We start from the raw sequence: 143,756 nt of genomic DNA, 5'->3' as shown, positions 1-143,756 counted from the left end.
ACAGGATACCCTCCCCCTGGAAAGTCCTTCTCTTTATCCCCCTCTCTACCCTTCAAAGCCTTGCTCACAATCTCATATCTTTTTGGTGAAGAGAACCACCCTTCCCCCAAAACCACTACCTGGCCCCATTAGAAATAAATATCCTCCTGCTTCCCTGTGTTTCTACAACACGGGACCCCTTTACAGCCCCACAAATAACTAAAGTTACCACACATCTCAAGCTTATACCAAACTCTTTCACCTACATGGTCCCATTCAAGCCCTATAGTAACCCTGAGAAGTAGATTAACTCCTACTCCATTCCATTTTACAGATGAGGAAACAGGTTCAAAGAAGTAAAGTAACGTGCTAGATGTAAACTGAGCACTGAATAAACATCAGCTATGACTATTGTGGTTAGTTATTATTGCTGCTCAAAGCCACACAGCTCAGAAGGGCAGAGCTAGAAGACCACCCAATCTGGCCCTGATCTCAGAACCCAAGGCCTGTCCCCGACATCCCACTGCCTCTATTTGAAAGCAGAGGTGACAATACCCAGTCAGCCTCTTTTTCTGTCCAATAATGTCTTCAGTCCTAGTCAGAGACCCTCAGGAGACTTTGAGCCCCCCAAGGACTGTCTGATTCACCTCTGGCCGGTCCCTCCCCTGCCCTGGGCACAGCACAGGGCCTGGCACACTAAGGCAGTGAATGCTTCCTGAATGAATGAATGCCTGAACATGTACCACAAGGCCAGTGTCCTCATTCTGCCACCCAGCAGTCTGAAGTGAGCCTTTCTCACGGCCACCCACCCCAGGGTCAGCTCCTCTTGACACTGCTGCCCCAAGAGCCGAATTTTCCATCCCTCAACCCGTCCCTTTCCATGAACTGGTCCAGTAGAAAACACCCACGACTTCGCTGAGACTCTTGTTCTCTCACTGCCTCTCACACCCTCTGCCACCCTGGAGATCACTTCTCCTCTCTTGCTTCCACCCCTTACCCTGAAATGGGAGTGGTTATCTTACTTAACCTCACAGAGCAGTTACAGGCATCCAGAAAGCATTCTAAGAAACAGGCAATTATCTGAAAGGAGGGAGGGATTAACATACCTGCAAGTGTAGAGAAACAGCCCCCTCTGATTTTTATTTTTAATGTGTTTATTTATTTATTGGCTGTGTTGGTTCTTCCTGCTGCGCGTGGGCTTTTCTCTAGTTGCAGAGAGCGGGGGCTACTCTTTGTTGCGGTGCGTGGGCTTCTCACCACGGCGGCTTCTCTTGTTGCAGAGCATGGACTCTAGGTGCACAGGCTTCAATAGTTGCGGCACGTGGGCTCAGTAGTTTTGGCACGCGGGCTTAGTTGCTCCGCAGCATGTGGGATCTTCCCAGACCAGGGCTCGAACCCGTGTGCCCTGCCTTGGCAGGCGGATTCTTAACCACTGCGCCACCAAGGAAGCGCCCCCCCCCACCTCTGATTTTTTAGATTGAAGTTTTCCAGAGCAGGGTGATGTACTGCCTTGTCCTGGCCTCACCCCGCCCAAGATGGAGGCGAGCTGGACTCTCACATCCCCACATCGCCCTGCACAGAGGGGCAGACCCACCCTACAGACAATTCACTCTGTAGCCTTCTCCTGGTGCTTCCTCCTCTTTCAGCCTCATGCTTCTCATCTGTAAAATGGAGATAATCGTTTTTGCTCCAGCTGTCTCACGGGACTAGTGGGGAGATGAAATGAGGAGATGGATAAAGAAGCTTCATTCCTTGGTATCCTGACAAGCCCACCCACTTTTCTCCCAGTCTTGAATCTCTTGCAAGGGACCAGAATCATTCTATCTCTCACACCTCCAAAGGCAAGATTACTGTCAGCAGCTGTGTGATCCTAGCAAGTCACCCAGCCTCTTGGAGCCTCAGTGGAGGGTTGGGATTCATGATCACCACAGCTCTTCCAACCATGTAATGCCATGTAAACTACACCCATTGAGAGAAACCTGCAGGGGTCAATTGGTCCATCCCCCTGTGCCCATCACCCAGCCCAGACAGATGCTCAACTCTCCAGATCCCAAAGGAAGCAGGACCTGGCTTCTTGGGCCACTCAGCCCAAGGGTTCTCTAATCTGATCTCATTGGGCCTCAGTTTTCGAATCTGCAATATGGTGACAATCCCCTGCTCAAACTCCCCCATGGCCCCCAGTATCCCCCACCCATCCTTGCCCATCCCTCTTACCATCCTCCCGTCTGTGAGGACTCAGATGCACTCTGGCTTTGAGCCTCCTGTCCCCTGGGCCTAGCTCTCTGCCCTGGCCTCCACTTCCTGCTTCTGACCCATTTACAGAGCAGGGCTGAAGCTATCCCTTATGAATATTCATGTGGGATAATAAGGGCTTGGGATTGGGGGAGCTTCCGGGGAGAGGCATTCACGAGACACCATCCACCCACTCTTCCCATACACAGCCCCCCCACCAAGGCTGCCCTCCCTCCCAAAGGGTGCATGGGAGTTTGAGGCAAAGGCCTGAAGTAACAACAATAATAATATCCACAGCAACCATTTTTAAGTGCTTACAACACACCAGGCACCCTGCTAAGAACATCTCCTGTAAGATGCTTTTAAGATGGGAACTATTTTCCCATTTAACAGATAAGGAAATCCATGCTCCACGTAAGTCATACGTGAAACATGTAAAGTGATTACAAGCAGAGCAAGGGTGAAACCCAGGTTTTGTCGGACTCCAGAGCTGGTACTCTTTTTTTTTTTCTGGCCGCGCCATGCGGCTTGCAGGATCTTAGTTTCCCGACCAGGGATTGAACCAGGGCCCCGGAAGTAGAAGTGTGGAGTCCTAACCACTGGACCACCAGGGAATTCTCAGAGCTGGTGCTCTTTCTTTTTTTTTTAAATTATTTTTTATTTTTTTAAAATTTATTTTATTTATTTATTTTTGGTTGCGTTGGGTCTTTGTTGCGGTAAGTGGGCTTCTCATTGCGGTGGCTTCTCCTGTTGCAGAGCATGGGCTCTAGGCATGTGGGCTTAAGCAGTTGTGTCATGCGGGCTCAGTAGTTGTGGCTCGCAGGCTCAGTAGTTGTGGCTCGCTGGCTGTAGAGCACAGGCTCAGTAATTGTGGCGCACGGACTCAGTTGCTCCGCGGCATGTGGGACCCTCCTGGACCAGGGATCGAACCCGTGTCCCCTGCATTGGCAGGTGGATTCTCAACCACTGCGCCACCGGGGAAGCCCAGAGCTGGTACTCTTAACCTCTGCCATGCAGATGCACAGGGCCAAGCTCAGGAGCACATGGTCAGGGGGCCACATCTGGACCTCACACTCCAGCAGATGTGCTCACAGTGGTCTTAGGCGACCAAGGCTTTAGGAAAGGACTCAGATCCTGGAATTGACTCCATCTGGAGAATATGGAGACAGGCAGACAGGTGTGTGCATGAACGCAGACACACACACGATGTACATGTGAGCACGGTTGAATGCAGAATGTGTTGTGTGTGCATGGTGGTGAGCATGTGTGACGCGTATGCCCCTGAGGCTGCCCAGGGGATACAATACTCTGCCGCTTTTGTTCCTTTTTCAACAGACCACAGGGCCTGCTGGGTGCCATGTGCCGGGGATGTGGTGTGAACAGGCCAACACTGTCCCTGCCCTCCCGGAGCGGCAGTCTGGTGGGCTTTGTACCCACATGTGGTAACACTTCGGAAGGAACTTTTGTGGGAGGTTTTCTCTGTGGGATGTGGCTGGGAGGTGAGGGAGAAGACTGTGGGAAAAGTGGAAAAGGTGAGACATGTGGGGCGGGGAGCTGCAGGGGAGCCCCTGACACTTGCCAGAAGCGAGGGCTGGAGGAGTAAACCAGGGCCTGGCGTGGACTACCCGAGGGTCACATGTCTGAGGATTCTAGGTCTCTGGATGCTCTCTTTACAGATATCAAAAGTCTGCCACAGGGCTTCCCTGGTGGCGCAGGGGTTGAGAATCTGCCTGCCAACGCAGGGGACACGGGTTCGAGCCCTGGTCTGGGAAGATCCCACATGCCGCGGAGCAACTAGGCCCGTGAGCCACAACTACTGAGCCTGCGCGTCTGGAGCCTGTGCTCCACAACAAGAGAGGAAGCGATGGTGAGAGGCCCGCGCACCGCGATGGAGAGTGGCCCCCGCTTGCCGCAACTAGAGAAAGCCCTTGCACAGAAACGAAGACCCAACGCAGCCAAAAATTAATTAATTAATTAATTAATTAATTTAAAAAAAAAAAGACGCATTTAAAAAAAAAAATAGTGTTTGGCACCCAGGGGACATATATTTAAAAAAAAAGGTCTGCCACAAACGCACATGTGGGCACTGTGTGTGCATGTGTGTGTGTCTTTATGTGTGTGTGTGCACAGATGATTATGTGTGATGTTTGCATATGTGAATTCATGTCAATATGTGTAAGGAGAGGACATGCATGAATTGGAGAACATGGGTGAATCATGTGAGGTGTGTGCCTATGAGGGTTTTACATGTAAGGGTGTGTGTGTGAGTGTGAGTTTGAGTGCAGCAAGGCCTGTTACTGTCAGGGAGAAGGAGGAGGGAAAAGAGTGTCATTTGACCGAGTCCTCACATTCATGAGCCTCAAAAATGCATCAGAAAACAGATGGACGGGTGGAGGGATAGAGAGATGAAAGGATGGATTTGGATGGATGAATGGAAAAAGGGATGGATATGAGATAAAGCAAATATCGCAAGATGTTCCTTGTAGATTCCAGATGATAAGGATATGGGTGTTCAGTGTACAGTTGTTTCAACCTTTCTGGATGCTTGACATTTTTCATAATAAAATGTTAGAAAACAATGTACACTCAAAGGAGGCTGGATGTCTAGTCCCAGGGAACCACACGCAGGATGGAAAGAACAGGACGCTCATCATACAATTTTAAACTATATCCCATCACCGGCCCACACAGCACTGTGAACTCATATCATTTATAATTCCTGCAGTGATCTTATGAATCTCTCAATTGCATTGGATTTGTGAGTGTGTGTGTGTGTGTATGTTAAAGATGTTAATTTATTAAATAAAAGTATGTAAAACACACCACAGTTGTGGCCAGACTGTGTCGGCATGTCTTCATTTTTAACTTACTGGGAGCCTCAAAAATAAGAACTGATTTGGGCCTCTCGTGGCCTGTGAGAGTCCCTGCTGTGTAAGGCGTGCGTGTGGGTTTGCACATACACGCACTGTAGGTATGCAAGCACACGTGGCTGGGTGAGGCTGACACCCATGGGAGTGCCCACCCAGGAGCTCAGCCTCCTCCTAGGTCCCCATGAGGCCAGCACCGTTCTCAGGGCGAGGGAATGTCTTGGGGCTGAGGAAGGGAAACCACCAGCCCCATGGCAGTCTTGGGGACCAAGAACTCTCTCATCCAAGGCTTGGACACTCTCATGCCAAGCAGCGTCCCCTGGCCAGCAGTGGAGTGTGGGCGGCGGAACCTGGGGTGTTTCCCCAGGACAGCGGGGCAAGGCAGGGTGTCCTGCGGCCCCGTGGCCCCTCCCTTCCTCTCCATACACTCCCTTCCTCTCCTCCTGTCTAACCACTCTTCCTCCCCTGCCCGGTGCCTGTTGGTCCAAACTGTCAGCAACCCCCATTGTACAGAAGGGGAAACTGAGGCCTGCAGAGAGCAGAGCTACCCAGGCCACACAGCAAGGTAGCAGCAGGGTCAGAACTGAGCTCCAGCCTGCATGCTATTCTCTGCACCACTGCCGGCCACCTCTGCATCTCCCTCCTTCTGTAAGGAAGGGTGGGGGTCCAGGCCCAGCAGACCCAACAGGTGAGGCCCCAGAGTACCCTCCTGCCTGTGTGGGTCACATACAAGATCCAGCAGGCCACGTGGGCACCAAAAACAGAGCATGGCTGGGAGGCTGGACTCGGGTTCTAATCCCAGCTCTGCCATAGACCCTGTTGAAGTGAACCTGGACAGTTCCCTGTCCCTCCCAGGGCCTCAGTTTCTCCACCTGTAAAATAAATGAGGTGAACTACAGCAGTGGCTTTCACATGTTTGGAAGCAGAAACCCGAGCAGCTACAAGAGTTGCTGCCCTTGTCGGTGCAGGGAAGGCAAATAGATCTCCATCCACTCAGCCCCCTCATCTGCCCTCCGCCAAGGAACTCGCCAAAGAAATTTCCATCCAGTCACAGAACCAGGGGGTAAGAGATCAGGCTTCATCACAGAACAAGGCTGGGCTGCTTACCAGCTGTGTTACGCTCCCCAAGCCTCAGCTTGCTCCTCTGTAAAATGGGGTTAACAGTACCAACCTCCTAGGGCTGTGTGAGATTAAATGAAATAATTCATGTCCAGTGCTTGGAACATGATGAACATATTAAAACTTCAGGCAACAGTGGCTGTTATTACTAGTCACCCCCAGATGAGAACCACTGCATAAGCCTGCTGGCTTCACCATGCGTTGTATCTGTTGTTCTGGCCCCAAAGCCAGTGATTTTGGCAGCTGCTACCCCAGATTCCTCAGCTGGCCTATCTCTGCAGCTGCTCCAGAGTAGCTGGGCATGCAGAGGCTGCTTTGAGGACAGGCCTGGCCCCGGGGAGGGGAAGAATAGGGCTCTCTGTAATCAGGCCGGCCGGGGAGCAGGGGCCCGGGAGCAGGGTCAGCTTCATCTGGATGACAAAGCCTCTGGTAGGCCATCATTAGCTCCCCTCCCTGCCCTGCACCAGGCCCTGACCTGGCTCCTGAAGCTCCAGAGAGAAGGCGGCAGGTATTTAGCCAAACCCTTTCATTCCCCGGGGCCCTCCCCTGGCTGCCTGGTGACACAAGCAGGAGGGAAAGTCAGCTTGAAGCCAGGGTCCCCAACCCACCAGGCAGCAATCAGCCCCAGGGTGGACAGCCACTTGGAATTGAGAATCCTGCAATGTTGGAGCTGAAGGAAACTCAAAACTACGTAACGTATATACATACAGTGGAATATTATTCAGTCTTAAAAGGGAAGGAGGGACTTCCCTGGTGGTGCAGTGGTTAAGAGTCTGCCTTTCAATGCAGGGGACAGGGGTTTGAGCCCTGATCCAGGAAGATCCCACGTGCTGCGGAGCAACTAAGCCCGTGCGCCACAACTACTGAGTCCGTGCTCTAGGGCCCACGAGCCACAACTACTGAGCCCGCATGCCACAACTACAGAAGCCCGCGTGCCTAGAGCTCCGCAACAAGAGAAGCCACAGCAATAAGCCTGTGCACCCCAACGAAGTGTAGCCCCTGCTCGCCGCAACTAAAAAGAAAGCCCGCGTGCAGCAACAAAGACCCAACGCAGCCAAAAATTAATTAATTAATTAATTAATTAATTAATTAAATTTTTTAAAAACAAGAAACACATCTAGTGTCTCCTCTTATTTAACAGATGGGGAATCTGAGGCTGAGACAGGGGAAAGGACTTACACCCATGCACACAATGGGTGAGTGTTGAGAGGTGCTCCCTGACTTTCTGTTCCTTCCCCAGCAAGCCCCGCTCTCACCCTGGGCTGCACAGCTGCTGTGTCCAACTCCTAACCCAGGCTCCAGCTTCCAGCTGGCTCTTTGGCACACCTACCAGTGCAATTTCTTCAATCTTTTAAAAAAATAACGTTACCCCTTTACTCTGGGTTTTGTTTCTCCCAGTTATAAAATATACCTGTTCCATGAGAGCAGGGACCTCATTTGTCTGGTTCACCCCAGGATCCAATCCCCCAGATTTTTGCATCAGGCAGGGCATTGGGGAAATACAAGAATGCTTTAAAAAAGTAAAAAGAAATCACCCGTGACTTCCCACCCTCAACGTGCTTTAATATATATATATTTTTTATTTTTTTAATATAAATTTATTTATTTATTTATTTTTGGCTGCATTGGGTCTTCGTTGCTGAGCGCAGGTTTTCTCTAGTTGCGGCGAGTGGGGGCTACTCTTTGTTGCGATGCGCGGGCTTCTCATTGCGGTGGCTTCTCTTATTGTGGAGCGCAGGCTCTAGGTGCGCGGGCTTCAGTAGTTGTGGCACACGGGCTCAGTAGTTGTGGTGCACGGGCTTAGTTGCTCCGCGGCACGTGGGATCTTCCCAGACCAGGGATCCAACCCGTGTCCCCTGTATTGGCAGGCGGATTCTTAACCACTGCGCCACCAGGGAAGCCCCACTTTAATATATCTTATTTTTTTTTAATTTATTTTATTGAATTATAGTTGATTTACAATGTTGTGTTAATTTCTGCTATACAGCAGTGATTCAGTTATACATATGTATACATTCTTTTTCATATTCTTTTCCATTATAGTTTATCAAAGGATATTGAATATAGTTCCCTGTGCTATACAGTAGAACCTTGTTGTGTATCTATTCTATATATAATAGTTTGCATCTGCTAATCCCAAACTCCCAATCCATCCCGCCCCCACCCACCTCCCCCTTGGCAACCACAAGTCTGTTCTCTATGTCTGTGAGTCTGTTTCTGTTTCATAGATATGTTCATTTGCGTCATATTTTAGATTCCACATATAAGTGATAACATATGGTATTTGTCTTTCTCTTTCTGACCTCCTTTGCTTGGTATGATAATCTCTAGTTGAATCCATGTTGCTGCAAATGGCATTATTTCATACTTTTTATGGCTGAGTAGTATTCCATTGTATAGATGTACCACATCTTCTTTATTCATTCATCTGTTGATGGACATTTAGGTTGTTTCCATGTCTTGGCTACTGTGAATAGTGCTACTATGAACATAAGGGTACCATTTCACCATGAACATTTTCCTGGCCATTAAAATGTTTTCCTGAGGAGGGACCACGTGGGGGCTGGCGGAGCTGAATCTCTGGTGGACGTCCAGTTTGGGGCCAGGTTGGAGTTGGAACCATGGAGATTTGGAAGGAAACCCCGCCCCCAACTTGTGCCCCTGGCAGCAGGGAGTGGAACCATCCCCCTAATGCACCCGCCTATACGGAGCATCAGTTGGAGGCGGTGTGGTATCGGGGCATTCCTGCTAACGGTTTCCAGCTTGAGTGGCCTCTGCTGGGCTGGCTCCCTCTGGCTTTTTAGGGACCATTGTGCTGTCCGCAAGGAAGATTTCTGCTCTGCTGGAGTCTAGACGGAGGCTGGAGTGGCTGACCTCACTTGGGTAGGGGACAGAGGTATCCTAATGGCTTCCAATTCAGGCGCTGTTGAATTGTGGGAGCTGGATGAGAATGAGACACTCATTGACGGCAAGTTCTGCAAGTATGAGCACGATGACATTGTGTCTGCAGTGTCCCAAGCTTTGGCACACAAGCGGTTGGTGGTAGCAAAGACTTCTGCATCAAGGTTTGGGACCTTGCTCAGTAGATGATTCTGAATTCATACCGAGCTCACTCTGGGCAGGTCACCTGTGTTGCTGCCTCTCTGCACAAGGACTCCGTGTTTCTTTCATGCAGTGAGGACAGTAGAATTTCACTGTGGGATATCCACTGCCCCAAGCCAGCATCACAGATGGGCTGCAGTGCCTCTGACTACCTTCCTACCTCCCAGCCTTGGCATCCTCAGCGGAGTAAAGTCTTTGTCTTTGGTGATGAGAATGGACTGCCTCCCTTGTGGGCACAAAGAGTGCAAGCTGTGCCCTCAGCTCAGCTGTGCACTCCCAGTGTGTCACTGGGCTGGTGTTCTCCCCACACAATGCTCCCTTCCTGGCCTCTGTCAGTGAAGACAGCTCACTTGCTGTGCTGGACTCAGGCATTGCTGAGGGGTGTAGAAGCCGAGCCCACAAAGATTGTGAGAGATACTACTCTGTCCCTGCTAAATCATTCCCTTCTTACCCCAGTGGGCTGGGACCGTCAGGTCACCTACCATATCGTGCCCACAGAACCTCTCCCAGAGCCTGGACCTAAGAGTGTTGCCGAGTAGGTTGGATTTCAGACAAAAAGCAAATCCCCCGTGAGTATCCACTCCCTTTGCCCCTGCCCTCTCAGTTTGTGAGACAACACAGGAGCCTTATACAGTATGTTGATACGTCAGATCTGTGCAGTTAATAGGCACTGTCTCTCAGCCTGGGGCAGGCTGGATTCTGGGGTCCTGTAGTCAGGGAAGAAAAACTTCCTTGAACATGGATATGCATGTGTGTCTGAGTGTGTGTATAGATACATAGCTGTTGCTGGCAGGGGGAATAAAAAAGCCATCCCACATCTTTCCCAAGACCCAATCCCCACCCCCCCAAAGTTAATAAAAGATTTCTTTTTTAAAGAGAAAGTTTTTTTTCCTTTTTTTTTTGAATTTATTTTTTTTTAATACAGCAGGTTCTTATTAGTTCTCTATTTTATGCATATTAGTGTATATACGTCAATCCCAATCTCCCAGTTCATCCCACCACCACCACTACCACCACCACTCCACCCCACCACCCCGGTTTCCCCCCTTGGTGTCCATACATTTGTTCTCTACCTCTGTGTCTCTATTTCTGCCTTGCAAACTGGTTCATCTGCACGGAAGACTTTTTTTAAAGCAAGACGTTATTTGAGAGACTTTGTTTTGTTTTGTTTTGTTTTTTGGGGTTTTTTGGCCACGCCCTGCAGCATGTGAGATCTTAGTTCCCCGTCCAGGGATCAAACCCACGACCCCTGCATTGGAAGCGAGGAGTCTCAACCACTGGGCCACCAGGGAAGTCCCAACAAAAGGTTTTTATGCTTCCCATGTAGCTGTGCGTGAGGAATTGGCCTTGTCTGGATGAGGTATGGGATGTGGGCATCCCTGGATTCTTGGAAGCAGGTCATAGACTGCTCATAGAGATAGGAGCAACTTAATTTTTTTATAGAGCTTAATTCACCTTTATCATGTGCTTCCATTCACATCCAGCCCAGTTCACCTTGAGGAAGAGCCAGCACACTCACCACAGTTTTGCTCATCTCCTTGCTATTAAACTGAGCCAGAAGTCCAGTTTCTGGTTGAATAAGAAGTTTGGCTGGCACCTGTGTAATGCCCACCCCACACCCCCATGGAGTTATGTGTATGAGAGATGAGTGTATTTCTGCCACAGATGCCATAGAAAAAAGTTTCAGGATGGAGAGCTTAATGGCATTTCAGTTAAAAACTGACACAGGCTTGCATAGGAATGTCTGCCATTGTCCCACCTGAAAACAGCCTGGGGCCTGAGCTTTTTTGCCTCTGGGCCCCTGTCTCTGGATATAAGAAGACTGAATGCTGTTTTGGGGGACTCTGAAGATTTTAAATGCAGCATCAGATAGAGAATCAGAAGTACCGGTCAGTGAAATAAGAAGTTGATTCATTGTTTTAAAGTAAGGAAAAAAAGGTGTTTTCTTAACACCATTGAGAATGGCTCTGTCAGTGGGTGTCCCCCCCCTCAGAAGTCACCTTCTTAGCAAGGCTCCTGGGACCACTCAGCCTAAAGGGATCCACTCGATCACTTTATTTTCTTCATGACATATATCACTATCTGAAATTATATTATTCCCTCATCTGTCCACTAGTGTCTTGTTTGTCTGCTTATTAAACTAGCCACGAGGCAGTTTAAGCCCTAGGACAGGAGGAACTAATGCACCACTGGCACCTAGCATACAGCTCTCCTCACCAAACATTCATGGACTGTGTGCTAGGCAGAGTCCTAGGCCCTCAGAGTACAGCAGTGAATAAAACAGACAAAAACCCTTGGCCCTGTGGAGCTTACATTCTAGTGGGGAATGAATGAATGAATGAATTTAACTACCTCCTGTTGTTGGACATTTAGGTCAGTGCTCCTTAAGCTTTCCCCCTGCTTTACCTCTCATATAACCAGGAAATTTCTTTAAATTCTCACATTTGATCATTCAAATAAATGTAAAGTTTGCATTCTATGCAGAGTGACCAACTTGTCCTGTTTTGCCTGGGACTTTTCTGATTTTAACACTGAAAGTCTCATGTCCCCAGAAAACCTTCAGTCTTGGGCAAACTGGGACAGCTTGTCACCCTAGTTCTTTGCTCTACTGTATTCATGATTTCTTTTCAAAAAAAAAAAAAACTGCTTTATTGAAATATATTCTACATACCATAAAATCCACTTGTTTTAAAGTGTACATTTCAGTGGGTTTTAGAACAATCACAAGGTTGTGTGCTCACCACCACTATCTAATTCCAGAACATTTTCAGCACCCCAAAAAGAAATATTGTACCCGTTAAGCAGTCACTCCCCATTCCCCTCTCCCCACAGCCCCTGACAACTACTAATCTACTTTCTGTCTCTATAAATTTATCTGTTCTGGACATTTCAAATAATGTAATTATGTTGCCTTTTGTAAGTCTTCTTTCACTTAACATAATGTTTTTAAGGTTCATCCATATCATAACATGTATTAGTACTTCATTCTTTTTTATTGCCAAATAACATTACATTATACGAATAAAGCATTTTTAAAAATTCTATTTGTTCATCAGCTGACAGACATTTATATTGCTTCCACTTTGGGGCTATTACAAATAATGCTGCTATGAACATTGATAAACAAGTTTTTGTGTGGACGTATGTTTTTATTTCTCTTGAGTACATACCTAGGAGTTGAATTGCTGGGTCATATGGTAACTCTGTTTAGCATTTTGAAAACTGCCAAACTGTCTTCCAAAGTTGCTGCACCCTTTTACATTCCTATCAGCAATGGGTGAGGGTTCCAATTGCTTCACATCCTTGTCAGCACTTGTCATTGTCTATATTTTTTATTGTGGCCATGTGGTGTGATTGTCACGTTTGTTTGAACACAAAAATTAGGTTTGAAATTACTTATCATCAAATAAAGTCAACCCCCTCGGAATGTCTCCCATGTCAACCATGTGCCCCGGAGAACCCCAACAGACCTCTCAGGAGCTGTGAGGACAAGGACACCAGCCTGATCTGTGTGGGTTAAAGTCATTTCCAAAGTTTTGATATTGTAAACAACACTTTTTGATAATAAAAAAAATTTACTTTTGGGACTTCCCTGGTGGTCCAGTTGTTAAGACTCTGCACTCCCACTGCAGGGGGCACGGGTTTGATCCCTGGTCAGGGAGCTAAGATCCCGCATGCTACACAGCGTGGCAATAAAAAAAAAAAAAGTTAAAAACATTACTTTTGATTTGTTTGATTACTAGTGAAGTGGAAATTTTTTCACATTTATTTTTTGTATCATTTATATGTATTATTATTTATATTTTTCATATATTTTTATTTGTATTTCTTATTTGGTCCCAGAATAATCTTTTCAGAAGAAGAATCTGATCACACCCTTGTTTAAAACTTTAGGTGGCTCTGCACTGCCCATGGAATAAAGACCCGCTCCCTTACATCGGACCCTGCCTGCTCCTCTGGCCCCTTTTCACGTCCGGACAACGTGCAGTTTCCAAAATGAGTCCTTCCATCTCTCTCCTTCTGCTTTTGGCCATTTGTGGACATCCCCTCCCCCTGGATGACTCCCAGGCTCGCCACCACATGTCTGATGGAATCGTTCGTTCACGGGACCAGCTTTCTGGGGACACGAACTCTGCAGAAGGGCTCCCTAGTTAGGAAGCACCCTTCGATTGGTTTAATGCTCTGCTGTCACCGTTTTGAAATTCTCAATGATTTTTTAACAAGGGGTCTCACATTTTTATTCTGCACTGGGACCCGTCCATTACGTATGTAGCCTGTCCTGCTTCTTTACCGTCTGCCTCTCACACAGGTTAATACACTCCTTGACCTCAGAATCTGTCCTACCGCCTCTGTGCCCCCAGTGCCTGGTGGAAGCTGAATAAATGAATGCCCAAAATGTATGAATAAAATGAATGAATGAGGGCTTCCCTGGTGGTGCAGTGGTTGAGAATCTGCCTGCTAATGCAGGGGACACGGGTTCAGATCCCTGGTCCGGGAAGATCCCACATGCCGCAGAGCAACTAAGCCCACAAGCCACAACTACTGAGCCTGCGTGCTGCAACTACTGAAACCCGTGCGCCTAGAGCCCATGCTCCGCAACAAGGGAAACCACCGCAGTGAGAAGCCTGTGCACCACAATGAAGAGTAGCCCCTGCTCGCCGCAACTAGAGAAAGCCCGTGGGCAGCAACAAAGACCCAATGCAGCCAAAAATAAATAAATAAAGTAAAATAAATTTATTAAAAAAATAAAAAATAAAATGAATGAATGATGGTAAGGAAGGGAGGGAGGGAGGGAGGAAAAGAAAGAAAGGAAGGAAGGAAGGAAAGAAGGAGAGAGGGAGGAAAGGAACACAGGAAGGAAGGAAGGAAGGAAGGAAGGAAGGAAGGAAGGAAGAAATTCACCTGTCATATCTTGAGGAATAAGATAGGAGGAATTTTCAGTGTAAACAAAAGTTGAAAGAACATTCCCAGTAGAGGGGACATGGGTGAAAACTCCCCATGGGCAAGAAGGACCAGGAGGCCCTGGGAAATGTGGTTGCACTGGCCTCAGCTGAACCCCCAGGATGCGGGAGAAGGTGCGTGTGGGGGGCAGAGGCAATGGCTGGTCTCCAAAAGGAGCTCTTTCCCTGACTGGGGGCAGGGAGAAAGCCCTGGAATCCAGAAGAGGGAGTGCTAATTAGTGCCTCCAGAGGGGCCTCTCCTGTCATTGGGTGGTGGGAGAGGTCAGACCAGGAAGTCAAGGGGAGCCAATGAGGACAGCTTGGCTCAAGTCCAGGCCATCAAGGCTGAGTGATCTTAATGACTCCAATCAAAATGCCTTTGCCACCACTGGGACAGACCTCAGGTCTCTGACCCAGGGGTCAGCACCTCCTGCCTGGTGCCCCATCAGAAATAAGGCTTCTCTGGGGCCCAGGCCCTCCACCCTAGCCCACCCTTGGCCCCCTTCCCCTTGGCACCTGGATAGTCCTCAGGGTCCCAGGACCAATGAGAGGTTAGAATAGGCCCCAGCCATGGGTGCCGCAGCTGCCTCCAGGGACAGGAGATAATGACCTCTTGGGGTTTATGGGCATAGGGTTTGGCCCTGCCCAGCACAAGGGAAGCAGTCCAGATGTCTGCAACCTCCCTGCCCCACGGAGTTTAATGTTGCCAATCTGGCTCCGTCTACTCCGCCCCTCACCTCCTGCTACTTTCTCTCCTTTACTCCTGACCTCCCAGCCACAGTGGCTTTCCTTCCAGACCTTGATAAGTCAAGTTCATTCTCACCTCAGAGCCTTTGCACTTGTTCTTCTCTCTGCCTGGAATGTTCATTCCCCAGATCCAGGCATGTCTGCCTCTTACCATCAGGCGGCCCTCAGCTCAAACCCCACCTCTTCACTCAGGAACGCTAGAAGTGTCCTCCCCAGCTGGGTGCACGGCCAGCCCTTCTCTACCCCATGACCTTCTTTAATTTTCAGACTGCCTGGCTCAGAATCCTACCTCTATTATCTACTAGCTGGTGCAAGTTACTGAACCTCTCTGTGCCTCTATTTCCTCACCTATAAAATGGGGATAATAGTAACACATGTCATTATGTTGTTGGAAGGAGTAAATGAGATGACACAGGCACATAGTAAGGCTCCATAAAGGGTAGCCATTGTGACCATCACTGTCTGCCCGCCCCAGCTCCCCTTGAGAGAAGAAACTGTCTGCTTGCTCATAGCTGCAACCCCAGGGCCTAGAACAGTGCTTGGTACATAAAAGCCACTCCAGAAATATGTATTGATATAATTGATCTGTTTGTTTTTCTCCTAATATTTTGCCCTTTTCCTACTCTCCTGCTTCCCATGCAAGAGAAACTGTTAAGCAGACTAAAGGCCTCCCCAGGCTGGAACAGGAGGAAGGATGGAGACAGTGGTGAGAGCAGAGACATCACGGGCCCTGAGAGGGCCCTGCACGTTGCAGCCAGACCCCAAAGGGAGACCTACCAGAATGACCCCCAAACCACAGTGTGACCCCCCAGCTCAGCAGAACTAGTCTTATGCCCTCCAGTATGACCCAGAAGAAGTGGAGAGAGATGTTGGCCCCGGAAGGGCCATTTAAAGCAAAAAGGACCAAAAAAAAAAACCAAACCCTGAGATCTGAAGGATTAACATAGTTGACCAGTTGGCAGAGCTGATGGAGGGAAGGTGCAATTCTAATCACTGACCCAGAACCAGGGCACAGACGGTATCTTGCATGAGTCTTAAGACCAAAAAAGAAATGCTTTCTTGATGGAACCTCACGAGACAAGACGCTCCTAATGAGACAGGGAGGATGCCCATTTTGCTCACCTGGCACAGAAGAGAAATGAATAAATGAATGAATCAACATTAAAAAAAAAAAAAAAAGCAAAAAGGGCAATGGTGTCACCAAGGCGACCCATGCAGATACATGGCTGGGAAACACATGGGCCTACCCAAGCCTTAGCTTTACATACATTCCTCTCCCACCCCAACTGAGACACAACCCTGGGCTAAAGAAAAGAAAGTGCTACTTCTCACACCCTTGAGTCATGGCCTGGCAATCATACCTGGCCCTCGACTAGGAAGTTGCATTATTGCTCCCTGACCTCTCTGAGCCTCAGTCTGTCATCTGTAAGGTGAAGGCAGTTTCACATCTCTCCCAGATGCTACGCAGGTTTCAGTCTTGATAAAAAGCTCCCAAGGACTTGATGTGCTATCTCATTTAACCCTCTCAAAACCCCTGAGAGATAAGAGCTACTATCATCTCTGCTTTACAGATAAGGAAACTGAGGCCCAAAGAGATGTGTAACCAACCTGGTCTGAGGTTGAGGGGCTGGTCTGACTGGAATCCACCTCCCTAGCCTAACCCGAGGCCCACCCTCTTCTCCACGCAGACAAAGCAGGTAAGCAGAGAGTGACAATGTTTCCTAAACCACAAAGACCTGTGCTGATGCCAGGAGGCAGCAGTGGGGTGGGGGGCCTCAGACAGAGCAGGGATGAAGCAAGGTGTGACTCAGCACTGGCTAGTGTGTACCAGGGAGAGGTGCAACGTCATGCATGCGGGGTGTGGCTCTGCAGCCTGGCCTGAGTGGACAGCAAAAGGGCAGAGAAGCCCCGCCCCCAGGCCAGGGTCAGCCACCCAGGGAATGCACCTGACTGGTCTCAAGAAGCCCGGGTCAAGTGCCAGCTCTCCCTCTGGCTCTCAGGGTGACTCTGCAAGTCCCTCTCCTCCCAGGGTCTCGGTTTTCCCATCTGGCCCAAGTACACATGAACCAAGGCTGGAGGCTCAGTGAGCTGACCGCTCTCTAGCTGGACTCTCTAGTGCCCCCTAGTGGGCAAACTGGTGCATGCCTCCATCCACTCCCAGATGAGGACCCACGGAATCGCCCCTCCTCAGCCTTGATCCCGGACCCTGAGTACGTGGAGGCGGCACCCACAAGTCTCATTGCCAGGCCTCAAAGGAAGGGAAAGGTCCCGAGGAGATCTGGGTGGGGCAGGAGAATTGCCGGGCCCTGGTTCTGCCCCTCAATTGCTGTGTGAGCTTGGGCTCACCTTCCACTCTCTAGGCCTGCTCCCCTGTCTCTAAGAAGGGAGTTATAGGATGAAGCCTGATCCGGGAGGCATAGGCTTGGTTTCCACCCTATTAATGAGCTATGTGAGCTCAGGCAAGTCCCTGCCCTTCCCTGGGCCTCAGTTTCCCCGTCTGCACAACAAGTTGATGGGACCAAATGGCCTCAGGACCCCTCTGGCTCTGACATTTAGGGGTCCAAGTGGGAAATACGTGTTTAGGGAGATTAAGAGGAGGTGCAAGGGGCCTCAAGGAGAGCTTCCTTAAAGGAAGGACTAGCTCAAAATCATCTCCCAGGGCTTATAGGAGGCCCCATGGCATTGAATATATATTCAGGTGTTTTAATTTGACATATTTAGTGAGAAAATCCTCAGTGCCAGATCCTGTACTGGCCACTGGCCACACAATAGCATACAAGACAGACACAACCCTTGCCCTCGAGGAAAAATTCACAGCCTAGTCAAGGGCACTGATTAGTAAACAAACATTCACACTCTTGTCTGAACAAGTACACTTGGATTATGGACAAGTCATAGCCATAGCAATGTTGGAAAATGAAATATCAGAAGGGAGGTGACGTGAGTAGGGTTTTGAAAGGTGAGGATGAGTAAAACAGGTACTGAATTCTTCTAAAATTAAACAATTTTTCCTGTCACATTGGCTGCGCAAAGATAGCAATCTTAGTGAAAGTTCCGCTTTTCCCTGGGAAAGAGGGACAAACAAGTTGTGATGGAGACTGAAAAATCTAACAAACAAAAAGGCTTCTCCTCTGGGTGCCTGGGTTGAAAACAGGCATCTACAGACTGTGATAAGTGGGGTGAGTCTCAGACACAGAGTGGGGTGCAGAGAGGGGCTGAGGTCAAGGGTCAAGGATGTCTGTTGGGCACTTGATAATAAAAAAAGAAATCTCATGTTTTGATATGAAGGAATCAAAATGGCCCTGCCAAACTGGCTGCGTCGATGTGTCCTTGAATTTGACAGAGTCATTGCTGCAAGTTTCCTCCTCTGCTCCAAGGCACAAACCAGCTCAAACTTTCCCAGGGCAAACAGCTTCACCAGACTCTCCAGTCATGGGGCCTCTTCTGTTGACAACGTCCCATAGGGTGCGTTTGGATGGAGACAAATCCAGCAGTGCTCCAGAGCTGGCTCACACCAGCTTTCAGGAGCCAGTTGCTAAAGTTTGGGGGATTTTGCGATTTCAGGTTGTTGAACAGTCATTATTAAAAATTAAATTGTATAAATTTACAATTAAGAGACATTAAATCATGGATAAACAACAAGGTCCTACTGTATAGCATAGGGAACTATATTCAATATCCTGGTATAAATCATAATGGAAAAGAATGTGAAAACTAATGTATATATACGTATAACTGAATCACTTTGCTGTACAGCAGAAATTAACACAACTTTGTAAATCAACTATACTTCAATTAAAAAAGGAAATATTAAAATAAAGATAATACTCAAAACTCACGACTTCCTACTGATTTTACTACATTTTACTATTCTCTATTCTCTTGAGGTTATCTGCATCTATTGTAACTGAATAGGAGAACTTTGGCATAATGAATGGTGTGCTTCCACACACCTCTTCCCAACTCTGCTTTGTGATATCACATTGGTAACTTGAAGTCGGCCAAGGTGGGAATTGGCAAAAGTCACAAATCGGGCCTTGATTTGCTGTTTTGTTGACTTTCTAGGTTAAGGAAAGTGATGGATGAAATATTAACAGTGCAAACTAAAGTGCTGAAGCTGAAAGAGGTTTCAGTTTAATGAATATATTTATAGGAGAGGGAGTAGTGTAACAGTAGATCACATATCAGATTTAATGACAATAAATTTATGGGGAAAAGAGTTAGTACAGCAGACTGGAATGCAACTTCATTTCAAATTTGGATTGAATTGCAAGCATAGGTTGACTAGACATACAACAGTTCAGCAAAAATTAACAAAAGCCTTCTGGAGAATCAATTGACTATATGGAATCTACAATCAAGAGTTCCTACATTGTGCAGTTATTTGTAAATTGTGTTCTACGCATCCACTTTATCAGTAAAATTTATAATAAATATATATGTACATATGTATATAATGTATACATTTGGATTTCTGAGGCACCAGTTATCAAATATTTGCTGACACACCATTGGACAGCCCAAGTTTGATAAAGTCCTTTGCAAAGCACATTTCTGAAACCAGGCAAAGGGCTCGTGTGCCAGCAGTGCAGAAAGATAAACTCTGACAGCACGAGTTGGCAGCAAAGTAAGGGTTTATTGCAGGATGTCAAGCAAGAGAGTGGGAGATAAGCCTCAGATCCACCCCAACTTGGTCTTTGAGTTAGGGGCTTTTTTTAAAGGGGAAGAACAAAGAGGCTGGGATTAATCATCGCCTAGTGACGGTGCTGTGGCATCTCTTAATCAATTATAGTTTCAGAAATCAGGATGTCTCTGGTTTACGATTATCTGGCCAGGTAGTCCACGGCGGGGGTGGGCGTGGGGTGGGGGTCTGTTAGCTCATCTGGCTAACAACCAGATGTTTCTGGAGAAACCAGGTGTTTCTGGAGAAACAACCTGAATTTGTACATTGATGATGATATCTTACAATAGCAATTTTAGTACATTAATGATGTTATTGACAACAGCAATTTTAGTCATCTGACTCTGGTTGATGAGTATTCAGTTAGCACAGGATTGAGGTCAGAGGGGACAAGAAAGGGAATAAAGTTTCGGATAGAGAGATTAATCATAAACTTGGTAAGGGAACTCGGTTTCATTTCTTCTTGGGGAAGCCCTCTCCACTGTGGGAAGCATTTTCCAAACAAAGAGACAGATGACCTCGTGCTTCCACTGGGGACACTCCCAGGACACAGATAGCTCTGTGGCTTTGGGATCTGTCATTTTCAACAATGACAATAAAACCAACACATTCAGGGGCTTTGTGGTACTTTTCTTTGCCGTTTTCCAGTTTAAACTTAAATAAGGTTATTGGACCGCAAGGAACAGCAATTTCTCAGGCTAACTGACATGACAGCAGGAGTTACCCTAGGGATGCATGCCGGGGAGGAAGAGCAATTGTGGCCATCAGCGGGAGGGCCAGCTCCCCTCTCCCCCCACATATCCCTTCGTCACTACTTCATTCTTCTCTTCCCCTGTACACAGCTTCCTTCTTCTTTTCTTTTGTGCAAACAGCAGTGAAGGTGAAGGCAGCTGGTTTACAATCAACAAGTTTACCTGCTCTTAGGTCAGAGACCAGCCAGAGTGGGTTGACAGGCAGAGCCACCATCCCCAGACAAAAGATCTGATTGGCCGGCTTGGAGCAGGTAGGCATTCCTGGACCAATCAGTCACGGCCAGGGGTGTGCAGGAGCGGGGCCAAGGATTCAGACGGGGCCTCAAGGATCACATTGAGTGGGGAGGGGCAACTCTGAGAGAAGGAGGGTGGGCGTGGGCTGGGCAGACTCTCCCGAAGGTCTAAGATTTTTTTTTTAACACTTTTTAAAATTAATGAATTTATTTATTTATTTTTGGCTGCATTGGGTCTTCATTGCGGTACGTGGGCTTCTCATTGCGGAGTCTTCTCTTGTTGCGGAGCACAGGCTCTAGAGCGCAGGCTCAGTAGTTGTGGCTCGCAGGCTTAGTTGCTCCGCAGCATGTGGGATCTTCCCGGACCAGGGATCGAACCCATGTCCCCTGCAGTGGCAGGCAGATTCTTAACCACTGCGCCACCAGGGAAGTCTGGTCTATGATATTAAAGGAGACCAGTTGGATGAACAGGACTTGCTGGCCGGGCAGGTTTCCCTTCATTCCAGTTCATGAGAAAGCCTCCTAGAGAATTGGCCACCATGTGGACTGTCCATGATCCAACCATGTACACAGTTGTCAGTGAAGATGCCTTCATTACATATATGACATTTTTGTTTGTGAAAAGATAAAAAACGAATATGTCTCTAGCTCATACATCTTCTAAATATTGAGACTGTAATAAAGACAGTCATCTGTGTTTCTGCCGTCTGGTGACCATCCTGCGGCTCCCGGGGTTGTCCATCGATCCTAGTCGAGGTGATGCTGCATCATAATCATCTTTTTTCTTCATTTCACAAGAGGCCCTGAGAGATCTGGGTCCACAGTGCCTGATACATTCCTGGTCCAGCACCATGGCAACAACCAACAGAGAAGGCTCTCTAGAGCAGACAGCCTGGGTTCAAATCCCAGTTCCCTTACTAGCTGTGTGACAGGTGACTCAACATTTCTGTGCCTCAGGTTCCTTATCTGTAAAGTGGCAATAACTTACAATACCTCTCATAAAGTTGTGAGGATTAAATGAGTTAATATTTATAAAGTGTTAGAAGTGCCTAGCACATGGTAAATGTTCAACAAGTGTTAGGTATATTATTATTGGCATTTCACTGTCAGCTGCGTCCCTGCAGGCTGGCACACATAATGGGTGGAGGAGTTGGCATCGCCCTCTCCTCTATCATTCACCCCCACGCCAGCAGGCAGGGTGGTGTGTGTAAGGGGGCAGTTGTGTTGAGTAAGAGGGAGAGATCGTGCAGCCCAGATGAGGGGCAGCTGGACCTGCCCAGCTGGGAGGGGCTCTGGCTCAGTGTGAGGCTCCAGCAACCCAGGGGCTGGTGTAGTTGTGTGTTTCTGGAGGGAAAGGAGCGTGTGCCTCAGTGGTGGTGGGTCTAGGGGTGCGGTCAGCTTCATGGGTGTCAGACTTATGCAGTCGAACAGAGCCCTGCACTCACAAGGGCCTCACTCTTGGTTTAATGCTTGCTGTCATCACATTGAAATTCTTGATAATTTTTAAACAAGGGGCCCACTTTGCACTGGGCCCCACCAATTATGTCACCAGTCAAGGGGGGATATGTGAGTAGGCGTCTGGGTGTGTATGTGAGGTCACATGCGGTTGTGTTACTGACCCAGGTTCCTGGACTGTTTCATCAATAGAAATTGATAAGAGGCCAGAGATAAGAGAAATTCAGGCAAGGCTTTATTGGGACTCATGCTGCAGCAAGAGGGAGCAAAGGGACTTCCCTGGTGGCGCAGTGGTTAAGGATCCACCTGCCAACGCAGGGGACACGGGTTCGAGCCCTGGTCTGGGAAGATCCCACATGCCGCGGAGCAACTAAGCCCGTGAGCCACAACTACTGAGCCTGCGCTCTAGAGCCTGCAAGCCACAATTATTGAAGCCCACGTGCCTAGAGCCCGTGCTCCACACAAGAGAAGCCACCTCAGTGAGAAGCCCACGCACCACAACAAACACCCAAGGCAGCCAAAAATAAATAAATTAATTAATTTTTAAAAAAAAAAAGAGGGAGAGAAAACAAGTAACATGTTCCCTTGCTCGCTCCCTGGGGGCGGGGGGTGTGGGGTTGCGGGGGGAAGGAGCTGGCCCTTTAAGTGGGGTGAGGGTAGGGGGTGGTTCATGGGTCATGCCAGAGGGGTGCTTGGGTGGTCTCCCCACCCCCTTGGTGGTGCTGTGTGCAGGGATCATGCACAGAGCCCTGCTTTTGCTCCTGACACCTCAGAAGTAGCAGTTGAGTTTTTGGTCTTTTTGTATCTTGTTGTTCATAATTTGCCCCAACTGCCAGCATGTACACAGTTATTTGTTTCTTTGTATTTTGTTGCTCCAGGAGACATTTGCACAAGTGCAAGCGCTGCAGCAAAGGGTCCCAGGTCCCAGGTCCCAGCATGTGCATGTCTGGGATGTCTCTTCCTCTGGACTTGGGGACTAGAATGCTGGTCTTTGCAGGAATTCCAGAAATTACAAGGCAGTACTCCACCCCACCCCAGACACAGGGAATAGCCTCTGTCTTCAGTTCCTCCCTGCACCCCCCCAGCCCAGCCTCACCTCCCCCCCAGTCAGGACCCCTCTGTCTCTGCAAAATCCCGATGCCCCACTGCACCCCTCGCCCTGCAGGAGGATAGGAAGGGCAATGGAAACCTCCCAGATCACCAGTCCCAGGGAGAGAGGAGAGGAAGCCATGCTAGCTGGGCTTAACACTGGGCACCACAATCTCCACACGTGTCCCCTCTGTCCTCCCTGCCCCCCAGGGATCAGGGAGGGGGTCAGTCTCCCCCCCTTTCCCAGATTGCTCCTGCACCTCACAATCAGGGCTTCTTGTGAGGAGAAGAGGAAACGGGCAGTCAGGAGTCCTGGTTCTGGGCCTGGCTCTGCCCCCAACCCATTCTGGGACCTTGGGCAACTGGCTGCCCTTCTGTTGGATGTTATGACCCCTAAGTTCCTTTCAGCACTTGCATCCTACCTGACTCTCAGGTTCCCACGGCTGATGACAGCCACTCCCAGCTCTGCAAAATGGGACCCTGGCCCTGGGCCTGCTCCAGACCCCTGTCCCAGTCTGACTCCAGAAAGTCACTGAATCCTGGATCTGGGAGCACCTGGTCCCCTTAGACAGATGGGGAAAGTGTGGCCCTGAGAGGGGACAACACACACCAACTTAGTGACAGAGCCCAGGCTCAAAGTCAGTCTTCCTGCCAGCCCACCTCACCCCCTCCATGCCTCTGATGCCACGCCCACCATCACTGCCTCTGAATTCCAAGCAGGATTCCATCTCTCTTGGGAAACTCAGCATGACAGCACAATCTCCAACCCCACCCCCATCTTTCCTCCAGTCACAAGTGACAAAGGGTTTGAAGATATCACTGCATTCATCCCTCATTGTACAGACAGGGAAACCGAGACCCAGAGAGGGGCAGTGGCTGCTCCGGACCACTTAACCTGCTGGCACCAGGAGCCTCCTGACACCATCCTGTGGTTCCCCTTCATTTCCCCTCTCCTCATCCTCCTACTCAGGACTCCACACCCTGTTAAGCATCCAGAGGCCCTGGAATCTGAGGGCTCTCTCTGGGGTCCCTCCCTCCAGCCCAGGGACCCCAGAGGGGACCACTGTGGGCAGGGCCGGTTCGCAGGGATAGAAGGGCAACCTGGGGAGGGGCTCTGCCTGCTCTTCGCCAAAGCTGCTTAGATACCCATCTGCCCACCACCATCCCCGTCCCCACCCCCAGGCTGCAGAAAGAACAGGCAGGACTGCCAGGCCCAGAGATCCAAGTGTCCATCCTGGCACTCTTTACACTGGCCTTGCTGGCCCCCTGGAGCACACAAGTAAATTCAAGACCCCTTCCTGGCTTCAGCAGTGCAGCTCCCTTTTGCTTGTTTCATCTCCTGGACTTCCACCTAAGAATTCGTGTGAAGACAGGATTCTCTGGTGTACAATGGCTCTCAAACCGCAGTGCCCCCTCGTGCTATTCAGATGGGGAGACTGGTCCAGAGGATATGTGGTTTGTCCCAGGTCACAGAGCAAGGCAACAAGGACTCCTTGCCTGAGACCCAGTCTCCTGTCTCCCAGGGCATCTCTTTCCTCCCAGGGCTGCCTTTCAGATCTTCCCCTAAGCAGAGTCTGGTTGGGGGGAAGGGGGCCTCATGAAGGCTTGGGGTGGGGCATGAGTGAACCAACGAACTCTGATAGCTGACCTGTTTTTGGTGGGGGCCTACGCGGTGTCCTGGAAGGGGATAGAAGGATGAATAAGGCACAGTGCCTGCCCTAAGAAAGCTCCACATCTGGGCCTGAATATGGGGAGAACGGGTCCCTCCAAAGCTAACTCTAAACACCTCTCCACTCACGCTAAGCTTCTCGTCCCTGCCCACGAGCCCTCAATCTTACCACTCTGCCTTTTTCCTGCAGTTGCTATATCTTCTCCCCACTCCTCCCTCCCACCCCAATCCTTCTAGGCTCTTCTCCTCTCCCTCCCACATCAGCACTTATCTCACCCTGTTTCACAGCCAGTAGCCTGGGAAAGGGAGCACAAGCCAAACGAGGGAGAAGATCGGTGGCACAGCAGGACGGAACTGCAATGCTTTGCCTTCCCAGGAGGGGGCGCACTGTCATCCGCAGCAACCCATCCCTCCAGGTGCTCAGCCTTGCAGGTGCAACCAATTCCAGAGCCAGGACTGACTTCTAATCTTCACAGTCACATGGCAGGAAGGCAGGAATAAGTGATCCCCAGCTTCCAAATGGGAAGACCCAGGTCAGGAGAGGGGCAATGATGGTTGGAGGCCTGAGGTCACACAGCAGCTATGAGTCTGAGCCCTTGAGCCCTGCTTCAAGTGCCCCTGACTCAAAACTAACCACCTCCTCCTGGTCCTGGGAGATCTGCTCTCCTGAGAGTGGAAGGGGCTCCGGGCTGGGCTGCCTCCAAAGCTCCTGGGTCCAGGGGCATTTTGCCTTGGGCCACTTATTCTCGAATTCCCTCCAAAATTGACCTTTCTTTGCCCAGAACCCCCACGCCCTTGCTCCCAGCATTCTCTGCCTCAGCTAAACCATGGGGTTTAAGGGAAGGGGCTAAATAATCCTGGGTGCCCTAGCCATACATCAGCCCCCATGGGTGCCTCAGCTCTGGCAGGGGACTCAGGCAGCACGTGTCCCCAAAACAACCCCTTCTCTCAGAAGCCAAAGACAGCTCTGGGCCTCGCTATGTACCAGGCTCCACTCTAAGACGTGGTGTGTTAGCTCACTGTACCCTCAGGTGAGGTGAATGAGGCACAGAGAGGGCAAGTAACCTGCCCACATGGCTGGTAAGTGGTAAGGCAGGACTTAAACTCAGGAAGTCTGATTTCAGAGAGAGACTTTTAACCACTGTGTCAGAGACCTCTGGTCCCCTGATATCCATTCTCTCCTTTTTCTAGACCAACAGGCAGTCCAGAATAATGACCATGTTTCCCAGACTCGCTTGCATGTGGATGTGTGGCTAATTTCTGGCCGAGAGAGGAGACGTGTGCACCTGCCAGGTCATGCCTTTCATTAGGAGAGGTGTGTCCCCTCCCCTTTTCCCCTTCCTGCTGGCTGCAGGCATGGGTGAGCAGACTGGGACAGCTGCCACAGCCTCCTAACCAGTCTCCGGTCCAGCCTCCACGAGAGCCAGAAAACTCTTCCCTTAATACAAGTCACATCATGGTGCTGCCCTGCCCCAAACCTTCCATGGCTCCCCATTCCTTCAGAAGAAAGGCCACCTCCTCCATGATGGACAAGGCCTTTTCATGTCTGGCCCTAAACTATTCTCCCAGTCTCATCACTTGTCACTTCTATCCTCTGCCGTCCTCCCAGATCAATCAGCAGGAAAATCTCATCCTTGCTTAACTATCCCCTCTTCCTCTGCCTTCCCAATTCCTCTCCCCACACACAGCAGACTCTGATGTATTCTTCAAGACTCTGCCCAAAGGGTATCTTCTATGTGAAGCCTTCCCTGACCCTCCCGGCAGAATGAGCAGCTCCCTCCTCTGGTCTCCCACGGTCTGTGTACAGCCCCCTGGGATAGTGATAGCTGTTCTGTATTGTCATCCTCTGTAGATGCATCCACTTCTCCCATCTCTCAAAAGAGTGAGAGTCAAGTGTGAGATATCTGTTGGTTGTCAGTACCCTGCACAGGGCCAGGCACCAAGTCAGTGGCGGTGAGTGAGAGAGAGAAAAGGACACTGTGTGTGTGTGTGTGCACGCACGTGTGTGTGTGGGGTCTATGTGGGTGACCTGAGCTGGCCGAAGGCCCAGGCAAAGGAGACAAGGAGGACATCTAGAAATAGCCCTATCCCAGGCCCCAGAGCAGGCCTGGTGCCCAGAAAAACTGACCCTGAGTGAGGAGATGGGAGCCCAGGGTGGGTGGGTAGGAACGAAGAGGTGTGGCTCCAGCAGGCTGTGGCCCTGCTGCCCTCTGGTCCCTGCCCGCCTGTTGTCAGGCGTCCTGGCACGCAGATTTCAGTGACCCCCAGTGACCAGTGGGTATTTCAGGCTGGGGCTAAGCATCACCTGCTCCCTTGGCCCCATAATTGTAGGGCAAAGGGGAGCCTGCCAATCTACCCACTAAGGAGGGGCAGGGTTGGGGCAGAGATGCTGGAAAAATTTGTCCTCTCCTCGCTCTTGGAAGTTCCCTTCCAGAACCACCAACTGCCAAAGCTTGAAGGATTAAAGAGCTCATCTGGCCCAACCCCCAACATGGAGTTGGGGACGTTGAAGGGAAGAGACTGGCCCAAGGTCACAGAACAAGACAGGGCGAAGATGGTCACGGGGAAAGGCAATGTAGAATAGTGGTTAAGCCATACAAACTCTAGAGCCAGTCTGCCTGGGTCCGAGTCTTCACTCTCACGTGTAAACGGGTGATGGGGACAGTAGTACCTACATCACTGGGTTATTGTTAGGATTATAAGAGTTGAAAGACAGAAAGCTGTTAAGTCCAGCACTTGGCACTTGGTAAGGGCTGCATCGATCTTAGCGATCATTTTCTGCACCACACTTTATGGCATACAAAGCTTCTCAACACCCACAATCTTGTTTGTCCCTTCCAACAACCCCGGAACAGAGATTGACTGGCCAAGTTCACACAGCTGGTATCGTATCTCTCAACTGCCTGCCAGTGGTCTTTCCATATCAAGCCCCCTGCCCCCGACAGCTCATACACTGGTTCATCAAATGGAGAAGGTGACATGGAGAGCCAGCCCTTGGCTCCTGATGCCACCCTGGGCTCGTCTTACCCCTGCACTGGACGACCCCATTGCGGGGAAGACAACCTTGCTCATCCGACATCCCTGCTGATTCTGTCTGATCCCAGCCTTCTAATTCTTGGTCTTGCCACCACTGAAGCCTAGAAGGGGAAATCTCTCACCAGGGACTCCAGTCCTGGTTGTCCCCCAGCCAACCCAGTCCTTCCTGCAAATGACTCTTTCCTTTTCCTATCCAGTGTCTCTGTTTACTACAGAGCCTGGGAATGCTACCCCCCACTGACACCCAGCCAACCCCAAGATCCCAGGCCCCTAAAAAAGCCCAAGCCAGGCTGACAGCCTTGGCTCTGTGTCTGCTTCCTGGAACATGCCTGGCCCCAGACTCTTCAGGCCAACACCAGCTCCCTGCCAGGCCCCCTGCCATGGTTTGCCAGCTCTCCTCACCTAAGGATACACAAGCAGTCACGTGTCCACACCAACAAGGTTCATCGGGCCTCCTGGAGCTACCTGAAACTTTCCAGAATCTTGGGCAAGCTAGTCCTGAATGAAGTGTACTCGAGGGAGTGATCATTGAACCATCTGTTTGGTGCCAGGTCACATGGCACATGAACATGACCCAGAACTCAGGGTGGTATGAGGTGCTGTTTCGTAAGCACAGGTTTACCTTTCTAATTATACCTTACTTAATCCAATATCATCTGTAATTTTTCAGAGGCAAATTTTTCATTTGATATAGGAGTAGTTTGGTGAAGGAGCCAGGGGCAGCCCCAAGTCTGGGATCTGGTCTGATTATTTCCTGGGAACTGCCCTGTCCCCAAAGAGACTCAGGCTACACCTACGTGCCCAGAAGGGCAATTCTCCACTGAGAGTACTTGGATTCCCACTCTACACCGGAAATGGCCCTCAGGGATGGAATGAGAAAGAGAACAGGAGATGGGATACTTTGGCAGGAAGAAAGTTGAGAGCAGTAGACAAGGGCAGGGGTGGGGGAGGGTACTTTTCAAACAGAGAGAACACTGATGAGGACAAGTGGCTTTCTTTGCTCGAGAGAGACTATTTGTCCCCTCTACAAATCCATGCCCAGCCCTGCACCAGGCCCTGTGGGCACAGCGGGGAGCCCTCACAGGGTTTCTGGTGTAATAGGAAGACAGACTCTGAAACTAATGGACCCCCTGAAAGCAGGATAAGTGCTATGACAGGGAGAGTCAGGGTTTCCTGTTGGAAGGGAGAGTTAAGCTTGAAAGCTGAAAAGTGAACAGGAGTTAATTAAAAGAGTAGGGCCGGGGAAGGAAGAATATTCTAGGCAGACAGCAAGCGGGAAACACGGCACCCCTTCAAGGCACAAAAAGGGCAGAGTGGCTGCAGCGTAGGGAGCTTGGAGAGGCAGGTGGGAGCCAGAGCACGGGGGCCGTGAGGCTGTGACGAAAGGGGTGTGGGTCTTGCGCTGAGGGCCAGGGGCAGCCAGGGAAGTAGGCTGAGAAGAGAGACAATTAACCTTTGTGCTGCATTCCCAAATTTATCCTGCTTCTTTATCTTCCCAGAGTCCTTGGGAGGTCGGCTGGGTGGGGACTGTGTGGTGTTTTTTGCAGATGGAGAAATGGAGCCCCAGAGAGATCATGATTTGCCTGAGGTCACACAGCTAGGAGGTAAGTAACGGGGGCAGGACTGGAACCCAAGTGAGTCTCACTCCAGAGCCCCTAAAGCTGGGGAGGTAGAGAGATTCACTCACTCACTCACTCATTCATTCGTACATTCAATATGCTCATTCACTCCTTCAGTATTCAGTAGTCATTCATTCATGCCTACTATCTGCCAGGCACTCTTCCTGGAGCAGGCTTTCAGTAATAAATTAGTCTAACAAAACAGATGAGACAAGGCTAAAGAGTTTGGGCTTGATTCCGTCAGCAACAGGGCGCACGGCCGGTTTCTGGGAAGGAGGGGTGACTGCCCTTCACTAGGAGCTGCCCTCACCCACCCCACCCCACACGCCTCCCCGCAAGGAGAGCCACCGTTCTCCTTCCAGGGAGCACTCTGCCACAGGCAGCCGTTTCGCAGAAGCAAATGGGTGTTGAGTAAGCCTCTATCTTTTGCCATCATTTGTTCTCTCAGACCCACAGTAACTAGAACTCTGGGGGAACGAGGAAGCGATTTCCTAGTGACAGAAAGAACACTCCATTCCACCCACTGTGGCTGCAATCCCCGCACACTGTGAGCTCAGGGGGCGCAGGGCTGTGTCTCTCCTGTTCTCTCAGTGGGTCCCCAATGAGCCCAGCACAGTGCTGGGCATAGGAATGCTCAATTTATTTGAAGAGAAAGGGAGAGATGAGGAAACTTCTCTGCAGCATCTGAAGGCACTCAGTGACGTCAGTGAGGAGGAGATATATTTGGATCCTCTTCTATTGGTTCAGGGTCTCAAAGGGCCTTGGCTCATTCTTGGGCACTGCTGGGTCAACTGCCCTGGGGAGGGGACCCAGAAGGGAGAAAGGGGTCACCATTCATTGAGTGTTAGTGTGTGTTAGGCTTTCCATATGTTATCTCTTTCAATCCTCATGACAATTCGGAGAACTAGATGGCCTACCTCCATTTGGGAGGAAAGGAGACTCAGAAGGGGGAAGGCACTTGCTCTGGGTCTCTAGCTAGTAAGTGGCAGGCTTGGGATTGATTGATTGATTGATTGATTGATTGATTGATTGATTTTTGGCTGTGTCGGGTCTCAGTTACGGCATGCAGGATCTTCGTTGAGGCACGCGGGCTCTTCACTGTGGCGCGCAGGCTTCTCTCTAGTTGTGGCGCGTGAGCTCCAGAGCGTGCGGGCTCTCTAGTTGCTGGGCGTGGGCTTAGTTGCCCCACCGCATGTGGGATCCTAGTTCCCCAGCCAGGGATGGAACCTGCGTCCCCTGCATTGGAAGGTGGATTCTTAACCACTGGCCACCAGGGAAGTCTGGCTTGGGATTTAGAACCAGGCCTCTTTCCGAAGATACTGCTTCTGAATAGAACATGCACCAAGGGAGGGGGGGTGGTGTGGAGAGAAGGGCTGTCTAAGACTTGATTCCATGGCAGGCAGAGACAGAGAACCCCACCACCATAACTAACCAAAGAGAAAAACTCCCAGTTGCAGGTATTGGGAGTGGGGTGAGGGTGGTCAGCATCCAGAGGTTTAGGCCCTGAAGGGGTAAAGGGAGGTTTCCAAGTCCCTGGGTCAGCTGACCTCCAAGCTCAGTTTCTTTGGCCTCTACCTCTCATACCTTCCCTGCTCCAGCAGCACATCTCCTAGTGGAGGCGTCCAGATGGCAGGGAGGTCCAGGGAACAGCTGAAGATGCTGAGTAGGCCTCCCTCTCCCTGCCTCCCCATGGCCCCACAGATCATCCGGTGCTGCCAGCCCATCTCATTGGCTCTCTCCTGGTTACTGTCTCTCCTCTTCTCTATCTTTCCAGCCTGTGGTTGCCGTGGAAACATAGTACAGTGACATCACTATAGGGTGAGGGCTGGGCTGATACTGCTCTTGGCAGGGACTGGTCTTGCTGCTTGCTAGATGTTAAATCCACATCTGGATCTACCAAGGGCAAAAAAGGGGGGCAGGAAAAGGGACAGGGCTCATATTCCTTCCCCTTGCCCCTCTTTCCCCAAATGTAGTGAGCATAAAAGGGCAGGGAGGGTGCAGGTAATCAGAGGGATGAGGGAAAGGTTGCAAATACCTAGAAGGGATAAGGATAAAAGTCACGTGGAAAGGAGATAGGGTGCGGCTAGGCGTCAACTTTGGTGAGCCAGGTCTGAGCGTGGTGGGGAGATGGGGTTAGGGCAGCGAGAATAGTGGGTGTGGGGTTTGTCTAGAGTTCCTCAAAGCACCATGCTGCTCAACTTAGGCAGGGCCCAAGAGAGGAAGCAAAAGGACTTTCTGGCAGTGTCCCCCTCAGACCACCCTGAAGATCTCTATAGCCCCTTCCTCACAGCCACAGCAGTTTCTAATCCTGTCTTAGAAATAAGAAAGCTGATTAGAGAAGCAAAGCAATCTGCCTTGGGTGGCACAGCAGGTGAGGGGCAGAGCTAATACCAGGTCTTAGGGGTCCTGCACTATCCATGGAGATAATAACAGCAGCAGCAGCAAGCAAACATTTATTCAATCTACCTTGCTCAGCATTTTAAAAAAAATTTTTTTTTAATTTATTTATTGCATTTATTTTGGGCTGCATTGGGTCTTCATTGCTGCGCGCGGGCTGTCTCTAGTTGCGGTGAGCAGGGGCTACTCTCTTTGTCACGGCGCACGGGCTTCTCATTGCGATGGCTTCTCTTGTTGCGGAGCATGGGCTCTAGGTGCAGGGGCTTCAGTAGTTGTAGCATGCGGACTCAGTAGTTGTGGCTTGCAGGCTCTAGAGCGCAGGCTCAGCAGTGTGGCGCACGGGCTTAGTTGCCCCGCCGCATATGGGATCTTCCTGGACCATGGCTCGAACATTGTGTCTCCTGCATTGGCAGGCGGATTCTTAACCACTGTACAGCATTTTAAATGCATTATCTCATTTGATCTCCCAACACCTCTATACGGTAAATGCTGTCATTTCCTCCATTTTCGAGATGAAACTGAGACTCAGAGTGGCTTAAGTGAACTGCCCACAGCCACGGCTCGTACCCACTGGAATCAGAACTGGAACCCACATCTATCTGCCAGCAGCTGTTAGCCCAGCCCCAGCTCTCCAGCACTGCTTTATAAAGACCATGTAGGGAGAGAGCTCTGGTCCCTGGCTCTCCAGCCACTCAGTGTTTGAGAGAGGAGGAGGCCCTGTGTCTAAAGGTTGTGCCCTTGAGTTAGAAACTATCCCATCCTCCTCCTCCCCCTGTACCTGCTCCAGCAGTGAGGTCACTAGGGCTCCGTGCCCAGCCCTGAGGCCTGTCCTGCAGCTTTGGCAGAAATAATCCACCTTGGTCTTCTGGCAAGTGGACCTGTCCAAAAGAACCAAGACCTTGGGGGAGAGAGGGCTCTTCCTCCCTGGCCTTCTTCCCAGAAAGTTAGGGGAAGGGAGCAGATGTTCTCTACTTCCACATGGAGAAACAGAGGTACAGGGAGGCAGCCCACCACTCTGTATTGATACATATGTGGCAGAGCTGGCGGGCCCCTCCTGGGCCCCTCTGTGAGGACCTCTGTGGGCCCGAGTTCAGCTGGGCACCACTCGCTTATGTTTTGTGTCTTCCTTCGGGAGCGTGTGTCTTGTTCGTGGTTGTCTCTCCAGAGCCTAGCCCAGGGCCTGGCACAAAGTAGGTGCTTCAATAACTGCTGGATTAAGAAATGAATGGGTTCCTCTAAGCTTCAAGTATGCTCATCTGTGAAAAGGATAATAATAACACCTACTTCAGGGACTTTGTTTTAAAAGTTCAATAAGACAATGCACTGAAAGCCCTCAGCATGCAATAAACAGCAATACAAGGTGGATCTTAATTGTTATTAAAAGTGCTTTGGAAACTGTAGTGTCAAACAAGGTAGGTGACTGCCGGTCTCTGAAAGTGCCGGCTGCCTGCCAGTGCGCAGAGGTCAGAGAAGGGCGGCAGGTGGGGGCCGCAGCAGGCAGGCAGAACGGGGAGCTGTCCTTGAGCCTGGAAGAGCTGGCTGGAAGGACAGAATTTCTGAAGGCGGGTGAGGAGGGAACGGCCGACCGGAGCAAAAGCTCGGAGCTGTGCGTAGAGGTCAGAAAAGCCTGGTGCACTGGCACGGTGGAGGGGTAGTTGGACCGCAGGGCGGAAAGGCTCGCGCGGGAGACATTCCGCAGGCAGGGGCGAGCACGTAAGGAGCAGGCGCGTGGCGACGGGAAGGGTCACGCTTTTGCCCGGAGCAGGCGGAGGGCACTCGCTGCCCCCGGTGACTCTCCCCTCCACCGGGCAGTGGGGAGTGGCGGCAGAGCGCAGGGTCTGGGGCCGGCTAGACCAGGCTCGCCATATGGACTCCAACTCACTCCTTATTTCCTGCGACCTTGTCAGTCCCTCTCTGAGCCCTGGACCCCTCACCTGTAAAATGAAGACCGAGATGCTTGCGCCGCGAAGAGTCGGCCAGAGCTTTCCCGGCGTGGGCATCAGCCCAAAAGTTTCCTTTCTCCTCTAGACTCTCATCTCTGTTCTGACCTCAAGCTCGGGGAGGGACCAGGGGAGGGAAGATGTCCCTGGCGTGCGCCCCAGCTCACGGGCACCGTGCCCTCAACTCGTTTCTTTTTAGATTCCGAAGAGCGCCTTGAGGCCAGGGAAGGGAGTAGGTCCTACCAGGCCGGGGCAGGGACTCGGACCCCCAGGACCCGCGCTGACGTAGGCGAGCCGGGAGCCACCGGGTGCCCCTTCCCCCTCCCCCCGGCGGGTTGGGGGATGGGCGGCCAGCCCCAGGCTAGCTAGCGCCAGCCTGGGGCTTCCTATTTCGGGAGCGGGGTGTGGGCCATGCTCCGTCACGTGATGCAAGGGCCTTTTAAAGCGGCAGCGCGGGCTGGGAGTCGCAGGTCCCGTTGCACGCGTGCTCTGTCGTCTCTTTCTCAGCCTAGCCCAGCCTCACCATGGTGGACGCCTTCGTGGGCACCTGGAAGTTGGCGGACAGCAAGAATTTCGATGACTACATGAGGTCAATCGGTGAGGGCCGCTCGGGATGCTGGGCTGGGGATGGGCTGGCCGCGTGCCGGGTCGGAGCAGCGCTCCAGCTGTGGCTACTACCCTGCACGCCTGCTGCATCCCTCCTGGTAAAAGTTGGGGAACCCGGGGATGCGGAGAAGGTGGCAGCCTGCGCTACGGCATGCGAGGCCTGTTGGGAGGGGGTCTCTCCCAGTTCCGCGCCCGCCACACGGCACGGGGCATGCGGGATCTTTGTTCCCCGACCAGGGATGGAACCCCTGCCGCCTGCAGTGGAAGCGCAGAGTCCTAACCACTGGACCGCCAGGGAATTCCGGGGAGGGGGCTTTCATGTTCTGAACTTGGCAAGAGGGATTCCCAGGCAAGGAGGCTCAAGGAGGCAGCTGTGTCGGTCGATGTGGGGGCAGGGAGGCGCTTTCGGGGAAGAAAGGCTTCTGATCTGGAGGTAGGGGGCGGGTTTGGATAAAACGGGAGGGGAGGGAGGAAAAGAAGAGGAGCATGGGTGGTTTAGGAACTGGAGACTGAACAGTGAAAGGGAGCAGATTGATGGGAAGTGTCCTATGGCCTAAAGTAGGGAATCCCCAGGAGAAAGAAGATGGAAGGGGGAACAGCCCTGAACAGGATATGAGGAGCTGAGACAGGGGCCTGCACAGTTAGCAACAACCCCTGCCCCTTTACGTTGGGTTAGTTAGGGTAAAGGATTGTCGCTGGAGGGTGCCCTCTTTCTCACCAACCAGCCTAGTGGTAGGGTAGGGCAAGAGGCCCCATCACCAGCTGCAACCCAAGGATAACTGCTCATTGGGGAGGTGTCTGGTGGAGGGGTACAGCAAAGGGGCCTGGAGCAAAGCCAAGACCTGGTAAAGGCAGGGAGGGTCTTTGGTCTAGGAGGCTGTGGTGCTGGGATGGGGGAGAATGAAGATTCAAAGAATCCTGCAGAGGAGGACTTTGGAGGTCCCTGTGCCTTGGTTCAACAGATGAAGAAGCCAAGACCCAGACAGAGTAGAAACTTGTCAAATCAATTCCACAGCAGAGCTGATATGAAAACCTAGATTTCTAGATCGGCAACCCAGAGCAGTTCCCATTATGGACCCCGGGGGTGGGAGTGGTAAGAACTGCTTAACTAAGCATTGACCTCAGCCCTTCCCCTTCTAATATGGGCTAGACAATGAGGGTGATATCCTTTCTCTGGAATCCCCAGCTATGAGATTATCCTAGTCTCCCAGGCTAGGATAGGGAAAACTGGAATGTTGTTCATGATTGAGCTAGGTTCCATGCCTTCCTCCCAGGGAAGGGGGGCTGGATTACCCAAAGAAGGGGTGGGGGGTCCACTCCAGGCACCTCCCACCTGTTCCTGACCCCTGAAATAAGGACCACAGGTGTTGGCTTTTAAGGCCAAAGTGCTCAACTGCCTCTACTCTATGCTGAGCATTATGCCCAATGATTCCAGGAAGGTAGTAATTCTTGGAGAAGTAGGGGACCCTGGGCAGCTGTTGGGGAAGGTGGAATGCCCAGAGCTAGTTCCTCTCCCAAGTGTCTCCCAGCAGACATTAGAACTGAAGACCTGGGTCCCTGAAGTGAGTCGTGCCATCCTTACCACCCTTGCTCCCTTATTTTGCCCCAACCTGGGTTAGGGGGCTGAGAATCCAACTAGCCTGCTTGTTGTACACATGGAAAAAATGAGATACCCATGGGGGGGAAAAGACCTTCCTTAGCTCTCAGTAAATAGCTTCAGCTTCGTTTCTAAGTAGAACCCATCTCTTCGTGAGACTCCTAATTCTGTAACTTTCTCTTAGCTGAGTCTCTCACCCACTCCACAATGCCTTCCTTCCTCAAACGCTCCACACCTCTGGGTAGGTCCTAAGTAAACAGAGCTCCTTGTGCAGTGACAAGGCCCTGCTCTGTGCTGGGAAGTGGGATTGACCTGACTCACTCTGATAACAGGGGGCAAGACCAAGTCCCTCAGTAGCCAGGCAGGGTGGGCCAGCAGCAGCACAGCTGCCTGTGCCCCTCTTGTTTTAAACCAAGAGTTCTCAGAGGACAGAGACCCAGCCTAGTTAGTACCAGTGATCTCAGGCACACTTGGTGGCCGTAGGGCACAGATGAAGTACATGCTGGGAGGCAGGATGGCCCAGGAGGAAGAGTGAACAGTTTGAGAGCCTAAATTCAAATCTAGGTCAACCACTTACCTTTTGACTTTGGGCAAAAGTCACTTCACTCTCCAAGCCTTATTTGTAAATTGGGGATAATAAAACCCACCATTCAGGGCTGTAATAAAAATTAAGTAAAACAACCCATATAGCCAGGCACATCTGGAGACCTTCCACCCACCAACGCACCGCAGCCTCTGCCCTTGGAGGACAGCTCAGCAGAGGCTGCTGGGAGCAGAGGGGGAGGTTGGAGGCAAAAGGACAGATCTCAGGAAAGCCACAACCTGCAGGGCTCTTTCTTCCACACTCTCTTGCAGCACTCAGGGAAGCCATGCTAGGGTCAGGAGGGGAGTTCCCACAGAGCCTTAGACCAGGAGACCTGGATTGGAGTCCTGACTGCCTACCACTTTAGGCCTCTCCTAAATCTGCACACATAGACAAACACTCCCTTTTGCCTACCTCCTAGATCATGGTTAAGAGGCTTTGAAAATGTCTTTGTTACCATACGTGGGGGACAAGAGCACCAGTGCATCTCAGGGTAAAAACTTTCAAAGGTGGAAAATTCTTGTCCATAGGCTCTGGAAGGCAAAGTCCACATTTACTTCTTTCTCCCTCAGCCTGTGCCTTGAAAGCTGCTCAGGTGCCCTGGAAGGGAGCCTTGTGCTCCAGCCTTTATAGATGAGCAGTACAGTGAGCTGTGCAGTTGAACATTCTGGATTTGAATTCCAGATTTTTGACCCTGGGCTTCAACTCATTCTCAGTTTTTGCATCTGTAAAATAGAGATAATAGCATCAATCCTTCGGGGAGACTGGAAGGACTGAATGAGATGACACGTGTAGTTTTTACCATACAGAAAGCACTTAATAGTAGCTTATTCTAATCTCAGCTCTGCCACTGACTTGCTGTGAGACATGCCTGTCCATTAAGTTTCTCATCTGTCTAATGGGATCAGTGATGTCTCTTCACCACACAGAGCTAACGGGAAGACAATTAACAAACAGCCATGCAAAGTCTTTGAAAGTTCTCTCCCTTCTTTTCCCCCTTCCCCACATCCAGGCCTAAGAGTTGGTCATTGAGCTCCTTGTACCCTGCCTCTCGCTCCAGCTCATACTCATACCCTTCCCTCTGCCCTCAGGTGTGGGTTTTGCTAACAGGCAGGTGGCCAACATGACCAAGCCTACCACAATCATCGAAGTGAAAGGGGACACAATCACCATAAAAACACAAAGCACCTTTAAGAACACGGAGATCAGCTTCAAGCTAGGAGTGGAGTTCGATGAGACAACAGCAGATGACAGGAAGGTCAAGGTGAGTCGAGGAAGGGTCCATGGGGAATGGAAGGCCCTGAAGGGGAATAGGGTGGCGCCCTATTATTGCACCTTGAGGGGTAGGCTATCATGGGGGATTGAAGTGGCAAATGAGGTCCATAACGCCTGTGCAGTGCTGGGATGTCCCAAGTGCTAAATGCATGTTAGTCCTATCTTGTTCTCCTCCCTCCCATCTTGGGAAGCATCTACCTGTTGCCTCTGGGAGTGGGCAGCACAGAGCCAGGATAGTCTGACCTCACTGTCTATGCCAGCTCCAGCTGGGTGACCTTGTGCATGGCATGCAACAGCTCTGGCTTTCTTTCCCCTTCCATAGATGGGGGGAGTTATGTGGACATGGCTGTGACCTCGGGTGCTTTAGGAACAATGCCCAGAAGTCAAGGTCCTCCACTGAAGGGTCATCCTGGCCTTCAGGAGCCAAGGAGACAGCTGGGGACGAGAGGTTGAGGCCTACTCAGATGCTTCCTCTTCTCCAGCCTCCACCTCCAGGGCTTGGCCAGTGACCCTGAGAAACCATTTCCAATGCTGCCAGCCTACAGCCAGGAAAAGCTGGATGGAGCTTTTGTCTGGATATTCTGGATGGAGCGTTGTCCTTGGTGTGTTTGTAGTGTCTTCTCACCAAGCCTTAGCCCCTCTCCTTCTGGGGAGGGAGAGTACATCTGCCCCCAGTCTCAGGACTTGTCACCCGGTGGTGGCTGTCTTGGCAGCTTGCCTCAGGCCTCCCAGCCACTGAGCCAGGCATGGGAGAGAGAGAACTAAGGGGTTTTGCCTTCAACAGGGTGTACCTATAGCAGTACCTTTCCACCAGACCTTTCCATTCAGCTCCTCAGCTGTTTCTTCTTCCTCACAGCTGCTCCCAAGGATAGGAGAGGGTCTAATCTCCTCCCTGTGGAGGAAGCTGGAGCCCAGCCCAGGATCATACAGGAAGCTGGCAGCAGAGATGGGATGGTACCCAAAGATGGCAGCCTACCTTGGAGAGAGGTGCCTGCCCTACCACATGCCTTTACCTCCTTGAACTAGCCTACCTTCTTGAAGGACAAGAATCCCAGTTAAACACAACAGTAGTTCTCTGGGATGCCTAGGCTAAACATAACCTGCTCTGAATGGACAAAAAGCTAGGGGAATGAGAATGAGGAGGAAGGTGGTGGTAAGGGTGCACACCCACCGACCCACTGGCCCCAAGCACATACACACAGCCTTTGCAGACTCTTCTGCTGAACCCTGGTCAGTCAGGGTACCCTAGCCTGGCTTAGAGCCCCCAAATTTCTAAAGAGAGACCTGGGAGAGTTGCCAAATGAGAGCCAGCTGATGCAGGCTGGCAGCACCCAGAAGATTAAGTGGACATTTGACCAGGGCTGTGGAACACTCCAAGGGCCCGCAGTTCCAGGACCTGGCAGTTGCTGCCCACTTGTCAGCCAAAGGGGGTCACTTGATATGGACCAAGAGGAGTAGGAATACGGGGCAGGGTCCAATTTTCCAATACCTCCCATCCCCAAGGGTCTTTTAGACATTATGTGTGATCACCACTTGGCCGGAGAGTCTCAGGATTACTCCTCCTCACCAGTCTTTCCCAGGGATTAGGCTGGTATCTTAGTGGGACTGGGCTGTGGGCATCACCTAGAGTATGGGATAAGTGCCCATCCTGAAGGCTGGTGGCACTTCTCAGAGCCAGGCTGTTACTCTCCCTACTCGCCCAACAGCTGAAGGCCCCTCCCCCGGCCAAGCAGCAGTGGTGAACTAGACATCCTATGGGGCTAGGTTGGAGGTGGGCTGCCTGATCTCTGATCCTAGCACCGTCAGTAGTTTGGGTTAGAGGCTGGGTCCTTTGTGGCCCCAGTGACCAGACCCCTTCCTGCCCCTCAATCCTAGCTCAGATCTCAGCTCAGGCCTCTACCCTCTTTCCACAGTCCATTGTGACGCTGGATGGAGGCAAACTCGTCCACACGCAGAAGTGGAACGGACAAGAGACAACACTTGTGCGGGAAGTAGTTGCTGGGAAACTCATCCTGGTAAGATGGATAACTCTGGAGCCTCACCCAATTGGTTTCTACTGCCCCTTCAGCCAAGCCTATTGTGAAAAGCCAAGGTCATCAGTGGGAACAATGGAGGGTGGAGGCAGGCCTGGGTGGTATTAGGTAGGAATTTTCTATGTAGTGGCTTTGGACTTGCACAAGCCTCGGTTTAAATCGCAGCTTATAGGGTGCATGACTTTGGACAAGTCACCTTCTCCAAGTCCAACTGTAAAGTGGGTGTTAATAACACCAACCTTGCAGGGCTGCTGGGAGGTCTGAAGGAGACAGTGGATGTAGAGCACAAAGCATCACTGGTGTGGGACCACTACAGTAGGCACACTCCATGGCCTTAGTTTCATCCTCTGCATTGCCACATTGCCTTGCCCCAGGGAGAGGTAGAAAGCATGGCCAAATCTGATTCCAGGCCCATAGGAGAGGCTCCCATCTCCCAAGCCTTTGGGCAGGGACAGGCTGGTGATGGGTGGGGCCCCAACTGACAGCACAGTCATTTCTACTTCATTCCAGGCTCACCTCCTCTCAGAGCTTTCCATGCCTGGTCTACTACAAGTACCTAAGGCCTGGGTTGGAAATGACAAACAAGCTGGCAGATCTGTCTGTTTAGGGACAAACTTGGGGACTTCACTTGAAGAATGCAGCCTTGACTGAACACCCCCAGGGGTGGAGACAGCAGCCACCTGTGATCTCTGCCTCCTTACTCTGTAGGGCCTCAGGTTTTCGCCTCAGCATCTTCACTGCAGACCTTCTTGGGTCAGTGTAACCTGCTCACTGCATTCTTGCACTTACACGGGGCAGGGGTCCCTGCAGAGTTAATAATGAGTTACCTAGCTCTGGTGGGAATGTGATACACAGTACCAAATACTCACTGGGCAATTGAGCTATGGTGAAACCATGGGCCTGGCTCTGTGATACCAGGCAGGATGTTGGGGGTTCAGGCCTCTGGCCCTGGCACTACCCTAAGTTAGGGAAAGAATGGAGAGTTGGTGGCCTAGTAAAGTCCTTTCCCAAGAGCCTCTGGACATTTTTATTCACCTGTTTGTCTACTATGTGCCAGGCACCATCTTAGGCACTAAAGATGAAGGGAGAGGAGTGGTACAAGGGAAAGAGAAACACTCTGGGATCTTGACCAAGTTACTTCCTCCCTGAAAACTCATTTCCCCAAATCTCTACAGGAGGAATTACAATGCCTAACTTAAAGACTTGGGGGAACTCCCTGGTGGTGCAGTGGTTAGGACTTGGTACTTTCACTGCTGTGGCCTGGGTTCAATCCCTGGTTGGGGAACTAAGATCCCGCAAACCGTGTGACATGGCCAAAAAAAAAAAAAAGAAGACTTGGTGTAAGCATTAGGAAAAAATACATGTAAAGTACCTGGCACATAGTAGGTAGGCAGTAAATGAAAATTTTTAGCATGAAGGTAGAGGGCTCTCCCCATCAGAGTGGAGAGTATTCCCAATACCTTCTGTGTCCACACCCCTGCCCTAACCTGACTCTGTCTTTTCTTCCAGACACTCACCCACTGCAGTGCAGTTTGCACTCGCACTTATGAGAAAGGGGCATGACCTGCCCACTCCCTCAACAACTGCTCCTCTGCCAGTTGGCTACTCCTGGACTCAGCACCAGATTGACTCATTTTTTTCCTCTGGCATTTTGTATAAATCCACCTTGATTGGGGAAATTCTCCTGGGGTCAGGTGGCACCAGCCTGGATCCAGTTCTGTTCTCATTTGTGTATGTTTGTTTTTGTAACTGCACCCAAAGGGTGCTCTGAGGTCAATAAAGCAGCACCTAGGCCACCCAGTTACCTTTTTGCTTTTGGTGACATGATTCTGGGAGTCTCAGTTTCTGTGTGTGTCAGAGAGTAGGCAGAAATGACTGCCATTCAGGAAGAACCACTGGATGAGAGACTGAAATGGACAGTCTCAGGGACAGTGATAGCTGATCACCTTACACGTACAAAAAATAAAACAGCTGTACCTACAACTTCCCTTTACACTGCCCCCTCCCTATGGCCAAATGAGCTAGTCCAACCTGGAATAATCACTCAGTGGCGGGGCTTCTGAACTGTCACCTCAGGTCCATCCTGCACTGAATGCCTTTGGGTCTGGACAGTTGCTCTTCTCTGTGGAATGCTGTGGTCTCTCTCTTTCCAGAACACAGGCTTAGGACACAGGATCCAGGCTTGTGCCAGTGGCAGTGGGAGAAAATGCCCACTGGCGAAGATGACGGCTGAGCGTCTGCCTATGTGCTAGGCCATTACTCATGGTTCAAATTCTTACTGGTTCTCTAATCAGCCCTGGGGGAGAGGTCATCTAATCATTACAGAAGTGAGGGCTTATAAGTGATCTAAGAAGGCTGTGACTTGCTAGTGCCTCTGGCACTGTACCTTAGCTGGGCTGCTCTCCAAGGTCTAAGGTAACATGTTAAATGTTTTTCTGTCACCTAATGCAGCCTCAGTGACTTTTAAGTCTGTAAGTTACAGGAAGAGGGATTATACCAATAAGGACTCTCAGTAAGTTTAAAACCAAGCACACTTCCATTTAGGGCCAGGAATTTAAGCAGAGACCTGAAATGGAACCAACTGATTCACATTGTAGTAAATACAAAGTAAAGCAATGATCTTGGCTTGAGCTGTCTGGTTCAGTGATCGGGCGGAACATCACACACAAAGCTCAGTCACTGCAAACAATGGTTTTCTGGCTGTGACCACTGGCTGTCACTTCTAACATAGTAGAATCATGTTAGGGGGAATGGAAAAAGTGAGCACCACTTCTTACCATGTTCTCCCTAGTACTGCCAGTCTCCCTCTGCCCGTGTTGGGTGCAGCAGAGATCACCCGCCAATCACCCAAGGCAGGCCAACAGGGAGGGGCCAATCACTCCGTCCTCCAACTACAGCCAGACTCACCTCCACAGCAGTACCTGTGGCTCTAGCCTGGACTCCTGTATAGGAGTCTGGCTCTGGCAGTGGCAGCTGGAAGAGGGTAACAGGACCTCCTGCTGAATGAAGGATGTTGGGTGAATGAATGGGTCAGCTGCAGGGGTCACTTGCAAAGGGACTGGAATGAAGAAGACAACTCATTCAGGCAGATACTTTTGATATCTCCCAAACCTGCCTGTGGCAGGAGGGGAAGCCATCTCCCATGGGAGAGAAGTCAATGGGGTGGAAGGCCATATTCTCACTACTGAGTCTTTCTAGGAGCCAGCGCTTCAAGGCACAAGGCTCCTGGTTCCTTCTCTCCACCACCCCCTCCACTCTTTCCACTCTCACTCCTTGTGCTTCTTCTTGTGCTTCTTCTTCTTTTTCTTCTTCTTTGCTGCCTTGCTGTCTTTTGACGTGTGCCTTGCCCTCTTGCCTGTATCACTCTCAGAGTCTGAGCTGTCAGAGTTAGATGACTTCCTGTCTCTATGTTTCTTTTTCTTTTTTTCCTAAAAAAAAATAAATGAATAAAATAAAAACTCAACATTGTATGTGTATATTTGCTTTAAAAAATCATGGCCTGTAATCATTAGGGGATAACTTAATAGATTAAAAAACATTTTAATTAAAAAAACAAATTACATCTTTAAGTACTAACAAGAAAAAGTGCTCAAAATAAGCGAAAAAGGATCAAGTCATAACGCAGTATGTATTCTAGGTTCCAGGGTATGTAACATAATATATGTGTGTATGTTTATACACACACACACACACATATACATGCATATCATATGTATTATATATATTTACATATATAAATTATAATATTTAGTACATTAAATCATAATATAATATGTATATTTAACATACCTGTATATATTTAAAATACACAGAAAACAATGGAAAGGACACAAACAGTCACAAGTGTTACCTCAGGAATGAACTGCATACAGGGAAGCTGAGGTCTTCCGCTGTCCTTTTTCATTTTTTTTTTAAACAAGCATTTATGACTTTCTTTCTTTCTCTTTTTTCAGCCGTGCCACGCGGATTGCGGGATCTTAGTTCCCCGACCAGGGATTGAACCCGGGCCGTGGCAGTGAAAGCGTTGAGTCCTAACCACTGGACCGCCAGAGAATTCCCTATTACTTTCATTTTTAAAACGCACAGGATATTAAAGCTGAAAGGAGTCCTTAGAGATCACCTAGTCTGACTAGAGACAGTACTTCACATGCCCAAGAATATTAGAGTAATGCATTTAAGACTCCTGACTCCCAGTCTGGTTTCTATTAGACCCTGCTGCCAGGGAAAATAACCGCCATCAATTAATAAGGCCCCACCTGCTGACCTTGAATATTTACCATCTCTAACTTTCGCAACCAACCTTACAAGAGTATACTGATAAAGAAAAAAGCTCAGAAAGAACTTTCTCAACACTATTCCCACCACCCTACGCCACCAAATTAACAGCACAAACGCACACAAAGGCTGAGACCCTGATCCCCAGGCTTCCGTAGGGTACTTGGAGCAGTTTGTAAGCACTGAATAAACCTTTTCACTGAATTGCAAATGTGTATATTGCCTCAGTAAGGTTTCTAAGAAGGAGAGATCATGGGAGGCGGAAGTGAGAGTAGAAGAGGGCAAGGCTCCTGCCCCTCCTACTAGGCTCCCATCCAACACCCTGAGAGCTGTAAGTCTGCCTGACACACTAGGTCTTGGGAGCTGGCTGTGAGAAATGGTGGACAAAACACAGAACCAGGTGTTAGACCCAGACTTGAGTTCTGGCTCTGCCACTTACTATTACTCTTCTGTAACCCTGGGCAAGTCATTTCACCTCACTGAGGCCTAGTCTCCTCAAATGTAAAACAGAGATAAGAATAGCACCTATGTCACATGGTGGTGAAGAGACAGTATCTGTGGCTGGAGAAGTTGAAAACCACTTGCCCCAGATCACACAGGCAGGGTTGGGATCTGCATGTAGATCATACGACTGGAAATCTCCTGAGTTTTCCTTGATTGCACGTGGTCCCTCTTCCTGTATAGTGATGGGAGGCCTCATGGTATATGGTGGTCAGAACAACAGTTTTGGAATAAGATAGAATTAAGTTCAGGGACTTCCCTGGTGGCACAGTGGTTAAGAATCTGCCTGCCAATGCAGGGGACATGGGTTCGATCCCTGGTCCAGGAAGATCCCACAGGCCGCGGAGCAGCTAAGCCCGTGCGCCACAACTATTGAGCCTGTGCTCTAGAGCCCGCGAGCCACAACTACTGAGCCCATGCACCACAACTACTGAAGCCTGTGTGCCTAGAGCCCGTGCTCAGCAACAAGAGAAGCCACCCCAATGAGTAGCCCATGCACTGCAATGAAGAGTAGCCCCCGCTCGCCGCAACTAGAGAAAGCCCACATGCAGCAACGAAGACCCAACACAGCCAAAAATAAATTTAAAAAATTAAAAAAAAAAAAAAAAAAGAATTAAGTTCAAATTCCAACTCTGCCACTTACTAACTATGTGACTTAGAACAAAAGACCTAACTTTTTTTTTTCTTTTTTGGCCCGCGCCAGGTGGCATGTGGGATCTTACTTGCCCAACCAGGGATCAAACCGGCACCCCCTGCATTGGAAGCACAGAGTCTTAACCACTGGACCGCTAGGGAAGTCCCAAGACTTTTTTGAACCTCAGTTTTCTTTTCAGTAAATTACAAATAATAAATACCTACTTCAAAGGATGCTATGAGGACTAAACATGGTAAGTACTAACTATAGTGCCTGATACATGGTAGGAACTCAGTGGTAGCTAGAAGTATTGTATTATTCTCTTATTTCAGAGAACTCCCAGAATGTTCTGACAATCTGGCCAAGTATCTACAGCAGATGAGTCAAAGTTCTGAAAGGAGATTAAACCAAAATTCTTTCTTGGAGTCTCCAGTGGAGTAGAGAGAGGGAAAGCTTCCCAGGCCCAAGTTATCAAGCTGTAGGAACCATGGCCGGGAGAAGTTGAGAGTCGGCAAATCCATGGTTTGGCTTATGGTGTTGCAGTTTCCTAGATGGGAAGATAATGGAAGTCAATCACAGGTTACATGGGCTTGGCAGCCTCACCCGTCTCTGCCCCTTAGGTAGGACAGAGTCCTGGGAAAGTAAACAAGCAGATGCAGAGTCTGGCACCAATTCCCCCAAGACTGGCCCAGCCTGGATACATAAATGAGAAAGGAAAGTAATAATACTTCCTTACAAACAAATAGCACTTTAGTTTATCAAACTTCCTGCATCTCGTATCTTGTAATAATAATCTGGTAAGGTCAGAAGTCAGGAATTATTATTGCTATTTTACAGAGGTGAAAACTGCAACTCAAAGAAGTGACCAAAGACAAGACAAGAATGTTACACTTTCTAACTCAGAATTTGGCGTTATTTCCACTTTCTCAATGATACAGGCTCAGAAGGAGGAAAGAGAAAAGCAAATCACTAGAGAACCCTGGCAAGCTAGAACGTTGACTCTAGGTAGCAAGGACAACTCGGGAAGATGGCTTTCTAGACCTCAATCTTGATGTAAAAGCTCTTTTGCAACCCGAATAAAGGAAATCTAGTTCTCCAGCAGGTGGCATCATTTTCATTTTGTCTCTAACCTTGAGCTAGAGAACAAAAATTACTTCATATGTTGTAGTTCAAGAGGAAAGCTGGGAGTTGGAGTAGAGGTGAAGCTGGAAAGTCAGAGGTGAAGCTAGCTTCTGGTCCCTTGACTACATTCTGGGGAAGAGGAGCATAAGGTAAAGGGTAATGACCCAGAAGCGTGAGCTCATGGTAGACAGGCCGGAGGGGCAGGGGAAAGAAGCCATTGCTCAAAACCTCTCCCTGAGAAGCACATATCCTGTGCTACAGCAGCTAGCCCATCCACTTTCTCTATAGTTCTAAAAAAAGGTTAGCAGCGGCCCAGTGTGAGACAAAAACAAAAACTGAGAAAGGGGAGTAACAGCAGTTAACACTTACTGAGTACCTAATTTTCTAGATGCTGGGCTGGGCACTTTGCACACATACCCCATGACCTTCAAAACAAATCTATTAAGTGGGCATAATAATCTCTGTATTTTCAGGAAAGAAAATTATAACTTCAGAGAGGTTTACTGAGATAAAGTAACTTGCCCAAATGGTAGAACCTGGATTTGACTCAGGCTGGGCCCCAAATTAGATGTTCTTTTTAGCTCTGTTTGTTAAAGCCAGCACCTAACTTAGCATTTTCTAGCCCAAAGGCACTGATCTAGCCAGAAATCAAGCAAGCAAGCATTTATTCTGTTTTATTTATTCTTAAGAATTATTCTTGAGAAAGCAGTGGTTATTTATTCTCTTATTCTTGAGAAATGATTGATTCTCAAGAGATAATTTGATTCTCAAACTGATTCTCTAGGGTTAATTTTTATAAAGTAGGATAGAGGGTGATTCCTGGTTAGAATTTGCCTATAAGCACCAGTTTATCATAGCTTGGAAAGGGTAAGACCAGAGGGAGAAGGTTGTTAATCAACTCACAAATATTTACTGAACTTTACTACCTATAAAGCATTTTAGAGAGCCATAGTTACATACAGTGTTGCTTAGGAGATAAGAACACATTTTTAATAGAATTCAGACAAATACAGAGTACCTACTAGTGCAAAGCTATAGTTGCATGCAAAGTAAACACATTCAGTAGCTCAGGAGTGGTGACTGGCACCATTCCTCCAAACCTGAGCCAACCTCATCAAACAAGGGAAAGAATAACTCCCAATAACCATACAGTACATTCATTCAACAAATATTTGTTGAGTACCTTCTATGAGCCAGGAATATCTATTAACTAATTTGTCTCTTATAGTACTTGAATGACATTAGAAATCAGGGAACAGAAGCCTTCAGGGGATACACTAATCAAGGAGAAAGATTAATTAAGATACTAGGCAGTCCATGGAAGTGATGTAAGAAAAGTACAAACAACATGCCATGGACACACAAGGGAAAGAAATCAATTATGTCTGAGGAATTTGAGGATGGCCTCATGAAGGATATGTAATGTGTTGTGCTTTTGAAGGATGAATATGACTTTGGCAGGTGGAGTAGTGGTAGTAGTGCTGACGGAAGAAGGGAACTGAGGGCCTTCCAGCCAGATGGAAGACAGAATGAAGCAAATGCTTGGAAGATCCTGTGTGGCATACTTACCTTGTACTGGATCCCATCCCTTCTTTCCTACTCAAAGACATCGGTCCAGGAATTGTCCCCTCTCTCCTGCATCAACTTGTCCTTCTTTAATGGCTCATTCCCCAAAATAAACAAATGTGCTATAATAGTTCCCATTTTGAAAAAAAACAACCCTCCTAAACAATTTTAACCAGGTTGTCAACCTACCACTCTACTGAAACAGCTCTTGTCAAAGTTACCAATGATCTCCACATGGCCAAATTTATGGTCAGTTCTTAGGCCTCATTTACTTGATCATGTGGATTACTAATACTATCTATTAACTAGCTTGCTACTTCCACTTTTCCCTTCTAACCATCTAATTTCCATACAGTAGCCAGAATAATTATCTTAAAAGATAAGTCAGATCATGTCATCCCTCTAGTAAAATGCCTAATGACATCCATCTCAGTCTAAGTGAAAGCTGAAGTCCTCAGATTCTCCTATAAGGCCCTGGTTTCCTCTAACTCATTCACTTCCTCCAGCTACACTGGCCTCCTTACTGTTCCTTAAACATGCCAAGCTCATTCCCAATATCCAACTATTGTACTTGTTGAAATGTTCTCTCACCACTTACCTGAGTAGCTTGCTTTCTCACTTCCTTCAAAGATCCACTCTAATGATGCTTTATGAGAAAGGTCTGCCCTTACCATCCTATCTAGAATGGCAAGTCAGCTATCCCCTTACCCCTATTCTAGTACTCCCTAGCTCTCATTACCAAACTGATTTTTCTCCATAGCACTTTTCAGTACTTGAAATATTAGTATTATTTTATATTTATTTACTAGTTCATTGTCTGTGACTCCCATTAGAAAGTAAGTGCCATGAAGACTGGGATTCTCCTGATTTGTTCACTATTGTTGCTGCAATGACTAGAACAGAACTTGGCACACAATAGAAATTCTTTTAATGAATGAGGTTGGAGTACAGTGTGTGAGGGAAGGGACTGGTGAGAGATGATGCTGGGATGTTGGACAGATTGTGAAGAGTCTTAAAGGAACTCAGACTTTATTCCATAGAAGAAGGAGAATCCAGAAGGCTTTCGAGCAGACTACACTGGACGACTCTCTGTGCTCCAGCAGAAGAGGCCCAGGACTGGCAACCTCTCTCTCAGATAGGCACCAGAAGTTGTCTGGAGAACAGAACAGAGCCAGCACTGCAGCCAAGGGGATGATATTCCTATTTCTGTTCTTCTAAATATAGTACAGCAGAGAGTAATTATAGTAGCCACATGAAAAGAAGAAAATTATATTCTGGATCAAATATAGCTAAACTTCATTACAGTAAGTCAGCAGCCTGATCCCCAAAGCAGATGCTTCCTCATAATATAGCCTGATTCAGAAAGACCCATGATGGCATATGATAAGTGAAAGAGGCTAGCAAAGCACATACCACAGGTTCATGAAAGATTATCCAGGGCTTCACTACAAAAACCTTTATTCCTATTTTATCAACCTCTTCATAGCCCATTTCCATTTGCAACACACAGCTTCCTCCTGGTTCTAATTATGTCCAACAAAAATGACTTATAATTTTCAGACACTGGGATGAAAACCGTCATGGTACTGAATAGGTATTGCATAGAATTAAACCAATACGTACTAGATTTTTGGACAAGGACATGCATTCAATTCATGTATGTTTGATAAAAAGAGGTGGGGGCTCAGGGCTAGAAAGATCTCTTACTCCTGCCCCTACTCACCAGCAGCAGCAGGAGTCAGTCCCTATTACTCTCCAAACTGAGGGCAGGCCTCACTGAGTGAAGGAACCGGAGGAGTTACACATGTCACATATGATGGACTCTATCAATTCAAAAGTGCATGCCTATATGTGCCAGGCACTATTTGAAACAGGTGACACCCTTTCTTTATCCTGGCCATTTCCTGATTTCCCAACATGCCTAGCACCTTCTCCTGTCTTAGAGACTTTACATTAGACATTCTCTTCTACCAGACTGCAGAAAGAAGTGGGACAATGAAGCAGTCTTGTAAAGAAGCAGAGATGAGAACCCAGTAGACTGTTTTTCACTTTCTGGTTCTAATTCTGGATGGCCCAGAGCCAACTAGTGCTGGAACAGGTGTCCAAATCTGCCACTCTCGCACACTCCAAAATATCCATCTCAGGTAGAAGTTTTTACTGATAAGGAAAGCCAACCTCCTGCTGGAATCAAAGATTTAGATGGGGGAAGAAACAGGAGGCCTGGAAACTTGATTTACGGTTGTGAACAAAAACAGATCAATAGAGAGCATATACCTAGAGCACTTCACTTTATCAGCGCGGTGAAATACATTTAAGGAACACAAATTCACGTAAAACAAATAAATGAAACACATTTGAAAATTTAAAAAATCAATAGATAACATCAGATGATTACTAAGGGTAGCTGGTAACAGAGCAAAAACTGGCCCAAAAGTGACCTTATAAGACCTGATAAGTCAATCACCTAACACAATGCACAATAGAAAAGTATGAGGCACTCAATACATAGTTGTTGAGTAAATAAATAATTGAAGAGCTAAATGAATTAATGGCAGAAGTGTGGTATAGAAAAGAACATTGGGTTAGTAATCTGAAGAACTGGGTTCTTATTTCAGCACTATCTCTTATAGTTGTGTGACTTCAGGTGAGACAATTTCTATTAATCTCCATTTTCCTAAGGTGTAAAATGGTGGGATAATAATGCCTACTCTGGCTACCACACAGGATTGTGTAAGGATAAAACAAAATAAAAAATGAAGGTATTTTGAGGCTTCCCTGGAGGTCCAGTGGTTAAGACTCCACGCTTCCACTGCAGGGGGCATGGGTTCGATCCCTGGTCGGGGAACTAAGATCCTGCATGTTGTGCAGCGTGGCCAAAAAAAAAAAGAAAAAAAAAAGAAGATATTTTATGAACTGTAAGTACTAAACAAATATAAGGCATAAAAGATAATAAAGGGATTAACGACAAGGTGAAAAGACAATGACGCTAGATGATATCTTGGTAGAAACAATGGGCATCAAGGGGGAAGTTTTTACAGTTTCAGCTCCCTGGAGCACTTTTTAATCAAAGAGGACTCATGAGTTAGAAGTTCATATACACAAAGGTACTTTAAAAATAATAAGGTTGATGATTATTACTGCCATTGTTCATCAGACCATTTCTCTACTAAATGAAGAGCGACAGAGGGTAGGATAATGGGTTGACTAAGCAGGTCATAACGCACCTCATGCCTAGCAGATCCTTAATAATTATTTTGGCGAACTGAAATACACATCTCAAAGCAGCTTTAGAAGCAAAGCAATAACTAATTGCACCAGGTGTATCAAGCAATACAAAAACAACCAAAGACCCACAGAAGTGAGATATCCACAGAACCACTTCAGGAATCTGACAAATACCATTTAACCCCTAAAAGGTTAAAAGAGAATGAAAAACCCCTGGAACATACAAATAGAATATCACAGTTAAAAATCTAGCTCTACTAAACAAGTAAAATTGCCTGTTTGTAGACATGATCTTGTAGGTAGAAAATCTTAAAGATTCCACAAAAAAACTGTTAGAACTAACCAGTGAATTCAGAAAAGTTGCAGGATACAAAATCAACACACAAGAATCAGTTGCATTTCTATATACTGACAATTAGCAATCCGAAAAGAAAATTAAGAAAACAATTCCATAGCATCAAAACAATTCCATAGCATCAAAACAATTCCATAGCATCAAAGAGAATAAAATATTTAGGAATAAACTTAACCAAGGAGGCAAAAATACTTGTACACTGAAAACTACAAAACAATGCTGAAAGAAATTAAAGACAACACAAATATATGGAAAAACATCAATGTTCATGGATTGGGAGACTTAATATGGTTAAGATGTCAATACTACACAAAGTAATCTACAGATTTGATGCAACCCTTCCAAAATCCCAATGACATTTCTTGCAAAAATAGAAAATTTCATCCTAAAATTCATATGGAATCTCAAGGGACCCCCAAAGAGCCAAAATAACTTGAAAAAGAACAATGTTGGATGACTCACATTTCTTGATTTCAAAACTTACTATGAAGTTAGAGCATTTAAAACAGTGTGGCTCTAGCAAAAAGACAGACAAATGGACCAATGGAATGGAATGAAGAATAGTCAGAAATAAACCCTCATGTGTACAGTCAAATGGCTTTTGAAAAGGATGCCAAGACCATTCAATGGGGAAAGGACAGTCTTTTCAACAAATGGTGCTGGGGATACTGGATATCCACATGCAAAAATATGAGGTTGGAACCTTATTTTACACCATGTTAAAACAAACAAACAAACAAACAGCAACAACAAAAAACCCTTAAAAAATGGATCAAAGATCTAAATGTAAGAGTTAAAACTATAAAACTTTTAGAAGAAAACAGAAGGAAAAAGCTTCATGACGTTAGATTTGGCAACGATTTCTTGAACATAACACCAAAAGTACAGGAAACAAAAGAAAAAAATACAGAAGTTGGACTTCATCATGATGGAAGATGTTTGTACATTAAAAGACACTATCATATACTTAGTATGTGAACATACTTAACACTCCTGAACTGTACTTAAAGATGGTTAAGACAGTAAGTTTCATGTGTTTGTTCACCACAATTTTTTTAATGTAAATCTGAAAAATAAAAATAGAACACTACCAACAGAGTGAAAAGGCAATCCAAAGAATGGGAGAAAATATTTGCAAGTCATATATCTGATAAGAGATTGATATCTAGAATATATAAAGAACTTTTTGAACCCAGTGTCTGTACTTAAACCCAGTCTCTGACCACGAAGCCTCTTTCTTTTCTTTTTTCTTTTTTTTAACATCTTTATTGGAGTATAATTGCTTTACAATGGTGTGTTAGTTTCTGCTTTATAACAAAGTGAATCAGCTATACATATACATATATCCCCATATCTCCTCCCTCTTGCGTCTCCCTCCCATCCTCCCTATCCCACCCCTCTAGGTGGTCACAAAGCACGGAGCTGATCTCCCTGTGCTATGCAGCTGCTTCCCACTAGCTATCTATTTTATATTTGGTAGTGTATATATATGTCCATGCCACTCTCTCACTTCGTCCCAGCTTACCCTTCCCCCTCCCCATGTCCTCAAGTCCATTCTCTATGTCTGCGTCTTTATTCCTGTCCTGCCCCTAGGTTCTTCAGAAGCTTTTTTTTTTTTAGATTCCATATATATGTGTTAGCATATGGTATTTGTTTTTCTCTTTCTGACTTACTTCACTCTGTATGACAGTCTCTAGGTCCATCCATCTCGCTACAAATAACTCAATTTCGTTTCTTTTTATGGCTGAGTAATATTCCATTGTATATACGTGCCACATCTTCTTTATCCATTAATCTGTCGATGGACACTTAGTTGCTTCCATGTCCTGGCTATCGTAAATAGAGCTGCAATGAACATTGTGGTACATGACTCTTTTTGAATTATGGTTTTCTCAGGGTATATGCCCAATAGTGGGATTGCTGGGTCCTATGGTAGTTCTATTTTTAGTTTTTTAAGGAACCTCCATACTGTTGTTCTCCATAGTGTCTGTATCAATTTACATTCCCACCAACAGTGCAAGAGGTGCACTGTGCACCTCTTGCACAGTGATAATAAAGCCTCTGTTTTTAAGCAACAGCTACTAGTAGCTGACACGCACTGGGCTTTGCTGTATGCAGGCACTGTGCTCAGAGTTTTATGTGCATCTCCTCATCCTAACAACCTTATGAAGTAGATGTTTATTGTTCCCATTTTATAAAGGAAACAGATTCAGAGAAGTTTAGTAATTAGCCTAAGTTCCACAGTGAGGAGGTGACCCAACTGAGATTAGAACCTGGGCAGTCTGTCTCCACAGCCCAGGTTCTTAAGTACATCCTCTACTGCCTTCAGAAAAGTAATTCCTCAGCATCCACCTGATGTAATATTGCATAGCCACTGCAAATGAGCATTATTAAGACTATGTGGTGGGCTTCCCTGGTGGCACAGTGGTTAAGAATCCTCCTGCCAATGCAGGGGACATGGGTTCGAGCCCTGGTCCAGGAAGATCCCACATGCCGCAGAGCAACTAAGCCCGTGCGCCACAATTACCGAGCCTGCACTCTAGAGCCTGCACGCCACAACTACTGAAGCCCGCACGCCTAGAGCCCATGCTCCGCAACAAGAGAAGCCACCACAATGAGAAGCCCGCGCACCACAACAAAGAGTAGCCCCCGCTTGCCGCAACTAGAGAAAGCCTGGGTGCAGCAATGAAGACCCAACACAGCCAAAAATAATAAATAAATAAATAAATTTATTAAAAAAAAAAAAAAAGACTATGTGTCAAAAATGGAAAGATGCTATGACAAAGTAAAAAACAGGAAACAAAATTATACATACATTTTAATTACATCTAGGTAAAACATGCATCTGAAAACAGCTAGAAGAAAATATGTGCCACAATAATATAGATTCTGGTAAAGTATTAAGATTATGGGTTGCCCTTCTTTTGCTTTATATTTAAATAATGAGGTAATATGGTGGAAGCTTCCCATTTCCCTCTTTAAATCAAGTCCTCAGACCTCTATGAGGAAGGCTAGCATCAAGAATAAAGATATGTAAAGCCAAACCCTGTGTTCAAAAATAAGCAATACTCAAACTATTATGTATAAAATAAGCTACAATGATACACCGTACCACAGCGGTCCCCCAACCTTTTTGGCACCAGGGACCGGTTTTGTGGAAGACAATTTTTCCATGGCGGGGTGGGGGGGATGGTTCAGTTGGTAATGCGAGTGATGGGGAGCGGCAGATGAAGCTTCACTCACTCACTTCCTGCTGTGCGGCCCCGAGGGGCGGGTGGGGAGTATGGTTGGGGACCCCTGCTGTACAACATGAGGAAGAGAGCCAATATTTTATAGTAACTATAAATGGAATATAACCTTTAAAAATTGTAAATTACTATATTGCACACCTGTAATTTATATAATATTGTATATCAACTATGCTTCAATTAAAAAAATTTTTTTAAAAAAAGCAATACTGCTTGCAGGGTTGGGGACAGTTGCCTCTGTGAGGGAGTTAGGCTAAACACGGCAATGCTGAAGGTTTGCAGAAGGCTTCTGGAGGGCAGCGCTTGAAGTAGGGGCCTTTGTTAATTTCTATTTCTTTGGTTCACAGGAGAACAGTACCAAATTAAAATAATATCCCCACTGCTCTAAATCAGTGTCTTCCAAGTGCCATTCATTCATATAATAGTGCCACAATTTTTATTCCGTGTGTTTATAAACTGCTATTTTTTTACTTAAACTTTTTCTTAATATCTGAATTTTTGCTTTAAAAAGTCCTACTTAAAAGGGAAACTTTATAACAGCACTGTAAATAGAAAACTTGCAGCCCTTGTCTTAAGCAGAAGATAACTGTAAAAATAAATACATAAAAAAGACACACCAGGGACTTCCCTGGTGGTGCAGCAGTTAACACTCCGCGCTCCCAATGCAGGGGGACCGGGTTTGATCCCTGGTCGGGGAACTAGATCCCACATGCATGCCGCAATTAAGAGTTCGCATGCCACAACTAAGGAGCCCGCCTGCCGCAACTAAGACCCGGCGCAACCAAATAAATTAATTAATTAATTAAAAAAAAAAGACACAACAATGTTTTAGCTAGATATAATTTACTGCCTGCTAAAGGCAGTACTTGAAGAGGACTAGGGTTAGACAGTTTGTTTTCACAGGAGGCAGTCTGGATTTTTTTTAAAGTACAATGGGAAATCACTGAAGGATTTTAAACAGGAAGAGACATGTTCTGATTGGATATGTTAACAACACTTTCCTGGGAATTAAAAAGAAATTTTAAAAAAAAAGAAAAAATGAGAAAAGACAAGAATTTAACAACTGAACAACAACATCATCCACTTTTACCTAACTGACAATAATAAAACACTATGCTCTATTGGAACCCTTGGGCACTGTTGGTAGGAATGCGAAATGGTGCAGCTGCTGTGAAAAACAGTATGGTGGTTCCACAAAAAAAATTAAAATAGAATTACCATATGGGACTTCCCTGTGGCGCAGTGGTTAAAGAATCCGCCTGCCAATGCAGGGGACACAGGTTTGAGCCCTGGTCTGGGAAGATACCACATGCCGCAGAGCAACTAAGCCCGTGCGCCACAACTACTGAGCCTGCACTCTACAGCCTGCGAGCCACAACTACTGAGCCCGCGCACCTAGAGCCCACGCTTTGCAACAAGAGAAGCCACTGCCATGAGAAGCCCGCACACTACAACGAAGAGTAGTCAGCCCCCACTTGCTGCAACTAGAGAAAGCCTGTGCACAGCAATGAAGACCCAACGCAGCCAAAAAATAAATAAATAAAATAAATGAATAAATTAAAAAAAAAAAAAGAATTACCATATGATTCAGCAGCTCCACTTCTGGGTATATACCCCCCAAAATTGAAAGCAAGATCTCAAAGAAATATTTGTACAACTATGTTCACAGCAGCATTATTCACAAAAGCCAAAAGGTGGAAACAATCCTAGTATCAACAACGAATGAATGAATAAGCAAAATATGGTATATGCATACAATGGAATATTTTCAGTCTTAAAAAGGAAGGAAATTCTGACACATGCTATAACATGGATGAACCTTGAGGACATTATGCTAACTCAAGTAAGCCAGTCACAAAAAAACAAATACTATATAATTCCACTTTATAAGATACCTAGAGTAGTCTAAATCATACAGACAGAAAGTAGAATGGTGGTTATCAGGTGCTGGGAGGAAAGGAGAATGAGGAGTTATTGTTTAATGGGTATAGAGTTTCAGTTTTACAAAATGAAAAGGGTACTAGAGGGACTTCCCTGGTGACACAGTAGTTAAGAATCTGCCTGCCAATGCAGGAGACAAGGGTTCGATCCCTGGTCTGGGAAGATCCCACATGCTGCAGAGCAACAAAGCCTGTGCACCACAACTACTGAGCCTGCGCTCTAGAGCCTGCGAGCCACAGCTACTGATCCCGCGCACCTAGAGCCCGTGCTCCCCAACAAGAGAAGCCACCGCAACGAGAAGCCTGCGCACCACAACGAACACCCAACGCGGCCAAAAAAAAAAAAAAAAAAAGGAAAAGAGTATTAGAGATGGATGGTGGTGAAGATTGCACAATAATATGAATTTACTTAATGCCAAAGAACTGTACACTTAAAAACGGTTAAGACGGGGGAATTCCCTGGTGGTCCAGTGGTTAGGACTCCGCACTCTCACTGCCGAGGGGGCAAGTTCAATCCCTGGTTGGTGAACTAAAATCCACAAGCTGTGCAGCGCGGCCTCCCGCCAAAGGAAAAAAAAAAAAGATTAAGACAGTAAAATTTATGTTACATATCTTTTACTACAATTAGAACAACAACACTATACCCAAAGGCTGCAGATTTTGGTTTCAGCAACTGGTGACCCATTCATTGAGAGAGGGAGGAATATGAAGGGAGCAGCCTTGGGTAGGAGGAACACTGAAGAGTTTTGGAGTGTGCTAAGCTTGATGTCAACTCGACAATCAGATGGAGATGTCAAATAGGCAGTTGAATATCTAAATTTGAAGTTCCAGAGAAAAAGTTAGAGATAGAATTACAGACTTGGAGAATTACAGACTTGGATTTTAAAAAGGATACATATACTTAATTGGGGGATTATTAGCATATAAATGGTATTCAAAACCACTGGACAGGATGAGATCACTTAGGGAGAAGGTAGTTAGAGAAGAGAAGGGAGTAATAAATACAGCCACAGCCTCGAGCAGTCCATTCAGAATTAAAGCAGAGGGCAAAAAATCATATTAATGAAGAGAATCGAGCAGTGAGATAAAGAAGGTGCTTTTTCAAAAAAATCAGATGCCCAGACCCAGGCCCTGTGAACTTGGTACTCAAGAGGTAGAAGGCAAATATGTAGTTTTAAAATCTCCCTAGGCTAGTTCAATAGTCTGAATATAAGTGAGAGAGGGAAGCAGGTGAAATGCACAGTAGTAGTGGGAGTGGGAGGAAGGAACAGAATTGGGATATTATAAGGTACCATGGACAGGACTTGGTGACTGACTAGGCGTGGGATAGTAAGGAGAAGAAAATTAATTACATATTGTTTCTTTCTTGGGAGACTGGGAGGTTACTGCTGTCATTAAAACTAGTAATACAAGGTAGAAGGATAGAAACAAGGGTTTTGGTTGTTCAAGGAGCACAATGATCCTACTTTGTCAGTTAAGGAACTGAAGTTAGAGAGCCCAAAGTTATATAGCTGGTAAGTAGCACAGAAGGGCCTCAACCTACGTCTGATTGACTCCAAGCCAAAGTCTGAAGTACCAGTGGGATATTACTTAGTGATGTGAAAGTGGTCAGGGCAGCTGAAGTCTTAGGAGCGATGTGATCACCCAGGGAAAGAATATACAGATCGATATATTATTATCCATATACTTGGGGTAATTCTTAATAATGGTACAATGGGCCTTCCTCCTCATCTAAAATGAAGATAATACTGAATTTGTAGATAATGCCCACTGAGGGCAAGGACCTTATCACAGTTTTTATATTCCTAGGTTTGCAATGCCTGGAATAAAATGACCACTCAATAAAAGTTTGCCAAAACTTTGAAAAAACAAAACAAAACCAAAAAAACCCCAAAAGTTAATAACCAGCCACAATTAGAAAACCGCTACACTAGGGACTTCCCCAGCGGTCCAGTGGTTAAGACTCTGCCTTCCAATGCAGGGTGCGCAGGTTCGATCCCTGGTCAGGGAACTAAGGTTCCACATGTTGCGGTGTGTGGCCAAAAAAAAAAAAGAAAAAAAAAAGAAAAACACTACACTACATGAGAACAACTATTTCTGACCAAACTATAGCATAGTTTTTTTTTCATTTCCTCTCTATGTTGTATGCTACAAATGCACTGTTTTTTTCCTGTACCACAATAATGTCTGTTTTATGAATTGTTTTGCTAGAAGTAGTAGATGGAAGATACAACTCAGTGAGACAGGCACTCATCCTCTGCTGGGTGTAAAATAAGTACTTTCTGGAAAGACAATTTGATAAGATGTATCAAGAGTCTTAAAGCCCTAACTCAGTAATCTTACTTAGGAATTTATCCAAAGAAAGCAATAAGAGATATGGCCAAAGATTTAGGTTGGAAGTAATCAAAAATATCCCACAATAGAAAAATTATTAAATAAACCATCATATAACCATAGGGTAGAATATCATATGGTGCTCTTAAATCAAGTTTTTGAAGAACACTTAAGGATACTAGAAAATGCTTTTGATAAATATAAATTTATATATTTTATTTATTTTATTCTTTTGGCTGCGTTGGGTCTTCGTTGCTGCACACAGGTTTTCTCCAGTTGCGGTGAGTGGGGGCTACTCTTCGTTGCGGTGCGCGGGCTTCTCATTGCAGTGGCTTCTCTTGTTGCGGAGCACAGGCTCTAGGTGCACGGGCTTCAGTAGTTGCGGCACGCGGGCTCAGTAGTTGTGGCGCACAGGCTTAGTTGCTCCGCGGCATGTGGGATCTTCCCAGGCCAGGGCTCAAACCCGTGTCCCCCTGCATTGGCAGGCGGATTCTTAACCACTGTGCTACCAGGGAAGCCCCGCTTTTGATAAATATAATGAAAAAAGTAGGATATAAACTATACCTAGTATGACCATGATTGTGTGTTTATATGTAAACATATACATATATGAAAATTATATATACACTTCCCTAGAAAATTATGTATATATTTATATTATATGTATGTATATATTTACCTAGAAAAAATATTAGAATATACCAAAACTACTATAAGAGTCTCGCTGGGTGGAAAGATTACAAGAGATCCTAATGTTCTTTATGTTTTTCAGTATTTCTAAAATTTCTGCAGAAAGTATATTTTTATTTTAAAACTGAAAAAAATATGATAAATAAGATAAAGACAGCACTCACCTTCTTTCTTTTTCTAGAAGAATTTCTCGTGGGGTCAGGCTTTTCAAACTCTGCTGACTTTGCCTCTTCCTTCTCCTCTTCCTCATCAGGTATCAGAGAGTACTTGGTCCCACCTGGTTGCATGAAACAATCCTTTGCAAAGTGGCCTGCAGAAGAGAAGTAGGAAAGGTAGGGAGGCAAGAGGCAGTCTCTCACCTTAGCAGCTGGATCTTCCCTAGAAGTTCCTGAAGGGCTGGCTCGTTCAGGAGGTACTAATGAGTTCATTCAGAGCAGCTGTTGCCTTCAGAGCAGATTTTGTCACCTCAAGATGGCACTGCTCACTTAACCAGAGCCAGACAAGCATCTGGTCCTAGAGCTGTGGGAAACACTGGCACCGCTTTGGAATGGCATAGGACATGAGGATACAGGCTTGTGCTGCCTTCCATTAGCAACTGGGCTCAGGAATTTTTAAAGGTCTATTTGGAACTATTCCTGACAATGAAAGGCTGCTCCAGAGAGCAGAATACTTAGCAGAGGGAGCCGAGTGGCAGGCCAAGCCCTAAAGGAAGACAGCTCTTAGGCAGCAAGAAGGAAGGCAGCACTCAGATTCAAGCTAACACACAGAAAGACAGCAGTCACCTAGGGGCACTCAACATTCACAGACTGTCAGGTCTGGCAAGGGCCTGAGAGATCATCAAAACCAACACTGCATTTGCAGAGGACATGAAGGCCCAGAGTAGAGAAGTACCTCAAGGTCACACAGACAGCAGTAGAGCTAAAACTTACCCCAGGTCTCATACCTCCCTGCCCTGTGCTCTTTCTGCTGCACCAAAACCAACCACCTTTGGCCTGCCTGGGCCAAATTCCATCTCTCATTATTCTTCTCTGCCTCATGTAACACCTGGTGGACACAAGTTGAAGGTAAGAGAACCCTACCTTCCCTGAGCCTACACCGCTATTAAGGGGCCATTTAACAGATGCTACACGGCTGGTTTTGTCTGAGCTTTTGGTAGACCTTCTCTCAGGGGCACAAAGAATTTGATGAAGTCATCAAAAAGCTATGTGTAAACTACTTTGCAACTCGGAGTCCAGAAGTGGGATGGTGCCTGGAAGGAGAATACAGCATAGAGTTTTCCAAATATCTATGCTGGAAATGGTCCCACAATACTCATGAGGAAGTATTCTTTCTATTTTATTTTTCCCTTCCTCCCTCTACATTAATGATAAATCGGGGCTTAAACCCCACAACCTCAACCAGGGCACAAATCTGCTACCACTCATTGTAGAAAAATCAAGAGAGCTGGGTAGGTGAAAGGCTAGGGAGAAGGGGTGACAAATTGAGGTCACTCTGAAAATGAGAAGCTGGCAATACCTCTCACTATAGCTCCAACAAGGGAAGTCAGGCCGAAAGAGCTCTTTAATATTTGAGTAGGACTGCAGGAAACTTGAAGAAACAAAGCTAAAAGGAAGTGACTAGCCTGTATTCTTTATTACTAAAAAGATACTGTATTCAGAACTCTGAAGTTATAGAGATAAAGGTAATAAGCAAGAAAGAGCTTGACTTGGATCCTTAAGGAATATATTTCCAAGTCACTTAATTTTTGCAGCAGAACAATAATCATCCTTAGAGATAAAAATTTAGAGTGTTAATCATAATCCAACACTCTTACCCCTCCTGGCATAGTACATGGGGACCTTGCCCAGGGAGGACATCACCCGTAGAGAGAGGGGAGTAGTGCTGGTGGTGTAGTATCTGGCAGGGCCAGCATTCAGAAAAGGAAACAGAAAAAGCAACAAGCCATGAACTCTGATGTGAGTCTAGTAGGAAGAGCAGATGAGCAGGTGAGGCCAGCATTTGGCTAAAAACCACAGTGAGCTAACTCACACCAGGGGGCCTCCCTCATCCCGTAAAGGGTCATCCACAAAGAGAGAAAAACTGAAATGGTAGAGACTTCGCCTTACCTTTACAGCCACACTTCTTGCAGGTAGTGTTCAGGACAGCCTCGAGGGTGATCTTCTGCCCAGTGTAATCCTGGAAGGACCGCCTCCGCCTCTCTTCTTGCCTGTAATGAAATGATACTGACTGTTGGCCCTCTTAAGAGATGTGGCCAGAGATACTACAAGTTAATACTCTATGTTGTTTTTCTGTTTTGTTTTGTCAGGAAGAAGGGAGAAAGGAAAAGCACTGGGCATAAGAAAACAGGCAGTGAAAGAAACGACATGAAATGACAATTTTTTTCATTCAGGACAAGGCTCTGAATTAATCACTATGAATGAGACTAGATTTCATCTCACTGACGCACAGGGGATGAAGATATAATTACTCACCTTGCTAAGCCCCCTGCAACCCTTACAAGGTCACTCCTGGGTTTAAAAGACCTTCAAAAACTTCTTAGAAAATCAAGTCTAAGCTCCTTGGTATTCCAGGCCTTTCACAGTCTGTCTCTAACTTACTTTCCCAGCCTCATCTTGCACAATATGCTCAAGGCAAACCAGACTATTTTACCTTCCCCAGATGGTTCACTGCTTTTGCTCAGGCAGCTCCCTCTTTCTGAAATGTTCTGCTTCCCCTCTTTACTCCCACTTCACCACCTAACTACACCCAAACATTTCAAGGCTCAGCTCAGTTACTGCCCCTCCTTCTAACCAGTTATCTTCCCTGAGCCCCTCAGCCAGAATTAATCTCTTTGTTCACATTCCCATAACACTTTTTAAAAATTCGAAACATTTGACCAAAGTATAAAATACATACAGAAAAGTGTTCACAAGTATACAGCTTCACTGATTTTTACAATTTGAAATATCCCAGTAACCAGTACTCAGATAAAGAAGCAGAATATCACCAGCACCTCCGAAGCCCCTCTAGTCACTTTGCTTCCCCCAAGGGTAACTACTATTCTAGTTTTTAACAGCATAGAGTAGTTTTACCTATTTTTGTAAATTATATCAACAGAATCAGAGAATGGGCCCTTCTGTGTCTGGCTCCTTTCGCTACTTTGTGAGATCCATCCAACTGCTGTAACTAGTTGTGGATCAATTATTCTCATTGCTGCAAAGTATTTTGCTGTTGATGGATATTTGAGTAATTTCTATTATGAAAGTGAACTTTCTAGCACACGTCTTTTGGTGAACATATATATGTACATGCATTCCTTTGGGAAATGCCTAGTTCCACGTAGGAGGGGAACTACTGGGTTGTAGGGCATCTGCCTTAGTAGACACTGCCAGACAGTGTGTTTACCAATTACACTCCTACCAGAAGAGCCAAAGTACCCTAGTTGTCATAGCTCTTATTTTTTACCTTTACTATAACACACAGTACCTGCAGAGTACTCTTAGAAAATGTTTAATTGAAGAGTATCACTCCTGATCATTCTTTCTTTCAAACTCTAACTGTATCCTATACATGTCAAGCTTAGCACATATCACACCACAGAGTTATGTTTCTTCTCTAGATCATGGGCCCGTTGAAAAAATATCTTACTTGTGTTTATTTCCCTGGCACCTCAGCCCAAGGCTTGGCAAGCAACAGCATCAATAAATGCTTGTTGGGGTTTCCCTGGTGGCGCAGGGGTTAAGAATCTGCCTGCCAATTCTGGGGACACGGGTTCGATCCCTGGTCCGGGAAGATCCCACATGCCGCAGAGCAGCTAAGCCCGAGCACCACAACTACTGAGCCTGTGCTCTAGAGCCCATGAGTCACAACTACTGAAGCCCACGTGCCTAGAGCCCATGCTCCGCAACAAGAGAAGCCATGACAATGAGAAGCCCACGCACCGCGACGAAGAGTAGCCCCCGCTCGCCGCAACTAGAGAAAGCCCACGCGCAGCAACAAAGACCCAATGTAGCCAAAAATAAATAAATAAATATATTTTTAAAAATTAAAAAAAAAACCTTGTTGAAATTTCTTTGTTCTTCATCCAAAATATTTTTCTTTACCTGAACATCTTTAACTTTGACCTCTGACTTCACCTAAGATTTTCCAACCAGGTCTCTGTAGAGTCCAGCAAAAACAGAGAAATATTCTGCCAAAAGAGCCACATTACCCAGAGAAATGCAGGATAACAATATCAAAGCAAAACAGAGCTACTCACTTCACAAATTTCAGCCAACAGTTTCATGGGATATGTGGGATCAAGAGAGAAAACAGAGAGGATAAAGATACTCCATATTCTGTCCCATTCATTCTTTAAAGTTCAGCTCAAATATCATATCTTCTATAAACTCTACCACAGGCAGAGTTAAATACTCACTTTATTTTACTGATTTGTTTACATTTTGCCTCACCCTCTGTACCACAACCAGGACTTGAATAGTAAAGTCTATGTCATGTTCTTCTCTATATCTGAGCAGAGAGCACACCATCTAGCATACATACTGTTGTCCAAAAGAATGCAAAGATGGACAGTTCTATAAATTTATGTCTGTACTGCTGACTATTTATGTCTTTGGTTAATGAGCACTTCAAATGTGGTTAGTGATTGAGGAATTGGATACCAAATTTTATTTACTTTTAATTACTTTACATTTAAATAGCCTATGTGACTAGTGGCTTCCCAGTTGGGACAGACCAGAAAAGCATATGGTTTAAGTTCTGAAAATGTCTGTTCAAATCCCTAGCTTTTGCCCTAGAAGAATCTTAGTCAAATGACAGGAGGTCTACTGTCTGGTATGGGTCATGCGAGAGGGTCAGTTCAAATGGTGAAGCTTGAATAACAAAAACCAAGGTGAGGAGAGTGGAGAAGTAAATGTGAGTGAGTTACTTATCAACAGGCATAAAGTTTTAGTTAAGGAAGATGAGTGAGTTCTGGAGATCTAATGTACAACATTGTATGTATAGTCAACAATACTATTATACACTTAAATATTTCTTAAGAGGGTAGATCTCATGTTAAATGTTCTCACCACAATAAAAGAAAATTAAACAAACAAACAAACAAACAGAAAACCCCACCAAGGCAGGATCTTGGGGACATAACTTGAACAGTCACGAAAACTCCATTGCTTTCGGATGTCCTTATTTGTGGAGCTGAGTTTTAAGTGACTATAAGTTGCAGCTTAATCAAACCCTCATTATAATCAATTCCAATACACTGCAGATTCAAACATACTATAAGCCGAATCATACCTCCCACCTAACGCCCAATTCAACAAATGTGTCACTCACCACCTGTCTCCCTTTCTGTCCTTATTTATTTATTTATTTATTTATTTATTTATTTATTTATTTATGGCTGTGTTGGGTCTTCGTTTCTGTGCGAGGGCTTTCTCCAGTTGTGGCGAGCGGGGGCCACTCTTCATCGCGGTGCGCAGGCCTCTCACTATCGCGGCCTCTCTTGTTGCGGAGCACAGGCTCCAGACGCGCAGGCTCAGTAATTGTGGCTCACAGGCCCAGTTGCTCCGCGGCATGTGGGATCTTCCCAGACCAGGGCTCGAACCCGTGTCCCCTGCATTGGCAGGCAGATTCTCAACCACTGCGCCACCAGGGAAGCCCCCTTTCTGTCCTTATTGCCATCATGCTAGTTTAGGCTTCATTGCATTTCACCTAAACAGTAATAATTCATTTACTGGTCTCCCTGCCTCTAATCCATCCAGCACACATAGTTGCATTAATCTTTCTTTTTTTTTTTTAAACTTAATAAGTGGCAAGCACCAGTGCTAGTACAATGATATGAGTAAGTACATTAAAATGATAGGACATGGTAGATAGTCTACCAGTGGAAAAAGATATATAAATGGATAATTACAGTGTGGCGATACATAAATGCTCTTTCTAAAGACTATACTATGCCGGCTAAACCTAACTGGAAACTGCATTTAACCCCTTTCCATTTGCAGATTCACTTATTAGATGACCTTGTTAATACTTTGGGGCCTGAGGGAATGAAATACAAGACAGCTAGATTTTGATGAAAAATGAAAGGTAGTTGACAAACTGTGTGTAGCTGGAGACAGCATGAAGATACTGAGCCTAACAGGCTGAGGCCAGAGAATGGGGTACCTGGAGAGAATAATCTGCTCAGGAGTCTCTCCCACTCAAAGGCTTTAAAAAACATTCATATTCTTTGACTGCTATTCAAAGCTGTTCACAATCTGACCCCAACGTATCTTTCAAGCCCTACATCCTAGTACCTGACCATACCCTCTTCTTTCCTTAAACAAGACTCCTGAATTGCCATGTGCTTTCCTGCTTCATGCCTTTCCTCAAACTATTTCCTCTGCCTGGAATACTATTCTTTCCCCTGCTGCCTGACAAAATCTTATCCATTCTTCAAGACCTAGCTCAACTGTCACCTCTTCTCTGACCATCAGGGCCTGATATCAACTCTTCCTCTTCAAGGTAACTCCTAGAATCCTTCCTTTAAAACACTCTTTTAACATTTATTACATGTTGCCTTAAAATTAAAGTTATTTGCATAATTATCTCATTACACTAGCCAGTAAGGTCCTTAGGCAGAAATCTTGGTATTGCCATTATACCTCAAATAGAATACGAGCCCAGTAAATATTTGTTGAATAATGAGTAAATGGATGCACTAACTAAATGACTACTATACATTAGGCACTATGGGAGATAAGATGTGGCCTCTGCCTCATGGGTTTTATATATTCTTTCAAAAGAAAGGGTATGATAATCTCAGATATTAGAGGAAAAACAAAGAAACATTTTAAAACAATAACTACAAGTAGCTGCTATATGTTAAGTTTCTACTATAGATTAGACAATTAGGCTCTTTATAAACAAGATTTTATTTAAATCATACCACCATTTCTAAGATGTAGGTGTCATTACCTCCATTTTGAAGAAGCTGAGATTCAAAGAGGCTAGCTAATCTGCTCAGGGCGGTATACTAGCTTGTGGCAGAACTAGGACTCTTTCTGATTCAAGTCTAACTCTAAAACCTGTCATCATTCTACTATGCCATGCTTCTTTCCTAGATGCAGTCTAGAAATAGTTTACAACAAAAGTTACTGTTTGGTCACTTAGTCATTACTAGAAGTAGTCCATACATAAAGACACATTCATCATAAAAGCAGGGGGTCCTTTCCCTTCCCCTCCCTTGTTGTGAGAAAGAGAAGTAGCTCTTTTATCTTCCTTGTTTTATATTTCATCCTTATAAGGGTGGCTTTGGGAAATTTCACTGCTTTTAATGAGTCTGTATAGACAGGATTCTTTGGAGCAGAAGTAATTTATTACAATGCAATCAGTAAATGCCAGACTTAAATAACATTTCTGAGCTCAGTTATAAAAGATTTCTAATGTAAATAGAAAGTGTTATATAACCACAGGCAAGTTATCACCAAGCATCAAGCTAAAACTAGGAAAATAAAGTAAAATGGAGATAACACCCACTTTGCAGGTTGTTATGAGAATTAGATGCATTGATGTACACAAACCACCTGGCATAATGCCTGGCACATAGTATGTATTCAATAAGCATCATTTCCCTTCCTTTTAGGTAAATTTCCTTCATATCCAAAATGATTTTGCTCAGAACTATAAACCTAAGGGTTTCCAAACATTGTGCCACCAAGCTCCCACTCAAACAACATTTATTATTCTTTTCTTGTTTTTAAAAAAATAATCAATAACATGATGGCCACTAAGAGCACCCAATTAGCATGAGATAAAGAATGTGATATTTTATCATCAGAAGCAGTGAAATAATGTCATGGTTAACCTGAGGATAAATGTATGATTTTTTAGTTGGCTTTCTGAAATACTTGAAACAGTTCATAAACCCCCAAGACTTCTTCAAGGGATGTTAGCGACCTAGGAACCCCTGGTTAGAAACCACTGGCATATACAGGTATACCCTCGTTTTATTGAGCTTCACAGATATTGTGTTTTCTACAATTTGAAGGTCTGTGGCAACTCTGAGTTGAGCAAGTCTACTAGCACTATTTTTCCAACAGTATTTGCTCACTTTATGTCTCTGTATCAAATTTGGTAATTTTGCAATATTTCACACTTTTTCATTATTATTATTATTATATTTGTTATGGTGATCGCTGATCAGTGATCTTTGATGTTACTATTGTCATTGTTTCAGCATTTTTTAAGCAATAAAGTATTTTTCAATTAAGGTACATACACTGTTTTTTAGACATTATGCTACTGCACACTTAATAGACTACAATATAGTGTAAACATTACTTTTATATGCACTGGGAAACCAAAAAATTCATGTGATTCACTTTATTAAGATATTTGCTTTATTGTGGTGGTCCAGAACCAAACCCACAGTATCTCCAAAGTATGCCTGTATTCAAGAAAGATTTTGAGACAGCAAATTCCCTGTATCACCAGACAGTATCCTACAGAGAAAATTTTCCATTCATAAATGAAAGGTCAGAAGAGCCAGTGAAAGTAAGGTGTTGTGTTCAGAACACAGCATATCCCAAGATGCAGGAGTCTAAAACCCCATTGGAGTTATTCCTCCTACATGGTCTCTGCCTTTTTTCAGTCCCAGAGCTAGGAGAAAGGCAAATAACAAATATCTCATGATGAATGCTTGTTGGCTAACTGGTTAAAGGGCAGAAGCAGAAAAAGAATAAGGGGAAGGAAATGAAACCATTGACATTGAACCATTGCACTTCTATGCTAGGAGGTGCATGTTAGCATTTCATCTTAGAACTCTATGCAGTAATGTGTTATCTATAACACTTTATACCTCTAAAAACCAAAGCTCACGAAGGTCACATAACTCATCAATTTCATAGTCTACAAATAGTAGAGTTCCCAGGTGGGCCTGATTCACTACAGCATTCTGCGGTTTGAGAAGTAGAAGGATTTTAGCCTTTCCAAACATTTTACCTACTCAATGATAACGTTGTTGGGGTCAAGGTCCTTCCCAGTCCCTTGGTTGACAACTTTCATGGAGAGGGATACTTTTATCCTATCATTTTTCATCTGAAAAAAACAAAAGCAAAGTCAGCAAAAGCTCAAAGTACATCATTTAGACTGCTGGTCTAAAATTATCTAAGAATTGAAGTTTTTATCATGTAACAAACACTGAGTTCCTCTTATGGCCAAGGTCTTGTGCTAGGAACACTGTGGGTACTAATAAGCATAACAGGCAGATCTTATGGCAAAAGCATTTTAGGAAATGGTTTTCTTATCATTCTTGACCCTCCTGGGGGGAAAGACAAAAATGGTTGCTCAGAAATCTGGGGCCTGTGGAAGTAACCAGGCAGAAAATAAAAGCTGTTTCTTTTAGATAGTTCAGCTAATAATCTGTTTAGAGATCCATGAGCACAGAATAGGTTTCAGAACATTCCGGTGGACTAGATCTCCTTTTGGACTTCGTCTAAAAGCTTCTTAAACATGAAAACAATTAAGAGCATCTTCAAATGTGAAGACATTGGTCTTCTTTTGCTTCCTCCAGCACTTGAAGGCCCTCTTCACTTTGGGGTCTTTGTATCAGCTATTCTCTTTGCCTGGAATATTCTTTTCCTAACATTTCACATGACTAGTTCCTTTTCCTTTGGGTCTCAGCTCATATACCACCCCCGCAGAAAGCCCGTTCCTGACCACTTTACCTAAATCTACCTCCACATTGTTTGAACCTATTATAGCACTTACTATAACTTGTAATTATTTTTAATTATTTTAGCTTGCTTACTTTTTATTTGTCTCCTCCAGTTATAATCTATATAAGTTCCATAACCACTAGAGTCATTTACATCTGATTCTTATATCCCTCAGACCTAGTACATAATAAGCACTCAAATACTGTTGAATAATATCTCTTTCAGGCCTGTCTCCCCTGCCATTCTCTGGTAAAAGACCAGGTCTCAGTGTATCTGCACATCTCTCCTGTGGTCTGTCCACACCCACAGACCCTCAAGTGAGTTGCTGTTAACAGGATCCTCCAGTGCTTTCTCATTTGCCTCACATTGCATGGTGCCAGGTATGAGGAAAAAATGACTGTAAACTCTATGCCCCTTTTTGCTTTGGTCCAAATTGAAGTGCATCTGGAAGATTTCTACTAAAAGATAGTCTCACAGATTAAGTTTTCTTCTCTCTTTTTGGTTCTTTACTTTTTTGGTATTTTCTCCACACCCACCATGTGGGTGAGCTTCAGGGAAGGAAGTTTTATAAACATGTACTTATTGCACCACACTTACTACATACAGTTCACACCATTCCTTCTGAGTCTGCATGACAGACAGCCCAAAGGTTTAAATTCAAGTCAGATTATAGTGGCAGGATTCAAAAATAAGATTATCAGCCACGGTTAACAATGCATACACACTCATGAAATATCATCATGAAATACTAAGAAAATCCCAGCTTTTCCTAATCCTTTCTAATGAGTTAAAGTTGCACAGAACTTTACCTCTCGTCCAATAAGCTTCACCCACACTTTGTCTCCGACATCTACTATCTCAGAGGGCTTATCCACGCGACAGGATGACATGTGAGTTCGATGGACCAGACCTGAGCACAAGAAGAAGAAATAAAATAAGGCACAGGGCATGTCTGGTATTCATACTCTAAATAACACAGTAAGGAGAAGAGTTGGAGATTCACTGAAAAAGGTTTCATTAATTTAAAACTGCAAATTAAAACAATTTGAGGACTTCCCTGGTGGCGCAGTGGTTAAGAATCCGCCTGCCACTGCAGGGATCGAACACGGTTTCGATCCCCGGTCCGGGAAGATCCCACATGCCACAGAGCAACTAAGCCCGCGTGTCACAACTACTGAAGCCCGCGCGCCTAGAGCCCAGGCTCCGCAACAAGAGTAGCCCCTGTTTGCCGTAACTAGAGAAAGCCCATGTGCAGCAACGAAGACCCAACACAGCCAAAAATAAATAAATAAATAAATAAATTTATTTATTTAAAAAAACAAAAAACAGGGCTTCCCTGGTGGCGCAGTGGTTGAGAATCTGCCTGCTAATGCAGGGGACACGGGTTCGAGCCCTGGTCTGGGAAGATCCCACATGCCACGGAGCAGCTGGGCCCGTGAGCCACAACTGCTGAGCCTGCGCGTCTGGAGCCTGTGCCCCGCGACGGGAGGGGCCGCGATAGTGAAAGGCCCGCGCACCGCGATGAAGAGCGGTCCCCGCACCGCGATGAAGAGTGGCCCCCACTTGCCTCAACTAGAGAAAGCCCTCGCATGAACCGAAGACCCAACACAGCCAAAAATAAAATAAAATAAATAAATAAAGTAGCTATAAAAAAGAAAAGTGCTTTAAAAAAAAAAAAAAAAAAAAAAAAAAAACAAAAAACAAAAAAACAATTTGAGATCACTTTTTATACCTAATCAACTAACAAATATTCTTTAAAATAGTGTTTAATGTTAGTAGAGATGTAATACAACAACTACATTTATATAATACCGGTAAAAATACAAGTTGGTAAAATTCTTTGAAAACAAAGGGCATAGAGATGTTTATACCTTTGATGCAAGAATATCACCATTGGAATTTTTCCAAAAGAAAAACTCGATAGAGGCAAAAATCTATGGCATATAAAAATACTTGCAGCATTATTACCTACCAAGGTTAAAAATAAAAATTACGAAACAATCTAAACGACGAATAATTGGAAAACAGCTTGGTAAATTATGATAAATCTTTCAAAAAAGAGTAAACAGGGACTTCCCTGGTGGCGCAGTGCTTAAGAATCCGCCTGCCAATGCAGAGGACATGGGTTCGAGCCCTGGTCCGGGAAGCTCCCACATGCCGCAGAGCAACTAAGCCCGTGAGCCACAACTACTGAGCCTGTGCTCTAGAGCCCGTGAGCCACAACTACTGAAGCCCGTGCGCCTAGAGCCTGTGCTCCGCAACAAAAGAAGCCACCGCAATAAGAAGCCCACGCACCACAACGAAGAGTAGCCCCTGCTCGCCCCAACTAGAGAAAGCCTGTGTGCAGCAACGAAGACCCAACACAGCCAAAGAAGAAAAGAGTAAGCAGCCACTTAAATTACAGTTACAGAAAATAATTATAAGTGAAAAAAGTAAATATAAACAAGGTGACATTTTTAATCTATTAAATTAGCAAAATATTTAGAAGATAATATCCAATGTTGATATGAGTATAGTAAAATAAGAAATATTTCTGAGGCTAATATAAATCTTTAGAAATCATTTAGCAATGGCTATCAAGAGTGATAAAAATATTTAATAAAATTAAATCCTTTTCCTTGTCTGTCCAAGGTCCATTTCTGGGAGAACCACCTTCCTTACATTCTAAAATAATCTGGTCAGTCCTTGTAATTTGGTTGGAGCTGATCTGACCCCCAGCTGTGGGCACATGACACAGGCATAGTCAATCAAGTTACTTCATTCCCCGGGCCACAACAATTGATTGGTTCAGGGACAGACACAAGATGCTAGCTAAATCAAATCAACTTTCTCAAGCCTTTTGTCAGGATTATAAACTACAAAAAGTTACCAATGCTCATCTTTACCACCAGGCGGCAAGAGTAAGCCAGAGGGAAGCAAAAGAAGAGCCTGCATAAACAAGCGACCAAAGCCCTGAAGGCATAAACTGAGCACGTGATCCAGCCCTGGTGGAAGCTAAATTTACTCCCCAGCTAAATTAGCCAAAATGTTTCTCCTGTATTTTTGTCCCTTGCGACCAAGAGTTCTAATAATTAACTTGACCCATAATCACTCTGAGTCTAAGAAAATAATCTTAAACACAGAAAAATCTATATGCACCTAGAAAAGTGATCTATATCAAAATATTCAATGTCTTTTTTTTTTAATTTTATTTATTTATTTATTTTTGGCTGTGTTGGGTCTTCGTTTCTGTGCGAGGGCTTTCTCTAGTTGCGGCGAGCGGGCGCCACTCTTCATCGCGGTGCGCGGGCCTCTCACTATCGCGGCCTCTCTTGTTGCGGAGCACAGGCTCCAGACGCGCAGGCTCAGTAGTTGTGGCTCACGGGCCTAGTTGCTCCACGGCATGTGGGATCTTCCCAGACCAGGGCTCGAACCCGTGTCCCCTGCATTGGCAGGCAGATTCTCAACCACTGCGCCACCAGGGAAGCCCTCAATGTATTTTTAAGACAGAAACAAATTAGAAACAACCTAATATCTAGCAATAGGGTAATGGTTAAGTCAACTATGGTACAGCTACTTGGCCCATTAAAAACAATGTTCAAAAGATTATGTAAAAATACATCAATAATCCATTCTTTTGCAAATATTTATTGAGTGCCTACTATGTGCCAAGCATTATAGGCAACTAGCATTTTCTCATTTAAATAATAAAAATGCTTAACGCAGATTCTAAAAATTAGAAAGAAATAATCTAAACTGCTATGGATCGCAGGTTAATGTTTTATTTTCAGATGTTTCAATAATAGAGAAAACTATATTCTGAGGGAAATGAATATAATAAACAATTATTTTGAATGAAAATAAACCAGGAATCTAAAGAAAAACTTGACAAGTCAAAGATTTATGTCGAAAAAACCTGCCCTACCTGAAGTTTCCTGAGAGAATTACTAACCTTTATTCTCAGTCTCTCTCTCACACACATGCATACGCAAAGTTGTCAGCACATGCCTGTAACTCAAAATATCTACCCTCTGTGTCTGCAGCTCCTGTGGGAAGCCACTGCTTTCTCTGATCATGGTTATTGGGTCTCTCAGACCTACTTCAGCTGATTCTGGAGGTTGATAGCCTATCATTCAATACCCCAGGAACCAAAATATTCTATATACATTATATAACCCATGTTTAAAATTTTAGACTATCACATAATCTCTAAATTGGATAAAATTCATGGAGCTGGGCTTTTTTCTTTTTCATGATCATGTAATGAGCAGAGTAACCTAAATGGAAAATCCGGAGAGGAAATTCAGATGCCCTAAAGGAATGGGAAACATTTCATTTTGACATTTTTCCGCTGTAACTGTCCTCTAATTCTAAAATTCACTTCTTTCCTGAACTGCTAATGGAAGTTGGGAAAGAAATTACTGTTGAACCTAATATAGTTGAGAGAACATTTTTTTTTTTTTTCCTCAAACAGGTCTATTTATTGGAGTACCACAAAGAAAGAATGAGTTAACCATTTGTCCTTCTCCCACGTGATCCCAAAGCAGGATATTTCCTGGCCCAGTCATCTCTCTTAGTTAAATATGGCACTTTTGTAAAGCATTAATAATGAAAAGCTACAAACAACTTAAAATGATTATGTGGTACATCTGAATGATAGAATAATGCATTTAAATGTTTACAAAAGGTATTTTAAAAGAGAAATGTTTAACATTCATTAAGTGTAAAAGCTGCAAAATGTATATATAGAATATAATCTTAATCTCAATATGTTAATTTTTATGCACATATGTGACTATAAAGAAATACACCGAAATGTTAACAGTGCCTATCTCTGTGTGGTAGTAATATCACACAACGATCATTTGCTTTGGTAGTTTTTTCTCTTATTTTTCTATAAGCATGCAATAGTTTTAACCATAAAAACCTATATATATAAGCAAAATGTAAAAATAATATGTACACTATGATTGAAATTATGTAAAATTATGTCTCATATGCACACAGACGAAAAGGGAACATAAAAATTGTTATGCTGGGGTGTAGGATTTTTATAGTTGAAACATTAATGGCTTATCTCCTTAGTTTATTGGGTGAATTAAACAAGAGAAATGGTCTAGCCCCCAGTCTTGAATGCAAATGTCAGGTAGGCAGTTGGATATGTAAGTCTGTAGCTCAGAGAAGGGGTATAAACTGAAGATACAAATGTAGGAGCCTTCAGCACGCAGATGCTTACATGCCAAAATACATTTATCAGACTGTCAATTTAGTGATTGGTTCGGTGATAGACACAATTCACCAATTTATTAATTTACAACAGAGGATATACTTTTCTTATACTTGGAAGGTTCCAAGTCCTTATCTAGGTAAACTACCCACTGACCCCAGTATCAAATACCTAAAAATTAGATTAGTGATCAAAAATTGCTTCAACACGGAATCAGAACAAAAGGGAGACAAACGTTTTGAGAGCTGTTTCCAGTCCATGAAGGTTTAACGGACCCCCTCATAAAAGAATCCATCTCTCTAGTTCCTACCATCAGATTCATTTTTTCCTTATTAAGGCAAAATAAACACTGCCATCTTCAGGCTCTCAGGCTTTCTTTTACTATGTTCCAGAGATTGATATCTGCTCATATAATCTCTCCCTAGTAGAATGATACAATCAATTAGACTTCAGCCTACTAAACTGCAATTTCATTCCAATCCCTTTTTCCCTAGAATTAAACCCAGATTATCTTGTTGAAGTCTTGAATGCTCCCAACTCCTCAGTCACAGATTTATAGGCAATTACCTGGTATATTTCTGTCTATGGCTAATCCTATACTCTGTGTAGGATTCATCATTAGTTTCATTCTCAGAAGACAGCCTGAATTCTTGGGAGGTACTTCATTGTTACCCACATACACCACCAACAGTTGGATTAAGTGTATATGGTAGAAGGCACCAAATACAACATGAGGCTCCCTCCTTGGTACTGGGTATCTCACTAGATACAGAACATCCACGCATTCATTTAAACCTTACATCAGCCCTGTGACATAGGTTCACATGAGGAAATAGTCTAGAAGTTAAGTAAATTGTCCAAGGTCACAAAGCTGATAAAGAAAGAACTGCAATTCAAATATGAGTCTGTCAGGTCTTCTACAACACAGAAGATATTTCTCCATTTTTTTCTTTGTTATCGATCTGTTATCTTTTCAATTAAAAAGAGAAAGATCTCATCTACAACAGTAGGAACACATCTAATTCTGTTCTAGCAAATGCTCCAGAACAGAAACCAACAAAAATGCTTTGCTCATCATGTCACATGGAAGGGGAGAGTGTGTGTCTGGATGTCTGACATTAAGCCATAAACGCCCAACGGGCATATCAAATCCATCATCATTCAGTAAACCTAACATAACACTTAAACAGAATGAGTCCCATCTGAGTGTATGCTGGTAAAAGAAAGAAAAAAAAAATTCTGACAACTTGGAAAGAGCTAGCATCTAAATCGCCATATGAGAAAAACAGACTTAGCCTATTATAGTTCTCTTAAAAATATTCTCCCAACTGTGTTAGGTTCACCATTAATTTCACAAATTCCATTGACAATAAAGGAAAGAGGTTAAAACTTACAAACTATTAGGGGACAGCTGCAGCCCAAAAATGTCAACATAAAAGGTCTCCTTTATCTTTGGGGCATCTGAATTCCCTCTCTAGACTTGTCAAATAAGTTATCTCCAATCAGCAGTATATGACAATAATGTAAGCACATAAATTAAAGTGCTTGCACATCCTTTATCTTGTTGAGATTATGGATTTGTTCAAACATTTACTAAATATCCACTATATTATAAGCAAAAATGGATCCAAGGATGAGTAAGACATGATCCTGCTGGTCAAGAAACTAAAGTATACACATCATCCCATTTCACAGATAAGGAAACTAAGGCTCAAGGACTAAGCAACCTGCTGTAGTCAAGAAGCTAGTAACTGGGGGAGCTGGGACTAGGATTCATGTATTCATTTAATAAAATTCAATGAACAGATAAGGAAACTAAGGCTCAAGGACTAAGCAACCTGCTGTAGTCAAGAAGCTAGTAACTGGGGGAGCTGGGACTAGGATTCATGTATTCATTTAATAAAATTCAATGAACAGATAAGGAAACTAAGGCTCAAGGACTAAGCAACCTGCTGTAGTCAAGAAGCTAGTAACTGGGGGAGCTGGGACTAGGATTCATGTATTCATTTAATAAAATTCAATGAACACCCACTATATCTCAGGCACTGTAGTACGCCCTGACTCATCCCAACAGCCTAACTATTCCACAGTTCAGTGGATTAATGGCAACTTCACTTATTACACTACATTGTAATTTGTTTACAACCCTAGACTGTGAACAATTTGAGAGTAGCAGGGACTATGTTTTCTTATCTCTGTGTTCCCACATAACATACTGACCAGAAAATAGAACTCAGTAATTATTTGTTAAACCTGAATTCTTTGCTAAAAATATTTGTGCTACTACCACAAGCAAGGCACTTTAAAAGTGTTTAACACTGAACAATCTCTACTCTCAAAATTTCATAGTTTAGTGCTGGTGGGCAGAGGATAGTAGAGAAAAAAAGAACATCATAAATACATAGGGCTGCATTGTCCACTATGATAGTCACTAGCTACAGATGTTTTACACTGAAGTTTAATCAAAATAAACAAAATTTAAAAGTTGGTGGGCTACTGTATTAGAAAGCACAGATGTAGTATAATACAAAAATATATTCAGTCTTTGTCCCTGGTCCCTGCACAGAACTCTTAAAACTCTTGGAATTTCCCCAGTGATAGGGATGTCTTTGTAATTCATAGTAAGCCCCTTTTGATCATACTAGAGTTTATGCTAATGAGGTGACTTAGTTGTGGGGCCCCTTGATAGTTTCTGGATGGAGCTGTCACCAGAAAGATCAAGTGATTAAAGGATTGGAACTTTCAGCTCCACTGACCTCCGGGGGGAGGGGCTGGAGATGCAGCTCTATAAAAACCCCTGAACAATGAGAGTCAGAGAGCTTCTGGGTTGGTGAACACCTTAGCTTGCTGGAGGGTGGTATGCCAGAGGACATGGAAGCTCTGTGTACCCCTCCTCCCATATCTTAACCTATACATCTCTTCCGTTTGGCTGTTCCTGTTTGTATCCTTTATAATAAACCAGCAAACAAAAAGAAAGTGTTTTCCTGAGTTCTGTGAGCCATTTTAGCAAATTATCAAATTTGTGGAGGGGGTCAATGGAACTCCTGATTCATAGTGGGTCAGCTAGAAATAAGGGTGGCTCAGGACTTGCGACTAGCATCTCAAGTGGGGCATTCTTGTGGGAATGAGCCCCGTTAACTTATGGGACCTGACACTAACTCCCGGTAGTGTCAAAATTGAATTGTTAGACACCCCGTTGGTGTGCGGAGAACTGGAGAACTAGTTGGTGTTAGAAAACACATCAGAACAAATATAGAATATTTCCATCACTGTAGAAAGTTCTATTGGACAACACCATGAGAGGGGAAGGAAAATCTAGTTTAGACCTCAATACTAGGAAGGGGTCTTTAACTCAGTAGTGATTAAAAAATTCTGAAAATAGAAATCTGAGGAAAATGACTCAAATTAGAGTCTACCTTCCTGAATGAGAGATGTTAAAATCTAGAGACCAGTTATTTCATAAGTCAGTCCTTTCAGGGTGGGACTTAATAATCTTCCTCCATTGAAGGGTGGAGAAGCTAAAATACACTGTAACTGCTCCAGTTACCCAATGAACCTACAGAAGTGCCCAGGATTAGAACTCACAGAGTTTCCACCTAATTATTTGGCTCCCTGAGCTCCCCATCCAAGGCTTGTCTCAGCACAGCTGTCAGACTGACAGATTGACCTGTAAACTGGCAGTCACAATCAGAGGCATCACCTGACAGGCTATGGACACGAGTTTTAGACTAACTGCTGGAAGATGGCAGGCCTTTAATTGCCACACAGTCCCCAAAGTGTCACATAAATACTCAAGTAAGGATGAGACTTTCAGGTACTGGCAGCTATGGCAAGTACACTGACAAGAAAAGCTGTCCTCGGATCAAAAGAGGTGCACACCCTATAGGGATGAGGATGAGTTACACCTCATTACATCCCAGTGAACGTAAAACGAGAAACTTTATTACAGATTGCTTTTTGCGAGCTTGGAAACTACTGGTGAGCCATTTCTAATTCGCCAAGAAGCAATTTGCAGCAGAGTACATAGTCTCCAAGGCTAGAGGTATGGCTTTATTAGCAAAATCAGCTGTTGGACTTCTGTAAAAGAAAAATTTTGTTTTAAAAAATTGCAAATAGTGAAAGTCCCTTTTCCATGTACATCTCTCCCTTAGCAAACCAAGCTCCCCAGAGGTGACCACTGTTAATAATTTGTTGCCTATTCTTCCAGACTTTCTTCTAAATATACGCAATAATGTTTAAAATACTAGGCATATGTAAACATGCTTTAAAAGGGGGAAGGGTCATGCTATACAAATTCTTGTGCAACATGCTTTTTTCATTTTGTTAGCTTAGACACCTTTCCATTTCAGTAAATTGACTTACCCTGTTTTACTGATGCACTTTTCCCCCTCACTTTAACATCTCTGAAATTGGAATGCTTCTTATAACCAATGGTGTCTTACAACTGCTATCAGTCAGGTATCAGTGTGGTGGAATTGTATAAAAACTTTCCATTGACCCTTATGGTAAAAGGAAGACAGTACCAGCACCAAAGTATCTTAGAAATACAGTTATCATTCTTTTTATCATCTGCATAGTTCACTGCATAGATGTACATAATTTATCTAATTCCATACTGCAAACTATATTCCCTAAAGAACTGCTGGATCAAAAGAGTAAGCACATTAAAAACATTAACAGGGGACTTCCCTGGTGGCGCAGTGGTTAAGAATCCGCCTGCCAATGCAGGGGACACGGGTTTGAGCCCTGGTCCGGGAAGATCCCACATGCCGCGGAGCAACTAAGCCCACGAGCCACAACTACTGAGCCCACACGCTGCAACTACTGAAGCCCGTGTGCCTAGAGCCCGCGCACCGCAACAAAGAGTAACCCCTGCTCGCTGCAACTAGAGAAAGCCTTCACGCAGCAATGAAGATCCAACGCAGCCGAAATATATAAACAAATAAACAAACAAATAAATAAAATTTTTTTAATGAATTTTAAAAAATAAATAAAAAATAAAAAAAATAAAAATATTAACAAGTATTACCAAAGTATGTAACAATTTACGTTCTCAATAGTAAATGGGGGCTTCCCTGGTGGCACAGTGGTTGAGAATCTGCCTGCTAATGCAGGGGACACGGGTTCGAGCCCTGGTCTGGGAAGATCCCACATGCCGCGGAGCAACTAGGCCCGTGAGCCACAACTACTGAGCCTGCACGTCTGGAGCCTGTGCTCCGCAACAAGAGAGGCCACGATAGTGAGAGGCCCGCGCACCGCGATGAAGAGTGGCCCCCGCTTGCCACAACTGGAGAAAGCCCTCGCACAGAAACAAAGACCCAACACAGCCAAAAATAAATAAATAAATAAAAATTAATTAAAAAAAAAGAAACGAAGACCCAACACAGCCATAAATAAATAAATAAAAATTTTAAAAAAAGTAAATGAAACTATTGTTGGAAATACCCAACACTTTAAAAAATATTTTAAAAATAATTTTAGATTCACATGTAGTTGAAAGAAATAATACAGAAAGATCTTATGAACCCTTTACCCAGTTTCCTCCAATGGTAACATTTGGCAAAACTAGGATATCACAAAACTATCACAACTAGGATATCAGCACTGATACTGTGGTTTAATAAGAAATATGTATTTGGTCTTTGTCCCTGGTTCCTGGCACAGAGCTCCTAAACACTCGTAATTTCCTGAGTGATAGGAGCATCTAGTGATTTATAACAAGACCCTTCCAATCTTACCCAAGTTTATGCTAATGAGGTGACTATTGGTCGGCCCCTAGGGAGCTTCAAGATGGGAGATGGTAGGGCTTCCCTGGTGGTGCAGTGGTTGAGAGTCTGCCTGCCAATGCAGGGGACATGGGTTCGAGCCCTGGTCTGGGAGGATCCCACATGCCGCGGAGCAACTAGGCCCGTGAGCCACAACTACTGAGCCTGCGCGTCTGGAGCCTGTGCTCCGCAACAAGAGAGGCCGCGAGAGTGAGAGGCCCGCGCACCGCGATGAAGAGTGGCCCCCGCTTGCCGCAACTAGAGAAAGCTCTCGAACAGAAACGAAGACCCAACACAGCCATAAATAAATAAATAAATAAATTTATTTAAAAAAAAAAAAAAAAAAAAAAAAAAGATGGGAGATGGTAATGACCAGAGGAATCACTGTGTGATTAGAAGGTTGGAAGTTTCAGCCCCATTCCAACTTCCAGGGAGGGAAGAGGGGCTGGAGATGGAGTTAAATCATCAGTGGCCAATGAGTTAATCAATTACGGCCATGTAATGGGGTCTCCACAGAAACCCTTAAATGATAAGGTTTGGAGAGCTTCTGAGTTGGCAAGTATATCCACACACCATGAAGGTGATGAACCTCAACTGTACAGAGACAGAGGTTCTTGCACTCAGGGTCCTTTTGGACCCTACCCTATGTACCTCCTCACCTGGCTGTTCATTTGTATCTTTTATAATAAACTGTAACTGTTAAGTATGGCATTTTCCTGAGTTCTGTGAGTTGTTCTAACAAGTTATCCAATCTTGGGAAGGTGGTGTGGGAACCTTCAAATTCATAGCCAGGTCAGACAGAAGTGTGCGTAACACAGGGACAGGATACTTGCAAGTGGTGTCCGAAGTGAGGGCAGTCTTGTGAGACTGAGACCTTAAACCTGTAGAGTCTGACAGCACCTCTGGGTAGTTAGTATCAGAATTAACTGAATTGTTGGACGCCCACTTGATATCAAAGAATCAGAGAACTGGAGAACTGGCTGTTGATTCCACACATTTTGGAATGGCAATAAAAGGAATGAAGTATTGATACATGCTACAAAACAGGTAAACCTTGAAAACATGCTAAGTGAATGAAAGACGCCCGTCACAAAAGACCACATGTTGTATGATTCCATTTATAAGAAATGTCCAGAATAAGCAAATACATAAAGACAAAAAGTAGATAGCTGGGTTGTCTAAGGCTGGGGGCAGAGGGGAGAGGGAGACAGGGAATTTGGAGTGACTGCTAATAGGTACAGAGTTTCTTTTTTATGACGAAAATATTCTCAAACTGTGGTGATGGTTGCAAAATTCTGTGAATATGTTAGAATATATTAGAAACTACTGAATTGTACACTTTGGATGAAATGTAGGTATGTGAATTATGTCTCAAAAAAGCTGTTAAAAAATGTTACATAAATGGAATCATAACATATGTAAACTTTTGGGATTAGCTTTTTTCACTCAGCAAAATTTTCTGGAAACGGATCCACGTTGTCGCATGTATCAATACTTCATTCTCATTCCTTTGTACTGCCGAGCAGTGTTCCATTGTATGGATATATCACAGTTTATATTTATATTATATTTTTAATCAATATTGAGAATGAGCATCTTTTAAGATATTTACTGCTCAACTGCTATTTTTTCTCCTATGAATTATCCTTTCATATCCTTGGCCCCTTTTCCTACTTTCTTCTTTTTTATTAGTCCTGTGTGATATGGACTGAAAATTCTTTTTCCTAACTTAACTTTGCTTATGATGATTTTTGCAATTATGTTTTTGACTTTTATGTAGTCAAATATACTTCTACATTGACTTTTTTTTTTTTAATTTATTTATTTTTGGCTGCGTTGGGTCTTCATTGCTGTGCGTGGGCTTCTCATTGCGGTGGCTTCTCTTGTTGCGAAGCACGGGCTCTAGGTGTGCAGGCTTCAATAGCTGTGGCTCGAAGGCTCTAAAGCACAGGCTCAGTAGTTGTGGCGCACAGGCTTAGTTGCTCCACAGCATGTGGAATCTTCCCGGACCAGGGCTCGAACCCATGTCTCCTGCATTGGCAGGCAGGTTCTTAACCACTGCGCCACCAGGGAAGCCCTATATTGACTTTTATATAGTCAAATATTCTTCTTTATTTTCTTCTAATAAAACACTTATGGTTACATCTTTTACATTAAAATCTTTAATAAATCTTTCATTTATTTTAGCACAAGGAATTAGCAAGTTGAGTCTTTTGATTCACTAGCAGTGTTAACAGAGCAGAAAGCCCACTGGGCTAGGCATCAGGAGGCCTGGGTTCTAGTCCTGCCCATGCCACAACCTAGCTCAATCATTCTGAGCAGGCCACCAGTCTGTGGAACCTACCTTTTCTACTTAACACAATTGTTTTGAGAAACAAGTAAGATTACAGATGTGAAAGGATTCTCCAAAAATGTTCAATAGATACCTATCAATTATGAAGAAAATTAAAGCATTATATATATTTGTGTTGGTTACAATACTATTTCCTTTCCGCATGCCATATACCAGAAAACTCACAATGTTGGCCTCAGAGAATAAGTAGCTTGCCCTCCCCCAAACCCTAAGCCAAAAGAGGTCAAGTGACTCGCCCTAGGATCACAGGTGAAATTTAGGGAAGAGTCAGTTCTAGAAGTGAACACAAGTGGTTATGCCCCAGCCCTCCCCACAAGTCATTCTTCTGAGTTAAGACTTGCTAAAAATGAACTGTCATCAACTGTCCGTATTCGTATCTTTACACTAAAAACACAAACTACTCTCTGAAAAAAGTAGAGCCTATAATTAAACTGTGGTGGGGGTGACAGTAGAGAGAGTGAAATGAGAGTGCTGAATTTCAAGTTATAGGTTCCCACCTTGCTTCCGACAGCCTGGGATTTTGATAAAGGCTCCATAGTCTGTCACCATAGCAACCTATAAAGACAAAAAAAAGAAAAGAATCTTTGTCACACAAATAAGAATCTCTCTCCCATAGCATTTAACCTTGTCTCCCTGAACTTCTACTTGGTACTGACTGCCTCTATCTGCTGCAAAACTGCCTAAAAGTGATGTTCTGTCAAACATTATGTTCCTTTTGACGTTTTTTTAATTTTGGTCGCACCGCACAGCTTGTGGGATCTTAGTTTCCTGACCAGGGATTGCATCTGGGCCCTCAGCAGTAAGAGTGCAGAGTCCTAACCACTGGACTGTCAGGGAATTCCCCAATTTTTTTTTTTTAATTTTTATTTTGGTATAGTTGATTTACAATGTTGTGTCAGTTTCAGGTGTACAGCAAAGTTAATCTGTTATACATATACATATATCCACTCTTGTTTAGATTCTTTTCCTATATAGGCCATTACAGAGTATTGAGTAGCGCTCCCTGTGCTATACAGTAAGTCCTTATTATCTACTTTATATATAGTATGTATGCATCAGTCCCAATCTTCCAATTTACCCCCCTCTCCCCGGTAACCGTAAGTTTATTTTCTATATCTGTAACTCTATTTCTGTTTTGTAGATAAGTTCACTTGTAGCTTTTTTTTAGATTCCACATGTAAGTGATATCATATGGTATTTGTCTTTCTTTGACTTACTTCACTCAGTATGACAATCTCTAGGTCCATCCATATTGCTGCAAATGGCATTATTTCATTCTTTTTTATGGCCGAGTAATATTCCATTGTATATATGTAACACATCTTCTTTATCCATTCCTCTGTTGATGGACATTTAGGTTGCTTCCATGACCTGGCTGTTGTAAGTAGTACTGCAATGCTTTTTTTTTTTGGTTTTTTGAAGTTTAGACTGACAGGTATGTGTGATCATATTAAAAACATTGGTGAGATTGGTGTGTTTGTCAGATGGTATGACAGTACTTAGGAATGCCCAAATCCCACATGTACTGAAATCCCTCAAAAAGATATAGGAACAAACAGCAGAAAATTAGGTAATAAAGTTACACTTTATATTATCTGGAACTGAGGCCTCCAATCCAAATGGAGAAGTTTAATAATTTGAAATGGATCATGTAGGACATCTCTTTTTCCTAAACTTCAAACCAACCAGACCATACAGCTTGCTCCACTTCACTCCAAACCAGAGTCTTGGGTTTTATCAAGACAATTAGAGAAAAAGCCAACACACAGACATCTGACAGAACCTGAAAAGATGTAATCAGAGAGAGAAAGAGTTGTCTTTTGCAGAGTTGACCTAAAATGGAGAAGTTAGAGGCTTGATGGATCTATGTAATATGCAATATGTAATAGAAACAAAAGGCCCAAAAGCCTTGCCAGATAAATCATTATCCCAGCCTCTACCTCTATTGCTCTCCTCTTGTCTATCCTCCAGCCCACCCCACCCCTCAACTGTGGATTGGGATTAAAGTTGTCACTACACACTATATTTATCACTAAATTCATAATTATTTATAAAATATTCAATACGTTCTTACACATATAAACTTTGTTCTTTCCAGTGACTTTAAAATTAGTTATCTCATATTGGGCAATCACTGTTTTGGCTTAAACATAACTAAAACAAGGGGAAGGAAGAAGAAGAAGGGGGGACTTCCCTGGTGGCGCAGTGGTTAAGAATCTGCCTGCCAATGCAGGGGACACGGGTTTGAGCCCTGGTCCAGGAAGATCCCACATGCCGTGGAGCAATTAAGCCCGTGTGCCACAACTACTGAGCCTGCGCTCTAGAGCCCATGAGCCACAACTACTGAGCCCACGTGCCACAACTACTGAAGCCTGTGCACCTAGAGCCCGTGCTCTGCAACAAGAGAAGCCACCGCAATGAGAAGCCCGTGTACCACAACGAAGAGTAGCCCCCACTCGCCACAACTAGAGAAAGCCCGTGCGCAGCAATGAAGACCCAACACAGCCAAAAATAAATAAATAAATAAATTTATTTTTAAAAAAAGAATGGGTTAAGAACCAAAATTTCTAAACTCCTGTTTTACAATGAATATTAGGGTTAGGGACCAGATATTCCCAAAGAAACAGTACAGCCAGGCAGATACTAGTACTTAAAATCAAGGCAAGGTGGACTTTAGAGATTAACTGATCCAATCCTGTCAGTTTTCAAATGAGGAAAGTGAAGACCAGAGAGATGAAGTACTTATCCAAGTTCACAAAGTGAGTTGTTCTCTGTAAAACAGGCCGCATGGATAAAGAAGATAAGACTTAATATTTTTAACTGCAATAAAAGAAAATCCCTTCTTTCTGGACCAACTAAAGGCACTTTGGCTTTTGCTCCAGGGATCTAGAAAGAGGGCTGAAATGCTTCATACTGTCTAACATTATTTAAGGGCATAATTATCTAAACAACTTAAAAGCAGCATCTGGAAGTTGGAGCCCAAATCACCTTGCTGCTATAAATTGAAACAATCTCACTTTTCAATACTGAAGCTCCAGTGTCACATTATTATCTTTTGAGGAAATATCATAACAGACCTTAATTTGGCTTCTTCCCAAAGGAAAGGTTAATGCACTCAACTGTTCAGTTGGGAAAACACATTCTTGCCTATTTTCAGCAGCAGGTGTTTCTATCACTGTGTCTCCTAAGGTGCAGTCAGACGAAATTAACAGAATGGCACCTGCCTTAGATGATCACACAGTCTGCCTGGTGTCCCAAGAACAATTAATCAAATAGCTCAGGGGAGAAAATTCAGTAATTATCTCAACTGAACTCAGGGCTTGGGTAAAATGAATTTACCATCTTCAGATTAGAGGTTGCACTGGCCTTGAGACTTGTTATCCCCATAATGTAAATGAGGAATTTGAGGCTCAGAGATATAAGTTACTTGTCTAAAGTCACAAAGTTGGAAAGTATCAAGACCAAGTACAGAAAAGAAGTTTTCTGACTTCTAGTCCAATGCTATTTCCAACTTAACAACACCAATCTTGCCGCAGCATTTCTTTGGCTATCTGGGCTAAGCCAAATCCCAAATCTCAATGCTATGCTTGTGCTCCCTACCATGCTTAATGGACTCCAGCACCAAGATGTCTCTCAGAGAACAAGAGAAGGATGAATACTAGCTTCTCGGCTATTCTGTTACTGGGCCCTCCAACCCTGCTGAGCCTGCTAAGAGAACAGCTGCTAGGATATGGGCTGCACCAGCAGTTTCTTCAAAGGCAACTGGTCCTAAGAGGCTTGGATTCAATTTAATTCAAACATTTACTGAGCACCTGCATGCAAGATACCATGTCAGGCACTGTGAAATAAAAACAACATATAAAAAGAGATGCCCAGGGCTTCCCTGGTGGCGCAGTGGTTGAGAATCTGCCTGCCAATGCAGGGGACACGGGTTCGAGCCCTGGTCTGGGAAGATCCCACATGCTGCGGAGCGGCTGGGCCCGTGAGCCACAATTGCTGAGCCTGCGCGTCTGGAGCCTGTGCTCTGCAACAGGAGAGGCCGCGATAGTGAGAGGCCCGCGCACCGCGATGAAGAGTGGCCCCCGCTTGCCACAACTAGGGAAAGCCCTCGCACAGAAACGAAGACCCAACACAGCCATAAATAAATAAATAAATATTAAAAAAAAAAAAAAAAAAAAGAGATGCCCAGGGATTCCCCTGACGGTCCAGTGGTTAAGACTGCATGCTTCCACTGCAGGGGGCATGGGTTCAACCCCTGGTCGGGGAACTAAGATCCTGCATGCCACTCGGTGCAGCCAAAACAAAAAACAAAAAACAAAAAAAAAGAGAGAGATGCCCAGTCTGTTTTTAAATGAATTTGAATTAGTTACCAAGATACATGAGATAAACATGGCCTCTGCTCCCTAGTAACACCCAATCTAATGGAGGAGACAGACACATATACAAGTAACAATAGTACAAGACAGACTATAAATGTCATGATAGAGGTACAAACAAATGACTGTGGAACAACCAGATTTACCATCTACCTTCCTCCTATACTACCCCAATTCAGTCAAAAGAGTTCTCTTATGGGTCTTTTGGTTCCTCCATGCATTTATGAACAGCTGAACAACCCCAGCTGCAGACCTGGAGAACCTGATTTAGAACTTGCCATTTATTAATCATTTGGGCAATTACTTAACTTCTAAAAAGTTTCCTTATCCATAAAATGGGGTTAACAATTTCTTTGGAGAAAGTCAATGACACGTAACGTGTGAAAGTGCTAACATACATTAGGCTTAACAAAATTTATTTTGAATTTTAATGTAAATTCTTCTTTTTAAATATTAGGCACTCAATGTTTGTTGGATGAATATTCTGAAAAATAGTTTCCTGTTTCCAATTTACCATGAAATTTCTCTTTCCCTAATTCCAGTCACTCCTAGGCATTTTTCAAAATGTGTTCCTGAAATAGTAAAACTATAGTTCTAGTATTAGAACTATAAACTTCTTTCTGAACATTACCCTAGCCCATCCATCCTTGACAGTAAAATATAAAACCTACACTAATTCAAGCCCCATCTCATGTAAGAAAAAGACATAGATCAGGAGCCACTTTACTAGAAATCTGAGTCAGTTTGTGGAGGGCAGAGAGCTCCTCTTTCTTTTGTGCAATACCTGACAAGTGAGGGCTTCATGATCAGAAAAATCAATTTCATCTCCAGAGCTACCATTTCCTTTTTCTAAGCCCTGGTACCTCACTGATCTCTGGGGATACCATGGGCCCTAAAGAATGAGGACAGAGGCTCTGAAGAGCAGAGTTGTTTGCTATTTATTAGAATGTTATCATCCTTTGTATCTTGTCTCTTACATTACAAGTTGGGATCCACTTAACAGAAGTCTAGAGCCACATTTATCTATAACCAACCAACAGTCACAAAGTCTGTCTTCAAAGGCCTCATGTTATTAGGTGGTAAAACTTTTGTCAACCATAAAGCAACTATGAATGCCATAAGAATGATATAGTTAAAATACTACAGGCACTCACAAGACACTGAAAACAATTTTTTGGATTTACTTTTGCTTCAAGAGAAGGGCGACTGGGGACTTCCCTGGTGGCACAGTGGTTAAGAATCCGCCTGCCAATGCAGGGGACACGAGTTCAATCCCTGGTCTCAGAAGATCCCACATGCCATGGAGCAACTAAGCCCATGCGCCACAACTACTGAGCCCGAGTGCCACAACTACTGAAGCCCGCGCGCCTAGAGCCCGTGCTCTGCAACAAGAGAAGTCACCACAATGAGAAGCCTGCGCACCGCAACGAAGAGTAGCCCCCGCTCGCCGCAACTAGAGAAAGCCTGCATGCAGCAACGAAGACCCAACACAGCCAAAAATAAATAAATAAATAATTTTTTTAAAAAAGGGTGATAACATTAATGAATTCCTACTACGTCTCAGGCATTGTGTTTTTATAGATGATAGCTTATTTAACCATCATCACAATCCTATGAAAGTTGTTTTTATCTCCATCTAACAAATGAGAAAACTGAGGCTCAAAGAAATTAAGTGACGATCTCAAGGATCACACAGTTAGTAAGTAAAAGAGCTAGGACGGAATCCAGGTTTTGCCTGGTTCCAAAGCCTCTGCTCTCTAAACAAATACAATGTCTCCTCCCTCAAAGATTGATCATTCACTCAGTTATGAAGGTGTACTGAGCACTTACTATTTTCTACCCACCTACCTGGGACTGAGATATACAACAGTAAACAAAACAGACAGGGCTCTGTCTTCATGGAACTTAGTGTCCTCTGAGAAAGAAAGACTTTAAACAAGTACAAAATAAATATAACATGAGCCTATTTATTTATGGTGGGAAAAAGATCTGAGGAGATGACATTAGGGCTGAGACCTAAAAGATGAAAAGAAGTTGCTGAGAAAATGGGACAGTTAGAAACAACAGCATGTGTAAAAGTCCTGAGAAGGAAGCAGGCTTAGATGTTTGGAGCTATAAGGCCAGAGTGGCTACAGCATGAGTAGAGTGGAACTAAACAACATTGCCAGAGTAAGCAGAAGCCAAGTCAGGTAAGGGTCATGAAAACAAGTTTGGATACATTCAAGTATAATGAGAAGCCTAGGAGAACTTCAAGAAAGCAACTTGGTCCAATCTGTTTTTAAAATGTTATTCTGGGGAATTCCCTGGTGGTCCACTGGTTAGAACTCTCAGCTTTCACTGCCAAGGGCCTGGGTTCAATCCCTGGTCAGAGAACTAAGATCCCATAAGCTGTGCAGCGAGCCAAATCAATCAATCAATCAATCAATCGATCGTTATTCTGGCTGCAATGTGGAAAAACAGATTGGAAGTGGACTACAAAAGAAGTAGGGAGCCCAGGAGGGCCAGGCAAGAGATGAAAACTTAAACTAATGGGGTGCCAAAGGGATAAAGAAGTATAGACACCAGAGACATATTTGGGAGGCAGAAAGATAGTACCTGATAATGGACTGGAGAGGGAGGGAAACAAGATCAAATCAAGGGGAGAAATTAAAGATGATGCCCAGATTTCTAGCGTGGGTACCTGAATGAATAATGGGTTCGTTTGCTGAGATGGGAAAGACCAGAAGAACAGATTTGGTGAGAAAACCAAAAATACAGTTTAAAACATAAATTAAAGGGAGTTCCCTGATGGCCTTGTGGTTAGGATTATGGGCTTTCACTACTGTGGCCCAGTTTCAATCCCTGGTCGAGGAACTGAGATTCCCGCAAGCCATGCAGCACAGCCGAAAAAAAAGAAAAAAGCATAAATTAGAGATGCTGTGAGGTATCCAAATGAAGATGCCAAGTATGTAGTTAGAAGTCTGGAGCTCAGAGGAGGTACATGTGGGAGCCAGATGTTCTGCTAGCCCTTCCCGTTTAAACTGTAATGTTCAAGACATTCTCAAGCGGACAGAAGCTCCAAACCCAGCTGCTTTTCATCTTCAATCTACGCTTAATATAAATGGGAAGTTTTCAAAGCCAAAAGAATATACCTCTCCTTGGAAAATAGTGTAGAGAGCAGGCAAGTTCTCCATGGTCTCGGGTCTTCCTGAATTCATCCTTAATGTTCTATGGTTCCTCCATTTCTCTTCTGCTAAAGCTAATTCAAGTGTCCTGTCACAAAGAAACAGAACAGGTAACAATCAGAGAGACATTGGCAATAAAAAAAAAATGTGCTGCCGATCCACAGGTTGTCCCTACAGGATAATACCATTAGATTTAATACCATGTACTTTTAAATTTACTTATTTATTTTTGGCTGCGTTGGGTCTTCGTTGCTGTGTGCGGGCTTTCTCTAGTTGCAGCGAGCAGGGGCTACTCTTCCTTCCAGTGCAGGGGCTTCTCATTGCAGTAGCTTCTCTTGTTGTGGAGCATAGGCTCTAGGCGCACGGGCTTCAGTAGTTGTGGCACACGGGCTCAGTATGTGTGGCGTGCGGGCTTAGTTGCTCCGCAGCATGTGGGATCTTCCCAGACCAGGGCTCGAACCCGTGTCCCCTACATTGGCAGGTGGATTATTCTTAACCACTGCGCCACCAGGGAAGTCCCCACCATGTACTTTTATCCAAACCTCCTTTGTCCACTATAACTGTGGGGAGTTTTGGAAACCTTGATCTTATTTCTTTTCAATTTGATACTTTACCAAGGCCATTAGCTTACTGTTTTGTTTTTATTGTTATTATTGCTATTCTTTTGCCAAGGGAAGGCTTTTGGTGGGGGGGGGAGGGGTGTGAACGGATCTGTAAAAAAGGAATAATAATAGTAATAAGAGCTAACATTTATCAAGCAGTTACTATGTCCAGGCACTGTGCTAAGCACTGGACATCCAATATCTCATTTAATCCTCAAAACTCTCAAGATGTAGGTTCTATTAATTATCATATTATGTAGATGAGAAAACCAAGACTTTCAGAGGCCAACTTATTAGGCCTATGTCAAAAAGCCAGAAAATGGTAGAGTCAAACTCTGGCTGACATCAGAGTCCACACTTTTAACCACTATTCTAGGTGTTAAATCTGAAGTGACTTCAAAAAGAGAGCATAGAGAATTCCCTGGCGGTCTGGTGGTTAGGATTCTGCACTCTCACGGCCAAGGGCGCAGGTTTGATCCCTGTTCAGGGAACTAAATCCCACAAGCCGTGCATGGCGCAGCCAAAAAAAGCAGAAAGCACAGCTTACTTTTTCCTCCAATGAAATTAAAAACACACATGCTCATTTTAAAAGTTCAGATAACACATTAATTTGAAGAAAAGAAAATCATCTATAATTCAATTTGGTTTATATCCTTTCAGACCTTTTTACATGTACAAGTAGGTTTTTTAATGGAATCATGAAACCATTAATTAATATTAATAGCCATTTTATATTATTTTTTAGCAATTCATACACAAACACACACACTTTTTTTAATGCCTATGTAACAATCCATTGTTGGATGCATCAAATTTATTTAACTATTTATGAATCATATTAAAATGCAGATTGCAACTCAGTAGGTCTAGGGTGGTGCCTGAGATTGGGCATTTCTTTCTTTTTTTTTTCTGAAATTTATTTATTTATTTATTTAAATTAACTTATTTATTTATTTTAGCACGTGGGATCTTTCATTGAGGCAAGCAGGCTTCTCTGTAGTTGTGGTGCGTGGGCTCAGTAGTTCTGGCAGATGGGCTTAGTTGTCCCAAGGCATGTGGGATCTTAGTTCCCCTACCAGGGATCGAACCCGAGTCCCCTGCATTAGAAGGCAGATTCTTAACCACTGGACCACTAGGGAATTCCGTGGGCATTTCTAACAAGCTCCCAGGTGATGCTGATGCTGCCAGAGTACCACGTCTTAGAGCTTTGAAGTTGGAAGGGATCTTAGAGGTACTCTTGCTCAGCCTTCCGGTTTTAAACAGGGAGGAAACCAGCAATCTAGTGGCTCTTAACCATGCCCCTTTACTTGCTGCATAAATCACTGCTACATAAAGATAAAGTTAATGGTACAGTCCTCAGTTCTCTTTTTCCTCCTAATTACTTGACATCAATAAGACCTGAAACTCAATTTTCCTTGAGTTTTCGTGTGCAAATACCTCCTTCTCTCCTCAATCCTGAGCACACCCCTACACTTTCAGATGATTACTTTAGGTCTTACTTTTGGAAAGTCTTCCTGATTTACAATAACCATCCATTAACTGAACTGCCTCACTTAAAACAGAAATGAAAGAAAATTCTGTCAGGTTCCAAACCCTAGTTCTATATCATCCCAAAGCCCAGGAACATCCCTGTCCTTGAGTTCCATAAGACAACCTGTATTCGTATAATAAACTTGCCCTTTTCTGTTTACGTCAGCCAGAAGTGAGTTTTATTAGTTTATTAAAAGCACACAGATAGAATGAAGGCTGATTTGTCAGTTCTTGAGAAATGGCTGACAAACAGCTTAAATCCAAGTATCACAGCCTGGTTGGATCCTGCCTCTTCCACTTCCCAGCTATGCAGTCTCATCTCTAGTCCTTCCCTTCCCTCTGCCCAGCATCCTCACCTCATATCCTAGAACAAAGGTTATTAACCTGAGGCCAATGACTCTATCAAGAAACCTTAATTATCCCTCCAATTCTTGGAGCACTAGTGAGGTACAGAATCCATAGAGGCATCAGCAGCTAGGACTTCTAAATTAAGCTCAAACAACTTAGTCTATCAACCGTTCTTCTTTAAACAAAGGTCACAGAAAGAGCAATACAATCTTAAGTTATTTTGTACAGATTTTTGCTGTGATAAGAGTATGAACAGCTAAGTTTAAAGCTCCCCTATTTGCTCCTTTTGTAGAACAGTAGCCTGAGAAACCCTATGCAATTCTTCAAGCAGGAAATTGGCATGCATTTTTGAGAGAAATCCTGTTATACAACAGCAGCAGGCTTACGATTTCAGAATTGTAAAGGGTTGCCAGGGACACAGTTATTTATTAGCCACCTCCTTCCCAAATGGTATTTTTAAATTTTTTTGAATTATATTCTGTAGAAACCTAGGGTTGTTGTATGGTGGTTATTCAAAAGGAATCCCAATTGGAAAGGAAGAAGTAGAACTGTCTCTATTTGCAGATCATATGATACTATACATAGAAAATCCTAAATATGCCACCAAAAAACTGCTAGAGCTCATCAATGAATTTGGTAAAGTTGAAGGATACAAAATTAATATAAATACAAAATAATACACAAAAATCTGTTGCATTTCCATACACTAACAACGGACTATCAGAAAGGGAAATTAAGGAAACAATTCCATTTACAATCGCATCAAAAATAATAAAATACCTAGGAAAAAACCTAAGGTTTCTTCCAGAAGCTTCTGGTTATCCAGAAGCTTCTCAGTTAACTCAAGTTTATTTTAAAAAGTCAGTTCTGAAACATGTAGGGACAACAGGATCAGGAAGGCCAAAGAAGAAGGGCCCTAGGTCAACCAACCAGAGGACAGCCTCCATACCAAAGGTGGGGGAGAACAACCCCAAAGAAATCTGAGTTATGGGAGGTCCCACACAGAGCAGTTGCGAAGCTAGGAGCCTCTCCTCAGTAATTAGGCAGAGGTTGATTATTGCTGATTCCCACTTGCCCTTCCAGCTTTGGGGTGGGTCATGGTAGCAAGGGGGAAGGGAGGTGTTACGTGAGGAAGGCCTACTTTTAACAGCATATTCTGCTTTGATCTGGTTTAGCTATTAAGCTTCTATGTAACATTTCATTTGGAAAAAATAGTTCTGCTGCTTTCAAAAAGTTTATAAAACATTGAGACATATATAGTGTAGTTCAATAGGACCACATCTGTAGACTTAAAAGAGCAAGTAAATTGACAAGAATTGAGGCACACCATTTGAAGTTGCCTTGCAATAGTTCTAGAAACAAAAAATTCCTTACGCGTTTCATTTTACTTGAATGTTTTAAACAATTGTGATACGGAGGGAAGCAATAAGGACCCAGTTATTTATTAGCCACCTCCTTCCCAACCCAAAACAAAGGGCAGAGCAAGGAAAGTATAGCGTGGGAACGGGAATGGGAGCTGCAGCAGGGGAATGGTAGCCGAGAGTGAGGTCAGAGCTTATGCTGGGCGAGGAGGAAATCCACAAAGAGCAACCCAGTGTGGGGAGAAGCAGGGTTATAAGGGTGTCCACACACTGGGCAATCCAGAATGGGGAGTCAGTGCCCAAACATGGAAGAGCGGGGCCTGAGGATTAGAGGTAATTATGCAATGTTAATTTCCTGATTTTAGAAGTTATATTATGGTTATATAGAAGAATGTCCATGATTATAGGAAAACGAAAGTATTCATGGGTGATGGGGCATCAAGTCGGCAACTTAACTCTCAAATGATTCATTACGAAGTGTTATTTGTACTGTACCTCCGTAATTTTGTGATTTTTCAGATTTTTTTTAATGTGCCTGCAATTAGGAAAAAAAATAACCACGTCCTCTCCTCCTTCCCCTCAAGCAATGAGCAATTCATAGAATAATATTAAATTGGAAAGATAATATGTAGCCCCTTTGAAACTTCATTTCATGTGTCACCTCACTGATCTGGCCAAGATTTTTGTTGTTGTTTTTAAGTTTAAGATTTAGATTTACTGTTGTTACTTAACAGTACCAATTAGATAGACCTCTGAGAATTAAAGTGATTTTAATTTATTTTTAAGTTATGTATAAGAATTGAGGCGAATAACCAATAAGTCAAAATACTGGGACACATCAAAGACAGAATAATGACAGAGCCTTCATTCTCAAACACTATTCCACACTGCCTCAAAAAGAATTCACAGTCCACATCTAAATTTTGAAGAGTATGTAGTTCTTTTTTTTTTTTTTTAATTTATTTGGCTGCACCGGGTCTTAGTTGCGGCACACAGGATCTTCGTTGCAGCATGCAGGATCTTTAGTTGCGGCATGCAGGATCTAGTTCCCTGACCAGGGATCGAACTTGGACCCCCTGCATTGGGAGTGAGGAGTCTTAACCACTGGACCACCAGGGAAGTCCCTGAAGAGTAGTATATAGTTCTAACACTAACCAGGTCCCAAATTAGAGATTCCAATAAGGAGTAATTAGAAGGGCATTATTCCTGGAGGGTAGGATGAGCAGGGTCTGGATTTATTCATTCAAACATGTAACCAAGGACCATTTCTCATTTGATTTTGTCTTCCCAGTGCCTGTATACAGTAGGTACTCAAAGTTTTCTTGAATGAGTGAATAGAGCCTTACTATGTGGCAAACACAGGTAGAGAAAGAAGGAAGAAAGCATTCTGGTCTAAAGAATGTAGGAGAAGGAACTGAGTTCCACACAATTCACTGGGTAAGTCAGAAGATGGGAGACTTTCAAATATCAAACTGGTGGCCCAATCCTCCTCCTTCCCATCACATTTCTAGAGTAACTATCTTAGACAGATGCTTTTTCCATTTTGCACTCTGGTCATGGATCTGTTGACAAAATGGTCAAAGGCAGGAAAGAGGAAAAATAGCAAGAAGCAAGGAAAAACAAAAATGGACTCCTAAAAAGTGAAAGCTGAAAGCAATTATTAAGGTCATTCAGTCCATTACTCTTATTTAATTGAAAATGAGGCTAACAGAGGTCAAATGTCTTGACAAGGGCTGCTCACAGTTAGCCATTTTGGTACTGGACCCCAGGACCAGTCAACAATTGATTGATTGTTCAGTCAACAATCCCTAAGGTCCCTTCCAAGTCTTCTAATAATAATAGCTAATACTTGAGTGCTTCCTATTTGCCTTTAACCTAGAAGCTTTACTTGTCTTAACTAAGTTAATTCCCTTTTTGACCTCCCTACAAGATAGGCAATTATCATTTTGTTTGTTAAGGTATTTTACAGATGAAGAAACTAAGACACAGGAGAAGCTAAGTTACCTTGTTCAAGATTACAAAACTATGAATGATGGAGATGGGATTCAAATCCTATTTACGAATATTTTTTCTTTCCTTTATGGATTGTGAAATTGTTCCAAGCGTGCCCTTGTCTTGCACTCCATCATATCCTTCAAATCTCCAGTGCTTACCACAGTATAGAGCACACAGAAATTTGTAACTGTCTACTGAAATACTGAAGTACTTAATTTTACTCTATTTTAAATTGTTAGTTAATTTATCAGTTCAGCACCTTTATTGATATTTATATGTCAGGCTCTGTGCTAGGCACTTCATAAACCTCCTTTCTTTCTTTTTTTTTTTTAAAAAAAATATTTATTTATTTATTTATTTGGCTGTGCCGGGTCTTAGTTGCAGCACACGGCATTTTCATTGCAGCATGAGGGCTCTTAGTTGCAGCATGCGAGATCTAGTTCCCTGACCAGGAATTGAACCCAGGCCCCCTGCATTGGCAGCACGGAGTCTTAACTGCTGGACCACCAGGGAAGTCCCCGTAAACCTCCTTTCAATCCTTAAAACAACTCTACAAAACAGGTATCTCTGTTTTAAAGGAATGAAGTAACTTGTCGAAAATTCACAGCTAGAAAGAGATAAATCTTAGGCCGTTCCAAGAGCCACACACACTTGCCACTAAACCATTCTTGTCAACACAGTCCCTGTCATCAAAGGCTTCCTAGTCGTGTAAGGATAATGGTGACCAATTACAATGCAGTATGATCAGTGCTAGTGATTAGGTTCAAAGTATTAAGAAAACAAGAAAGAGAAGAAGGGCCTGAGGGAAGCAAGGAAGTTTAAAAGGTGACAACTGTGTAGGCCTTTAAGGATAAACAGAAGTCCTCTAGCAGAGAATACTGTTCATTGACCTCATCAGAATCCTGATCTACTGACCTCTATTTTCTTCCAATCTATCAGCCCTCTTTTTTTCTTCACTTTCCTCTCTATCCAGCTTAGATTCCATAGTCCATCATTCAAACAATAACTTAACTTCCCTTTAACTCTGTCTTTATAGCTCACCTAACTGGCAGTACCCCTACCCTGATGGAGTACAGTTGCAGATATTGGAACACATTCTAGCTAGGTTAAACAGAAAGGGATTTATTGCCAGGTATTATGTGACTTACAAAATTACTGCAAGGGCTATAGGAAGTACTGGTAGAACTTCCCAGGAACACCTCCTGACCCACAAAACAACAGTCTTTGCCATGATCAAGAAAGTCATGGCTATCATTGCAGAAAGTCACGAAACCAAAAAGCTGACGACTAAGAAACTCACTGCCTCTGCTATGGTATTTGCCAGCAAAACGTTATGCCTCTCACCCTCCTCCTCCTCTCACTTCCAAATTCAATTCTCATCTTAAGTGCAGAGGAGTCTAGGAAATATCTAGCTCTCAGTTCCTCCGATACCCCAGTCTTCACTGCCAACAACTCTCACCAAAGTGGTCTATCTGCATCTATCTCCCCTCCAATCTGTTCACACTACTAAGGCCTGAGGGATCAAGCTGCCTCCCCCACCCCACCACCTGCAAAAAAAAAACCCTCAGTGATTTCCCATCAGTCTTAAAGCAAAAGCTACAAAGTCTGGCCTCTGCCCGCCTCCAGCTTCATCTTGTACCACACTCCCCTCCGTTCTCTTTGTCCTGGTCACACTGGCCTCTTTGTGCCTGTTAGTCACTTTCTTCACATTTGCCACAGGACCTCTGCACATGCTGTTCTGTATGGAATATGCTGCCCTCCTCTCTTCACCCAACTAATTAGAACTGTTCCTTCAGGTATCAGTTCAGGCACCTTTTCCTTAGAGAAGCCTTCCTGCTTATTCCAGGCACTCATAACACCAGCTTCCTCTCGTAGGCAGCACTTACTTTGCATTTCTTAGTGAGATCATTGGTGAGCATCTGTTTTCCCCACCGGACTAACAGCCCTGAAGTCAGGGACCATGTTTGGTTCACAATGTCTCCCCAGTGCTTTGCACAATAAATATCAGTTGCACGATTAAGGAGAAGGCCTAGTTCACAGGTATGAATCCGAATTTCTCAACACGACTGTGCTGTGGAAGCCGAGAGTCGGACATTTCCTTCATCTCAGTCTCTCTCAGGAGCACTGAGCAGGCGCTAAAAAAAAGGCTGCAGAATCATGGCAGAAACAAGTCGGCCTCCTCAGTCAGAGAGGACCCTAGTGGAAGCTGGGAGACAGGCCTCTTCTCCCTGGGAGCGCCTGGCACAGGGCTCGACACGGAAGGCTCTTGTTGAAGAAGTCAGTCGTCGAGGGCCCCAGGCAGGCGCAGAGACCCCAAAGCTCTGCTCCAGCCCTAGAAAGGGAACCCAGGCTACTACACACCAGAGCTAGGAACTCGGGGCCCCCCTCTGCCCCTTGCAATCAAACCTGCAGCTGAGAAGGGCCAGTCTCAGACATAACGGAGGCGCCGCCTCCAGATTCCACTGCCCCCACCCCCAATCTTCCTTACACTTACTCGGTGTCAGCGTCCGGTCTCCACACCGCAGCATTGCGCGAAACACCGAAACCCAGTCAGCGAGCTTCCACCCACAGGACACAGCGCGCCTAGGTGGGACTCCAGCTCCATTCACCAATCCTGGAATAGTACTCTCGTAAGGGCAGAAAGAACTGACCAATAACAGGAGAGTCCCCAGGGGGCGGTGCAGAGGGGAGTATTGGAAGCTGATTGGTTTCTCCAAGCCGGAAGTTCCGGGGGAAGACTAAGTTGGAGCCAATCGTGTGGTGCCTGAGGGTGTCCGCGCGGTCAGTGGCGGCTTAAGGAGAGTGGCTGCCGCCATGATAGAACAGCAGAAGCGAAAGGGTCCAGAGTTGCCGCTGGTCCCAGTCAAGCGGCCGCGGCATGAATTGCTATTGGGAGCGGCGGGGTCGGGCCCCGGAGCCGGGCAGCAGCAGGCGGCGCCGGGAGCTTTGCTGCAAGCGGTGAGTAAGGGAGCAGGCGGCCTTCGGCCCTCAGCTCTTCCTCTCTCCTCAGGGCTGCACCTGGTGATCCCGCACCGGCCCTTTCCCCACACTGCGGCGACGGAACGGGACTCTGTCACCCTGGAGTTGAAGCAGAAAAGCACTGTAAGAGCGGCCGACACTCTGCGATGCTCCATATGTTTCCCCGTTTGACGCCCGTTTGCGGCATCTCGACCGCCCTGTGAGGAGGCGTTAGAATTAGGCTTAAGGACCTTGAGCTCAAAACCGGGACCGGGGCTTTGGAATCTTAAATGTTCCAGGGATCCGGCATAGAATAAACGTTCAGGGAAGTTGGAAGAGTGGATGGATGAATGAATGAATGAATGAATGCGGGAAGGAAGGAAGGAAATGAAGGATACTGGCTCGCTTTGGGACTTGCGGCAACTTGCTTTTCCCTCTGTTTCTCCGCACTAGTATTAGTAACAACCGTGGAATAGTTACCATCCATTGAGCTCTTGTCCTAAGTGCTTTCTTTGTATATGAAAACTCCCATTAATCTTGGTAACTGCCTGAGAGTTAGGAAATGTTATTATCCTATTTTGTAGATGGGGAAACAAACTTATCTAGTAACTGATAGGAACAGATTTTAAATTCAGAATCCATGCTCTTAACTACATTTCTTGTACGATAGAGGTGGTGATCACACCTCTCCCTCGGTCCTGTTAGGCTCAGCTGAAGAAATATATGTACCCCCCTCCCCAACTCCTCAACCATCTGGTCAGTAAATCCTGCTGGCACTGTCCTCAAAATATATCCAGACTTGCTACTACTTCTGCCAGCTCCATCACTAGCTCCTGGTCTAAACCATCATTATCTCATCTGGCATTATTGCTGTAGGGTCCTAATGGTATATTCCTGTTTCTGTTAACGGATGCTCAGTCTGTTCTCAATCCAGCAGCCAGAGGAATCCTTCTAAACATCAGATCGTGTTATCCCCTGCTGAAAACTTTCCATGGCTTTTCACTTCACTCAGAGTAAAACTAAAATCCTGACAATCTTTTGCCCTCTTTCCCTTGACCTCTCTGAACTACCAATTTTCCATTGCTCACCCTGCTCTAGGCACACTGGCTTCCATGGTCCTGCCACAAAGCCTTTGCATTTGCTGCTCCCCCTACGGATTTACTCTTCTTCCAAATGTCCACATGGTTTACACACTCAACTCCTCCCAATCTCTGCTCAAGTATCACTTTTTCCGTGAAGGCTTTCCTGACCAGCCTATTTTAAATTGCAATACCCTGTGCTCACTAACCCACATTGCTGCTTTGTTTTTCTCCATAGCACATGCCACCATCTGTATGTTTTACTTGTTTCTGCCTTCCCTCCCTCCTTTCTGTCCCTCCTTCCCACTAGAACACAAGCTCCATTGTTTATTTTGTTCAGTACTGTTTTCTCAGTGCGTAGAACAGTGCCTGGCACATAGTATTTTTTGAGCAAATGAGTAAGCTGGAAAACTGAAGAGATTTGGGGATTATTAATAGTGTACTTGTTCTTCTGTCTGACAAGTAAAAATACCAGCCCAGTTTTCTTTGAATTGCCCAAGCCTAGGCTTAATGTCCAAGACCATAATCAAAACTACTTTGCTTAATAACTGTACCCTGCAGGGTTTTGGGAAAACTTAGTTCAATCATTCATTCATCAAACTAGAAACTGGGAAAACAGTGTAGAATTACACTGGTAGGGTTCCTGCATTCACAGAGCTTTTCTAGTGGCAGGGCAGGGGAAACAAAATGTAAACAAACACATAAGGAAGGTAATTTCAGATAGTGATAGGTGCTGTGAGAGAATACAGTAGGGTTGATAGAATGCAGAAGGGAGATAGGGTGCTGCTTGAGCTTGAGTGTTCCGGGAAAGATTTTCTGAAGAGGAAACATTTGAAAGGAGCCACACATAGGAAGATCTAGGGGAAGGGGGTTCCTGTCAGGGGCAACAACAAGTGTAAAGGATCCTGAGGCAGAAATTAGTTTAATGTGTTTGAGCAGTTAAAAGTTGGGTATAGACTTCCCTGGTGGTGCAGTGGTTGAGAATCTGACTGCCAACGCAGGGGACACGGGTTTGAGCCCTGGTCTGGGAAGATCCCACCTGCTGCGGAGCAACTAAGCGTACGCACCACAACTGCTGAGCCTGCGCTCTAGAGCCCACAAGCCACAACTACTGAGCCTGCGTGCCACGACTACTGAGCCCGCGCGCCTAGAGCCCATGCTCCCCAACAAGAGAAGCCACTGCAATGAGAAGCCGCTCACCACAACGAAAAGTAGCCCACACTCACCGCAACTAGAGAAAGCCCGCGCACAGCAACGAAGTCCCAACACTGCCAAAAATAAATAATTAATTTTAAAAAAATGATGTCGGACAATAAGACAAAAATATGGGCACTCAGCCTAAGAAATGAGGTCAAACTTGAAAGGAGGCAAGCAGGCAAGTGAGCGCTTGAATTTTATAAATAAATAAATAAATAAAAGTTGGGTATGGGATGGGAGCACAGTGAGGGAGGAAGAGAGTTTGTATAACAGATAGACACTGGAAACTTCAGCAGGAGAGTATCAAATTGGAGACATATGTTATGTGAGAAGAGTTACCATTCTCTAAATCAGGAGAAATACACTCAATCAGTTTCCCTTGTCTTTTCCTTATACTCCCTGTTCCCCGACCTTTCAGTCTCCTTTGCCTATATGTAGTGACTACTCTGTACTTCTCTCTTGTTTAGGGGCCTCCAAGATGTTCCTCCCTTCAAGCCCCAATCATGCTTCTCTCAGGACATGAAGGGGAAGTGTATTGCTGCAAGTTTCACCCCAATGGATCCACCTTAGCATCTGCAGGATTTGACCGACTGATATGTAAGGCATAGTTTTTGAATCTGGAGTAATTGCTCTCTGCCAAATAGTGATTACTTTTTAAAACCTTCAGTGCCATAGAGAGTATAAGTCTAAGTTGGTCACATAACAAACTATGTGGCTAATATGCTAAAATAGGGTCATGAAAATGCTGAATGATGTGGGGTGTAGAACTCAGGGTCCATGTGGTAAATACAGAAGGAATTATGTTACCAGTTGGAAAGTGAGTCGCTCTAGTTTGAGAACATCATCCTCATGGAGGCAAATCTCGGGCTGATTTAGCAAGACTGGAGATCTAGGCTTAACAGGCTAATGGGAGTAAAGAGGAGAGAGATAACTTTTTCCCAAAGATATTGAGGCTCTCCTCTTGATCCATTCCCTCAGAATCTTAGCATTTGGAAAGGAAGGAGGGAATCCTGACGTGGCAACTCACTTGGATAATCTAGCTGTCCATCAATAGGATCTGCTACCCGATTCTCAGCTACTAGTCAAGAAGAGTCTTTTGGCTCTTTGCTTATAACTGTGCCTCAGGGTGGATGATGTCTGTTTTGATTTTGGTGTTCTAGTTCTGTGTTCCTTAAATTTATTAGTGGCCAAGTCTTTGGAAGGCTTAAGGATCTTTGCAGAATGTGCTTGAGCTACTGATTTGCTTAATTTCATTGAACAAACTAGAAACAGTTTTATCAGCAGGAAAATAACTCTAAATACCTCATTATGTATAGAGTGTTCCTTAATAACACTCATCGAACTTCACTCTGTGCTGGACCAAGCTCCCTAAGGATTGGAACTGTGTCTATTCATTTACCTTATTTTACCCCAGCACCTGGCACAGGTATTTAGTACATTTGCAATGAGTGAATGTAGTATAAAGTCATTCTCCTGGGACCTTCAAGTCAGTTGCAGCTTCCAGAGTTTTCTGTAAGTCCTATCATTTTGCAGTCTGCTTCTACTCATAGCAGACAGTAGCTGTGAGTGCCAACTTTTTAAAAGTACAGGAGAGACACTTAAGATTTAAAAAATTATAGCCATTAACTAAAATGTTTTTATTTTATGAAATGTGAAAATATTGCATTATTTTTGTTTTAATGTAAAGAAAATTGATCTAGCTAATAGAACTAATAGTGTTCCAAAGGAGTATAATTTCAAAACTGTTGTTCTAGTGAATTCATAAGTACCCTTTCCATGGCCAATAATGAGTTTTCTTTTGCCTAGTAATGCTCACAGAACCCCTGTCCCCCTAACAGTGTTGTGGAATGTCTATGGTGACTGCGATAACTATGCTACATTGAAGGGACACAGTGGAGCAGTGATGGAACTGCATTATAACACAGACGGCAGGTGAGTATTCTGCATAGTGGGTGACAGCTGCTTCTTATAGTAATTCTTCTTGGCATCCTTTCACATTTCATCCCTGAGTTTTGTCTCAGGAGACTGTGCTGTCAAAAACTACTTCATTTTATGGACTTGAAGACACGGGGAAGAGGAAGGGTAAGCTGGGACGAAGTGAGAGAGTGGCATGGACGTATATACGCTACCAAATGTAAAATAGATAGCTAGTGGGAAGCAGCCACATAGCACAGGGAGATCAGCTCTGTGCTTTGTGTCCACCTAGAGGGGTGGGATAGGGAGGGTGGGAGAGAGACGCAAGAGGGAGGAGATATGGGGATATATGTTTATGTATAGCTTATTCACTTTGTTATACAGCAGAAACTAACACACCATTGTAAAGGAATTATACTCCAATAAAGATGTTTAAACAAGAAACTGCGTTTTGGACAACCACTTTATTATCCTATCGCTGTAACCCAAGTAAGGTGTTTATTGTTCCATGTATGCATTTGTAAACACATCACCTCTATCTAACATATCAACATCCCAGAAAAAAAAAATTTTAAGACATAAAATGTAATTTATATATATAGAAATTAGCGATTTTTATTATAAAAGTAATAATAAAATAATCTATTTCAAGAAAACTCCGAAAAAAAGCAGGAAAATGACCAAATAGCCCACGTTTTTACCACTCCAAAGATAATCACTGTTAATATTATGATATGTTTTTCTCAAGCCTTTTTCCTATTCAAAACAGTTTGTTTTTATGTATATATTAGAACTACTTGTGGGAGTTCCCTGGCGGTCCAGTGGTTAGGACTCAGTGCTTTCACTGCCATGGCCTGGGTTCAGTCCTGGTCGGGAAACTAAGATCCCACAAGCCAGGCAGCACAGCCAAATTTTAAAAAAAAGAACTACTTGTACAATCTTGTCTGCTGCTTTTTACCCTTAGCGTTATTCACCTGTCATATCTGTTTACTATAACATACTCTTGTAAATATTTTAACAATTGCATAACTTTAGAATAACTACAGATAATATAAAAATGTGGTTATACAAAGTTAATCCCATTTGGTATTTCAGTAAACATTTATTGTTTTATTACAGCTCTGACCTCTAAAAATTTTAGGGTTCCCTGAACAACTGGGTGCATAGCCTTGTATACATTTTTCCTATTTGAGTAAAGAAAGCATTATAAATTCAATCATAACCTAGAAATCCTCCTCAGAGACAAAAGCTTTGAGTTTTAGAGAAAGAGAGTTACCAAGCCATTGGGTCAGGAATTGCTACAGTTGTCTCACCTCTGCAGCAAGGAGTGATTAAACATTTCCAAGTGGAAGGATGTGTAAAGTGTTGTATATCAAAAAGGAGGGAAAGATTGAGAAGACTGCTGTATTAGATGTATAATGTGGGGACTGACAAAGGGAAATTTTTTTTTACATTTCGTAGGGTAGACCTTATAACTGGGTCTAGAGCATGATTAGGATTTTGTTACGGAAGGTGAGGCATTCCAGCATCAGGTGCCAAGCTGTCAGAGCACAACATGTTAGTGATCTTGAAGACTTTGGCACGTTTTGGCAAGTGGGGAAGATAGATTGCTATTCCTTGTCTTCACTTACTTTTTTGTTCTTCCTCTCTTACCTTCTAGTATGCTCTTCTCAGCATCCACAGATAAAACTGTGGCGGTGTGGGATAGTGAAACAGGCGAGAGGGTTAAAAGACTGAAGGGGCACACTTCCTTTGTGAATTCCTGTTATCCGGCCAGGAGGGGTCCCCAGCTTGTCTGCACTGGCAGTGACGACGGTACAGTTAAGGTGGGTGTTGTCTGTCTGTCTGTGTGTTGAGGGTTTCTGAGGTGACATAAGGTGAACCTTAACTTGTCTTCCCACCTGTGCTTTACCCTCCTCTCCACAACTTTGTTTCATCAGACATTTCCCAAAACAGACATTATTTAAAATATGTTTAAAATAATAAGCAGTTGAGGGTTTTTTTCTTTTTTTAGGTATCCTACAGAATAATATTACAGCCGTGTTGAACCATTGTGACTTGGAATAAAATGGACCACCATCCAAGAATAATTGGATTCTTGACCTAGCTGTTTACTTAATTGTGTGACCATAGGCAGTTCACTTTTCTGATCCTCAGCTTATCAATCTTTAGAACACTGACAATAATATACATGTCTTACAAGACTGTTCTGTAATTATAGTCAGTATAATAAAAAGGTTTTATATAGTGACTATACAGTATGTGGTTTTAGTAACAGGATGGGGTATTAAAAGTCATTTAGTCCAATGATTTCCGACCTGTATGCATATCAGAATTACGTGAAGAACCTGCTAAAAATACCCAGATTCTGGTTTAGTAGGTCTGGAAGGGGATTTTTTTTTTATTATTATTATTGGGTATTTGTTGCTGCGGGTGGGCTTTCTCTAGTTGCGGGTAGCAGGGGCTACTCTTCATTGCAGTGCGCGGGCTTCTCATTGCAGTGGCTTCTCTTGTTGCGGAGCACGGGTTCTAGGTGTGTGGGCTTCAGTAGTTGTGGTTCATGGGCTCTAGAGCTCAGCCTCAGTAGTTGTGGCGCATGGGCTTAGTTGCTCCGTGGCATGTGGGATCCTCCCGGACCAGGGCTCAAACCCGTGTCCCCTGCATTGGCAGGCAGATTCTTAACCACTGCGCCACCAGGGAAGTCCCAAGACTTTATTTTTTTAGAGCAGTTTTAGGTTCACTGCAAAATTGAGGGGAAGGTACAGAGATTTCCTGTATAACCACCACCCCCACCATGGATAGCTTCCCCCACCAGAGTGGTACCTTTGTTACAACTGATGAACCTACATTGACATGTCATTATCACCCAAAGTCCATAGTTTACATTAGGGTTCACTTTTAGTGGTGTACATTCTGTGGGTTTGGACAGATGTGTAATGACATGTATCTGGCACTATGGTATCATACAGAGTATTTCAACTGCCCTAAAAATCCTTTATGTTCCACCTATTCATTCCTCTCAACCCCAGGGAACCACTGATCTTTTTGCTGTCTCCTTAGTTTTGCCTTTTCCAGAATGTCATATAGGTAGAATCATAAAGTGTATAACCTTTTCAGATTGGCTTCTTTCACCTAGTAATATGCATTTAAGATTCCTCCATGTTTTTTCATGGCTTAATAGTTCATTTCTTTTCAGTGCTGAATAATATTCCATTGTTGGATGTACCACAGTTTATTTATCCATTCACCTACTGAAGCACATCTTGGTTGCTTCCAAGTTTTGGCAATTATGAATAAAGCTGCTCTAAACATCTGTGTGTAGGTTTTTGTGTGGACCTAAGTTTTTAACTCTTTGGGTAAATATACTGAGGAGCACAATTGCTGGATGTGCAGTAGAGGTTTTATAAGAAACTGCCAAACTGTCTTCCAAGGTGGCTGCACCATTTTGTCTTCCTACCAGCAATGAATGAGCGTTCCTTTGTTCCCCATCCTTGTCGGCATTTGGTGTTATCAGTGTTTCAGATTTTGGCCTTTCTAATAGGTGTGTAGTAGTATCTTACGTTCATTTTACTTTGCATTTTCCCAATGATATATGATGTAGAACATCTTCTTTTTTCCAGTTTTATTGAGAATAATTGACATACATCACTACAAATTTAAGGCATGCAGCAAGATGGTTCGATTTACATATATTGTGAAATGATTACCACAGTAGGTTTGACCAACATCCATCTTCTCATGTAGATACAACAAAAAGGAAAAAAAGGAAAAATTTTTTTCTTGTGATGAGAACTCAAGATATACTGTCTTAACAACTTTTCTGTATATCATGTAGCAGTGTTAGCTATAGTCATCATATTGTACATTACATCCCTAGTACTTACTTATCTTATAACTAGAAGTTTATACTTCTTTTTTTTTCTTATGTATTTATTTATTATTTATTTTTGGCTGTGTTGGGTCTTCGTTGCTGCACGCCGGCTTTCTCTAGTTGTGGCGAGCGGGGGCTACTCTTCGTTGCAGCGTGCGGCTTCTCATTGTGGTGGCTTCTCTTGATGCGGAGCACGGGCTCTAGGCGCTCAGACTTCAGTAGTTGTTGCACACGGGCTCAGTAGTTGTGGCACTCAGGCTCAGTAGTTGTGGCTCGAGGGCTCTAGAGCTCAGGCTCAGTAGTTGTGGCACACGGGCTTAGTTGCTCCGCGGCATGTGGGATCTTCCCAGACCAGGGTTCAAACCTGTGTCCCCTGCATTGGCAGGCAGATTCTTAACCACTGCACCACCAGGGAAGTCCCAAGTTTGTACTTTTTGACCACCTTCCTCCAATTCCCACTTCCTCTATCCTCCTCCTCTGGTAACACAATGTTGAGCATCTTTGCATATGCATATTTGCCATCTGTGTACTTTGGTGAGGTATCTGTTAAGTTCTTTAGCTCAATTTTTGATCTGGTTGTTTGTTATTGTTTTGTTTTTTTAATAAATTTACTTATTTATTTATTTATTTTTGGCTGCATTGGGTCTTCATTGCTGCGTGCGGGCCTTCTCTAGTTACAGCGAACGGGGGCTACTCTTCGTTGCAGTGCACGGGCTTCTCATTGCAGTGGCTTCTCTTGTTGTAGAGCACAGGCTCTATGCATGTGGGCTTCAGTAGTTGTGGTATGCAGGCTCAGTAGTTGTGGCTCATGGGCTCTAGAGTGCAGGCTCGGTAGTTGTGGCGCACGGGCTTAGTTGCTTCACGGCATGTGGGATCTTCCCAGACCAGGGCTCGAACCTGTGTCCCCTGCGTTGGCAGGCGGATTCTTAACCACTGCACCACCAGGGAAGTCCGTGTTTGCTATTGTTGAATTTAAGAGTTCTTTGTACTGTGTTTTGGATAATAGTCCTTTAACAGATGTGTGTCTTGCAAGTATTTTCTCAACAGTCTGTAGCTTGTCCTCTAATTTTCTTGACATTTTCTTTCACAGAGAAGTTTTTAATGTTAATGAAGTTCAGCTTATCAATGATTTCTTTCATGGATTGTGCCTTTGGTGTTATATCTAAAAGTCATCACCATACCCTAGGTCACCTAAGTTTTCTTCTGTGTTACTTTCTAGGAGTTTAATATTTTACATTTAGGTTTGTGTTCCATTTTGAGTTAATTTTTGTGAAAGGTGCAAAAAAATATTCATTTTTTTTTAACATGTGGACATACAGTTGTTCCAGCACCATTTGTTGAAGAAACTGTCTTTGCTCCATTGTATTGCCTTTGCTCCTTTGTCAAAGATCAATTGACTGTATTTATGGGGGTCTGTTTCTAGGCTTTTTATTCTCTTCCATTGATCTATTTGTCAGTTCTTTTGCCAATATCACACTGTCTTGATTACTAGCTTTACAGTAAATCCTGAAGTTGGGTAGTGTCAGTCCTCCAACTTTGCTGTACAATATTGTATTGGCAAGTTAGGGTCTTTTGCCTTTCCAGATAAACTCCAATTTGTTGACTTCCATGAAGTAACTTGCTGGAATTTTGGTTGACATTGCATTGATCAGTGTGATTGATCTGTAGATCAAATTGGGAAGAGCTGACATCTTGACAGTGCTGAGTCTTCCTACCCATGAACATGGAATATCTCTCCATTTATTTTGTTCTACTTTGATTTCATTCATTAGAGTTTTTAAGTTTTCCATATAGAGATGGTGTACAGATTTTGTTACATTTACACCTAAGTATTTCTCTTTTTGGATGCTAATGTCAATGGTATTGTGTTTTTAAGAATCAGAATGTTAAATGTGTTCCTCAAGTGGTTTGATGTAGCAGGTATGACATTTTGGGAGCCACTGATCTCCTCCAGCATCCTCACTTTGCAAATGAGGAAAATGAGGCCTAGAAATAGTAACTTATTTCAGGGGCACACAGGACACACTGCTTTGTAGTACCATTTTATTATTTCTTTGGCACTAGTTTTTGACTCTGGATTTTTTTTTTTATGATTAAACAGGGAGGGATTTCAAAGGAGTACATCTGAGAAATCACACTGAACTTGTGATTGTTTGTTGCTTTTTTAAATGAATTTGCTTTTTTTTAATAATTAAAGATGGTGACACTGACCTACTGGATTATCTGCTTTGAGATGTTTTCTACTAAATGGTTTTGTAATAAACAATCACTTGGGCCCCTTGATGCTTGGCTAAGAAGAGAGTCTGTGGCTTAGGAATAATTCCCAGAGGTCTTTTTGTTTTGTTTTGTTTTTGTTTTTTAATAGGTGTATTTTCCTTTTTGTTGAGAGAATTATAGATTCTCATGCTGTTCTAAGAGATAATACAGAGATCCCATTTACTCTTCACCCAGTTTCCAGCAATGTTAACTTGTCTCATAACTATAAAAGGTGACATTGCTATGATCCCTCGATCTTGTTCAGATTTCACAAGTTTCACATGAAATTCCCAGAGGTCTTAATGTTGGTATACTATAGTTGGAGAGACCTGACAGTAGCTGATTTGCTAATTGGCATTTCAAAAGGCAGAGATAAGCGTGCCCTAATGAATTTTGTTAACAAACATTTATTGAGGGCTTGCTATGGTAACCATCTAGGAACTTATTCTTTTTTTTTTTTGGCTGTGCTGGGTCTTAGTTGCGGCACTTGGGATCTTTGTTGCGGCACGTGGAATCTTTGTTGCGGCATGCAGGATCTAGTTCCCTGACCAGGGATCAAACGTGGGCCCCCTGCATTGGGAGCGTGGAGTCTTAACAACTGGACCACCAGGGAAGTCCTTAGGAACTTATTCTTGTTTAGTTTCACGTTTTCTTCTTTTACCTTTTCTCTGACTTTGTTTCATCTTGTCTTTGTCTCTGTGCTCATATTTATCTTTCCATCTCTCCTTAGCTTTTTCTTCTTCTCCTACCTTCCATTGTATATGTCTTTTCTTTTCTACTCTTTCCTTCTTTAAGTTTCTTGCTTCTCTTCTCCCTTAATTAAACATGATTTGAAATAATCACACTCAAGGCAGTATTTATTTTCAAGGCAGTATTTCTTAAATGTGCAATATATCACGTTACTTAAAGTGACTTTTTTAACCAGTTCTTTATTTTTAATTTCAATATATTATTTATATAATTACTGCTTCATTGAACAGCCTTTTACATATGCCTTTTAGTTACTTGCCAAGTTGGAATGCTTTATTGTTGCTTTCTGTTGCTAGGTTTATAAGTATAGGAGTTTAATAACTTGTGCTTATCTAACAAGGAATATGTCATGTTTCTTATTTGTCAGAGTTCTCAACAGAAAACAAAGGTTTCAATAACTCTTGTATTTTTCAGTCTAGAAGTGGTATCCTCAGCATTGTCCATACCAGTCTTTTCAAACCATTTTCAGCAATCCATTCTTTCTTCTAATGAAGCAATTAAGTGAAATCATATATGTTATTCCCTTTACTAACAATTCAAGTCCTGGTACCATTACATAGACCAAAGCAGGAAAGGTGTTTGGGTTAGAGGTGGGGATAGGCCAAAGTGTCCCAGAGTGGCGTGTCAGAACCCAAGTGAGATGAAAGGAGAGCATCCACACCGGATGCAGGAGTATCCGCATCCAGTGTAGGGAGATGGAAACTGCGTAGGGTAAGGAGGGCATCCACACAGCACAAGGTAGATGGCCCAGTGTGCAGAACTGGAGAGAGGAGCCCAGCATGGAGAATCAGTGCTGTAGCAGGGTCAAAGAGTCATCTACACATTGGTGTCGGGGAGACAGTGTGGGTGTCAGAGCCTGAGTTGAGGGTGCCCACACAGGGTGGGAGCAATTCAGGTAGAGAGTCTGAGGCTGAGCAGACTCAGACAAGGATGGAGTCCCTGAGGAAGGGCAGCCTGGAAAGTGGTGTTAGAGCCAGAGCAGAGTGAAGAGGGCGTTCACACAGAGGGGTCACCCAAATGGGGTGAGGAGGGGGTTCACATAGAATCAGCCCAGAATGGGAATCACATTCAAACAGGGAAAGAGGACATCCATGCAGGAGACAGCTGGAAGAGGATGTAGGAGATTGGTTACATACAGGAAGCCTGATCAAATAAGTAAATATAATAAGTATAATGGGGGGCAGATTTCTCACTGTCAGAGAAAGGATTTACCAATACAGGAAGAGAAAACTAAAATGCATCTTGTGTTGTCAGTATCGAATTCAGAGTATCAGTGTGAGCTCATGACATTCAATATATAAACAGATAAGTGTAGGAAAAAAAATTAGATGTAAATGTGTGTTTGTAGATATATGTGTGTGCACCTGTGTATGCATATATTGCTTAACTGTCCACTTAGAGGGTCTAGGAACAACAACACATCAAAACCAGTGAGCACGTCTACTGTATAGGTCTTGGCCTTTAAATACCATTTTCCGCTAAAAGGGCTCCTTATTTCAGGTCTGGGCAGGGAAAGTACAAGGTGGGCCTAGAACGTCTTATGCAAAAAAGCTTGCCAGAGGAATCTCTTAAATGATCAAATTGAATGTTACAGGAGTTCCCTGGTAGTCTAGTGGTTAGGATTCAGCATTTTCACTGCCATAGCCTGGGTTCAGTCCCTGGTCGGGGAACTGAAATACTGCAAGCCATGTGGTGCAGCCAAAATTTAAAAGAAAAAAAATTTTTTTGAATGTGTTTAGTAATGGGACAAATGAAAATTGTGAGCCACTCGATAGGATACAATGAAAATGCAACATCACTTCAGTATAGTCCTGCCAAATAACTTTAATCTAATCATGAGAAAACATCAGACAAACACAAATTGAGGAACATTACTGTCCTGTAATTTTGGGAAGTGTCAAGGTTATGAAACTCCAGGAAAGTCTAAGAAACTCTTCCAGGCTGAAGGAGACTAAAGAAACATGACAACTAAATTTAACATATGGGGACTTCCCTGGTGGTCCAGTGGCTAAGACTGTGCGCTCCCAATGCAGGGGGCCCGGGTTCGATCCCTGGTCAGGGAACTAGATCCCACATTCTGCAACTAAGAGTTCGCATGCTGCAACTAAAGATCCCGCGTGCTGCAGCTAAGACCCGGCGCAGCCAAATAAATACATAAGTATTTACAAATAAATAAATTCAACATATGATTCTGAACTGAATCCTTTTGCAATAAAAGACCCTATTGGGACAAGTAGTGAAACTTGAATGAGATCTGAGGATGATAGTAATGTATGGGTGTTAGTTTCTTGATTCTGATGGTTGTATTGAGATTACGTAGGAGAACGTCTTGTGGGACAAGCGCACTAAATATACTGAAGTATTTAGGAGTGTCAGGGCATTAGGTCAGCAACTCAAATGATTTAGGCAAAAAATGTTCTCGTTTACAATTTTTTTGGTAAGTGTGAATATTTCAGAATAAAATAATCTTTTAAAAATTTTGGTTGTCTGGAACTAAAATTCTGCAATATTTGAATCAAGCTTTAAGTGGCTACCATAGCTTTTACGATAAAGACAAAGATTGATTTGACCTGAGTAGGGAATATTTGTTAAGACAAAGATTGTAGTAAGTCTGGTAAGATGTGGGAGCTAGATTATCAAGACCTTGAATTCCAAGCTAAGAGGTTTGGACTTCATTCTATAGCCAGAGAGTTTGATGGGCAGGGGTTGGCTGTTGGGTCTCTAGAAGAGGAGTGAAGCACTCTTTTTGGACCATTGATCTGAGTAGCACTAAGCCTTTTTAGTTCATGTTTCCATCAATGAAGTAGAAACTACTTTTCATCCTAAACCATGAGAATTGGAAAGAAAAGGTATCTTGGCACAGAGACAACTCATATTCTACTTGTTTACCACAGGATTGAATTTAAACCCCTGGCCTTTACTATGATTCCATGGCTGATTTCTTTCTTTTGTGACAACCCTTTAAAACCTAGAACGTAGTCACCCCAAAGTCTTTCTCTTCTGAATGAAATGACCCATACTTTTAAGACATTTCCTCATGGTTCTTCTCAAGTCCGTCAGTCATTTACTGAACCATCTTTAGGACCTACTATCCATGCTTTAAAAATGTAGACCCATGTTGTATTGTAAGTTTATTATTTAAAAAAAAATAGAAACAAATTGGTTAGTGGGAGTATGAAGATCTAGAGTTGTTATACCTAATCTTCATCTTTTTTCCTCTTCTATTATTAATGAATCAAGCCGCCATTAAAAGTAAGTGTTGGGAATTCCCTGGTGGTCCAGTGGTTTGGACTCCACGCTCTCACTGCCGAGGGCGCGGGTGCAATCCCTGGTCAGGGAACTAAGATCCCACAAGCTGCGAGGGATGGCCAAAAAAAAACAGAACTAAAAAAAAAAATGTTAATTTTTTTAAACAAGCATATATTACTTTAGTTATTATAAGGAATGAGCACACGTTTGGTACTTTTAAATTAATGCAATGTTAACGTAATAGAATCTAACAGTACTAAAATCTAGTCCTCATTTTGCTGTTGACTTCCTAGGTATTCTTCATCAAGTCATTTCCTTCTTTGAGCTTTAGTTTCTTCATCTAGATAGTTTATGCACAGTAACTTTTAAATATTTTTATCACAACCCACATTAAGGAATACATTTTATACTATGATCTAGTATATATAGTCCCTTCAGTATGTCTTATATGTGAATGAACCAACCCATTCTATATGTGACATTCTCTGATATCTCCCATAAAAAGTGTACAATTCAGTGGCTTTTAGTACATTCACAGTGTTGTGTGACCATCACCACAATCCCTTACCAGAACATTTCCATCATCCCCCAAAAGAATCCCCATACCCATTAAACAAGTCACTACTTTTCCTCTGCCTTCCAGCTCCTGGCAACTACTAATCTATTTCTGTCTCTATGGATTTGCCTATTCTGGACATTTCATATAAATAGAATCATACAGTATGTGGCCTTTTGTGTCTGGTTTCTTTCACTCAGCGTATGGTTTCAGGGTTCATCCATGTTGTATCATTATCAGTACTTCATTCCTTTTTATGGCTAAATAATATTCCACTGTATAGCTATACCATCTTTTGCTTACCCATTCCTCGGTTGATGGATATTGAGTTGTTTCTACTTTTTTACCTATCATCAACAATGCTGCTACAACATTCATGTACAGGTTTTTGTCTGAACACCTGTTTTCATTTCTCTTGGGTATATATCTAGGAGTGGGACTGCTGAGTCATATGGTAACTCTTTGTTTAATAAGGAACGTCCAGACTTTTCCATAGCAGCCATGTCATTTTATATTCCCAACAGCAATGTGTAAGGGTTCTAATTTCTCCACATCCTCACCAATACTTGTTATTTTCTGTGTATGTGTTTTAATTATAACCATCCTAGTGAGTGTGAAGTGATACCTAATTATTGTTTTGACTTGCATTTCCCAAATAATTTGTGATATTGAGCATCTTTCTATGTGCTTATATCTTCTAAAGAGAAATGTTTACTCGGGTCCTTTTGCCCATTTATTAATTGGGTTCTTTGTGGTTTTGATGCTAAATTATAAGATTATTTATATTTATTTATAAATCTTATAAATTATAAGATTTATTTATTCTGGATACTAGACCTTTATCAGATATATGTTTTGCAAATATTTTCTCCCACTGTTGGTTGTCTTCTCATTTTCTTGATAAATATCCTTGAATGTACAAAAGTCTTTAATTTTTATGAAGTCCAATTTATCTGTTTTCTTTTGTCACTTGTGCTTTTGGTGTCATATCTAATAATTCATTGCCAAATTCAGGGTCATGAAGATTTACCCCTATGTTTCCCTCTAAGAATTTTATGATTTTAGCTTTTACATTTAGGTCTTTGATCCATGTCAAGTTAATTTTTGCATGTGTGAGGTAAGGGTCTAGCTTCATTCTTTTGCATGTAGTTATCCACTTGTCCCAGCACCATTTGTTGAAAGACTATTTTTTTTTTCTTCTGTATGGGCCATACTTTTTTGCTTCTTTTCATGCCTCATAATTTTTTGTTGAAAACTGAACATTTGAATATTATAGTGTGACAACTCTGGAAATTAGATTCTCTCCAGAGTTTGTTGTTGCTCCTTTTTTTTTTTTTTTTTAATAAATTTATTTATTTTATTTTTGGCTGCATTGGGTCTTCGTTGCGGTGCGCGGGCTTCTCGTTGCGGTGACTTCTGTTGTTGTGGAGCACAGGCTCTAGGCACGTGGGCTTCAGTAGTTGTGGTGCGAGGGCTCAGTAGTTGTGGCGCATGGGCTTAGTTGCTCTGCAGCGTGTGAGATCTTCCCAGGCAGGGATTGAACCCATTTCCCTGCATTGGTAGGTGGATTCTTAACCACTGTACCACCAGGGAAGTCCCTGTTGTTGCTCCTTTTTTTTTTTTTTTTTTTTTTTTAATAAATTTATTCATTTATTTATTTATTTATTTATTTATTTATTTATTTTTGGCTGCGTTGGGTCTTTGTTGCTGAGTGTGGGCTTTCTCCGGTTGCTGCGAGCGGGGGCTACTCTTCATTGTGGTGCACGGGCTTCTCATTGCGGTGGCTTCTTGTTGCAGAGCACGGGCTCTAGGCACGCGGGCTTCATTAGTTGTGGCACGCAGGCTCAGTAGTTGTGGCTCGCGGGCTTTAGAGCACAGGCTCAGCAGTTGTGGCGAACGGGCCCAGTTGCTCCATGGCATGTGGGATCTTCCCGGACCAGGGCTCGAACCCGCATCCACTGCATTGGCAGGCGGATTCTTAACCACTGCGCCACCAGGGAAGCCCTGTTGCTCCTTTTTGAAGCTGTTTATTTAGTGAATTTTCTGAACTAATTTTATAGACTGTTCTTTGTCACGTGTAGACACTGAAATCTCTGTTTCATCAGCTTAGTGGTTCACTGACGATTCAGCAGAGATTTCCCTGAACACCTGGGGTAGCAGGGAGAACTCTTCCAGTCTTTGTAGATTGGCTCTGTGGGTGTGTTGGGGCCTGCTATCACCTCTCAGCCAGGCAGTTTACAACTCTGTATTAGCCTTCACTTCCTGCTTGTGGTCAGCAAGAGGTGAGAGCTTAGGGCCTTCTCAGGTCTTTCCTAAGCATGTGCCCAGCCATGGGCATGCAAGTGGCCTTCTAGAGTCCCAAAAATATGTCAGAGCTTTTCAAAGCTTATTCTCCAAACTGTGTCATTCCCCAGCCTTTCCTATTTGCTGTTATCCCTTGCCCCATCCAGCAGAGGCTCATGCATTTGTCTTTAAATGTTTTGGACAATTGGCTCTGCCCTGGGAGAGTTCCAAGTTAGGCAAAATAAAGTCAAACCCTTTGAGCTCAGCCATCAGGGAGCCACCAAACAGGTCCAAAAAAAAAAAAAAAAATTTTTTTTTTTTTTTAATATTTAAACCTACAATTCTTTGAAAATAAGAAATAAGGTCCATTCTTCCTTGGGTACTTAGGAACCTATACTAGGAATGTAGGCTGTTGTCTTCAAAACTATTGCTGAGTAGGGATGGAGCCAGGATAAGTTAAAATGCTGCAAAACTCTTACTAGGACCCAGGTGGTTTTTATCTTCAATAAGTATTCACCTAGTTGCTATAAACTTTAGTTTCTAGAGTTCTGATAAAGTTGGTTCTGACAATTTTTTTGCTGGGTATTTCTCTGCTTTTGTAGAGGGATAATCTTTGAGCATTTCCTACTCTGCCATTTTCACTGATGTAACCTCCTCTCCATATATATTTTTTAAACATAAGTTGTAGCCCACTAATGAATTAAGATCTACAGTTCGAAAACACTGGTCTAATATCCTTGGTGTCTAAGAACATATGAACTAATAAGCAAGGTGAAGATTTCCATTCTGAGGGCATGGTAATTAGCTATGTTTATTCAAACTTTAACAAAGGAGACTGAAAATATAACCAAAGTGATTTGTTCCACCAACCTTCAGATATGTTGGCAAAATTATAGTTACTTCTCACCATATTAATGGGATATTCAGACAAGTTTCTGAACAGGGTCCCCATTACAGATGTTTTCATCTCCACAGTCCTTGGATTTAGGGGTGTACTGTGCAATTGCTGTTACTATAGGCTCTCTTGTCCTCTTTTTCAGCTTTGGGACATCCGTAAGAAAGCAGCGATCCAGACATTTCAGAACACCTACCAAGTGTTAGCTGTGACCTTCAATGACACAAGTGATCAGATTATTTCTGGTGGAATAGACAACGATATCAAGGTATGTTAGATGTTTATCTTATATTTACCTTTCACCTATCTCCACTCACAGATGTAAATCTTTCCAAACTTCTTAGCTTTGCACTTTATGCCAACTAAATGGAAGATAAATTAGAACTTGTTTTCTTTCTGTCCTATCTTCATTGACTTTCTGAGTCAGGGTGGCATTACAGCTTATATAAATGCCATTAGGGAGTAGGCAGTTAATGTGAAGTGGGAAGTCCCTGTGTGGGAACTCTGAAAAATGAAGAGTGCATTCCCTGCCTAGAGGCATTTGAAACTTTTTTTTTTTAAACCTGCATTGGCCTCATGAGATAGCAGTAAATCAATTTGTGATTCTGTACCCTAATCTCTCAGTGTGTCTTTCTTTTTGACACTATGGAAAGGAAGTTTTGGGGGGTCCATAGCTAAGAATGTGAGATGGTAATGATGTTGGAGAAAGAAGCAATAGACTACAGTGTTTAGAGGCAGTACAGTGTAGCTCAGGCTTTCAAGTAATTGACTTGGGGTCTGTTCTCAGTTCCACTATTTTCTGGTTTTTTGTGACTTCACACTAGTTCTTTCACTTCTTTCAGCCTCTGTTTTATCATGTGTGCACCAGGGGTAATAATAATATCTATCTCATAGGGTTGTCATGGGGATTGAATGAGCCAAATTCATTAGAGCACCTCGCAGAGTTTTTGGACATAGCAAGTGCCAGTAAATATGAAATGTGTGGAGGCGGGGGGAGGCCACTCAGTTTGTGTCTGCTTTTACTTATTGGCTTCCTTAGGTATTTCAAAGACTTTGACTTACCTTCTGCTTTGTCATGAGAGTAGTAACTGTTGGGTAAATACTCAACTTATGTTGTCTCTACCTAGAAATTGTACTGTATTCCCATCTCTTCTTGCCTCCTTTGCTGTTACTATGGATGGGATGTCCTTTTGTCTAAAGGTAGTCCCTTAAATGGAAGGATTTCAACCTTTTTTTCCTGTCTCTGGGACCTCATGCCATCAATTTTCCCAGATTCTCTCTCTATATATATATATATATTTTTTTTTTAAATATTTATTTATTTATTTGGCTGTGCCGGGTCTTAGTTGCAGCACTCGGGATCTTCCTTGCAGCACTCGGGATCTTTAGTTGCGGCACGCAGACTCTTAGTTGCGGCATGTGTGATTTAGTTCCCTAACCAGGGATCAAACCCGAGCCCCCTGCATTGGGAGCGCAGAGTCTTAGCCACTGAACCACCAGGGAAGTCCCCCAGATCCTATATTTTTAAACAACTGTATTGCTTCTCATTAGCATTTCATTATGCTCAGGTCTTCTCTTGGTGGGGTAAGGAGTCTTCGTTCAATTACACATTGTCTTGTTATTGCCCTGTCAATCATCCCCTTTACAGCCAAACTTCTTGAAAGATGGTGATAGTGGTTATGATAATAATAGTGTTACCATTATCCTCTAATACTTAACTGTGTCAGACATTGTTCTTGGAGCTTTACATTATTAATTCATTTAAGCCTCACAACAATCCTATGAAATAAGTACTATTAATGCCGTTTTACCAGCGAAGAAACTGAGCTAAGAGAGGCACAACATCTTAACCCAAGGCTGTACAGCTAATAAGCCATGAAACCTCAGTTCAAAATGCAGAGCTTGGTTCCAGAGTCCTGCTCTTATTTAATACCCGTGAGAAATCCCCTGAAGATTTCCTACACTCACTTTAATGCCTTATCTCCGTTTCATTCCTCAGTTCCGTATCTCCTGACCACTCCTCAGCAGTCTGGCTTCTGCCTCCACTGCTTTATTGACACTGTTCTCTTCAAGGTCACCAGAGATCTCTGTTACTAAACCCAGTAGATCCTTTTAGTCTTTTTTTGTTTGTTTTTTTTAAACTGGCTCTAACAATATGCTTTCCTACCCCTTCCATCAGGCATATCCTTCCTCAGATACCTCTACAAGCTATTCTCTCTATGCATTCTTTAAATGTCGTTATTCCCCCAGGTTCTTTCCTAGGTGCTCTTCTTATATATACCTTTCCCTGGACAAGTCTCATCTAATTCTGTGACTTTAATTGTCATTTCTGTTCAGATGAGTCTGTTCTCAACCCAGATCTTCAGCTCCAGGCCCATGTGTACAACCAGCTGCTCAGCATCCCCCACTTGGAAGTCTCATAAGTACTTCAAAATTCACCATTTCCAAAATTCAACTTCACATCCCTTTTCTACCCTATAACTATTTGGAGAATGTACAGTCAGAACGTGGGGGCTTAATTAGATCATCTTAGTAGCTAATGCATTATTTCCCTGAGTGAAGTTTGGGGGCCCACTATCATTAGAATGACTAGAGGGCTCTAATACACATAAAAGTGGATTAGTGTCATCTAGCTATGATAATTTTCATACTTTTAAGTTATTATTAAATTTACATACTTTGAAATTAACCTTTTTTTAGTGTACAGTTCTATGAATTTTAATGCTTGTGCAGATTCATGTAACTACCACAAACAGTACAGAACAATTTCCATCACTCCAAAAATCTTCATAATGCTCCTCTGTGTCAAACCCTCTGCCCATCCCTAACCCCTACCAACCATAGATAATGTTCCTTGTCCTATAGTTCCTATTCTAGAATTTCATATTAATGGAATCATACAATATGTAACCTTTTGAGACTGGCTTTTTAAATTTAAACTATGAGAATTTGATCTTTTCCTGTGTACTGTGGGGACAGACTAGCCTAATACTCTTGTGCCAGTAATGTCTTCTTACCACAAGTAGTGTGGCTTATTCCGGGCTCTTTGTGTAGACTGTTCCAGGGCGTTTTGTAAACAAATATATTCAGTTGTACTATAGTCCTGAAGGGACTGAGTCTCTTTTTAGGTTTTGAAGGTTTTCTATGTCTTCTCAGACACATGTTATATGTTATACCTTCTCTTAGGATCAGCTTTTTTTCAGATAGCTAATCTCAGTCTTTGTCTGTTGATATATACCAATTTTGTTCTGAAATCCAAATTTATCTCAAATATGAGTAATATATAAATACAGTCCCATGAGTATGGTAATTAATAACTCTACATCATAGCCTTGTAACCTTTTTTTTTTTAATTGAAATATAGTTGATTTACAGTGTTGTGCTAGTTTCTGGTGTACAGCAAAGTGATTCAGTTATACATATATATTCTTTCTGATATTCTTTTACATTATGGTTTATTATAGGATATTGAATATAGTTCCCTGTGCTATACAGTAGGACCTTTGTTGTTTATTTTACATATAGTAGTTTATGTCTGCTAATCCCAAACTCCTAATTTATCCCTCCCCGACTCCCTTTCCCCTTTGGTAACCATAAATTTGTTTTCTATGTCTGTGAGTCTGTTTTGTCAATAAGGTCATTTGTGTCATATTTTAGATTCCACACATAAGTGATATATCATATGGTATTTGTCTTTCCCTTTCTGACTTACTTCACTTAGTATGATAATATCTAGGTCCATCCATGTTACTGCAAATGGCATTATTTCATTCTTTTTATGGCTGAGTAATATTCCATTATATAATATACCACATTTTCTTTATCCATTCATCTGTTGATGGACATTTAGGTTGCTTCCACGTCTTGGCTGCTGTGAACATTGGGGTGCATGTATCTTTTCAAATTAGAGTTTTCTCGTGATGTATGCCCGGGAGTGGGGTTGTTGGATCATATCATATCATATCATAGCCTTGTAGTCTTTATCTTTCTAAACTAAAAAGTCATTATTCTGTCCACAAACATTCAAGTTTTTCTGCCAGTGCTCATTTTCAGGGACTTTTTTTATTAGAAATGCACACAGTATTCTAAAAACTTGGGCATTCTTATCATGTACCTGTTCTGGATCATTACGTTCTCTTGTCAGCATTGGGAACTCCGTGATTGTGCGCTGTTTACAGTATATCTTATTTTCCAAACTAAAAATCAGGGTAGGCTTTCCTGATTTGCCTACTTACTTACCTTAAAAGTTTTGCAGAGATGTAAAAATTGCATTTAAATGTATAGTTAATAAATCAACTTTATTGGGAATAAAATTATTAAAAATTGAGATAAAATTATTTATTACAATTTAAATGTTTTTAGTAGTAAAAATGATCATTTGTTCACTGAAGAAAGTTTAGAAAAAGTGAAAATAGAAAAAAAGTCACTCATAGTCTCATCATTCAAATTTAGTCACTCTTGATATTTCAGTTTATTTCCTCTCAGTCTGTTTCTGTGCCATAGTGTTTTGTATGTAAATGTCTTAATGTTCAGATAAGATTTTATATGATGCTCTTTTCACTTAGTAACATATAGCTACTACTTTGTCTGGAACCCCCGACACTAGATATTGCCATGGCTGACTTAGTCTTGTCTTCAAATGTCAGCTCAGACATATCTGTAGAGAGGATTTCTTAGATGAAACTAGGCCCTCCTTCTAGTTGCTCTCCATCACATCACTCTTATCTTATTTTCTTCTTAGCGTTGTAGTTTGGATCATTTTTCTGTTTCTTTTTTTCTCTAGTTTTATTGAGATATAATTGACATATAACATTGTATTAGTTTTCAGTATACAGCATAATGACTTGATACATGTATATAACACAAAATGATTAACTTTAGAAGTCTAGTTAACATCCATCACTTCACATTGTTAGAATATTTTTTCTTGTGATAAGAACTTTTAAGATCTATTTTCTTAGCAACTTTCAAATATACAATACAGTATTGTTAACTTTAGTCACCATGATGTACATAACACCCCCAGAACTTAGGATCATTTTTCTGATTCTGCCACTTAATTCCTAGCTATGTGATCTTAAGAAAGTTATTTAACCTCTCTGAGTTTCCATTTCTTATCTCTAAATGGGAATAATCAGCCTACCTCATACAGTTGTTACATGGATTAAATGAGGTAAAAAAATATAATATTCTTAGCAACATGGCAGTTACATAGTAAGTGTTCAGCACGTGTCAGCTGCCATCATCTAGAATATTAGAATATTCTAGATATTTTATTATTAGAATATTCCATAATTTAGTAAGCAGCAATCAATATACTGAACATTTAGTCTGTTTCATATATATCACTATCACAAATTATGCTGCTGTATCCAACATATTTGTGTGTGAAACTTTTTCCATATTTAGTGACTTCCTCAGAATAGATTTCTAGATGAAAATTAATGTGTTAATAAATATAAGGATGTTTCACATTTTGGATACAGGTTGCCAGATTGTTTTTTGGCGACAGCAGTTAATAATTTGAAATCAGGTTGCTATAGCTATTTGACTTCATTTTGCTCTTGTATAACTAAGGGGTGTGCTTGAGAGATGTGAGACCGTAGAATTTCAATCTTCTCCCTATTTAACAACACCCTGTTCTGACATGCTTAGGAGTGAGTAACTGCCCTTGGACCCAGAAAGACTCTTTTTTAAAAAAATATATTTATTTATTTATTTATTTTTGGCTGCGTTGGGTCTTCGCTGCTCCATGCGGGCTTTCTCTAGTTGTGGCAAGCGGAGGCTACTCTTTGTTGTGGTGCGCAGGCTTCTCATTGTGGAGTGCGGGCTTCAGTAGTTGTGGCCCGGGCTCGAACCCGTGTCCCCTGCAAATTGCCTCTATCAAATTGCCTTTAGTCAATTAACAAGTACCCTTTAAGCAGTCAGGGGCTTACCAGCCTTGAGCATTTGCTTGACAAATGCCTACACTGCCTTACTACATTAGGAAGTACTCCTGAAGAGCCTGGTTTCTGTTTGCTTCTGTCTCTCAGATAGCACTGCCTATTCTGAGAAAGGGGGGAGCAAACAGGGAATGGAAGCCCCTTTTAAAATCTGGAGTGAGCAAATTCTCTATATGTTTGTGAGCAAATATACTGTTCCTGCCAGCCTCTTGGGATTTTCTTCCCAGGCATAGGATTGTGGAGTCAGTGGAAAATGAATAAAAGAAGAAAATGTGCTTCTTCTTAATGACTTGAAGATCTGATTGGCAATTCTTTGGCATTGCTTGTAATCCTGAGCTCTAGTCAGAATGGGAGTTTAGTTGATGATTTTTTTTAATGTAGTAGGTAAAGAGATAGAACAGATCCTCATTGATTTTCCGACCTCTGCTCTCATCCTTTCCGATTATCTGGGCCAGAAGGATCTTTCTGGAATCTGGCCAACTCATTCCACTACTCTGAACCCTTCTGTGGCTCCCCAGTGAGGGAGATCAAGTCCAAGCCAGTCATTCAAAACCTTTCATGAGCTGCCCTTTGCCTGCCAATCACTCAAGCATTGTCTGCTGCCTCTCTTTGCCCAGTTCCCTACAACCCAGTAATTTTTTCATGCCTCTCTGCTTTCATGCATTATCTTTGCCTGGGAATACCCTTCTATTTGGTCTAAATAAAAAATACCTCTTATGGGCTTCCCTGGTGGTGCAGTGGTTGAGGAATACGCCTGCCAATGCAGGGGACACGGGTTCAAGCCCTGGTCCAGGAAGATCCCACATGCCGCGGAGCACCTAAGCCTGTGCACCACAACTACTGAGCCTGCGCTCTAGCGCCCATGCTCTGCAACAAGAGAAGCCACCGCAATGAGAAGCCCGCGCACCACAACGAAGAGTGTCCCCTGCTCACCGCAGCTAGAACGAGCCCGTGCGCAACAACAAGGACCCAACGCAGCCAAAAATAAATAAATAAAACAAATAAATTTTTTTAAAAAACAATAAAACCAACAACCTCTTGGGAATTCCCTGGCGGTCCAGTGGTTAGGACTCTGCACTCTCACTGCCAGGCGCCCAGGTTCCAACCCTGATTAGGGAACTAAGATCCCACAAGCTGTGTGGTGCAGCAAACAAATAAACAAACAAAAATCTCCTTCTTTTTCCATATCCTGCTCAAGTGCTTTATTCTCTGTGAAACCTTCCCTTTCTCACTCCCATTCATGTACCACGGGAACGTTAATCCCTCTGCTGTCTTGGCTATTGCCCCTTGTCCAGGCCTCTCATCACTTTTTTAGCTCCTTGAGAACAGGGACAACATCTCTTTTATCTCCAACAGCGCCTGCCACGAGTCAGATGCCCAAACATTCACTGAACACCTGATTAGGACATCTGCAAAATATTTTGCTTAAATTAGTGCCCTACTCACTCTTCTTTGGCAAATCCCAGATACATTTTGGCTCTGCAAAACAACGTGTGCAGGCCTCAAAGAGGAAAGTCTGGAAAGAGCGCCCAAGTGTTGTGAGGGATGATGAATTACATTCTCTCCTAAAAAGCTGAAGATTTCAACAATGGCTTCTCTGAAGAGGAGGAACAATTGCTTGAACAAAAAAATGTCAGCCACTTCAAGCCTCCCTAATTATTGAGGCAACAAACATCCTGACACAAAAATGATTGTATATGAAGTGTGTACATACATCCACACATGAATTATTGGTGGGGAAAGTGGAGTTGTCTGCCTTATGTATTGCTTTGACATACAACATCAAACTCATTTCTAGATGAGGAAGGTGCCTTGCTTAAAGGGACAGCAGAAAATTGTTTCCTTTAGAAAAACTATGTGGCAATACGGAATCAAATTTGGATGAAATTTTATATAATAGCAATGACCTTAACAAAATTGCTGTTCTTTTTCCATATGACATTCCAGACCATTTCTATTGCCTTTAATATATTTTTTACGTAGTTTCAGTCTATGTAAATATAGACTGTTTTGTATTTTCCTTCTTTGCTTAATAATAGATTATTTTATAAACATTTTTACATTTGATCTTCAGAGTATTTTTAGGAGTTGCTTAATAATAGTTACCAATTATTATTGGGCCTGCTGTGTACTAGGCATTCTATTTCTAATCCTCACAACAGCCATAAGAAGTAAATGTTGTCCACATCTTATAGACCAGAAGCAGGCGCAGAGAGGGTTAGTGGCCCAGTGATACATAACTCTTTTAAGTTGCAGAGACTGGTAGGGTCTGACCCTAAATGCTCACTCTTTCCACTCTGCTCTTCGAATGCTAGCATGAGAGCTCATAGTGTTACAGTATGTTTATGAGCCATAACTTAATGAACTGTTTATTTTTTCTGTTTGACATTAGGTTATTTTCAGCTGAACTGTTTCTCGTACCTTTCCTACTCAGGGAACAATGAACCTACAATTTATTTTTCTTTTAATAAATATGCTTTTCCATTGTATACATGTTATGACGTTAAATGAAAAATTTTAAGCCTCTGTATTTTTGCGTATTACCTTGTTATATACATTTTACATGCAATCATAATGCCTTTTTCAAATGACTTGTTTACTTGTTTTTATATAGTTCTAATAGCTTATTTTTAGTTGCTAAGAATCATAGTTTGTGTTTTAAATGCTACTTCGTTTTTTAATTCCTAATATATTTTGTTATGAATTGAAAATAACCTCTTTAAATTCTATTATTTTTTGTTAAACTTTATCTTAATATTTGACATTCATTAGTTCATATTTTTCTAGTCAAACTTAGTAACTTTGACTCTGTTTTAGAAAGGCAGGAGTTTTTTCTTCTTTGGTAGAAATCCTATATTTTGTGGTAAAGTAATGCTTGGCCCAGAGGCAGATTAAGAAGGGATACCAATTTTCCCAGGCAGTTGACTCTTTAATAACTATTTCTTTGCTGTTCACAATTTGATTTTCTGGGAGTGCTGCCTTATTTTGTTTTGCAGGTCTGGGACCTGCGCCAAAATAAGCTGACCTACACGATGAGAGGCCATGCAGATTCAGTGACTGGCCTGAGTTTAAGCTCTGAAGGCTCTTATCTCTTGTCCAATGCAATGGACAATACAGGTAACTTTGGAAAGGAAAGCTCTCCCAGTGCCCAGTCACTGTAGACCCTAAAGAAAGTGGGCATTAGGAACTAGAAATGTGTGCTGGATAAATGAGGGTCCAAGGAAAGAGTCCAGGATGGCTTGCAGGTGTCCACCAGGACAATTAGGAAAACAGGTTGTAATAGAAAAAACTTTAGGCCCAGAGGGCTGGGTGCGCGGAAAGGCAGCCTGGCCTCCACGCCACGTGCCGCCATGTCGATGCTTTGCCGCCTCGGCGTTGTGAGGCAGATGTCTCTTCTTCACCTGTGACAAATAGGTTTTGGAAAAAGTTGCCTATGGTGACCCTGAACTTGCACCTTTATGAGACTCAGCAGGAAGAGAAGTCCAAACCCATCAGCCGTTGCCCCATTCACTACAAAGAGGACCTGCCTTTTGATATTGTAGAGCTCATGGAGGAGATAGAAAAGAAGACAGGATTTTTACCAAATGTATTTAAGTGTTGTCCCACCGGCCATTGGAATTCAGAGCCTTCTTTGCTTACTACAGTGCCATCTGTAACAAGGAAACAGGCCAGCTCAGCAAAGCTGACAAGGAACTCATCATTGTGGTAACCAGCCTGGCCGACAGGTGCTCTTATAGCGTGGTTGTCCACAGTGCCCGGTACAGGGTCTTCTCAAAGAACCCAGTGCTCTCTGACAAGGTCTGTGTGAACTGGAGAAAGTCTGACCTCTGTGCCTGGGAAAAGGCAATGCTGGAATTTGCACTTGCTATTTTCCCAAGCTGATGACATAACGATGACCATTTCAAAAAGCTCGAGGTGCATGTCTTCAACCAAGAAGATGCCTGGGATATAGCTGCAATTTCAGCTTTTTATGCCATGTCCAGCCACCTTGCTCATTTTGTCAGTCTTGTTCCCAACAAAGAATTCTATCTGATGGGCAGAACCAATGATGTCAAAGACATCAGGAGTGAACCTGCTGCTCCCAAAGTATAAAAGCCTGAACAGAAAGGCCAGTGTTTACATTTCCAGCACACTGCATTATAAGACACCAGTTGGGAAGTAATTTTTTAAAATGTTTAGTCAGTGGATAGGGAAGAAAGTAAATAAATTTGTTCCCTGCCTGCTTGGTGAGATAGATCCTAAGGGACATGTGATATCTGGGCCTAGGGGAAACCTTTTACTTTTTTACTTCTGTTGTGATCAGGGTCAAAGGAGTTCAGAGGATGCGTTAGGCATTTCTGATGAACTGATGTCTGTGAATTTCATCAGTTGAAGTTGACCATTTTTTAGCTTTTAAAAATAGTGTTACACAGAAATTGGTCTGTATAGACTGGTTTGAAATCAGTTCCTTGTTAACATGGTGGTATATAAAGGCTCTGAAAGGCAGTGGGTAAATAGAATCAGGCACCAAGTTGTTCTTTCTTTAGTGCCTTCCCCATTAACCTCCAGCGATTTTTGTTTAAATCATGGTCATCTCAGTAGAATTTTAGTCCTTATGTAGTTTATTCTTATTTTAGGTTTTAGTAAAAATTATTTGGAACAAGAGGGTGCTCATATTTTAAGCAAAAGTGTAAGAAAAAACCGACCCTGACATTACTAAGCGACTCGTTCTGCGTGTCACAACCACCACTGCCTTATGTGTGCGGCTGTCTTAACTTTGCAGGAGTCATTTTCATTATCTAACTGATAGAGGTACATGCAAACCTACAAAATGCTTTTGTTTCCATATGACTTCTTTAGATTCTCTAAATTGCCAGTGAACAGTTCTTAATCAGTTTGGGGGCAATAGTGAGTTAATTTTGAATTGCCTGAACTGTGAAACCTGATTATCTTGAGACAGCACAACTCTTGTTGCAGAGCTTGTGTTTTTCTGTTGGAACTATATCTTAAATACCTTGGAATATGTAACCTTTTAAAATTGACTTTTGAGGGGAGGAGGCAGGGGCATAAAAAAGAAAAGAAAAAAAAGAAAAAGAAAAAACTTTAGAAGAGATGGTCAAGAAGCCAGGATTCTAGTCCCAGATCTGCCATCTAATCCCTGAGCAACTTTGCACATAGCATTTGTCCTCTCTGGGCATCAGTTTCTATACTGATAATATAAGAGACCTGGACTTTACTTTTAAGGCCCATTTCAGCTCTGGTGTGCTATGAATCCAGGCTATGGATTCAAGCAGAGTACAAAAAACTCGTAGTGATTAGTTTATTGAGGAAGATGAGTCTGGAGATCCATCCAAGGCAGTTCTCAAGCACTTTCAAAGAGTACCAAGCTCAGATGATCAATAGACCTATTGATATCTCAGTTGTGCTCTTTCTGCCAGTCTATCTTCCCTCCCCACTCCAAAAGCATTGATGCAACATGAGGTCCTCATTAAAACACCTCAGTATTCTGGATTTACACACACACTTGTCCTTTCTTTGCTTGTTTTTGAATTGTTGGATGGGAGGGTGAGTTTACTATAGCAAAAAAGAAAGATGACCTGTTGGATTATATGCTTAATATTGGGAGAGTTTGGAACTGCCCCTCTGATATACTAAAATGTTTTCACTGACATTTTGTAATGAAAACTGTGCCTAGCACTCAATGGATGCTCAATTAATACTTGTTGAATGAATGAACATCCTTACCTTCTGACTGTATTCTCAGCTGAATAGCAAACTTTCATGCATAGCTTCACCTTTTTATACCTGTTTGACTTCAAGGATTGTTGTTTTTTTCACACTCAAATAAAATGACATCACTCAAATTCCACTGTAGGTTTAGCTTTAGTTAACAATGGCTGTGGCCACTGCTTACTGTGGGTGTTTATGTCCTATTTCAATAGATTTGCCATTGTCTAATTCTAGCATTGTTCATAGTAAGGAAAGATGAGATTCCCTAAATGGTTATTAAAAATAAGAAGAATTTCTTGTTATAGCTATACAATAAAATAACAAATTTTTTTTGTTTATTGTTTATTGCTGCCAATCTTTTACAGCCCTTTCACATGTATCATTTTATTTGACCCTTAAAATATTCTTATTAAAAAAAAAAGCAAGTGGTATTCTCGTTTTATAAAGGCGACCAAAACACAAAGCACCTCACTATTTTCCTGATATCCCCCATATATACAGCAGAGCTAGAATTGGAATCAAAGTTCACTTTTTCTAATTCTTGGTATAGTGTTTTATATATATATATAAATATTGACCTTGTTCATAATTAAACTGTCAGTTTCCCCTATGAGCAAAATTAGAAAAGGTTAGTCCTGAGTTTGATTTTTATAGATTGATTGTCACAGTAGTCAGTGGTATTTAGATTGTCATATTGAAACTTTGCTAGGTGTGACTCTTGGGGTTGGCAGAGGAATTATCTGCAAAATGTTTTGTTGAAATCAGTATCACACCCAACTACTTTCTGTTGCAGATCCCCAGCAATGTGTTTGACATTTTCCCTTCCTACCTTCTCAGTTTTCCTCTGTGTCCTTAGTCCCTGTTAATGGAACTTGGATGCATTTCGTTCCCATTAGAAAAATAAAAAAGCCTTGTCAGGTAGCAGTGTACCATGTTGGTCTTTCTCCACCCAGGAAACAGCATCTGTCATTGACATGATACTGATTTCAGCTGGGTTCTCAGGAGGCCCCTGGCTGATAGCTGTTTTGCTTTGTTTGTTTGAATTTGCAGTGCGGGTCTGGGATGTCCGGCCGTTTGCTCCCAAAGAAAGGTGTGTGAAGATATTTCAAGGAAATGTGCACAACTTTGAAAAGGTGAGTTCTGCATGGCAGAGGAATTTTACTGTCCATTTGATTCAAAGAAACATTTAAGATGGTGCTAAGGATAAGGAACAATAGCTCTACTGAGAAGGGGCTGCATTCTAGTAACACTGTTCTCCATCAAAACTGTTCTTGCCAGAAATAAAACTAATAGAAGCACAGGCAAGAAGGCAATCACATAGATAGATAGTGATGGGGCCCCCCTCAAATTTAAGACTTCGGACTTCAGCAAGACACTCCTATCTTTTTAATTCCTTGGGAACTTTGACCCTCCTAGGTCAGTGTTCCATATGGGACTCAGATTCCCATGGCTATTACCCAGGTGGCCTCCCTCACCCTCCCAGTGACCAGCTATTAGAGCCCTGAGAATACATCCCTTCCCTCAGTAAGCACCACAGGCCAAGTTCTGAGAGACAGAAATTTTTTCTAAACTCTCAAATCCCAGGTCAGCTCTTCAAAGCAGCTTTTCCTCCAGATAGTTTGTTAATATAGACTAACGTTTTTCTTTTGAGAACCCATTAAAATTCAATTTCACTTTATAAATCAAATTTTATCTTTTGTTAGAATTGGTTTTATTTTTATTTTCCTATAATATAAACAAAAAATTTAATGAGGATCAAGATAAAGGAGCAAGGGGAGCCTCCATTTGTAGGCAGAGTAAAATTTTGTTGCCAGGTCCACTCTTAATTTACTTTAAATTAAGCAATTTCTACAGTTGGTTTTTATACGTTTGAAATATATCAAATTAGGCCGTCTTGGGCCACAGAATATAAGATAATTATTGATTATATTCTGGGGAGAATAATTAAAACTCTATTTAAGAGGGGGAATTCCCTGGCGGTCTAGTGGTTAGGACTCCATGCCTCCACTGTAGGGGGCACAGGTTCGATCCCTGGTTGGGGAACCAAGATCCCACAAGCCATGTGGCACAGCCAAAAAAAACTCAAGAAATTTAAAGTCTCTTAGTGATGCTATAGTCTAGTAAAGAGGGGTTTGGTACATTATTATATTCATTGGATTCCTGCTTATTCATCATTATAGAATCTTCTGAGATGTTCTTGGTCACCTGATGGAAGCAAGATAGCAGCTGGCTCAGCCGACAGGTAAGGATTACTGGGCGTGAGGTAAAGAATGATGTAGCTATGCAGGTATCTTCTCATGTTTAATACATTAAGTGCAGATACTGAGCTATAGCAGACAGAGAGTTATAGCTGTACTCAGAGATGAAGTCATGTGCGGTCTGAAGGGTTTAAAGATCATGTGAACAAACACATTATTTCTGCCCTCTCTGGATACATTTTACACCTGGAGGGTAAACAGTTTCTTTGGTTATTGGATTCCCTTTGACATCAAAGTAAAATTCAAACTCCTAATCTGGCTCCAGTTTCCCTCATGAGATTCTTCTGCCATGCTTAAGTTCATTCAGATACATATTGTGTACTCCTCCCCCACCATCACCACAATGCTTCACTCACATGGAACTTTCCCTGTTCTTACATCCCTTATGCCTCCAGGCTTCTCTCTTATATCTCCTCTTCTCCATTATCCAAACTCCTGTATCTCTCTAGTAATCACCTATGTTATATCTATAAACTTTCCTGGCTCTCTCCCTTACCTCTCAGGCATTACTAATTGCTCTTTGTTCTGGCTTGTAGTCACACTGTATACATCTAACCTTTATTAACGTTTATTACATCTTACAGTAAGACAAACATAGTGGGGCACCCCTACTAAATTATATGCTCCTAGAGGTCAGGGAATGAGTCTTACTCATCTCTGAATGAGTAAGAAGCTAGTGAATATTACATGAATAAATTCCTAGCTCAAGGATGGCAGTCAAATTTTGCCCTGCATACCAGCTCATCTATTGGTAATGGCTGCCTGTGTTGGGGATGATTCAGAGCTGGGTCTGGGTTCAATGGGAAAAGTGTCAAGATTGCTTGGTGAGGAGTATGGCAGCATGTGGGCTAGGTATTTTCCAACCCTGAGCTGAATTAAGAGACTGTGAAGCTTTAACTATCAATTTAAACTGCCTGAGGAATTAGGTGATGAATGAGAAGCAGAAGGGAGAGAATTCTTCAGTCAGATGCTGTTGTATTTGACATGTCTGTGGTGACCTATAATTGGGAGTCAGAAGTTGAGTAGGGATGTTCAAGTGCCCAGGGCCGCAAATGTGGAATGGTAAAGAATGATGAGGCCCTCTGATGGCAGACTCTAGGTTTAGCTCCCATTGGGAGATGTCTTAACCCTTTTTAGCTTAACCCCATCTTTCTCCCCCCTTAGAGATTTTCCAGCTACCCAGCTAAAACAGGCACCATCCTATAAGCATGAAGGCTTTCCTAGGCTAGCTTGGGCTTTCAGCATGTGCCAGAGTTTTCTCCTATTTGGGGCTCTAGCACAACCATAAAGAAGCCTCACTTTGGTCTGTCCCACCCTTTCTGACTTGTGAACAATGCTGAACATACCTGAAGATTCCAGAGTCCACTCTTTTTCCCTGGCATGTTTAATGCCAGGAAAAATGGACAAGTATTTGAGTATTTTATGGGGGGACAAGGGCCCAGGTAAAACCGTGTCACATTGCTGGTTTGAGTCCTGGTGGTTTAGCAAGCTGCCCTGAAGAGGGAATCTAAAGGATTTTCCGTTGCCAGGTTTCTAAAGAAGACCTCGAAAAACAGGCCCACAGCCTAAGATGTCTTACATTCTGACAGAGTAAGAACCATTCTAAGTATTTTTACATGATTTTCAGCAGAGATGTATCTTTCCTATGTAATTAAGCTTTTTAAATGATATCTGCCTAGCTTTTCTTCTGAGCAGTTTGTTTCTGACATTGGTTCTTTCTAACTTTCAATGTCCTCTCTTCCCTCTTTCCCTCCCCACTGTTCCTTTAAGCCTTACATGTGGAAGCATGGCTCTGGTCTAGGAAGAGCCTGTATGTCTACCTGCTGAGGGTTGGCCACATTTCACAGGCCACCTCACCAATTAGCCCCAAGTCAACAAGCAGCTCTGTTACATGAGGAGCCTGGTTCCTGCCAAATGTTGCCATGCCAGAGTAAGGAGAGGATAAGGAACTCCTCTAAATTTAGCATCTAATTGGCAGCCATGGAGAGTGAGGCCTCAAAGTAAACCCTTGGAGAGCTGGGGTTCTGCTGGCTTTTATGTGCCTGGAAAATGTATTGTTCCTTCTCAGAAAACTGCTTTTCAGCTTGGCCTGAATTTGGCAAATTTCCCCTCCCTACTTGCAATTCACCTACCTCCTCATGTTCAGATTTGAAACCCTTCAACAGTTCCTATCAAGGACTACAAGAAGACTGGTCAGTCTCTCTGCTGTGAGTGATTTATTCATATTCAGCCTGTTGATTTCATGTGATTCTGTTTTGATCATTTATTTATTCATCATAACAATAGCTATCATTAATTCTGTGTGCCAGGCACTTTGCATACATTATTTCATTATTTCTCTCAACAGAGCTGTGAGATCAACATTGTCTCCATCATTACTCCATCATTTGACTAAGGAAAGAGAAGCTCAGAGAAGTTAAATGAATGTCTAAGGTTATTTAACTATTAAATAGTTGCATTGAGACTTGAACCCAGAACTTATACACTTTTTCAATAGGCCACATAGCCTTAGATGGATTAATGAGGACAGTTATTATGCATGGCAAGAAAGAAGACACTGAGGAAAATATGAGCATTAGAGACAAGGAGTCTGTAGACAGATGGGGTTCCTTCTCTTCCACCTTGTGTGGAACTTTTATTTAGTTCCTATGGAGCCTAGCCCTTGTGAGCTAAACAGTGTAATTAAGAAGCTCTTGTTTATTTGCATTTTAGACCAAAAGTGTAATGTTGTTCAGAACTAGGTATTTTATAATCAAGTGCTGATGAGTGTACCCTTTTAGGTCTTGATTGAACAAAACAAATATGTAAATAATTGGTATAACCTGTTTGAAAACCACCAGCCTTTTAAATTTACCAACAGATTGTCTTTGCATGGTCATATGAAAATAATATCTATTTATTTTACTTTCAGCTTAAAATGACCCAAGCAAGGCTGAGGGTCAAAGGAACTTCTTTTGGCAGGGGTCGGGGGAGGAGTGGAGGATGGCAAGGGACACAAGATATTTGAGGGTGGTAAGAGAAAGAATACTGGAATATATTAAGCGGTCTAATTTTAATTCTGCCACTGAGCCACTGATGAACTGTGTAACCTTGGAAAAGTCACTGTACCTTAGTTTTCTTTTCTGTAAAATGAGTTTAGACTAGCTGGTTTCTGTTGGCCCCTTCCCGTGCTAGAATTCAGTATTCTTTCTGTCCATGAATTCAATGCAAGATTTGGATCAAGCGTATGTTTGGGTTTTGTTTATATAGCAGAAATGTCCTGTCCGTCTCTGGGCTCTGTGATTTGAATACAGTACTAAGAAGTTCAGGTGGATCTACAGCCTAGTCTCCCAACCTGCCATGAGTTGGGTTACCTTTAAGACATTCCTAGGTGCATATGAAGTTAACTACACCCTAATTATATTGGGTGCTCTTTAAAGAAGATTTCTGTGTAGGATCTGTAGGAAAAACCGTTTGTCTTCTCCATGATCTTTCCTATTTCGGAAGCTTGTGTTTGAAAATACCAGCAATGCTGATATTTTTAGCTATTCCTATTTCTCCACTCAGTTGCTCAAGAGCAGGATCCATGCCTTATTTAAAATCTATATTCCTAGTTTCTAAACGTCAGAGCACAGTTCAATAAATACAGATTGAATAAATAAAGGGTTGCTTCCGTTTCCCTTAAAAAGCCATGCTTCTCCCCTACCCTCAGTTCTGGGAGGCCTTAGCCTTGCTCTTCATGATACCTTGCAGGTTTGTGTATGTGTGGGATACCACAAGCAGGAGGATTTTGTATAAGCTACCCGGCCACGCTGGCTCCATCAATGAAGTGGCTTTCCACCCCGACGAACCCATCAGTAAGTCTGTCCTGACTATGGGGAAAGGGAAACTGAGGGAATCTCCCTAAAGAGCCCTAAGAATACAGAGGCAGAGGTGGACATCTGTTTTATGTGAATTTCCATGCAAACAGTCTTTATGGGTATCGTTGACAGTCTCACCATCGTTCTAAGTGGTGAGGGTAAGAGCAATGATCCATTTTCTTCTCAGTCTCAAAGGGGGGTTGGTTAGTCTGTTTATTTCTAGTTGTTTTGAGTTTACTTGCTTCAGGTCTATGATTCAGTGATGTAGTTGGATAAAAGAATGATGTTCCTTAATGTTCAGATATAAATTTCAACTTAACATTTTATTGGCTAGCTAAACTAGATAATGAGCTTTGAATTTAAGGAGAAAATGTAACTTTTCTCCAAGCAGACGCACGTTTACAAAATGACTGACAAAGACATTGATTCTTCTCTTCTAGAATGACTGAGAAGGTCTTTTTCTTAAGGTTTGACTGACAAGGGACATCAGGATTTAGACCCTGATAATGTATTTCCCATAGCACAGTCCACCCTCATGGTTTTGAGAGGACGTGGATTGAAAAGTCAGACTATACTGTAGTTTCCTGTGAATGGTGTTTAAGAGGAGAGGAATTTAAGCTAAATCCAATTGCTCTTTTATACCAAAATTGCCTCTTAACATAAGAGCCCTTGAGCACCAGGTCTCCTTGAGCCTTCGTTATTTCCAGTTATCTCCTCTGTTCTTTTCACCTCAGTTCTCTCAGCATCCAGTGACAAGAGACTATATATGGGAGAGATTCAGTGAAGATATGGAGTGGAAGACTCCACAAGGCTGCTTGACCCTGAGACCTCAGACAGCATAAGTGGCATCAAATGATGCCCAAGCCAGCATCCTCCCTTCAGATGAAGATCATTACTAGCAAGAAACAAGGAGGAGGTGGCCATATTCCAGCAACCACAACTATCCCAGTATCCTATTTCATCAGGATGATTAAGGCAACCTTACAGTGGCCTCTTAAAACCACCTGCCAGATTTCAGGGATTGATTTTTTTTTTTCCTCTTTTTTTTTTTTTTTTTAAGTAAGGTTTCTTCAAAGGGACACACATTGGTTGGTGCATAGTCTCCTGTTTCCTAATTTAGGCTGAAGACAGGAAATGTGACCGAAATTTATTCATTGGGGATTTTTTTTTTTAATTCAATAACTTGTATGATATTCTCTTTCTTTGTTTCTCTGACTCATTTTGTATTAAAAGCCAAATAGATGCCTTTTTACAAGAGCCATGTGGATTGGATTTATTGCTGTCTTTTCTTTGAGGCTTGACCACTGTAAATCTAAGCAGAGCATGATATGGCCGGGGGATACATACAATCCATTTAGACTTCTGAGAAGCTGAACATAGTCTGTGTCTACTCTGCCTCCTGCCAAAAGCACTTTTCTGAGCAGCAGTCCCTACCCTCCGGTTTCCTGAAGTGGGCAGATTTGGGGCATTCTCAGCTGGTAGCAATAGCATTGGCTGGAATGCTGTATCAAACTCAACTCAAAAGGAATATGAGAAAGTTTTGGTGCTGCTGGGCCATGACATTGTCTAAGACTTTTTTTTTTTTATCATTGTGCTTATCTTTCGTAAACTGACAGGCATTAAGAAATGCTATTAGTTGCCTTCTACCCCCACGACAGGTACTGTCTCTGGCTCACGGGGTGACTGCCCGGCACACAGATCAGCACTGATGAATACCATCTGGCACTGGGGAGTGCAGTGTGTCTTTTCTGAATCTCCTACCTCAACACAGAGGTCTTCACACCTCCAACCTGTTCTGAACATGTTTGGTTTTATACTTTTAGCTCACAAACTGAATCATCTACTTAAGTTATAAAAGAAAGAGGATAGTTTTAAGTGAGCACATGTCCAAGATTTAACTCATTAATGAAGGAACCAGCAGGGTGATAAACCTGTCAAACCAATTATTTTTAGTACAGTGAATAAAGTATAAAGTTTATTCACTTTACACTGGAAACGGAAAGCACTTTATTGTTCCTGGGAGTTAAGGAAGTTTCACAGATTAAGTGATTATGCTTAGATTGGGACTTAGAGAATGAGTAGGACTTTGCCAGTGGGCAAAAAACATGTGCATTCTAAGAAACAGCAGGCACAAGCTTGAAAGCTTGGTGTGTTTCATGAACCAAAAGAACTTCAGCATGGTTAGTAATGGGGCCAAATTAAGTAGGAGCCAAATGCTGGAGAGCTTGTACTATAATTTATCTTATAGGTTGAGGTTCCCTAAAGTGTATTCCACAGAACACTGTTTCCCAGGTATCTTAGGTACTTTGGGCATAAAGATCCCATGCTCACATAAGTTCAGGAAAGACTGGGTTAAATAAAGTGAAATAGCATTCCTTTACTGCAGGAATGCTTAGAACCTTTACTAAGTAGAGTGAGAGCTTCAAAAGGAATGGTGACTCAGATTTCAGACCTAAGCAATAATTATAGATACGGTTATGCCTTTAACCAGAAGAGACTTGGCCAAAGATAGTTTGCAAGCCACTTTTCACACCTCTATCACAATCACAGTTTACTCCCTAATCCCTTATAAATACCCGGTCTACATACCTCACAATTAGTCTAGTCCCCTTCACATACCCTCATCTTTCTTGGCTTGGGGTAAAACAAGGCTTGAACTTCGACACTGCACTTTTAAAAGCCTACCAATCCGTTGAGAAGTTGGCAATGATTGGGAAGAACCAAGGCCCTGGAGGCTGCAAGGGCTTTCCTCTAACCTCAGCCTCTTCACTCCTCCCAAGTGCCTTCTTCAAAGGCTGGGTAGAACCCATTAGCAGGAAATAGCAACACCACTTAGAATTTGTAGGGAATAGAGGCCCTAGCCTGGGGAATAAAGATTTGAGTATAAAACGTCCCTAGAGGGCGTAAATTGTATTCTCACTTTGGGAGAGATAGATTGCTCCCGAATGAGTAATGCCATCTCTGGTTTTCAGTTAATTTCCCTTTATGACTTCCAGTCTCTAGCACTTAATACCATTGGCACTTAAAGAGCCAAATCTTTTTTTCACTGGGTGGTTAAGTTTTGTGAGCTGAATTGTCAGGGAGGTGGATTTGGACAGGTCAGGGCTCTTAACAGAGTTGCTTCTTCACAGCAAAACTACAGAGTTATTTGTTTCTCCTGACAGACCTGAAGTCTGCTGCTTGTTAATATCTCAAGGTGTGGATGGGAAATAGAGGTAAGAGAGAGAGCGCTGAGCAACTTGGAGCTGCAGGCAGTTGAGCCTTAGGGGAAGGCCATTTGAGTTAGGACAGGATTTCTTCCAAGAGATTTTAGAGCTTGACAGCTGTGTCCCAGGACAGAAGGAGGGGCCAGACTTAAAAGACAGCCACTATTCCTGTGGAACCAAATAAAGCCAAGTCTGACCTCTGAGCCTGCCCTCTGCCCTCTGGTCAATTGTCTCTATACCCGAGGCCCATAATGATCCTTCTTCGAAAAACCCCTGGGTGGGCGCCCACGCTTTCCACGTCAAGCCCTGAGCTATCCCAAATTCCTCCTTTCTTCTAGGTTTCAATTTCTTTTCCTCACTTGCCTCTGCAACTCACCTACACTCTTAGATTCTTCTTTAATTTATATCCTCTAGAGCAGTAGTTCTCAGCTCTGCACAATTTTGCTGCCTAAGGGACATTTGACAATGTCTGGAGACATTTTCGATGGTCACAATTCGAGGGATGCTATGCACATCTAGTGAGTAGAGGCCAGGGATGCTCAAAGAAGTAGGTGCTCCAAAATGTTGTTAGTGTTGCTGTTGAGAAACTCTGCTCTAGAGCAGTGATTCTCAAAGTGTGGTCTCTGGAACTGCAGCAGCATCAACATCTCCTGAGAACATGCTAGAAATGCAAACTCAAGAGCTCTGCCCGAGACCTACTGAATCAGAAACTTTGGGGGAAAGAGTGTTCAGCAGTCTGATGTAACAAGTCCTCCACGTGATTCTGATGCAAGTTTGAGAACCACTGCTCTATAGACTCAGAAAGTTTTCATCTTTCCTGGGAGAGCCACAGAGGCTTCTCCTGTTTATTCAGTGATAGTTGTCCTTAACTATTTAACTGTTCTTTTTGGCTTACATGCTTTATCTCACTTGTCACATTTGGGGCAACATGTTCAAAGAGATGTAACATCTAAGATCAACCAGCTAGTAAGTGGCAAAGCCAGGACATAAAACCCAGCTAGAGATCTTACCCCATCACCACAGTGTAGGCCTTCGTGACTTTTAACCTTGAATGCACATTAGAAGCACCTGAGGAGCCTTTAAAAATCCAGATGCTTAGATCATACCCCAGACCAATTAAATCAATCTCCAGGGTAAACATCAGTACTTTTTTAAAGTTTCTCTGGCGATTGCAATGTGCAGTTAAAGTTGAGGACACTAGTGTTAGCCATGGCTATAACTATAGACAGGAGGGTAGCATAAAGCCAAGTTGACTTCTCCTGGCACCCCTTGGATCTCAAGGAAACCACTGCTCTGACATGTGGTCTGTGCGAACTTAAGAACACTTCTCCCAGTGCCCACGGCTGAGCTGAAACTTAGGAGTTTGGCCAGGAAGCAGAGGTTGATCTACTGTGGTCATCTCTGCCTGACTGACTGTGGGGCTTTGTGCAGAAAAATGACCTCTGACCTTCCTTCAAAGTATAGCATCCAAAGATACTAGAGCCAGAAAGGACCTTACAGGTACTTAGGTCATCTAGTCCAACCTCATTTTACAGAAGGGGAAACTGAAAAGAGATACTGTTTAACCAAGGTCACATGCATATTAAGTTAGAGGTTTTGCTCATTCAGGAAACACTAATTCAACAGGCCTCTGTGGTGGGCCCTGGTGCTGTGCTCCGAGAATACAGAAATGACTGAGTCATAGCCTCATCTTTGAAGGCTCACAGGGCAGAATAGTGGGGAGGGAAACAAAAATCAGGGCTTCTCAAACTTTTCCCCGTAAATGCCTTAATGGCAGAGGAGAATGAACTGGAGCAGGAGGGACTCCTGAAATTAATAACTTTGAAATCTCACCTTGAATCTATAAAATGTATGATTCCCCCCTCTCAACTTTTTGAAAAGTTTCAAACATAAAAATTGAAAGACTAACATAGCGAATATCTGTATATGTTCCATCTAGATTCAATAATTAAATAATCTCTCCTCTGTCTCTCTCTTACACACATTGTATATGTACAACTTTCAATGACTATTGAAAGTAAGATGCAGACATCATAATTCCTTACTCCCAAATATTCCTAAATACTCCAGCAGGTTTCTATCTCCTAAGAACATTCTCTTTCGTAGCCACAATACCATTACCGCACCTAAGAAAATTAACAGCAATTCCATAATACCATCTAATGATCATATTAAAATTTCCCCAGTATTAAAAATGTCTTTTATAGCTAATTTTTCAATCTAGAATCAAGTTTTATGCGTTGGGGTATTCTCTCTAGTCTCTCTTAATCTAGAACATTCCCCCATACCTTCTTCCCCAGTGAAATTGACTATTTAAATGTATGTGGTTTTGTGTGCTGCTTCATAATATAGCTGTGCTTGTTTTACATTAATAAATGTTTTAAATGACTGAGCACCAAGTAAAACTGACACTCCAGGAAGATGTACCATATTTATCTGTGCTCTGTGTCTTCTCATGTCCTTGTTTTAGAAACAGATATGAATAAGCAATTCAAATTCAGTCTAATACATACTGTCGGAGGTATACCTACAAGCTAGGAGGAAGTGCCTCAGGAGAAATTAGAAAAAGTTTTACCGAGGAAATGACACTTTAAGTGAATCTTAAAGGAAGATTGGCAATTGGGGAGAAGAGGGACCTGGGAGGGGAGTAAGTACAGTCTGAATAGTGGACAACATCACAGATCACCAGAACTCCTGGTGCGATCAAAAATGACACACAGCACATGGTGGTGGTAACAGCATGTTGGAGGAGTGACAGATGAGTAGGAACCTTGGAAAGTGTTGGAGCCAGATTGCAAAGAGTCTAAAAGCCAGGTGGGGCAGCTCTGGGCTTTGTTCCATGGGAAGGAAGCCAGCAAAGTTCTCTCAGTACTCTGCCCAGGAGCTCAACCACACCTGAGGATGCTTTTCATTCTGGGTACCCTCTCAGAAAATCATTATAGGGAACTGTTGTAGGAACCAGGGGATAGATGAGATCAGTATCTTCAAACATCAAAAGACTACCTTGGAAAAGAGAAAACGCTCTTATTCTGGGAAGCCTCAAAGTGCAAAGCCAAGACAAGTGGATTATAAGAAGACAGACTTACACTCAACAAAGAAAGCAGTTGAGTCAGAGCTGTCCAAACACAGAATGGTCATTCCTCCTCTCTGGAATGTACAAGCAGAAGCTGGGTGACCATTTGACAGGAATGCCTGTGTTATAATTGATTTAGAGGGTTAGAGCTGCTCAGCAGAATCCCTGGGGAGTATATTTTTAAAATACCTGTAACCAGGTCCCACCTCCAGAGATTTTGCTGTAGTTGAACTGGTGTGGGGCCCTGATTCAGATGCAAGTGGTCTGCACACTAATATTTGGGATCCACTTGATTAGAGGACCTCTGTGGTCTTTTCCAACACCATTGTTCTATGATTTTACATGCTATTTACCTCAGACTCTAAGATGGTAATTTTAGGATTCGGTGAATTGTTGGCTGTGAAAGGATGTCTGGGTCAGGGCTTATGGAAAATGATAAGGGGCGGGGGGGGGGGGGGGGGGAGCCAGCAGGGGGTTAAGAATCCTATCAGGGCATTTGGGACCTGCTGGAGTGGCCAGGCCTGAGCTGACCCCATCTGTCTTCCTATCCCCAGCTGGTCCTTGGGCAAGCCCAGTGCAGCATAATAAAGGCCCAGCGAAGTATGGGCCTGATTGGAGAGGGCCTCCTGCCATCTCTCAAAGTCCCCAGCTCAGCTGGCCTGAGGGCAGACTTTAACTGAAAGCCCAGGCAGCTGCTAAGGGCTAGTGAAAAGGGAGATTTGTCTTGGCTGTCAGCAGATTCTGTGCTAGGGATCCTGGACCAAGACAAGGAAAGTCAACTTTCTACAAGCTTTACTGCCTGCCATCAGAGCTGTTTAGGGTTTCCTGACCTAGACCCTGCCCATTCATATACACCTTGTTCTTCCTATTCCTTTTTTCTCAACCATTTTTTTTTTAAGATTTATTATTTATTTATTTATTTAATTTATTTTTGGCTGCATTGGGTCTTAGTTGCGGCACGTGGGATCTTTGTTGAGGCACACAGGATCTTTTGTTGCGGCGTGTGGGCTTCTCTCTAGTTGTGGCGTGTGGGTTTTCTCTCTAGTTGTGGCGCGCTGGCTCCAGGGTGCGTGGGCTCTGTAGTTTGTGGCACTCAGGCTCTCCAGTTGAGGCGCGCGAGCTCGGTAGTTGTGGCGTGTGGGCTTGGTTGCCCCACGGCATGTGGGATCTTCGTTCCCTGACCAGGGATCGAACCCGTGTCCCCTGCATTGTAAGGAGGATTCTTTACCACTGGACCACCAGGGAAGTCCCTCAACCATTCTTTCTTAGAAATTTTTTTCCTTTTAAGATTTGAAGGAAGTTGGTTGGACAGGGGTGGTGGCAGGAAGGAGGTGACAAGCAGTAAAAAGTATGCACACAGAAATTAAAGAGAAGGGGTCATAGCTCCTGAACACAGCTTGCTGTTAAACACTTCTGTGTCTGCACTTCTTTTTTTTCTTTTATTTATTTATTTTTAATTTTTCTTGCACTTCTTTTTCTGTCTGGCAGCCTATATTTCAGGCATCATCCTTTCTCTGAAGTTTTCCATCACTGCCTATTCCCAAGCAGAGTCAGCCATTCTTTCCACCATTTGATTTCTGTACCTCGCAGGCACTATATGCCCTTCTATGTATCACTCATAACTGTCTGTTTATATGTCTGCCTCTCCCACAGGCCCAAGAGTCACAAACTCAGATGCCATCAGGGCCCAGAGAGGAAAAGCAAATGGGTGAAGTTGCTGGGTTTAGGGAAACAAGCAGTGGACGATGTCACGCTGCTGGCCTGTATGCTAAGCCTCAGGCTTTTAGCCCAAGGATTGTCAGGGGCACCTATCCTTTTCATCTTTGGTTCCAAAGCTCCTAGCTCAGTGCCTGACACAGTAATGGAACTTACCCGGAGGTCTTGAGAACCAGCTCTGCCCTAACGTGCTATGTGACATTACAGAACTCACTCAACCTCTCTGCCATTCAGGTTCTCCCTTTATCTCTCGCCTCTTCAGAAAAGGCACTTTGCAGATCATCTAGGCCAGTGGCTTTTTCACTTTGTTCCTGAGGGACTTTGGCTTGAGGGGCTGATCTGGGGGACTTCACAGGATGCAGGGGCAGACTGAGACAGCAGGTTCCCAGCCCTCTTCCTCCACAAAACCAGAGTGGTCCAACATTTTTTCAGTTTTAGAAATGTATGATTTCTTTTGAAGAGAAGCATTTGCTGCTAAAAAAATTAAAGTTCAAAAACCATAAGGAATGCAGTAGGAATGGTATAGGTAGTTCTGCCTGGATTCAAATCCTGATTCTGCCACTTCCTTGTTGTATGACCCCAGGCACGTGATCTAACCTCTCTGAGCCTCAGTTCTCTCTCCTAGAAACTGCCGGTGGTGATAATAGTACCCACCTCAGAGGGCTCCTGTGAGGTTTAATGCGTTAATGCGTACAAGTTACTCAGAACAGTGCCTGGCACAGAATGCTTAAGAGGTGTTAGCTACTGTGATATAATGAGGTCTTTGTCCCTAGTCTTGGCACAGAGC

At 43.5% G+C, this 143,756-nt stretch overlaps 3 protein-coding genes, 1 long non-coding RNA gene and 1 pseudogene across 10 annotated transcripts; 3 read left to right on the top strand and 2 right to left on the bottom strand.

Annotated features, from left to right (window-relative positions):
• Positions 1 to 8,818: 8,818 nt before the first annotated feature.
• Positions 8,819 to 9,838, top strand: LOC118895313 (annotated as a pseudogene).
• Positions 9,839 to 32,284: 22,446 nt separating this feature from the next.
• LOC118899822 lies at positions 32,285 to 34,049 on the bottom strand. The gene is made up of 3 exons (XR_005020993.1): positions 33,852 to 34,049; positions 32,696 to 33,173; positions 32,285 to 32,318 (listed from the first exon to the last, which is right to left on the bottom strand). It is a non-coding gene; the product is annotated as an uncharacterized LOC118899822 (long non-coding RNA).
• A 28-nt stretch (positions 34,050 to 34,077) lies between these two features.
• On the top strand, positions 34,078 to 41,778 carry FABP3 (fatty acid binding protein 3). Of its 2 annotated transcripts, XM_036861794.1 has the most exons (5): positions 34,078 to 34,142; positions 34,365 to 34,454; positions 37,735 to 37,907; positions 39,832 to 39,933; positions 41,461 to 41,751. In XM_036861794.1, the coding sequence occupies exons 2-5, from the start codon at positions 34,382 to 34,384 to the stop codon at positions 41,512 to 41,514; spliced, it is 402 nt and encodes a 133-aa protein (XP_036717689.1). In that variant the 5' UTR covers positions 34,078 to 34,142; positions 34,365 to 34,381; the 3' UTR covers positions 41,515 to 41,751. The 2 variants fall into 2 exon arrangements, with proteins under 2 accessions (XP_036717689.1, XP_036717682.1); XM_036861787.1 differs by lacking the exon at positions 34,078 to 34,142 and having other exon boundaries at positions 34,292 to 34,454; positions 41,461 to 41,778.
• Positions 41,779 to 42,485: 707 nt separating this feature from the next.
• Positions 42,486 to 98,795, bottom strand: ZCCHC17 (zinc finger CCHC-type containing 17). 3 transcript variants are annotated; one of them, XM_036861754.1, is made up of 8 exons: positions 98,713 to 98,795; positions 90,350 to 90,470; positions 83,340 to 83,397; positions 70,328 to 70,428; positions 68,807 to 68,898; positions 61,947 to 62,047; positions 60,006 to 60,151; positions 42,486 to 43,379 (listed from the first exon to the last, which is right to left on the bottom strand). In XM_036861754.1, exons 2-8 carry the CDS (start codon positions 90,413 to 90,415, stop codon positions 43,218 to 43,220), a joined length of 726 nt encoding a protein of 241 aa, XP_036717649.1. In that variant the 5' UTR covers positions 90,416 to 90,470; positions 98,713 to 98,795; the 3' UTR covers positions 42,486 to 43,217. The 3 variants fall into 3 exon arrangements, with proteins under 3 accessions (XP_036717649.1, XP_036717660.1, XP_036717669.1); XM_036861765.1 differs by lacking the exon at positions 42,486 to 43,379 and adding an exon at positions 45,876 to 45,908; XM_036861774.1 differs by lacking the exon at positions 42,486 to 43,379 and adding an exon at positions 59,586 to 59,623.
• A 192-nt stretch (positions 98,796 to 98,987) lies between these two features.
• On the top strand, positions 98,988 to 136,231 carry SNRNP40 (small nuclear ribonucleoprotein U5 subunit 40). 4 transcript variants are annotated; one of them, XR_005021929.1, is made up of 10 exons: positions 98,988 to 99,176; positions 101,920 to 102,049; positions 103,291 to 103,384; positions 105,027 to 105,192; positions 117,372 to 117,494; positions 126,165 to 126,285; positions 129,928 to 130,010; positions 131,058 to 131,119; positions 132,665 to 134,971; positions 135,709 to 136,231. XR_005021929.1 is itself a non-coding variant. In XM_036869827.1 (10 exons), exons 1-10 carry the CDS (start codon positions 99,033 to 99,035, stop codon positions 135,756 to 135,758), a joined length of 1,077 nt encoding a protein of 358 aa, XP_036725722.1. In that variant the 5' UTR covers positions 98,988 to 99,032; the 3' UTR covers positions 135,759 to 136,231. The 4 variants fall into 4 exon arrangements, 3 of the variants coding, with proteins under 3 accessions (XP_036725722.1, XP_036725736.1, XP_036725747.1); XM_036869827.1 differs by having other exon boundaries at positions 134,868 to 134,971; XM_036869841.1 differs by lacking the exon at positions 135,709 to 136,231 and having other exon boundaries at positions 132,665 to 132,725; positions 134,868 to 134,965.
• The last annotated feature ends 7,525 nt before the right edge of the window (positions 136,232 to 143,756 follow it).

Source organism: Balaenoptera musculus, chromosome 1, assembly GCF_009873245.2.
Source record: "Balaenoptera musculus isolate JJ_BM4_2016_0621 chromosome 1, mBalMus1.pri.v3, whole genome shotgun sequence".
Taxonomy (NCBI): domain Eukaryota; kingdom Metazoa; phylum Chordata; class Mammalia; order Artiodactyla; family Balaenopteridae; genus Balaenoptera; species Balaenoptera musculus.
The sequence above is the reverse complement of the archived record's forward strand: the minus strand, read 5'-3'. Positions and strand labels throughout refer to the sequence as shown.

Coding starts and splice junctions, on each gene's coding strand:
- FABP3 (XM_036861787.1), top strand. CDS start 34,382: ATGGTGGACGCCTTCGTGGGCACCTGGAAGTTGGCGGACAGCAAGAAT. Junction 37,908..39,831: donor CAGATGACAGGAAGGTCAAG/GTGAGTCGAGGA, acceptor CTCTTTCCACAG/TCCATTGTGACGCTGGATGG. Junction 39,934..41,460: donor TTGCTGGGAAACTCATCCTG/GTAAGATGGATA, acceptor CTTTTCTTCCAG/ACACTCACCCACTGCAGTGC.
- ZCCHC17 (XM_036861754.1), bottom strand. CDS start 90,415: ATGAATTCAGGAAGACCCGAGACCATGGAGAACTTGCCTGCTCTCTAC. Junction 83,398..90,349: donor ACACTATTTTCCAAGGAGAG/GTATATTCTTTT, acceptor TTGTCTTTATAG/GTTGCTATGGTGACAGACTA. Junction 70,429..83,339: donor CCCAGGCTGTCGGAAGCAAG/GTGGGAACCTAT, acceptor TCTTGTGCTCAG/GTCTGGTCCATCGAACTCAC.
- SNRNP40 (XM_036869827.1), top strand. CDS start 99,033: ATGATAGAACAGCAGAAGCGAAAGGGTCCAGAGTTGCCGCTGGTCCCA. Junction 126,286..129,927: donor CAATGCAATGGACAATACAG/GTAACTTTGGAA, acceptor TTGAATTTGCAG/TGCGGGTCTGGGATGTCCGG. Junction 134,972..135,708: donor CCACCCCGACGAACCCATCA/GTAAGTCTGTCC, acceptor TTTTCACCTCAG/TTCTCTCAGCATCCAGTGAC.